The 138,609-nt window shown below is 41.3% G+C and overlaps 2 protein-coding genes across 2 annotated transcripts; one reads left to right on the top strand and one right to left on the bottom strand.

Moving 5' to 3' along the window:
- The first annotated feature begins 30,057 nt into the window (after nucleotides 1-30,057).
- On the top strand, nucleotides 30,058-85,297 carry LOC147621356 (uncharacterized). The gene is made up of 22 exons (XM_086824094.1): nucleotides 30,058-30,559; nucleotides 31,027-31,124; nucleotides 31,216-31,341; nucleotides 41,549-41,605; nucleotides 41,733-41,798; nucleotides 43,040-43,251; nucleotides 58,965-59,039; nucleotides 59,191-59,289; nucleotides 61,735-61,861; nucleotides 62,083-62,210; nucleotides 62,443-62,509; nucleotides 62,601-62,690; nucleotides 62,856-62,918; nucleotides 63,071-63,169; nucleotides 63,407-63,508; nucleotides 63,593-63,688; nucleotides 72,073-72,145; nucleotides 72,265-72,344; nucleotides 72,486-72,557; nucleotides 72,640-72,834; nucleotides 84,613-84,759; nucleotides 84,839-85,297. The coding sequence occupies exons 1-22, from the start codon at nucleotides 30,403-30,405 to the stop codon at nucleotides 84,977-84,979; spliced, it is 2,370 nt and encodes a 789-aa protein (XP_086680220.1). The 5' UTR covers nucleotides 30,058-30,402; the 3' UTR covers nucleotides 84,980-85,297.
- A 4,639-nt stretch (nucleotides 85,298-89,936) lies between these two features.
- On the bottom strand, nucleotides 89,937-111,254 carry LOC147621355 (uncharacterized). Its single transcript, XM_086824444.1, has 3 exons — nucleotides 111,039-111,254; nucleotides 110,518-110,921; nucleotides 89,937-90,075 (listed from the first exon to the last, which is right to left on the bottom strand). Exons 1-3 carry the CDS (start codon nucleotides 111,252-111,254, stop codon nucleotides 89,937-89,939), a joined length of 759 nt encoding a protein of 252 aa, XP_086680570.1.
- Nucleotides 111,255-138,609: the final 27,355 nt, after the last annotated feature.

Here is a 138,609-nt window from a genome sequence, read left to right as displayed (position 1 = left end):
TAGATCGCCCACTTTCTTTATGACAGCATATAGTATCTGGGAGAGAGCTTCTTGTACTTCCCTAAGGATAAGGAACTTCTTTTTGGTCATACTCGAATGAAGACCATATCTGATTCTTCAAACTCTCTCTCTGATCTCTTTTTATCTGCATACTGCTTTTGCCTATCTTGGGCTACCTTTATATCTTTAGAGATTGATTGCATTTGCTAGTCCATATCATCAAGCATTTGTTTGGACATTTTGACTCTGATCAATGGGTCAGACCAAGTCAACAATGTAAGGCAATCTTGTCCATACAAAGCTTTGAAAGGACTCATCCCAATGCTTCGATGATAAGAAGCATTATAAGCAAATTCGACCAGATGCAAATGGCTTAACCACTTCTTGGGTTCCCTGTGTTGCAGCATGACCGAAGGATATCTTCTATTACCTCGTTCACTCTTTCAGTTTGACCATCTGTTTCAGGGTGATAGGCTGTGCTGAGATCCAAGAAAGTTCCTACTGCTTCGAAGAATGCAGTCCAGAATTTCAATGTGAATTTGGGATCTCTGTCACTTACTATCCTCCTAGGTAAGCCATGCAATCCAAAGATCTCTTTAAGGAAAACTCTGGCAACATCCACTGCAGTGTATGTTTCTTTCACTGGAATCAGATGGGCAAATTTGGTTAGCCTATCAACTACCACAAAATGGAGTTATAACCTGATTGCACTTAAGGTAATCCAGTGACAAAGTCCATAGTGATACATTCCCACTTCATCTATGGAATGTCTAGAGGCTGCAGTTTCCCTAGCATCTTGACTCTCTCTGCCTTGACTCTTTGACACATTAAGCAATTTCGCACATGATCAAGTACATCCTTTTTGAGTCCTGGCCAAAAGAAGCTTTTCTTCACAGACATATAGGTTTTTATAAACCCTGGATGTCCAACTATCAGGCTATCACGGGCTTCTCTCAAAATTCTTCTCTTTATTTCCTCATCATTGGGGATACATAGCCAATTATTATAATACATGCATCCTTCATCCAATTTGTACCCAAGAACTCGACTCATTTCCTGTGAGGATTCTTGGGTAGCAATAGGGACAAAGAATTTGTCCTACATGATTTTTTCCTTTGCTTCACTAATCAATGGATTTGACACCACGATAATTGCAAGCAAGGAGGCTTTTCTGCTGAGTGCATCTGCAACCACATTTTCTTTCCCCAACCAATATTTAATTTCAAAATAAAATTCCTGCAGGGTCTACATTGTTGACATATCGAGCTCATCTAGTGAGGCGGTGGATACTGATGACCCACTTGGGGGATAGGCCCCACACTTACACCACTGGCATGGTTAGTGAGATCTTGGGTGATATGCGGCCAGTGGGATGACAAGCTGTGTGGCAGCCATTCTAGAGACTGGCATAGTTATAGTGCCAGCTCATTTAGTTGAGTTCACACTATAGAGAACCCTTGTATGTATTTGGTTGAGTACCTTTCATATTATGTGTACTCTTATCTTGTATATGGTGTGTTGAGTGAAGAAGAAGAAGATTTTCAGCCTCTCACCTTGTGTGTTCTCTATTAGGGTTTTGTGAGTGTGTGTGTGCTTGCAAGAGCTCAAGCTCTCTTCCCCCCCTGCATCTTTTCATGGTATCAGAGCCTGGTTCATGCTAAGGGCTGAGCTGCAAGCAAGAGAACCATAGGAAGCGGTATGAGGATAAGAGCTTTAACTATTCTTCCCTATTTGTGTTGGTGACTACACCCTTGTCGGGAGCTCTACGGGAGGCACCAGCAAACGATCTCTGATTGAGGAGCTTTCTTCGCGGGAGTAAAGCTATAGGGCAACTATACTGTCCTATCAGACAAAAACTTTCTAGGCCTAAAATGCGTTTTGGGTGCGTCTGGACCTCCGTTTTTCAGAAAGCAGGCGATTTCGAGCACTACGGATAAGTCATCGATTCTCTGCAGAACTCTATTTTTAGAATTGCAGGAAGACAGATTGGCTCTGCAGACACTGTGTGTGCTGCAAAGAGGTCAACAGTTGCCATTGGGTGTATATATGCACATTAAGGTCACTGGTTGTGACATTTGAGTGTACTACAGTACCGCTGCAGAAAATACAGCAGTTTGTGCAGGTTAAACCAGAGTGCTGTTTTTGGTAAATTTGTGTATCTGGCAAGATGTCAAATGATGGCATAACCCAGATTGTTGCTGAGAAGCTTGATAAGAACAACTTCCATGTTTGGAGGTTCAGGTTGACGAATTTCTTGATGGGAAAGGGCTACTGGGACTATATAGAAGGTGAGCATAAAGAGACACCGGAGATACTGTTGCAGATATGAAAGAGTTCAAGGATTGGAACCAAGGAGCCAGAAAGGTTATGTATTGGCTCTCTATCAGTATACAGGACACCATGATTGGGCACATACAAGATGCCAAGTCCCCCAAGGAGGCATGGGACACCTTGGTAAAGCTCTATGAAACAAATACCAAGGCACGAAAGATACAGTTGAAGAATAAACTTCATACTATGGAGAAAAAGAGTATGTCTGTGAATGACTATGCATTGAAGATAAAGGGTATTGTGGAATCCCTTGCATCTATTGGTGTTTCAGTAGATGATGATGATAAGGTGGAAGTCTGTCTACGTGGTCTCGGGCCACAATACAAGGCATTCAAGACGTCTATTCAGACTCGGGAAAACATTCCCAATTTTATAGATTTGGTGTCTATGCTGATTATAGAAGAGAAGAGCTTGGGTGAAGACCAACAGTCTTCAAAAAACAAAAACAGTCCGGAGCAACAGGCCTTCTACACAAGTTCAAGAAGAGGACGAGGTAGAGGAGGCCGTGGATGCAGTCAAGGAGGTGGCTGAACAGGTAATCTCAGAATTATGGCTAGTAACAGCAACAACAATAGTCCCAGAATTCACAACAACAACACACAGGTGGAAGAGGCCGATTCAAAGGCAAGGGGAGTCAAAGAGGTCGTGGAAACTGGCAAAGGCAGTATAATGACACACGTGGATGTTTTTATTGTTGTGGTAAGCATGGACATGTGCAGATAGAGTGTTACAAGAAGCAGGTTGACATACAAAATGGGAAATTGCAGCAAAACAACTATGCATCCTCAAGCAGAAACCATGAGGATAATGAAAGGTTATTTGTTATGCAGCATGTTGTGAATGCCATGTATGAAAATGTAGATGCAGCACATAAAGATGATGTATGGTACGTTGATTCAGGTGCTTCGAACCACATGACAAGTCATGGGGAGTGGTTCAAGGAGATGAAAAACCTAGAAAGACCAGGTTTTGTGGAAACAAGGGATGACACTGCTCATCCAATTGCCCATGTTGGAGATGTGCCATTGTCTATGCAGGATAGCAAAGTGAAGTACCTTACAGATGTACTTCATGTACCGAACATAACAAAGAATCTAGTTTCAGTTTGCCAAATGATTGAGCAGGGTTTGCAGGTTCGGTTTAACCCTGATGGTTGTTATGTTGAAGACTTTAAAGACAACTGCAGGTTGGTTGCAAAAGGCAACAGAGTGGGTAGAATGTTTACGTTGACTGTAAACATGCCTGAAGTGAGTGCTGCAATGTTTCAGAAATTGTTGCAGACCCAGACATGTGGCATAAAAGAATTGGACATGTGAATGTGCAGAGAATGAAGTCTATGCAGACTAAAGGAATTGTGACAGGGTTGCCAAAATTTAAAGTTGAAGGTATGCAGAGAATATGTGAAGCATGCCAATTTGGAAAGCAAACAAAGCATGTATTTCCACGTAGCAGATATGTGAGCAGAAATGCACTAGATGTTATGCATTCAGATGTATGGGGTCCTACGAAGACCATGTCTATGGGAGGCTGCAGGTATTATGTGACATTTATTGATGACCACACAAGGAAAGTGTGGGTATACTTCATGAAGGAGAAGGGTAAGGTGTTCGCTCACTTTCAGAATTTTAGAGTTATGGTTGAAAAGCAAACAAGAGTACTTCTCCAATGAGTTCTCTGAATTTTTGACGAAGAATGGTATTCAGAGACAGTTTACATGCAGATACACTCCGTAGCAAAATGGAGTTGCTCAGCGAAAAAACAGGCACATTGCTGAGATTGCGCGAGCATTGATGGAAGAGAAGAATATGCCGCATAGCTATTGGGCTGAGGCTATTTCTACAGCAGTTTACATCATGAACAGGACTCCAACGGCAACCATACATGATGTAACTCCAGAGGAGAGGTTTTGAGAGTTGTGATAGCAATGGCTGCGTCACAAAGAAATGGTCTTTACATCATATGGATGTAAAGAATGCATTCTTGCATGGGGATTTGTAAGAAGAGGTGTATATGTTGCAGCCACGTGGTTATGAGGATGTAGGTCACCCCGAGCATATTTGCAGGTTGAAGAAAGCCTTGTATAGCTTAAAACAAGCACCAAGAGCATGGTCTGACAAGATTTCTGAATATCTTGACTATTGGCTTTCATGTAGCCAATGCAGATTTCTCGCTATATGTGAGACATGGTGATAGAGGGGTTGTGCTTGTTGTCATCTATGTAGATGACTTAATCATTACGGGAGACCATGATGCAGAGATCTTTGATGTAAAGATCTCTTTCATGTAGCCAATGCAGATTTCTCGCTATATGTGAGACACGGTGATAGAAGGGTTGTGCTTGTTGTCATCTATGTAGATGACTTGATCATTATGGGGGACCATGATGCAGAGATCTTTGACGTAAAGATCTTGCTTAGATAAAAGTTTGAGATGAAGGATCTCGGGGAGCTCAGATATTTCTTGGGCATTGAGGTGATTAGGTCACCACATGGTATTGGATTATTGCAAAGACAGTATGGCTTGGACATGTTGTCCAAGTATGGTATGACAGGCTGTAAGCCTATCTCAGTGCCATTGGATCAGAATGGCAAGTTGAGTGCAGATTCAGGAGAGATTTTGGAGGATCCTACTATGTATAGTTGGATCAGAATGGCAAGTTGAGTGCAGATTCATGAGAGATTTTGGAGGATCCTACTATAGGTCTTGGCAGGAGACCTTGACCTTGTTTATGTCAGCACACAGGATCAGGTAGCTGACATCTTCACCAAAGCATTGGGTACAGAGAAGCTCCGCAAATTCAGGGCTTCGCTTGGTGCACATGAGATGGAGTTGAGCTCGAGGGGGAGTGTTGAGATATTGAGCTCGTCTAGTGAGGCGGTGGACACTGATGACCCGCCTGGGAGATAGGCCCCACACTTACACCACTGGCATGGTTGGTGAGATCTTGGGTGATATGCGACCAGTGGGATGACAGGCTGTGTGACAGCTATTCTAGAGACTGGCATAGTTATAGCGCTAGCTCATTTAGTTGGGTTCACACTATAGAGAACCCTTGTATGTATTTGGTTGAGTACCTTTCATATTATGTGTACTCTTATCTTGTATATGGTGTGTTGAGTGTTGAGTGAAGAAGAAGAAGATTTTCAGCCTCTCACCTTGTGTGTTCTCTATTAGGGTTTATGAGTGTGTGTGTGCTTGCAAGAGCTCAAACTCTCTTCCCCCCTGCATCTTTTCATACATCCATCTCCTTTGGCGCATGTTAAGATCTCTTTGGGTGAAATCCACTTCAGACTTTGATCATCTGTCCATCAAGGTGAACCTTTGTCTCAAAAGATGATGATCTCCCACAACTTTAGAGCATAAACTATTGAGAGTAACTCCAAGTCATGGACGGCATAATTTCTCTCATGTGTTCTGAGTTTTCTAGATTCATAGGCCACTGCATGACCTTTCTGCATAAGAGCACCGCCAATACAGAGTCTTAATGTTCCATCTTTCTTCTTTTGAAAGAGAACGGGCACACCCCAAGGTGAGACACTGGGTCTGGTGAATCCCTGATCTAACAGTTGTCTTAACTACTCCTTAAGTTCTATGGCTTCAGGGACTAGCATTTTGTATGCACGCTGAGCCACTGGTGGGCTGAGCTATGGGGGTTAACTCGATCTCATGATCTACTTTGCGAGACAGAGGCATCTCAATCAGCTCTTCAAGAAACACATCTGGATACTCACTTAACCACTCTAGTTCTTTAGCCTTGCATTTTATGTCTACTGGATTCATCTTAACGACATAAACAGCTTGTCTCTTTTTCTGAGCCCTTTTAATAATTTGGAAGCCTTGACTAATTGCAACACTAGGGATCCGAAAATTCCAATTCCTTGAACTTTATTCTTGTGAAGGTCAAGGAAAGAGATGGTTCCTTTGTGATGACAATGAATATCAGCCTGATTATTTTGGAGCCAATCCATTCCAAGGATTCTATCATAGATTCCCAAGGGTAGGACTCTAAACTGGCACTCTGTTACGTTCCCATCTAGGCTAAACTGAATAAGGTTTGTCTCAAGGTGTGTGAAAAGAATCTTTCCATTGGCCAATTCCACTTGCATAGGTTTCCCTGATTTTTTATTTAGGACTAATTTACGCAGACATCCTAGGGAAATAAAAGAATGAGTACTGCTTGAATCAATCAAAAGCTTGAATTACTTACCCTCGTACTCTGCTGGAGTCTAGAGGACTGAGAATTGATAGTTATTCCCCTGATGCTCTATTGCTACATAGATCTGTCCTTTTTCTTTCTCCACTTCATTGGCTATAGTGACTGCTCTAGCTGCTGCAGTCTGAGGTGGAACTCTCTCTCTTTGGTTACTCCAATTCTGGGAGGGAGTTCGGAGACTGCTTTGCATAGAGGCTGCTGCAGGGCTGAGCTGGCACTCTTCTGGGGTTGCCCTGATTTTGGCACAGGGAACCCTGATTGGACTGATACGAAGGAGTCTGTCTCTCTGAATTCTGGGACCCTTGCTTCCCTAGCCCACAGAAGGAGATGGACAACCCTTGAGCTGGTGCCCAAACCCCTGACATCCGAAGCACCTGTTCTCACTTCGAAGCTCTTCCCTTTGCATTCTTAAGAGAGCTAGAGTTCCTGAGAAAGTACTTTGAGGGAAAGGTCTTCCTTCATTATTGAAGCTTCCCATCTCTAGATTCTAGTTGGGACCTTGATGTCTCTTTGGAGGCGGAAGGTTGGAAGAACTTCTCGATGTCTAAAATCTTTTGAAGGATGAGGGAGCTGGCTTTGGCAGGACTTTTATGAAGAAAGCTTTGGCGAAATCCTTCACCATTCTGATAGTTTCTACCATGGACACTGGCTTGGCATTCTTGACCAGTGTGTCTAAGGGTTCGTTCATTCCCCGAATGAACCTGGCCATGAGTTGCTCTTCGTCTAGAGGTGGTGAGAATACTTGAGTAGAAGAGCAAACGCCTGGTGATATTCTTCGATGGTTTTGCTCCCCTAGTTTAGCTCTAAAAATTCATTCATTTTGGTTTCTAAGAACCCAGGGGGAGGAGGGGACAAAATCTCTTCCTCAAATAAGCTTTAAGATCATTCCAGGATTGGGTGTTTCTGTCCAGATGGTTGGTGTCACAATTGTTCCTCCATACCACCCTGGCTGTTTCCATAATTTTCAGCCTGGCAAGAGCCATTTTGCTCTGCTCATTGTAGCCTCTGACATCAAAATACTCTTCCATAGCTTCCACCCATTTCTCCATAGCCTCGCCCAGGTTCTCCCCTTCTCCTTTAAAGAGTACTGGGGCTAAGTTCTGTGAAGAGCCTTGCGAACGTCAGGGTCAAGCTCTTCTTCTTCAGAGAGAGGGTCTGGCTGACGACCACGGTTTCCTCTCCTCATGATTCTGCCAAAAATGATATATTATTAAATTTTTATTTTGATATCGTCCACGAGATCCTAAGACTTAAGGGGTTTGAAAATAATTTCTTAAACAAGATAAATGATCTTATTGGAGATCTATGACATATGCCCGATAACATATTTTGCTTTATCAATTCGTTCAATAAACAATTACTTATACAACAAGGAATTTTTCCACAAAACATTTCTTTATTTTTAGAAAGGTTGCAAGATGTACATAGATCAATCAGCTTGGCTCTAGAAGTCAAAATCTCCTTGGGAGACACATAAGATGACGGTACTGGGCTATAGACATGGGCTATAGACATGCCCTGATACAAATGTTTCCTTACTACCAAGGGAGCTACCATCTTCTCCTTAGGAATAAAGCGACTAAGAAGTCTGTAGATTTGGCAGGAAAGTCCGAAATTTCGAGGCGTTGAGTGGCATAAAATAACACCATGTATCACTTTTAGCTTCATCAGAATCATGGGGTCAATGAGAGATTCTGCCTCAGCATCGACGCTGGACGCAAGAGGTGTGGACATACTGCCCTGCAAACCACTTGTGATGCCGTCTCTTCACTGGGTCAGGAAAATATAGATCCTCGAAATGGCCTGCGAGTCTGGCTCGGCTTGTTCGATTTGTAGCGGAAGAGATGAGATGCTCGAAGGCAAACGCAATCATGTCTTGTGGGTGAGGTCGGGAACACCAGATAAGTCATAGCGGAAGAGATGAGATAAGATGCTCGAAGGCAAACGCAATCATGTCTTGTGACTGGGTGAGGTCGGGAACACCGGATAAGTGTGGAACTTCCATCTATAAAAACAATTTCTTTGATTAAAAATTCTTTATTAATGAAGCTTACGGAATGAAAATACAATATGTAAATGCTTTTTCTGAGTTTTTATTATCTATTTCTGATAAGAATTTGCTTGTCCTTATTAGCTTTCAACAAAGCTCTGATACCAGCTGTGAGATCCCCCTCCGGGCAGCGGAAGCAATGTCGGCCTCCCACACGGGGCGGGGATCCAAACTCGGGGCCTCACTCAGCGGATGTCCGGATGAGAGACTAGCCCAGGCGGTTCCTCCGAAACCACTGAGCCCGGAAAAACTCCCTTCGCTCGGAAGGCACGGGCGATTTCGCCATGGGAAAATCTTCTAAAATAGGGGAATTACTCTAACGAGTCAAAGTCTTAACTAGTTAAACCGATTTGACCGAACCTGAAGTCACATGGTCAAATCAAGAAGAGACTTGCACTTGGTCCATGGAAACACTACTTTTTTCCTCCTTTAACAAGGCACAGTTGCTACTGATCCCCTCTCACAGAACAAGGTCTTCTCAAGACTTAATCTAACTAACGTAATCCTCCAATCCAACCTTACCCCAACTAGCCCATGGGTTAGCCAACCACCCGACCATTGTATTGGTGGGATTCCTTTATAAAGATTTGATTGTGTTTTGCCTGGGTACCGAGGAAAAGAGTTCCCAGGCCCCCTAGTGGGCGATTCATGTAAAAATTAAGGTAGGCATACCACGTACACACCCAATATGAAATTGCCATACCACGTACACACACCCAATATGAAATTGCCATTTATAATAGATTCGGCTGGCTTTAAAACAATCCTTTAATAGAAATCATAATATTAGTGATCATCATCCTCCAGAATTCTGACAGATTCGGCTAGCTTTAAATATTCAATATTCCAAATATACCAAGAATTCTCTTTTTCCATTAAAATGATTGAATTCCAATTATGATGGGAATTCCTCTTTCATCATTTAAATTTATACATGCATAGAATAATTTATACATGCATAGAACAATTTTAATTAAAATTTCTATTAAAAATTATATAACAATATCCATTAATCCTAATATGACAAGAATTTCACTTTTTCCATTTAAATGATTAAATTCCAAATATGGTTGGAATTCCTCTTTCATCATTTAAATTTATTCATGCATAAAAATATATTTAACTAAATTTTCTCTTAAAAATTAAATAAAAATATCCATTACTTCTATTATACTAGAAATTCCACTTTTCTCATTTAAATGATTGAATTCCAAATATGGTGGAAATTCCTCTTTCATCACTTAAATTTATTTATGTATAAAAATAAATTTAACTAAAATTCTTCTTTAATTTTAAATAAAATATCCATTATTTTGATATTCCAATTTTTCTCTTTCTCCATTGGAATACATGGATCTCCATTATCATGGGAATTTCTCTTTTATCATAAAAATAAAATTACTAAAAATTTCTCTTTTTCTCTAATTAACTATTTATGCATAAACATTAAAAATTAATTTTCCATGAATATGATGAGAATTATTCATTTAACCTAGGATGACTAATCCTAGAATATGGTAGGAAGTCCTCTTTTCACATTATGCATAAAAATGATTTAAGTGTTAATTTTCAAAAATTTTACCATAGCTCCGCTGCTATTACTAATAATTTTTAATAATTTTGAAAAGCATAAGGTTTAGTAATACAATATGATAGAATAACTACCATTTGGACTAATATCTAATTTATGGACTTAATCCCTAAGTTTATCATAATTTAAGTAACATAAAAGCATTAAGAAGCCATTTCTTTGGCCTCTAATTTGACTAGCATAGAGTTTACTTTTAGAATTAAGAACTGCTTCATGAGAAACATCATTTGAATATAGAATTGGTCATAGGAATGACCATTCTTTGGGGGAGAGAGAGATATGCTTAAAAATATTTTAATTTAAGCATAAATGTAAACTTTATGTGATTAATCATTAAAATTCATTAGAGAGCTTCATTTGCATTGAAGAACCATTCAATTGAATACTTCTCAAGCTTGAGAGGGGTTGAGAAGTGAAAAACATTTAGAAGATTAAGAAAAATCATAAAGTCACACCTTACCTCTTGTTTTGCTTGATTCTTTAGTCTTAGGAGAGGCCCCCAACCAATCAATTGGTTAGTATGTTGAGAAAGGCTCCAAAGAAGGTTGAAGAGAGAGAGAAGCTCCAATCTCTCCAAATTTTAGAGGATAATAGAAAATATGCTTATTTTAGAGTAATACTGGCATGGTCTAGTTCACAGATGAGAATACAAAAGAATGAGGGTCTATTTATAGATGAGGGAGGCCACTAACTAAGCCCAACTAAGTTCTAGAATTTTCCAGCTTCAGTTTGGCTAGATTTGGACAAGATTTGGACCAATTTGGCTCCCTTTTTTATTTGGTTTGATCTAGGAGAGAGGAGAGATAAAAATATCTTAATATTTTTGAGTTTAAAACTCCTTCACATGTGTGAAATAGACACCTCCTTGAAGGCTCCCCTTTCCTTACCAAGGTGTCAAAATTGTATGATTACTCTAAAATATCTCATTTTTTTAGTAATATTTCATAATTTTTAACTAATAAATCTTGTACTCAGTCAACTCTTCATCTTATGTGGGTATTTACTCATTTTTGGGTGTTTTCTTTTATTCATTGGATTTATCCCATCCCAACACTTGGATTAATCTTATTGGTCCATAAGAACCTTAATTGGACCATAATCCAAAATTTTCAAAAAATCTTGACCCTTAGGCTAAGGTCTTTTAAATCATTTTTAATTGATTCCTAATGCACCTTGGAAATTTTATTTTGATTTTTTATTTTAGGAAAATATATTTTTGATATTTGTAGAATTTATATATCTAAAAATTATCTCAATATTGAATTACCACTCTCTAGAATTTTTCATCTCACTAGGCAAAAACAAGGAAGTAATATTTTCTTGTATTCAGAAAGAGATGATTACAGGGGAATGAAGTAAAGGCTTATTCATTATTCAGGCTGAGGAGGAATCTTACAGTCTTGAGTTGGGCTGTTAGGAGCTCGATTTGTTGGTGGAGCGCATCTTCATTAGCCTTTGCACTGTCTTGGCACTCCTTGATTTGTCGAGCATGCAGAGTTGTGAGGTTCTGTGTGTGGGCAATCTCTTTTTGGAGTTGATCCTTTGCTTGCTCCAGCTTTGCATTTAAGTCAACATTTTCATTAATCTTTTGTACAATTGTCTAGCTTAAGATGAGGTTATTACTTTCCGAGGAATTGTACCTCTATCCTTATTCCTCTACAGCCTTTAAGCTCTTCATGATAACCTCCCTATGAGTTGACTCTGCTGCCTCAAGATTTGCTTTTACGCTTTACACTTGTGTATTTGCATCTTTTAGCTACTTCCAGAGGGTGGTGTTCTTGTCATGTAACATGTGTGTTGTTAATAGGTGGAAATGCCATACCTTTTGCTCTTATTCTCAGTTCGTACTTGACTCAGCTTCTAGTCGTATAAGTGGATCGTGAAGGAGCGCTTCGAGGCCTTCCATGGTTTCCTGGATGAATTGTTGAGAATCCATGTCTTGGAAGGAGGCTAGCTGGGGCAGTTGCTCTTTATCATCCAACTTTCTCCTTTTGCTTGGACTGGAAGGTTTTGGCGTTCGTTGTCTCTTACTTGACTCTGGGGGAGCCTCCAGTTCTTGTGCCACGATTGTTACTTCTTCTACTACTTGTGCCTCCGTATCTTTGTTCCTTGGTTCCTCATTTGCCTCTGTTGGTGTATCTACTAGGCATGAATCTTTGAGAGGAGATAGGTCTTTAAAGATAAGTTATGCGGGGCTTGCTGGAGGGGCGAGCTATTGCTATGGTTCCTGCACAGTATGACCAAGTATCTTTTCTTGAAGGCCCTCTTGGTATGTGCGTATTTCTGTTGCTACTGTTGCTTCCAGTTGTTGTGATTCTACTGCTACATCCACAAGTATTCCTCTCATCTTTTTGTCTGTTTTCTTTTTGCAGTCTTTTTTTATTTTCTTGATGAGATCCTGTGTTTCCATTAATACTGCCTGCCCCTCTTCTAACCTGCTAGTAGCTTCTTTAGGTTGGTTGGGGATGAGCTCAGCAGCATGTTCTCCTCTGGTTCAGGCTCTTTCAGAGGCCTCTTTGCTATACATGGTTAAGTACCTGAGTGAGGAGGTAAGGATTGCTGATCTTCGATTGATGGGCTTTAAAGTAGTTTTCCATCTCTTTATGCATATAGAAGGCCCAGTCCTCCTCCTTTTCCTCATAAGCTTTTGCGATCCTATTTAGGCCCACCCTGTTGTACCTGTCTACAGGCTTTATTTGCATTATGAGGGACATTGCTCTGCATGCTTTTTCTGTAGCCTCATCTTTGATGTTGTTGTATTCTGCTCCATTTGAATTGTAAGAATCTCACTTGAGCATTTCATTTATAGGCATTATGTCAATGTTGTGCTTGTGGGCTTTCACTGCAGCAGCAGGGAGTTGTAAGGCATCTCTGATTAAGTCTTTTGTGATGAGTAGCTATTCTGTGGTGCCATCAGCCTTTGTAATCCTTCCTCTCTGTGTTTGCTTGTTGTATGTCTTTAGGTACTCGCGCAGAGGTCGGTGTCGACTACGTGAGGCAGTACCTCTGCCATTCTGCCAAGGCCTACTGTGTCGAGTTTTGCGTTGACTTCTACATCTTCTAATAGATGGAAGCACTTTAGGCTGTGGCATTGGAGAGTCACCTTCCCATGGGGCATGATGACTTCCTTCCTGACGAGGTTGCCCTGGAATGATTGGGCATACGGGCCCAAGAAATTGGTCTTCAACCTGTAGCACTGCTTGCTTGCATGGTGGATGGTTGTTCTGGTGCTTCGGATTTGGAGACCAACATCTGTATCATCATATACAATAAGTTGAATGACTGGTGGAAAGTTACTTCTTTTTGGGTTAGTAATTTAGTGTTAGTATGTTAATCTGGATGAGAGAATGGTAGTATAAGAGTATTCTAGTGATGAGTTACTAGGCGTAAAAATGACATGAATCACTAGGATGTGAATGTACAGACGTGAAACTGGGTGGCGTGAGGAACCATAACATGAAACTGGGTGGCGTGAGGAACCATAACATGAATCACTGGGTCGTGAATGTGCAAACGTGAAACAACATGACGTGAAACACACGTGAAACAACATGATGTGAAACACATACACGTGAAACACTAGACGTGAATTACTATGACGTGAATGTACAGACGTGAGACATCATGATGTGAAACATACACACATGAAACATACACATGTGAAACAGCATGGCGTGAATGTACAGACGTGAAACATCATGACGTGAATGTGTAGATGTGAAACATCATGACACGAAACATCAAGACGTCAAACATACACACGTGAAACAGCATGGCATGAATGTGTAGACATGAGACATCATGACGTGAATGTGCAGACGTAAAACATCAGGACGTGAAACATACACGTGAAACAGCATGGCGTGAATGAGCAGACATGAAACATCATGACGTGAATGTGCAAACGTGAAACATCAGGACGTGAAACATCATGTCATGAAACAGCATGGCGTGAATGTGCAGATGTGAATCTACAGGGACGTGAATCGGCAGTCATGAATTTATAACAGTGCGTGCACAGGTTCAAGATGGATTTTACATATATTTGACAAACGACATGTATTGATTGCATACAATGGATTTATATCCAACACAAGTTGTCATTCATTCATTCATTCATTCAATTGATTGATTCTAAAACATGTTTGGACTCACATGATCAATTTGATATCATCGTAGAGAAAAAGAGAGAAAAAAGGAAAGAAAAAAGACAAGGAAAAAGAAAAAGAAAAAGGTTAAGCTCCCACCTCGAAGGGCTTTGGTAGGTGGCTGAATGCAAATGCGTGATAAACGAACGTAGCTCGCAGATGATGAAGACACGACTCTCACACGATGCAAAGTGATGAGAAAAAAGAAGAAAATTTGATTTTATAATGCAACCTTCAGATAGGGTGGCTACGTTTAATGAAACGCCATGTGTCATTGCGTAATTGGTTGCTGCAGTTCTGATTGTTTCACGGCATGAAACTCTTCACACTCTTTCACAGCGTGAAAGCCAAACAATGGTTCACAATGTGAACGACTGTAGGGTGGTTCATGACGTGAACCTTTTTCTTGCTATTTCACGTGGTGTTTATAAGATCGAATTTTTATCTTCCATGCTCAAACACGCACACGTGCATATAATGATGCATTGCTTACCTTGTCCTTTGATTTTACCATGAAAACCAAGGGTTCACCTGGGTACTTTTGGGCATTTGTTGATGTAGTCTTTTTAGTTCTATGTGGGGGTTTCTTATTGTTCCCTCCACCCAACTAAATAGTTTTGTTGGTGTGTCTGTTTGTGGATGGCTTCTTTTTGGAACATCTTTGCTTCTATCTTCACATGTCTTGTTCAATTCTGCAGTCAGAGGAGGTATTGTTGTTGCCTTGGTCATCCTCAATTCAGTTGGCTGATTTTTCTTTCTCCTCCACACAAAAGCAGGTGTGGTGCTGGCTCGATCAGGAAGTTGATGTTGTAAGCCATCACATCTCTTTGTTTGTTGATTCGAACCTTTTGTGGTTTTGGCCATTGACTTGGGTTTGGATACCCATATTACTGCATTACCTTGATAGTAGCCTTGTGCCCGCAGAGCAGGTCCTTTCAGACCCATTTGCTGACGACAGTCAATGAGGCCTCTGCAAGTGCTTGGAGTTCTGACACTTGTTAGGTGTTGACAATGGCCGACTTTTGAATTGTGGTTTCCCCTGAATCCTCTCATTACTCATTGTGTCCTTCCTCTCTGGTTGATCCTTAAGTTGATTCTTTGAGCACCCATTTATGTGCATCCTTATATGTTGGGTATTGTGTAGGCAACTTCAGCATAATGAGTGCAAATTCTATTTTTCAAGGTGTTGCCTCTGTAGTGATTTGTTTCCCTTGATTTGCCGAGTTCCATAATGGCATGGACATGACCTTCTCACCGATGCTCAACGATACTGTTCTTTCTTCCATTGGATATTGCACTTGTTGGCATAGATCTAGGACCGTCCTAGGATCGTCTCTTCATCCATTGTACCTGCAGGCATCACAAACACCTTTCCAACCAAGGAATTATTTTTTATGGAAATATTAACATTTAAATACCCCTCGGTCTTTGTGGTTGTTAGGTGCACACTACGAACTTGCGTGTCCGTGGGTTCAAGGTGTGGTCTTTCTAAGGCTACCCAAGAATCATATGAGATCAAGTTATGGCTGGACCCTATATCTATTAATGCAATATTTGTTGCAACGCTCTTAGCTATTGTGAGTCCCAACTTGAGTCATGCTGGCTCAATGTTTAGATCCCCTTCGTCCCCACAAGGGTTACAGATGCCATGTTGACATGAATCAGGACTTTATGCATTTTAGCTTTGACTTGCCTAGCCTTAGCTTCCTCTTGCGCTTGCTAGATTTTTTCTTTTGCAAGTTGTTTCTGTTGTTTTAAGAGGTGTTCTTGCAAGAGCATCTCTTGGGTCAATGGTCCAAAATATTTTTTCTGTTTACTCCCATTAACATAGCCCTCCATTTGGATGCCATCAATTGTTTCTATTCGGACAGACCCCTGTGGTGTGATTTTCGATACTCAAAATGGTCCCAGGCCTCAGTATTTAAGTTTCTTTTTCCTGGCATTTTCCACACCATACATGAGGACAAGGTCCCCTGTTTTTAGTTCTTTTTGCTTAAGGTTTTTATCAAACCAGTGTTTCCTACGTAACTTTTCGACCATGAGCCCATATATCAACCGGGTCTCATCTAGTTTTTCCAAGTCAATTAGCCTTTCAGCTAATGCATTTTCAGTTAGACGCTCCTGTACAGCAATCCTTAAGCCTGGGACTAGGTATTCCATGGGCATAACCGCTTCCACACCATAAGCTAGACGAAAAGGTGTATATCCCATCGCTACCTTATATGATGTGCAGTAGGCCCAAAGAGCTGATGTCAGCTTATGCTCCCAATTTGTTCGACTTGCTTCCAATGTTTTTGTCAAGATGGTACACAAGATCTTGTTGGTACTTTTTGCTTGACCATTGGCTTGTGGGTAGTAAGGTGATGATTTTTGATGGATCACTAAGAATCCTGCAAGTAAATGATTAATCACGTCATTGGTAAAATGTGAGCCGCGATCACTCACTAATTCTAATGGGCAGTCGAACCTTGATATGATTTGCTCATATACAAATTTTGCAGTTGTTCATGCATTAGCTTTCTTTGAAGCCCTGGCTTCTACCCACTTTGTGAAATAGTCCGTGGGTGGCCACGGTTATGTACCGGGCTTGTGATGGATGTGCCGCTGGACTAATCGGCCCCACAAAATCTATTCCCCATTTCTCAAATGGTTGCCTTACGATGATGGGGGTAGTGGCATCTTGTCCTTTTGTTGTGGAATAGCAAAACATTGACATTCCATCGTTTGACGAACTCTATGGTGTCCCCGAATCGTAGGCCACTAGAGTCCAGCTTGAAGCACTTTTCGAGCTGTAATTTCTCCAGCGAAATTCCCACCTGCTATCCCTGAATGAGATTCTTCCAGTATGGTTACGAATTCATCCTCTCTTACACACCGTCTGAGCACATCGTCTTTACCTAGCCTATATAGTTCTCTCGCAATCAATTGATATGGTGCCGCAAGCTTGATAAGCCGTCGCATCTTATCCTTGTTCAAGGGTATGTCCTATGGAAAACCATAAACCATATACTCTGAGATCTCTTCGCTCCATTCAAGTACCATATCCAACTTGAATAGACAAGCATCAGGAAGGTCATCATCGACACCAATTGTTGGTTCTCCATTTGGAATTCTAGACAAGTGGTCAATACATGCTGTGTTCCCTTCCTTACTCTGACAATGAAGTCGAATTCCAACAACAATAGTAGCCACCGGGTGATTCTTCCCGTGGTGCAAGGTTTATTCACTAGATATAGTAAGGCTTGATGGTCTACAAAAAATATGAATTTGTTGGCCAAGAGATAATGTCGATATTTCTTGACGGTGTAGACCATGGCCAATCCTTCTCCCTCTGTAGTGGTGTAATACACCTCTGCATCATTCAACTGACGAGACTAGCGAAGCAAACTGGACAGTCTAATTTGAACTCACCTGGTTGGGCTAGCACACAACCAATAGCATAATTTGATGCATCGATGTGTATGTGAAATATTAGATCCCAATTGGGGGGTCGCAAAATAGGCGCGCTTGCCAAGGCTTGCTTCAGACGATCATAAGCCTCTTGACACTCCTCATTCCACTCAAAGACAATGAGAAGTTTATACAAGGGTTTGGCTATCTCAGCATAAAAAATGATGAAGCATCAATAATACCCCACATGACCCATAAACCTTTGCACTCCCTTGTAGTTGGTGGGCGGTGGTAGCTCCAAGATTAGTTTGACCTTGCTATCATCAATGGATATACCATTCTTTGAGACTGTGTGTCCCAATATCACACCATGCTTGACCCAGAACTGGCACTTCAAAGGGTTTAGTGATATACGATATAATCGGCAGTGTTTAAACACTTTCCTCAAGCAGGCCAGATGATCTTCGCATCGAGAATGTGCACATAGATCATCAATAAACACCTCCAATCACTTTTGCAAGTAGTCCTTAAAAGTTATGCACATCAATTGTTGAAAGTTTGCAGGGGCATTTGTGAGACCGAACGGCATAACCTTGTAAGCAAATGTCCCCCACATTGTGTTGAAGGCTATCTTATGTTGGTCTTTTGGTGCTATGGACACTTGATTATACTCGAAAAACCCATCCAAGAAGTGGACGCTTCCCTCCCAGCCACTCTTTCCAAGACATGTTCAGTATAAGGTAATTGGTAATGGTCATTCCGAGTGGCCGCATTTACTTTTTTAAGATCGACACATACTCTCAATTTCCCATTCTTTTTAGGCACTATCACAATATGTGACAACCAATCCGTATGTTCGATCTCATAGATCAAGTCTGCTTGCAATGAGCTTATCAATTTCCTCCTTTATAATTGCTGCATACTTAGGATTCATCTGGTATGGCTTCTGACTGCTGGTCTCGAGCCTTCCATGATTGGAATCGTATGTTGTACTAACTCCGACGGTACCCCTTTCATTTCCTTGTAATTCCAGGCAAAACAATCCTTATATTCCTTGAGGAGAACAATGAGCTCTTCTTCCTCTACAAAAGTCAAATCTTTAGCAATGTATACTGGCGATGCTTCTTCCCCCGCCGATCCCGCAATATCAACCTCCTTGACTTTTACCGGGCCATCGTATATAATGTTGATAGCCCCTCCTCTTTTACCCTAGTAGCTGTCAGCCGGACCACTCTCCGATCATCCACCGTATAGTTCTTGAAATGGTCGGGTTCTGAAAGCAAATCTGGTTTATCCTCATTGTCATTTTTGGCTTTTGCCATGATCTTCTTGGCCTCACGCTCTGCCTCTGCTAGGGCCTTGTTGCATTTTTGGTGCCCTGCTTTTGTAAGCTTGGGTGCATCGATTTCTTGAAGGGTGGTTCTCTCTTTTTGCCTCCCTTCCAATGATATTTTACTCAACTCCTCGCCCTAGTCCTTTGAGAATTCATCATGTACCTTTGTAGCCTCAAGGTAGGATCGATCATTCACTGGTATGTTTCACATTGGAAATAACCCCTTGGAAGGGAAGTTTTATGTTATGCCTACAGGTAGGTACCATGCATGAAGAAGAAGTGATCCTCTGATGAGGATGAATGGGTTACAATGAATGCCAAATAGAGTAGGGTTCGCAAAGTGCTACCTTACAACTAGCCATCGGACAGGTAACTGAACTAATTATAGAAGATGAGGATGGATGGGACACAATCAATGCCAAATAGACTAGGACGAATGGGGCATAATCAATGCCAAATAGACTAGGATTCGCAAAGTGCTTCAATCTCCCGTAACATGACCAAGGATGTTGTACAGTCACGTTTGCGCGGACGAGGCATTTGACTTGCAGGGCAGAAACAACAGTGATGGGTTTGGCGCTGAAAAGGCCGCGAAGTTCTAGCTCTCGACCATCATGGTATAACTGGATTGAATGAGAGCAAAAGCTGATCACTGGGGATCATATCGATACAGCCAAGATTGTCCCAGTATCATGTCATAATGTGACAATGGCATCACTAAAAAATTAAGGTGATCTTGGTAATCTTGAATCTGGAACTCAAGCTGTTGCACCTTTTTGTTACAAGTTAAGGAAGGAACCATCAGCAAGCTCTACTTGAAAAGCATCCACAAAATGTCGGGTCTGTAGGTGAAGCTTGTGAACCAAAGAAGTGCCCACAAAATTAGTGGAACAGCCACTGTCCACCAGCACATTGATGCGATGGTCGCCAATGAAACCCAGAAGATTAAGGACCTGCTTGGAAAGATTCACCGGAACAGGGTTGGTACTTTTTGGCCATTAAGCATCAGGGTACTGACAACTTCAGAAACACGAACAAAACAAGCTATTTGTTTGTTTTTGTCTTTCACAGGAGGCGGCAGGTGGTCATCTGCAAGGTCTCCATCTGAGGATCGGCGGGTGGCACGTTGTCGTGCGAAGTCGACATCTGGAGAACTCAGAGAGAGTACTAAGGTGAAACAGGAAAGGTCCACCCGAAATGTAGGATGGAAGGAACAGCTACTGGATCCTCGTACTCGAAGTCGGGGTCCTCCACTTCCTTAGGATCATCCTCGGAGGTTACTTCGTCTGCTTCCACTTCTTCATTTGGTTCTGCCAAAGAGCTGGGCACCGGAGATAATGGAGTATAATCGGGGACAAAGATCTCGCAGTAGAATGTCACAGGAGGGCGCGTGGAGGAGATATTGCGGAGGCTATCCACACTGCACTCTAGAAGAAAGTGTGCCAACTAAGGGTACCATGACAGAAAGTACTCAAAATGAGCAAGGTGTAGTGGCTCGCAGGTGAGGAAAATAGTCCAGATCGCCCAAGTGTCGGGTTTGGTTACATGCGGGCTGCTGACATGTATGCGGTACACCTGTAAGGCTAGGGCTACTGGGATAGGAGAGTCCGGGAGACTTGGAATCCACCCAGCATCGGCAGAAAGTGGCACCGGCACGAGGAGGGCTGTGTTCGAGAAGAAGAGCCTCGGGGATCTCGTCGATGTAGCTCAGGTAGGAGATGTGCATGTAGGGCTCCTCTGAAAAATTGTCCATGAAGCATGCACGTGGATGGCGAGAGCACACACACAGTGTGGCGTGGGCAGATCCGAGAGAGGGGATGAAGGTGAACATGTAGTTGGCGGCATCCTGACAGCAGAAGCCGGGGGGAGGATGGTCGCCGAATCGCCAACGGAAAGGGGGGCGCTTCACACTCATGTTGAATCGCAACCAATCGAGGGTAGGGGGTACATCCTTTGGCGAAGAGTCGCAACCAATCGAGGGTAGGGGGTACATCCTTTGGCGAAGAGTTGCAACCAATCGAGGGTAGGGGTTTGCTTGGCTCGTTACTCTTTGCATCTACAACAAGAATTAGCAAAATGAAGAGAGTATCTAATACATACATACGTCACAATCGTGACATTCCCTCCCATTTAAAATAATTGGGCATCCGTAGGTCTGCTTCATAACAGGGCGTTTCGTCGGGCTAGGTACTGTTTCTGTCTTTGCCATTGTCTGAGAGGCACTGAGCACTGGTACGACTTCGTTCACAGTACCTTATGTACTTGATGTCTCCCCTCTTGATTTCTCATCCATGGTCTACCAATTAACCATGCAGATAAAAGTCGTTGGGGACGGTCCCAGATTCCATATATTGGGTTGCATTACATCAATGGTTTGCCAACACATACATCCAATTTTGATGAAGTCCGGGGGAGGTAGTGCCGCATACATTCTCGTTTCCTCCTCATCCTTGGTTTCTCCCTCTATAGGTTGGCATATCTGTATGGATGTGGTTCGCTCCGTTTGGAACCGAATCATTACCCATGGGGTGTACTTTCCATGGGGTGTACTTTCCATGCTCTTAGATCAATCTTCAAGATTTGTGAGTCCCTCCGTACATACACATGATCCAAAGCCCAATCATGCACCAATTTGGATTCCCTCATGAAAGGTCATCCAATATTATGTCATATGTATCAGGTTGGCGTAAGAAGTCCACGACACAGATGTATGATAATAGCGAGACATAAAAAGTCTGAATTTAACATTCTCCAAGAGTCTAATGGGTCTCGAAGATGTTCCATTAGCCATTTTGACGATTAGATCTACTTTTTTTAGATCAGGTTTCTCTCAGTTTTCCCAGCAATGTTTGGTAATGATGCTAACCCCTGCCCCACCATCCAGAATAGCCAATGCCTGGTATCCATTATGATGAATTGGGATGGTAGCATTCGTGTCGTCACTTTCATAGTAGCGTCCCATAAAAACGACTCGGGTTTCCTTTGTATTCTTCAAGGTTTTTTCTACCAGGGGTGGCAGAGTCTCCTCCGTATTATCAGTTGGCCTTAGACCGCCCTCAACCCATTCTTTTACATCTGTCCATAAAGGTTGATGAATTGTGTAATAGTTGCCCCAATGGCAGATGAACAGGCATGGATAGTATAGCCATGAGGCTTCCTATATCCATGGGTTCCTTGGATGTAGAGGGTCCTTCCCATGTAGGTGTCTCGTATTCTTCCATGGGGAAGGAATGGATAGACCCCCCCAATTCATTTTCATCAAACATTCTAGACGTTGTGTTCGTTTGGGAGTCCTCTTCTGTTCCTTCTGGAATCGGGGTTGGCATGTTCAATACCCTATTTCGGGGTGGTTCATCTCGTGGATAAATGGTATCCCTTAACTGGTCTTTGGCTTAGTTTCATGAAGTCATTGGTATTCTTCGACTAAGGCCTTGGCATCTTCGAGCTTTCTTATCTCTTTGTCACAGCATTGGGATATTCACCAACCCCCTTAGGAGTTGCTGGTTGTTCTCCTTGCTTTCCCTAGTCTAATCCTCCAAGATTGATCCCTTGACCCCCTTCTTCCTTTGATTAGGTGGATCCGGTGTATCAATTGTATCTTCTTTGGATCCGTCTTGGATTGTAACCTGTGTGTCCCCCTTTCCTAATTTATTCACTTGTCTCCCTCGGCCAGATTTGGAAATCGTCGCATCCACCCGGTTTCTTCCTTTTTCTCATAGTTGAGCTTGAGCTCGTATTAGGACATTGAGTGGTGTGATCTTCCTAGATTGTACACTAATGGTATGGATGGTGGTTTGATTAGCCGCCGTAGAGGCAAAGCCATTTGCTCAGTAGGGACAATCATTGATCAAATGATCAATTCCACATTTAGTGCAGGTGAGCACTAGCATGTCATTGGGCGTGGTCGCCACACTTGTTGTGGCTGGTGTGTATGATTCATATTCTTGTTTGTGTTGGGATAAAGGGCAGTGCCCAGTGCACTGCCCGTGCCCGCCCTTAAGGGCTGGGCTGTACATGCATTATATACCTTAATAATCCATTAGATAGGTATATAATGCATGTACAGCCCAGCCCTTAAGGTTGAGAGAGAGAGGAGATACAGAGACACAGTATCTCGTGGTACTAAAAGAGTACCTTAATAATCCATTAGATAGGTATATAATGCACGTACAGCCCAGCCCTTAAGGGCAGGCACGGGCACTGCACTGGGCACTGCCCTTTATCCCAACAGTTTGGGCATTCGGCTACTTAATGTAGCCCACTGCAGCCATAGCATTGTAAAGGTCCTCTTCTCAGATTTGAGTTTATTTCCTTACCCTTCCACTGTACCATGGTTTGAAACACAGGTACTTGCGTGTTATTCTGTAGGACATAGTATTCTGGCATAACCTTAGCCATGTCCTCGTAGTATTTCCCACTAAGTTCTATTTCTTGCACCATGTCAACATCTTCTGGTGGCTCTTCAATCACTTCTTGATTGATCTTAGCCTATGGTGGTTGTGGCGGTACAACTAGTGGTGGTAAGGGCGAAGTGTCTTGTACCCGGAACATTCCCCTAGGTAAGTAAGAAGAGTTGGGTTGTCCACCAGTGGGCAGTAATCTGCATAGGTGGTGCCGACAAAGCCAATGGGGCTCTATTTGCTGGTAGCTGTGCCACATTTTGAAACCTTGGATATCTACACATTGAAGTGTCATGATTTTCCAATTTTACACAGTGAGCAAATATAAAGTAATGGCCTACTCTGGACATTCGGTGGTGGTATGATTTAATCTACACATGGAGCACCACACCAATTCCATGCAGGGGTAAAGGTGACTATGCCCATGCGTAGATGTCTCTCTTCCCTCCCTGACCTTTAATTTTTCTAATATGGCATTGCTGAGCTCATTTACAGTCATGTTTTCGACTTACTTATTTCGAGCTCCAATTTCTTGGTGACTCGAGACACACGAAGTCGTGGTTGCTGTAGATGTTCTAACATCTTCGGGTTGTGGCAATTCTAACATATTATCTTCATATTCGATTGCCAATTTGCAGCATGCATCAATAGTAGCTGGCCGAGCTAGTACCAACAACAAGTAATCATGCATTTTATGATCTCTAACCCCTCTCTGGAAACAAGGCAACAATTGATCATCTGTCGACCTTTCCCAAAGTTTGCACCTTGAATTTAAGTGCTTCAAATGAGAGACATAATCTCTCATCGACTCATCTTCGTTTTGTTTGATGTTATGTAGTTGTGCCATAGGACGTTGTGCCATAGGACTCCATCTGTCGCCACTGCGGGCAAAACTGGGCACAAAAAAATTCTTTAACCTTGTGAAGTTAACCTTATCCTCAGGCTTAAGGGTTTGGAACCACTGATGAGCTTTTCCCTCTAAGGTCAGCGAGAAGGCATGTATCATGGTCACATCACTGACTGGTCCACAGGTTTCACATGTGGATTCAAAAATCTCTACATGTTGGATAGGATCCCCGTCGCCAGAGAACTTTTGGACAAGTTTTGAAATGATATGGGGTTTCATCTGGGAAGGTTGGGGTTCTAGAGTAGAGCCTAGTTCCTTGACCATCCCCCAACCCATATCTGCTACCATATTTAACAGATCTACCCTTGTGGGGGTCACATTAAGGTCCATGGCTGGATCATTTCTAGGCCTTTGGGAAATTGCTCCCCCCCTTCCTAGACCTCGTCCCCTACCTGTATTGGCTCTTCTAGGTATCTCAGGTTGATGGACTGGTCTAGTTGTGGTACCCTGGTGGGATTCCCCATTAGTCGCCTCTGTGCACCTTTGTGTAATTAAGAGTTCCATGTCTTGTAAGAATGTAGGGTTATTAATCATTAGCTCAATATCCTTCTTGGTGTAGAGTCAGTCCTCTACTTCTACAGCCAAGTTAGCTAGATTACCCTCTTCTTCTCTAGTTGTAAACCCTTCCTTCATTCTAGATTCCTCGTTGATGGGTTCCAATCTCGGAATTTCTCCCTCACTTCTACCTGTAGCAATTTTAGGTTCTTTTCCTCGTGATTGGAGTGGGTTAACACTTTCGGTCTCCTTTCTCTTAGCTCTTGCCCTAGGAGTATCAAGCGCTTCTTTCCTTAAGCTCAATTCTTGGAGTTGTCATTCTACCTCACTTCGTTGGAGGTCCAATTCCACTTCCTCGGTGGTGGGAAAGAATATTTGACCCGTCCTAGCTGCACTTCCCACATCTCCTCTAATTTGAGGGGTGCCAATATTTGATAGCCTAGAATTCAACGCTTGGAATGGCACTTCTTGTCTTGGACCGAGTCCAGTGCTAGTTGACGGACCCATGCCCGTAGATTGCACTTCTTCAGACCAAAAATTTCACAGGTGATATCAATGATCCCACTAGACTTGGTTGGGGAATGTGGCTTATCTTCTTCCCCAAACCCAGCGTATCTTAGCCCCTCTTCCATGGATTCTTCATTACTAGTTTCAGCGGTGGGCAGGTTTCTCAAAACACTCAAGTGTGTGCTTGTGCGAAATTTCGTGATCCCACACTTCTTTGGTAGGAAGTTCCTGGGTGATTTGATGCACTATCGTCAGCAGGCATAAGATCGTCTCCGATGAGTTTTCCAGATCTTAAGTGCATGTATGTATGATTTGATAAGCTATTAATCAACCCAAATTGATTTAATTTCTGATTATGTCACTATGTTATGGAGGCATGAAATAGCAGAGAATGTTTCACGTCGTGAAACTGCAGGAAATGGTTCACATCGTGAATGGTTTTCCTGCACTCACGTGCTCAAAAATTTCCCTCCTTATTAGGGTTAAATTCCTTCCTTTAGTCAAATTCCCTTTCCTTAGCTGATCTCTATAGCCTTGGTATTGTCAATCCGTTGGTTTGGCCTACATGTGAATGTGCAGGATTTATTTCATGTCGTGAAACAGTAAGTGTTTCACGGCATGAACCGCTTCAGAAATAGCTCACGCCCGTGAGCCATTGAAAGTTTTGCTGCACTTTCACGTGCTTAAAATTTTGGCAGATTGCACCGTGTCAGAGATGTCAGGATAAGGGTTTCTATTTTTGGAATGTAATCCCATGATTTTTGGAGATAATTCCGGCACTGATTATGTGAGCGATTCGTGACGTGAAACTGCAAAGAAATGGATCACGGTGTGAACAACTTTCCTGCACTTTCACGTGGAATTTTCCGCTTCGGCAGTCTATGGTTTTGGGTGTATAATACTTATCCAAATGATGAAAATTAGATTGTGCCACTCCTAAGAAATGAAATGCAAGTTCCTCGCTCAATCAATGGTCCTTTATGTTTTTGATTTTTATGAATTTTTTGAAAAAAGAAGAAAACAACACACAACTCGATCCTTCACACGTTGGTGTTTTTAGTGATGCTAACTTCAAAATTATCAAAAGTAACCAATGAATCCTTTCCTAAACTACTCCACCACAACATTCACAGCTTCAAAACCATATCTTTTTTCTCAACCACACACACCTTATCCCTTCATTTTCCACACAATGACAACTACCAAAATGCAAAGGCAATAATGAATACTATGCAATAGGAGCTGAAACTCAAAGAGTATGGAAGAAACAAAGGTGTTTCCCCGGCAGCGACGCCAAAAATGTTATGGGCTACCACGCCTCCAAGAGGGAACTCTACACATTCACCTAATGGATGAGCAATAGAACACAACCGTCATGGGGTACTTACCAATGCTTCGATCTCGAGTCCCTTGAGGCCTCCAAGCTCGCTTGTCAAGCTCCAAACTCCAAGCTCCACCTCCACACTATCACCGTGGAGTCACTCACACCATCACATAGACCAATCACACTCTCTCTCACTCTCTCATACAAGCATAAGTACACAAGCATGAAAGAGGCACAATGCTAGAATGCTCTCACTCCTCTCTCTCTCTCTCTCAAGTCACAAAGGGAGAGCTCTCAATAGCACAAAGGGGATTGTGTCCTTTTCATTATGAGAAAATGCCTTATATACAATTGGCCCTTATTCACACTTGGACGCCCAAAAACTTACTTACTAGGCCTTATATACAATTGGCCCTTATTCACACTTGGGCGCCCAAAACTTACTTACTAGGCCTTGGGTGGCCAATATCTCATAATGTACAACCTTTATAGTGCCTTTGCATGAGTGCCTTTGCATGACACTTATTAATGTCCTCAATTGAGGATCATGTTGTTAATCCAAATGGAATTAATGTCCTCAATTGAGGATCATGTTGTTGATCCAAATGGGATTAACACCACCATTGGTCTGGTAGGGCTTAGGACCGATGCCTCATCCCATATCACTCGTGATAGTTAATTCGATCTTCTATATTTTTAATTTTTTTGTTTACCTACAGGCATGTACAGGCTATGGCCAAGATTCATTTTGTATCTTTGTATGCTGGCACTTCGTGCCACCGGAAGTTTTACTCGGACGAAGTGGCCAATGATGATTATTGTTTAGTTGGTTTATGCTTTTGTTGATGTCAAAGTAACCTTCCTACCGGATGCCTTGCCCGGGGGATGACAATGGTAATATAGGTAATGATGGCTTGCTAGATAAAGTGCCCAGGATCTCTCAAAGTTGGCTTACTGGATGACGTGCCCACCAGGAGCTCTCAGAAATGGCTTGTTGGTTGAAGTGCCCCAGGAGCTCTCAGTTTAATCATTTTTTCCACAGCTCGCTTGCTGGATGAAGTTGCCCAGGAGCCTAGTTGGATTATTTTTATTATTTGTGTATCTCTCTAGGAAGAAGGTTTGCCTGGAAAGGTCATTGTATGAGGTATACCTGGGAGCTCGCCTGCTGGATGTTTTGCCCTAAGTCTAGCTTGCCAAAGAACCACCTGTGTTTTTTATGTGCCATTCACAGGGACAGTGAATTGAGTAGTAGTGGGTGACTTGTGGATAGGAAGCCAGGTCCTCCACACTCCACCAAGAGCTTCCCACCATCACCTCCGACATCTCCGACTGCTCCGACCGCTGGTGCCCTCCGACTACTCCAACCGTTGTCACCACCTCCGACCACCGTCACACTGCCAGTGCCCTCCGACTGTTGTCACCGCCAGTGCTCTCTGACATCTCTGACGTGCATGGCCAACTTCGATGGCACTCATGGAGGCAACACCCCTCTCCCTTTCTCGAGGTATGGCGAGATCCTCTTGAGAGCACCATCTTCCTTTTCTCGATGGAAGATCTTCCTTCTACACTACATGATAAGGGTTGGGACTTCGAGGAGGAGGACACCCAAGGAGGAGATAAGGGGGGCACTCTCTCACTCCTCTAGCACATTCGACGGAGAGCACATTCTCTAGTGTATGCCGTTCTCTGTGTTGGAGCACAGTCTCTCTTGTATCATTCTTGTCTATAGTTTCATACTATCACTCATAGGACGTGTACACACATACAAACATAGACAAGACCTTGATCCCAACAAAACCGCCCTCAAGGGATTGCCTCATATTGTGTTAAAAGATTATGTCATACACATTTTTTAAAAAACATAGAACTTGGACTAAAAAGCCCAATCATCCTCACAAAAGTTGGCTTCGAGAAGCTTTGGAAAATTCCTTTTCTTCAGCAACATTTGCAGCAGTGTGCTTCTTGGAATAACATTTTTTTTTTCAAGATGATTGTTCTTCCCACAAATACCACATGGTTTAAGGTTAAAATAATCCGTTTCCAAGCGATGGCTTTTACCACACAATTAGCAATGGTTGTCTTTGGATTATCCTTTGAAAGATTCTTTGAACTTTGCAGCAAAGCCTTGTTTAGTGACAACTTTATGATTCCTTCTAAAGTTGGATCGAGTACATTCTTTAAGGTTGTGACCATGTTGTCATACACTGCAGGCCATGCTTTTGAGAAGCAATGCCATTATCATCAGTCATTGGAGATTTCACTGTAGCTAGTTGAGTTATAAGAGTCCTCATCTTGTTGACATGTGTAGCAAGAGATTATCATGTTTTTAGTTATAACAAAGAAAGTAATCTTCAAAGAAAGCTTTGAGTTTTTAGCACTAGCTCCAAAAAGGACAGCAGCCCAAGCTTTAGCAAGTGATTCAGGATCAGAAATACGATGTAGATAGTCATCATCTACGCTAAGAGTAATAATGGCATATGCTGTTTCTTCTCTTCATTAAGATCTTGGCTTATTCTTACTTCTCCTTCATTAGTGGTAGAAGAAGAGGTTGTACCATTGGCGATTCTCACTAAACCTCATAAGTTTTATCTCATCAAATGAAACTTGATTTTCATTTTCTAGGTACGAAAACCTTGCCCATGAATTTATCCATGAACATGTGAGAGGTCATGATGAATAACGAGAAGGTCTCACCACTTGGTTAACACCCAAAGACAATGCCTAATCTCAATTTACAAGATGATTAGCATAGATATTCAATTGAAATTTGACGAATTTCTTCACCTTTTTTAAAAAGCCCCAAACTTTTTGATAGGAGAGCCTTCAATTTGGCTATTTTGTGCCTAATTTCTGAAAACCCTCTAAATTTTTGTTAAAACTCCTCTACACATTATGCTGCTCTTGCTTTAATTGCATCTTCTTGGCAAGTTCCTTAGGGTGGTGCAGACGAAACTAATAGCATCAATATGGCACAGGGCGAAGGATAGAGCAACACATGTCGTTCAATAAGTAGGTAGGTGAGTAGGCAGTATAGCTAGGCAAAGAACATGCGTATTAGGAGCAATTGATGCTAACTGTGATAATAGCAGCAACAATGACAAGCAAATGAAGTAAGGGGAGGCACATATGCAAAAATCCCAAACTCAGACACCCTAGCTCTGATACCTAGGGTGGAGAGAGAGAGAGAGAGAGAGAGAGAGAGAGAGAGAGCTCAAAAAGTTGCACGACTCAATGATTGTATTAATTGATGTTTTTAATGCTCTTAGAGCCTTATCTTATGATTTAAACATACACTAAAATAGTGGCACATGTCACATGTGCTTACATCACTACTTTAATAAAAACACACACATACTATCTAGCCTTAAGAGGCTCTTTACACACACATAGTAGCACTCATAAGGAGTCACATACATAGACAAGACCTTGATCCCACACCCTAGTCCTTTTGCTTCTTGTCTCTCTCTTCTCTCTCTCTCTCTTTCCCCCAAGCATCTACCCTAAACCCTAACGCACAAGCCTTCACGCCAAGGGAACTTTGCCTCACATCATACCTTTAAACTTTACCTTGTTATGCACTGCAGTAAGACGTAGTGCATGTTGTCACAGTCCTGAAGCTGTTTTCTTCATGAACCCGGGTTTCCACGCTACTCAGACACATACAGCGAATTTAGTTTTTCTCCTTGACACCAGCACACAGAAAAGAGAGAGGCATGGCGATTCCTGAAAATGGATCCCCTGCGCCTGCAGCTCCCAGAGAAGCAGACCGAGCTTGGAATTCCCGTCCACCATCCAGCCATGGCTTGTGCTTGCATAACAGCTTGTGTGGCTCCAAAAAGCCTTTCTACACCAGCGATGGTTCCCGCCGAGGTATCATCCAATAAGCATTGATAATTCCATGTCAGAAAAGCGCAGTACGTCGTGATCGCTTGATCGTAAACTGTTATCTCATTGTCGTATACTGTGCTCTTTTCAGGGGTTTTCTTTGTATCAGAGTGTTGTCTATTCAGGTTTTTTAAAATCGAGTGGTGTGTATTTAGGGTTTTTTCCTGTACATTGGATAATGCTGTCTCCTCATATCTCCGCAATGTGAAAGTGTTTAGGGTGTCTTGATGGGTTGGCAGTCTAGTCTCTGGTGCATTCATTCTCTCACAATCAAACAACAGGGATGTGGCATATATATTGTGTGTGGGTGGGTGGCTTATGTAACAATGCCTTTTCGAATTAAATGGCTGCATTTGGCATATGAAAACATTACCTTGCATCACTTGCATCATTATGTGAAAACACCCACAAGATACGTCTTTTACGGCAATATAATGTGCTTTCTTCTACAGTTACTTGGTACATTTGTGGGCCAACAGTATATGACTCATCTCATGTCGGCCATGCAAGAAACTACCTAAGCTTTGACATCATTCGAAGAGTACTTGAGGTAAGTGGGATAGTTCTCCTCCAAGTGCTGCTAAGAAAATATCAACTTTTGTAGGGTCAAGTTTTGATTTTGACATTGTGGCACTTTCCAGGGTTATTTCAACTACCATGTTTTCTATGTGATGAACGTTACCGACGTGGATGATAAGATAATTAATCGAGCACGAAGAAACCACTTATTGGACAAATTTCTGAAAACAGCTGTAGACCCCAACAAGGTTTGACACATACTTTGCAAAATAAAAACTGATTGTAAAGCGGATGTGAGTTTTTTTTCCCCCACAATCTGTAAGCATGGATAGTGAGCTAATGTAGCAGTATAGGGATCTTTTACTTTTTGTTGGGGGGCTCATCTCATCACTGTTGCTGCTGTCAATTCGATAAGAAGGGATGCTAGAAGAATAGGATCAATTTTAGCATATACTGACTTAAGGTGCTCAAATCTGTTAAAGATGGGTTTGAACCAGTACCAATGCTGAGGAGTTTGTTCACGAAGGAGAGGCCAATTTTTTCTCCATCATTGGCCGGTTTTCCTCACTTGGTGTAATAAGGCTATGTGTGCATAGGGAAAGGACTAAAACAGTGGAAGATGTACAAAATAAACACAAGGTAGTACAGTCTACAAGTTCCTAAATCAAGTACAAAGCAACTTTGAAAATGTGGGCTGGCGGACTGTTGCATGACAGCCCAAAGGCTGCCCAACTCTATGCGCCAGATCAAGGGCTGCCCGACTGGCTGCTAAAGCTGCTTGAGGCCAAGGCACATAATATGTAGGTGTGTCACACTTGTGTTTGGAGCTAAAAGCTTGCTTTCATTTTAGTTTATGCCATGTTTGCAAGCTAACTCACCTATGTGTGTACATGCACATGCCAGTTTTTAGTTTGTCTTCTTTACGAGCTGACCTAATATTGTTTGTTACCCTATGGTGGAAAAATCCGGGAAAAAGATCCTTCTATTAGTTAATAAAAAACAGCCATGACGGGGTAGATACAACCACGAAGGGCTAGATACAAACTCGCCTCCATGTACGGGGCGGGAAAGAAATAATCAAGAGGTGGAGAAAGATTCACTTCTCCTCCAGTTGGCTGCTTTATGAGGAGAAGGCTATCTCATAAGGGGGAGGGGGGAATAGTGTGAAGGGCTAGCCCCCCACCATCCCCTTGACAACCTCAGTCTCTGTGGCCCAAGTGACAGTGCCCCATGTAATGATATGGGTCATGTTCCTGTCCATCGTGAAGATGTGGAGAATTCGTTGCCAAACCTGTTGAGCCTTCGGGCAATCCCAAAGACAGTGTCGCTGAGACTCATGAGGGTGGCCGCACCTCGTGGTCGACCTCCAATGGCCAACCACGTGCCTACCGCCAAGTTCCTGTGTGCCATCAGCCAAAGAAAGAGGGTGATCTTTTGAGGTTGAAAACTGTCCCAGAGCCTCTTCCAAAAACCCGAGAGAAAACTGTTGGTGTTGGACTCACACACTCACACACACAAACCTGCACATTAGGGTTAGGTGCAGGATAGAGAAGCTCACATAGAAATGAGAGAGAAATGAAATGAAATGAAATGAAATGTTATATTAACGTCTTCAAAAGGCCATAATGACCTATGAGACCAAAAGTTACATCATGGTGGATCTGATACAATGTCTGGATAAAAAAACCCAGAAAATGCAAGTCAACCCTTGCATGTGTGCCACATCCATATAATATAGAAGTACAAAATATTATATGTTAGAGTGTCCTTTCAGGCAAAATGTCCAAGGGGAAAAACCACATGGGAAAAAGTGCCCTTGGTTAAGCCCTGTTCACACATAGCACTACCATAAGTGAGCATATGCCTACAAATCTCCCCTGTAGTGGAAGTGTGAACCTGTACAAGGTAGCAGATCACTCTCTGTATGAGATTAAGCCCAAAGCTTTGCGGAAAGCTTCAAACTTTTCTCGAGGTAAAGCCTTTGTGAATAGATGTGCAACATTATCTTGTGTAGGGCAGTAAGATAAATTGATCTCCCCTGCATGTAGCCTCTCTCTGACATAGTGATAATGAATCTTAATGTGCTTGGTACGTGCGTGAAATACTGGATTTCGTGCCACGGCCATAGCACTCTGGCTATCAGTGAGAATGGTGGTGGGTGTCTACTGACACTCACGAAGATTAGCCAATAGTCTCCTCAACCATACACAATCTACTGTAGCTGTGAAGACTGCCTTGTACTCAGCCTCACAAGTAGATGTGGCAACAGTGGGTTGCTTTTTACTTAACCAAGATATGCATGAACTGCCAAGAAAAAAACAATTCCCACTGGTGGATTGCGTGGTATCATAATCACCAGCCCAATCTGAATCACTGTATGCATAAAGCTGCAAGCTGCCCCCCCTGGGATAGAACAAACCAAGATCCAGGGTACCCTTAAGATAACGAAAAATGCGTTTGACTGCTTGCCAATGCTTTGTGCGTGGGCTGTGCATGAATTTGCTCAACAAAGACACCCCAAAAGATATGTCTGGCCTCGTGTGCACAAGTAAATGAGGCATCCCACTGCCTGGCTGTAAATGCCGGCCTCAAAAGGCTCTCCAATATCATGCATAGTAAGCCGTACACCTAGTTCTACCGGAGTAGAAATGGGCTTACATTCATCCATGTGAAACCTTTTCAGCAAACTTTTTATGTACTTAGTTTGCTGCATAACAATGCCATCATCTGTATGCATAAACTGTATGCCGAGATAGTAGTGTAAAGGTCCCAAATCTGACGTATCAAATTCAGCTTTCAAATCAGCTTTGAAATCTGAAATTTGTGCTTTGCTAGTACCTGTAATGAGCATGTCATCTACATACAAGATGACTATGAGAATATCCGTATCGGCATCGGTTTTCTTCACATACAATGTGCTTTCAGCTGAACTATTCTCATAACCTTGGCTGGTTAGATGAGCATGTATCTTATCATACCAAGCTCTTGGAGCTTGCTTTAACCCATACAATGCTTTGTGTAACCTGCATACTTTATGTTCCTCACCAGGAACTACAAAACCAATGGGCTGATTTACATATACTTCCCATTTGAGAATATCCGTATCGGCATCGGTTTTCTTCACATACAATGTGCTTTCAGCTGGACTATTCTCATAACCTTGGCTGGTTAGATGAGCATGTATCTTATCATACCAAGCTCTTGGAGCTTGCTTTAACCCATACAATGCTTTGTGTAACCTGCATACTTTATGTTCCTCACCAGGAACTACAAAACCAATGGGCTGATTTACATATACTTCCCATTTAAGAATGCAGTTTTGATGTCCAATTGATGCACTTTCCATTCTTTATGTGCAGCCAATGCAATCATTGATCTTGTTGTGGTCATTCTCGAAGTAGGAGCAAAAGTCTCTTCATAATCTATTCCCTTTTTCTGGGAGTAGCCTTTAGCCAACAAGTCTTGCTTTGTACCTGTCAATAGTACCATCAGACTTTCTTTTGACTTTGTACACCCACTTTGTTCCAATGACATGCCTACCTTTAGGCAATTCCACAAGATCCCATGTATTGTTCTTCATGATAGAAGAAATTTCAGCTTGCATAGCTTGCAACCAATGCTCATTCTCATGTGCTTCTTCATAAGAAGAAGGCTCTTCTGAATCAAAGAGACCACCCATTGCTAATGCAGACTCCCCACGATGTATATTCAAAGCATGGCTGGAACTAGCCCTTGTTCTACCTGTGAGTGGAGCTGCAAGTTTGCTTTCTTGCAAAGTTTTCAGCAACCATCTTGGCACTGACTTGGCTGTGTCTATGGCTGTTTGCTCTTCCCTGACAAGATCTTCCATTTCTTTCATAGAAGGGGGCTGAATGGCTGGCTGTTCCACATGTTCTACATGAGGATTTTCTTGTGTAGGAGCTGGCTGATCTGAATCTCCCCTAATTGCAATGGGTAAAAGTCCATCAAACATGTCCTGTATGTCTGTATCATTGCTTTTATACAAGGTGTACATGGGCTGTTCTGAATTTTCAGCAAATACCACATCTCTACTGACAAAAATCCTTCGTGTAGTTGGATTATAAAGACGGTATCCTTTGCTGTCATTGCTGTAGCCACAAAAATGCATTTAATTGCTTTGTCATCTAGCTTTGTTCGGAGTTGTTCTGGCACATGTGCATATGCCAAACACCCAAATGTACGCATATAATCCACTGTTGGCTTTCGGCTATACCAAGCCTCAAATGGTGTTATGGTTTTCAAAGCTTTCTTTGGACACCTGTTCAACACATGAGTTGCACACATTATAGCTTCCATCCAAAATTTGTGAGGCAACTTTTGTGCTTTCACCATGCATCTTGCCATCTCCATGAGAGATCTATTTTTCCTTTCAGCTACACCATTCTGCTGCGGTGTATATAAGGCACAGTACATTGGTGTTTGATACCCTTTTGAAGCATATAATCCATGAATGCATTTGACATGTATTCTCCACCTCTATATGAGTGGAGTGTTTGGACTTTACATCCACACATATTTTCAGCCATTGCTACAAAGTGTCGAAAGCATGTAAACACATCTGCTTTCGCTTTCAAGGGGTAAGCCCAAGCAAACCTGGAGTAGTCATCAATGAATGTGACGAAGTAAAGATGTCCCCCTACGGATGGTGTTCGCATTGGACCACATACATCACTATGTATGAGCTGTAATTTACTTTCAGCTCTAACAACTCCATCTTTGGGGAATGGTTTTCGTTGCATCTTTCCCAAAATACACCCCTCACATACATGTCTAGGTGGAGACTCAAGAGGCGGCATATTATCAACCATATGATGCTTCTGCGTTCTTTGTACTGATACTTGTACTTTTCAGCACCTAGGGAGAGTCTCCCTAGCTGCCCTGCTTTGTTCTCTGGTCTGTTTTTCTTGTGAGCAGGAGAGGATCTTTTGTAGCCCTACGGGTGTTTTTTATAACTAATGAAAGGAGCCCATCTAAATGAGTTTAATGGTGTTGTCAGCCAGGTCATCAATCAAAAGTTGGCAATGGACGATGAGTTCAAAGCCACCTTTCTCTTATGCACTTTGCCAGAGAGTTGGGACACATTCACGACAGCCACTAGCAATTCGAATGCTATGCTGTCATATGCAGATGTGGAGGGTGCTCTCCTTCAAGAGGAGATGAAGAGGAAGAACAACTCTGTTGGAAAGTCCAATGCAATGAATACATGTGGGAGATCCCAGCAAAGGGGTAAAAGCCAAGAAGGGGGAAGGAGCAAGTCCCGCTCCAAAAAGGACTTGGAATGCCATTATTGTGGCAAGAAGGGACATTTCAAAAAGCAATGCTACAAATGGAAGAATGATCAAAAGGAAAAGGGCAAAGGCAAAGACAAAGACAAAGATGAAGCCAAAGATGCAAAGCCAAAGGGCAAAAGCAGAGTCAAGATTGAAGAAGTCAATCTGTCACATGCAAGTGACAGTGAGGATGAAGTCCTATTCATGTTTTCACTTGATGCCCGTTCACTCCTTGCAGGAGATGGTCATGGTATGTACTCATGGATCATTGATTTAGGTGCCTCCTTTCATGTCACAGGTTGCAGAGACTTGTTTGTCAAGTATACTGCTGGCAATGAAGGCGTAGTTTATTTGGGTGATAACCATGCATGCCAGATTCTCGGCAGAGGTGATATGAGGCTTGTGTTTTCAGATGGCTCACAGCTTATGCTCCATGATGTCAGGCATGTGCCTGAGATCAAGAAGAACCTGTTTTCTACTGGACAGCTTGATGATGCTGGTTATGTTACCACATTTGGTAGTGGAAAGTGCAAGATTAGTAAGGGCTCACTGGTTGTTGCAAGAGGCTCTAAGGTGGACACTCTTTACTTGATGCATGCTAATGTTTGTCACCATGCTAATGTAAATGCAACCGAGCCGCCGGAAATCTCTGTGTGGCATAACCGGTTGGGACACATGAGTGTCAAAGGAATGGAGCAATTGTCTCGTTTTGGTTACTTGCCTTCTCTAAAGTTCTCAAGTTTTCAGTTTTGTGAGCATTGTATATATGGCAGGCAACTCCAGTGCCCCCACAAGAAAGCTCTTGGACAGAAAGATGCTCAGTTAGAGCTTGTGCATACAGATGTATGTGAGATGCCTCAGCTTTCTTTGGGAGGGGCAAAATATTTTGTGTCTTTTATTGATGATGCCACACGCAAGGTGTGGGTTTATCCTCTTCGTTTGAAGAGTGATACATTCTCAGTGTTTGAGAAGTTTGTTGCTCATGTTGAGAATCAAACTGGCAAAACACTGAAGGCTTTGCGTTTCGACAATGGTGGAGAGTATACGTCCAAACAGTTTCAGGACTTTTGTGATGCTAAAGGCATCAAGAGGGAGCTCTCTGCTCCTTATGATCCTCCACAAAACGGGACAGCAGAGAGGATGAACAGGACTATTTAGGAGAAGGTCCGTTCTATGTTGTCACATGCTGCGTTACCTAATGGTTTTTGGGCTGAAGCTGTTATGACAGCCGTTCATCTTATAAATAGGTCACCTAACATGAGGCTTGGTGGGAAAGTGCCAGAGGAAGTATGGACAGGGAAGCCTCCGTCCTACAAGCACTTGAGAGTGTTTGGTTGTGTTGCGTACGTGCACATACGCAGGGAAATACGCACCAAACTTGATCCTAAGTCTCACAAATGCATATTCCTAGGATATGGTGACAGAGGTGAAATGGGATATAGACTTTGGGATCCAGTGAATAGAAAGATTATACGTAGCAATGATGTCATTATTGATGAAACATGCATGTATAAGGAGCCTGGCAGAGTCATCTTTGATGATGATGGACATCATGGACAACAACCAAGGGCTGTAAATCAGCCATTACAGCAACAAAACCAGCCCTTAAATGGTGCTGGAAATGGTCCAAATGGACAGCCAGAGATGGCAGAAGATATCCCTATGGATATCCCACAGTTAGAGGAGATACCGGGCATGATCTTTCAACCTTATGGCATGGAACATGAGCCACCAATAGGTGATATGCAGGCTGAACAGCAACCTGCAAATGATGGTCATTGGGTTCGGAGGTCAACAAGACCCTCCAGACCCCCTAACAGGTTTGTTCCAGGGGTTGACTACTTGATGCTCACTGACTGTGGGGAGCCCTCATGTTATAAGGAGGCTTTACAGAGGGCAGACAAGGCTCTTTGGGAGCGTGCTATGAAGTCAGAGATGGATTCTCTGCACAAAAATGGAACATGGAAGTTGGTGCATTTGCCTACAGGCAAGAAGGTTTTGCCATGCAAGTGGGTTTACAGGCTCAAAGTTGCACCTGATGCAAAGCCGAGGTACAAAGCCAGGTTAGTGGCTAAGGGCTTCAAGCAGGAATATGGTGTGGACTTTGATGAGATCTTCTCTCCAGTGGTCAAAATGACCACACTTAGAGCTGTATTAGCTTTGGTTGCTCATGATGATCTGGATTTGATTCAGATGGATGTGAAGACTGCTTTTCTTCACGGTGATCTCCATGAGGAGATATATATGCAACAGCCAGAGGGTTATGCAGTGAATGGAAAGGAGAAGCTTGTATGCAAGCTGAAAAAGAGTCTTTATGGGCTCAAACAGGCACCAAGAGAATGGTATCATAAATTTGATACATTCATAAAATCCCAAGATTTTAGGAGGAGTGACATAGATCACTGCTTATACACCAAGAAAGCTTTGGATGGCAGTCTATTGATCCTTATCTTATATGTTGATGATATGTTGATTGCCGAGAAATCTCGTAATGAGATGGATGCCTTGAAGAAGAGGCTGCATCAGACCTTTGATATGAAGGATTTGGGTGATGCAAATCACATTTTGGGTATGCGGATACTTCGGGACAGAAATCAGCATGTGTTGTATTTGTCTCAGAAGGAATACATTGGCAAAGTTTTGCAGAGGTTCAATATGGAAGGGGGGAAGAAGACTAGTACTCCTTTGCCTCCATATGTGAAACTCAGTGCTATGGACAGCCCACAGTCGGATAGTGACAGGGCTGATATGGCTAAGATTCCGTATGCTTCAGCTTGTGGCAGTCTCATGTATGCCATGGTTGCTACCGGTTATACAGGGGATATTCCATTGTTGCATTGTGACAGTCAGAGTGCCATCCAGTTGGCAAAGAACCCTGTCTTTCATGCAAAGACGAAGCATGTGGATGTGAAGTATCACTTCATCAGAGAGGTGATAGAGAACAAGCTGATTCAGCTTGTCAAGATTCATACGGATGACAACCTCGGCTGATCTGTTGACAAAGAGTTTGCCTCCAGAGCGGTTTGCTCATTGCAGACACTTGATGGGCATTGGATGAGGCCAGTTTCAGCCTTGATATGGCCTTGTATATTATCATGTACATGCTGATTTTTTCTTTTCTTTCATTTAAGGGCACTTTGCCTTTAAGTGGGAGGTTGTTGGGGTAGTATGTCTCCCACATGAAACCCTAACTCTCTCCCTTCACAAAGCAAGTGTAAACCTGCACCAAATTGTCCAATTACACACAATGTGTATACATACGCGACAAATCACAGCTGTAATGCCCAAGTACATGCTCCAATCTGAAAATCCCCAATTTTTATGCACTCCAATCGCTTCAATGTGCATTTAATTGGCCAATTTTCACAAAAGTCCCAAATTTCTGCAACTGAAAGAGGTTCAATATGCTGATTTTGACCTCAATTTTGAAAACCCCCAAATTGCAAGCAAAGCAACATGCCCAATTTTTTCAGTTTGTCTTGAAATTGAGAAATCCCCCAAATCACCTGAACCGTTTACCACATGCACTGTAGTGTCTGCAAAATCTGCATATTTTCACCACATGCACTGTAGTGTCTGCAAAATTGTATCTGACCTGCACTGAAATGGCTGCAAATTTTGTATGTGTTTGAACAAAAATGTGTACAGAGAATACCTTCGGGCAAGGGCAGCACGTGTGAAGCAGGTGCGAGGCGGGGAGCAGACAGGCGCGTACGTTGAGGGACCTGCAGCCAGGCGGCGCAGGGGTGAAGATGGAGCGAGAGGGAGGGTCAACGGGGAGCTGTAGCTGGAGTGCACTGAGCTGATGGGACACGCGTATCTGCGTCAGCTGGAGCGCACTGAGCTGATGGGACATGCTTATCTGCGCCAGGGACGTCGGAGCTGGAGCGCAGGGTCGACGGGGAGGAGCAGACGGGGTCCTCGTATGCGGCGGATAGGGCGCAGAGCAGACGGGCGAGGCGGCGGCAGGCGCAGGGCGAGCACCGAGCTGGAGACGGTGGCCGAAGGCGAGGTCTGAACGGGCTGGAGTCGCGAGCAGGGCACGTGTGATCGACGGAGCAGGGCTCGACCGGGCTGGAGCCGTGAGGAGCGACGACAGAGACCGTAGCGAAGCAGCGACGGTATGGATGGCCGGAATGGAGCGTTGACGGATGGATGGCAGTCGGAACGGAGCAGCGAGGACGGAGGGGGGGCGCTGCTGGGCGGCGGCGGCCCTAGGCGCACTATCGCCGCCGGCTGGGCAGGGAGGTGCCGCCCGCGGGCTGGGCGGCTAGTGCCGCCGACTTTTGGTGGCCGGAACTGGCGGACGAAACTTGCGTCGACGGAATTGTCGGACGGATGGCGACGGAATTCCGCAGAGCGACGGAAATCTGCAGGTTTTCTTCTAGCGGCAGAATTTCAGGGCCAGCTCCCAGCTCTGATACCAATTGTTGGTGTTGGAGTCACACACTCACACACACAAACTTGCACATTAGGGTTAGGTGCAGGATAGAGAAGCTCACACAGAAATGAGAGAGAGAGAGAGAGAGAGAGAGAGAGAGAGAGAGAGAGAGAGAGAGAGAGCCAAAAGTGTGGTATCCACAAAATGCAAGTCAACCCTTGCATGTGTGCCACATCCATATAATATAGAAGTGCAAAATATTATATGTTAGAGTGTCCTTTCACGCAAAATGTCCAAGGGGAAAAACCACATGGGAAAAAGTGCCCTTGGTTAAGCCCTGTTCACACATAGCACTACCATAAGTGAGCATATGCCTACAAAAACGCTTGGAGAGGTCCTGTGACTGCCAATGTAATGCTACTGTTGGGGTGCCATCAATCTCTGGCATCATCTGAATCCTTGAATCCTGTGGCCTAGCCGTGCTGAGTATGCAAAAAAGGGGGCATGCAAAAAAGGGGGCATCTAGACTCTTCTAGAGTCTCCTCCCGATCAGCCGGATCATGCCAAGTCCACTCGCCCGTGTTGGAAAAGACTATTTGTCTATCCTTTCTTTAGAAGAAATGCATTTCACAAGCAGTGGGTCCACTTAGGAGAGCCAGGACTCTTTTGAAAGTTGAAGCCTAGTGGTTGTACCGACGAGAACATAAATGTCACTTGTTGCATGGAGGCTCGTTTCCTCCTTAAGAAAAGGAATATCATATATTTTTTTTGGTGTGGGTTCAGGTGTTAGGGGAGCTTATGGCAGCTTTTGAGAAAGAAAAATGGAAGCAAGAAAAGAAGGTGATACTTCAAAGTTGGCTATCTTTTTAAGTTTTGTGAAGTTCTTTTGCTTTCACTCATTGGTTATATGTGTTCTTTTTGAGTAAAAGAAACACGAAGTTAATTCCAAATTTTGAACTTTAAGCAGGTCCAGGAGGCGAAAGATGAGCTTTCAACCACTGCTTCTACTCGGCAGCGCCAAGAACTAGAGGATGTGAGATCACTGAGACTGCTTGTACTTTCGATCTTTGCCTACGCATGTGCATGAATTTTTGATGCTTTATTATTTTATATCAGATAGAAGGACATGCTATGCAATCTCAGTATTCTGTGTGGGTATGATGAGAAGTCAAGCATTTTTTAAAATTGTTTTTGTAAGGTGCAATAGGCGCTTCATTTTGAAAAATTGTACGACCTACCTGTTTATCCCTTTGCTTGTAAGGCTGTGTTGGAATATGATGGAACTGGGGCTGGCCCATTCAGGTGTCACTTATTTTCATTTATGTTAGCTCAGAAGAGCAGCCTGCTTTTGTGTGTTGGTTGGCATTCTGGGCCTGAAAGTTATCCTTCAAGAGCTCTACTTGGCTTTCTTGTAGACATGTCACTCTCCACCATCTTATAGCCTATGCCGGTGAAACTTGATGAAAGAGATTGGTACACGAGGCACAATGCTGTGTAGGCTTTTTTTGCACCTTGAACTAGGTCATCAGCACATGCTGAGATAACGGATTAGAGGACATTTGAGACAGCATAGAATATTCATGATGAATGTAACCATGAAACATCCCTAGCTAGTTTGTAACTCATTTTATTGAATCTATTAGAACCATTCATGCACCAAGAGTGCATCTTTCCAAGCCACTCTTTGGAGTCATTAGGTGTAAGATACATGCATCACTTAATTTATAGACAGTGGCTTGACATGCTACATGTAGTTTTGTGGTTGCCAGGTCTGCATACAAGCTGTTGATATACATGTTGTAGGACATGGAACAAGTCCAAGAGGTCGCTACTCTCACAATGTTTGTCAAAACTTAAAGCTGTTGATATACATGTTGTAGGAGGACATGGAACAAGTCTGCTAGAGGTCGTTACTCTCAAAATGTTTGTCAAAACTTCAATACAGGCGTGATGTGGTCCTTTCACATCTTACACTGATAACTCAGTGGCCAGCCTATGACTTGGTCTAGTTTTCTAGTTCCTAGAAGTGAAAATCGTTATGCTGTTTTGGTATCCATTTGGTTGGTTTGATGAGGGGTCACCTATTTTGTGTTGTTACCAGGCTCATGGCGGCGTGTTAAAACTTATGGAACAATGTTTCAGTGTAACCAATGTGTTTTCAGTCATAGCCTTTTGTCTTAGATCGATATTGAATGGTTTTTCATATGAAAGGTGATGCATATTAAGAGTTTTAGTATAATTTCTACACATGCTCTTCATTTTGGTTGTTGCCAGAAATTGAAACAAGAGGAGTTGAAACTAGAAAAGCTTAATCAAGCTTTTGCAAATGTCAAAGAAAAGGAGGGCACCCTTGCTGGTCTTGACAAGGAGGAGGGAATTGAAAGGATTGTTGATGGTGGGGCTGCGGACGTCCTTGCATCACATCTTGATGACCTTGGAAAATCTGGAGTTTCTGACTTGGCCATATTCCGTGCTCATGCTGCCAAGTAAGCCTTTGAACGTTGTAGTTTTTAGTGCTTTGTCTTGACAAATTTTTCTTGGTTCATGTTTTTCCCTTTTAGGGGCGTGTTTGTTTCTATGGTTTATTTATTTATTTTAAATAAATTGAATGAGACCTTTTCAATTAAAGGTCTTGGATTGGAGTTCATCTCAAGAACATGAGCAATTTAGGCAACTACTTCGCATTTACATGTGGGATGCCAAGCTTAGAATCAGAATGCGATTCCTTGATGTTTTATCTAGATCTCAGTTATGATGCTAGGAACACGTTGGATCTTGATTGTGAGGTTTATGCTAGAATGTATCTAAATCGTGGTTTTAAGCCTACGCTAAAAGCGCTTTTTGGCTTGCCTTTGAAGTACATGAAGATCGGCTATTAAAGCCAAAAATAAGGAAAACTTTCATTAGAATCTCCCTCCCTCTCTCTCTGCCAGTGCACAGGTCCTTTTCTTTGAAACAAAGGATCCCATGTACCAGGAGATCAACACTATGGGAACAGATCTCGAGCGGACATCACAGGACATGACAGCCCGTACAGACTATGGGGAGAACCTCTTGGCCCTTGGAGGAGCTCATGGATTAGGCATTTATAATGGCCTAGCCCGGTGGCCTGGCTCCAGCGCCTTCACTTGCGACCCCTTTGGACATGGAACTAGTACAATGGACTACTTGGTGGGCTCTCTCTCCTGCATACTTAGCTTTCTCCTTCACATGCCACCTTCACCTGAGATATCACTTCCTAGGGATACCTCTTTTGTCTACTCTGACCACATTTTCTGCACCCTCTCCGACCTCGACCCACACATCCCACTTGATGAGCTTACCACACAGCTTGCAGCCACCCTTCACACATCCGCTGCAGCCGCTTTCCCTCACACCAGAGCCACCCCCGGACCACCTGGAGGGACCATTCCACAGAACAGTTGGTAATAGGTATGATGAGAGGAGTGTCGTGAGACCTGTGTCTGCCTACAATGGGAGGTCGCTCTGGGCTCCACCACTCACCAGCAGGCACGTCAGATCTTCCGCTGTCTCGTATGGAGGAATAAGTGAGCCTACCTAGCTCACCTCGAGCAAGAGTTGTAATAGTTGTTTTTGGGACGGGACTGCAAGGACTCATGAGGCCTGGAGGCTCTTCCAGGATTTTTGCCCATCGACCCCGATCACCTCACCCGACATATGGCATGCATACGCCACCGTCCCCGGACAACCACCTCTCCCCCACCCTCTTGAGCCTCGCCCCCCCAACTGCTCCTTCCACTTGAGCATGGTGAGCGATGCTATTGACAAGATGCAGAATGGGAGAGCGTAGGCTCATGATGGGCCGATTGCCGAGCACTCCTCACATGCGAGGGATGTATTGGGTCCACTTCTGCTTCATATGTTTAACATGGCCCTATGTGAGGGTTTCCCTGCTAGTTGGTTGTCTAGTATCATTGTGCCCATTTTGAAAGCAGGTGACCCCATGGATCCCGGTAACTACAGGACTATTATGATTGGTCGCACATTGGCCAAGATTTATGGATCGATCTTGGAGCATGAGCTCAGCAGATAGACGGAGGAGCACAGACACAGAGCACCAGGGCAGGCAGGTTTTCGGAGAGGACACTCCACACCGGACCACATCTTCACATTACGGGGTATCATTGAGGAGGGGAGAGCACATGGGCACTGGATATACTGCTGCATTGTGGATTTCTGCAAGGGTTTTGACACAGTCCCATGGGCCAGATTGATGAGGAGATTGCAGGACATGGGAGTACTGGCAGAGATGCTTGGGGAATCCTCACGCTCTGAGTCTGTCATTGGCAGAGTGCGGGCCCCAAGGGGGAAATCAGAGGACATACATAGCATTATCGGGGTGAAACAGGGCTGTCCCTTATCTCCCACTCTATTTGGGCTCTACATTGATGAGGTGTCTTACTACATAGATAGACAAGGAGGTCCAGGAGCAGGAGTTTTGATACCCATTGTATTGTATGTAGATGACATTGTCCTCATTTCTGACTCACTATAGGGGCTGTAGAGACACTTGGATGCATTATAGGCCCTTTACGAGGATCGGGATCTCACCGTAAACCTTGGGAAGACCAAGGTTATGATCTTTAACACCTCCCCACAGTGGATAGGTAGATCTGCACAACAATTTACAAATAGTGGGGAGCTAGTGGAAGTTGGAACATGTGACCTCTTATTTACACCTTGGGATCACTTTTATTGGATTGCGTTTCTCTATGTGGAAGGCAGCCAAAACCAAATTGATGCGCGGCTATGCAACTTTGGGCTCACTTGAGAGGTAGTGCTTACAGATATAGTTTCAGGAGCCGAGGGCGAAGCTCTGGCTATTTGAAACACAACCTATTCATTGAAAACTGTGCTCGGTCTCCAAATCCTATGAGCTTGGCACTCACTCCACCCCTTGGAGGATCATTCTGCCCTGGAACCATTGCCCGAAAGCCTTTCCTGGTGTGTCCCAAGTGACACCCGACTCACAGGAATGCCATTCCCTTCGGTTTTGTGGAACACCACCAACCAACCTCCAGGGAATTCTTCCATGTCTTGTGTTCCTTTCCTTGGGCCTCGTACCTGTGCACTTTCATGTACCTTGGACTTACGCACCTTCATTTGGGACTCAATCAGTGTTTAGCCTTGGTGATGGTTTCATCCATGCGCGATGCAGTAAGGGTGCATGGGACCTGGTGTAAGCCTAGTGGGGCGTGCAGGGACAGACTCAACCATGTGTCCAAGAGATAAATATATAGAGAGAGAGGGGGGAGAGAGAAGGAATAGGGATCTTGCACAGTACACCACATTGAGTGGGGAACATGCCCCGCTCCCTTTCAGGAATTTATTCAGGAACAATCCACGGGCATGCTGGCCAGGATCAATACAATCAATGAATACAAAACAAACAGATATGCGGATGTAGGATATCCAAGTTGATGTCGATGTCGAGGCACAAGATCTCTGATGCTGAGCACACCATGGGGATGACCCACAAGTATCTCTCATCGGGCTAGTACCAGATTCAACATCCAAATCCAAATCCAAGTTCCAAGTCCAAATCAAGTCTAGATTAAGTCTAAGTCCAAAATTCAAGTCCGGATCTAGATCCAAATCCAAGTTTAGATCCAAATACAAGTCTTGATCCAAATCCAAGTCTAAGTTCCATAACCAAGTTCCATGTTCATGTCCAAGCTTCATGCCCAAGCTATTTGTCCAAGTTCCATGTTTATGTTCAATCTTCATGCCCAAGCTATATGTCTAGGTTCCATGTTTTTGTCCAAGCTTCATGCCCGAGCAATCTTCATGTCTAAGCTATATGTTGAGGTTCCATGTTTATGGCCAATCTTCACAACTCCTATAGTCTTGTCGATGATGAAAACCTTAGAAAAACTCTTTCTGGTAAGAAAATTGATATAAAATCTATTTTAATGGTTTTTGGGCGATACAAACCTCCAAAAAGCAGTTCTTAGTGTGTTTTGAGTAGTTTTGCTTTTCTAGCTTTAGGGCCTTGGAGCTACTTTTTGAAAAAGCGACTTTTAGCTTTTTGGTCTGGCTCAGTCTCCTCTTTCCAGTGGTGTTCTTGGCTCGCGGTCAACCTTGTTTGACTTTTTGCTTTTTCTTCCTTTTTGACCAAGAATGGTGCTTTTTCGTAATCAAACCTTGTGGACCTTGTCCCCATGTCTTCTTCCACCTGTCTAGTGTATGGGTTTTATCACGTGAAATAGAGCTAGGAGGGCCAAATAGTTACATTCCCTCTCTCTTATATCGCAGTTGTCCTCAACTGCGGACTCCAAGTGTTCCAAGCACATCCATGTGCTCCATGTATATCCATGTGCTCCATGTATATCCTTGTGTTCCAAGTACATCATGTACATCCATATGTTTCAAAGTACATCAAGTACGTCCATATGTTTCAAGCTACATCAAGTACATCCATATGTTTCAAGGTACTAGCCCCATGTGGTGAGCTTGTGCATCTGGTCTTTCCTCATATCTGTGGTGTCCTCTACTCATCTGGCAACATCTCAATGCCTTTTCTTTGACCAATAGCTTTGGTCTTGATGGTACTTCTTCATGGCCTGTCACATGTGCTAGATAAAATAAATGCATACTTATCTTCTGCAAAAACTAGACACAAGCTAGTCGACAAACATGTATGTATCATTCGCGTCTACTTGGTATTCCGGGTATTGGCCAGGTAGTCTGGAGTCCAGTGGACTATTACATGCCATAAATCCAAGCATTGTCCACACATCAAAAACAACACACAATGACAAAGAAATTCAAACATACATCAGTATGCAGTGCACAAGTAATGATCCTCCTATTCATGGATTGTCCTGTGTGGTTTCATCGAAACCGTGTTGAGCCATCTGGCCATTGAGACCGCTTAGACTATCCTCAAGGCCATTTGGTCACTGGGACTGCCTCAGAGTTCTTTCATAGTCATCTGGGCCATTTGGTCGCATTGACTGCTTGACTATGAGATCCAATACAGTCATCTGCACCATCTGGTCGCAATGACCGTCCGACTGCGAAATCCAATACAGTCATCTAGGCCATCTGGTCGCAATGACCGGCCCGACTGCGAAGTCCAAGATATCTAGCATCGTTGCTGTCTCATTTGGCATCGTTGCCTCCCATATACAAATCTCATCATGTTCAACCACAAGAAGATCTAGAATAACCAACACTGATCCTTTGCTAGCGTAAAGTCTCAATGCTTCAAAAGAGTTCTGTTTCAGCTTTGGTCCACAGAGATTCCATGGCTTTATATGTCAAAACATGCAATGGGCTAAGCACCACTACAAACCACTCGTCGAGCTTCCTGGCATGATGTCAATCTGGTGATCTTTTGATCTCTTTGGCTTCTTGCTTTGGTTTAACAAGATAATTTACAACCATATATCCCTTGTTTCCTCATTGAAAACACTTCCCTTCTTTGGTATATTCTTCATGTTGCTCGAGGGACAATCTTCTTCGAAAGAGTGGGGGTTTGTCTCCACTCCCATCCTTCTTCTCGAGAGAATCGGCTTCTTGATGGGGATCGGTCTTTAGACTTTTTCTTTTGAGATGGATTTCGATTGTTGTTCTTTGTCTTGCCGTCCATCCAAGGCATGCAAGGCCTCGGCTTTGCAAAGCCTTATCTTGAGCTTCTTCCAATGTCGTTGGTCCTGCCATGTAAACTGCTTGCATAAGCGTAGGTTGCAATCCATTGACCGACTCACGCATTTCCATTAGTGATGGAATGGGGGTATAAGAAGTAAACTTCAAAACAGATTGTTGAAAAGTTGTTAAGTTACGATGCCACATCCTCACGAACTTTCTGCTTTACCTCATCCCATTCCTTTTGCACATTAGCTTCAAAGTTTGCGGGTAAAAACTTCTTGTTGAACAAAGTCTTGAAGTCACTCCACGTCTTCAGCTCGGTCCCTTCTTGTATTACTTTTAGCCACCAATTCAAGGCGGCATCCTTCAAATGCATACGAACCATGCGAAGAAGCTTTAACTTTTCGGAGTAGTCGCCATCTCCAAAAGCAGCATCAAATTGCTTGACAAAGGATAAAGCTTTTTGGGTATCCTGCTTTCCATGAAAAGCATCAAACTTGACGCTCCTCTCTCTCGGCTTGAAGTCCATCTTGCCGATTGATGTAATTTCCTTTGCCTTCCTTTCCCTCACTTGTCCCGAAGAAGCTGCATCTGAAAAAAAAAGTTGGCGTGGGAATAGCCTCCTTGTTTTCTCCACGAGAAATAGACTGGGTAGCTCTAGATTCTTCTGCAATGGTAACTGCTTTGGCTGGTAGATAAGCTTTGGCGGATTTCACTCCTTCGGTCTCAGTGGCTTGTTCTTTGATAAAGTCTTCAACAAATATCTTAGCCCTTCTTTGGTCCTGTTCCCTCTTGGTTCTCTAAGCAAGGAATTTAATGAAAAATCATATCAATTGCTGAAAGTCGTGGTACTCTTATGATGACCTTGGTTCCCATCAAGAATTTCTGTATCAACCTCATGGTTGTTCCCTTTATGAGGCCCTTGGTCTCCCTCTGCTCGCGACATGGCTCTGTCACCCCAAGAAAGTTTCTTCAAGAGAAATCCTGCTCTGATACCACTGTAAGCCTAGCGAGGCATGTAGTGACAGACTCAACCACGTGTCCAAGAGATAAATATATATAGAGAGAGGGGGGGGGGAGAGAAGGGAATAGGGATCTTGCACAATACACTACATTGAGCGGGGAACAGGCCCCGCCCCTTTCTAGGAATTTATTGAGGAACAATCCACGGGCACGTTTGCCAGGATCAATACAATCAATGAATACAAAACAAACAGATATGCCGATGTAGGATATCCAAGTCGATGTCGATGTTGAGGCACAAGATCTCTGATGTCGAGCACACCACAGGGATGACCCATAAGTATCTCTCACGGGGCTAGTACCAGATTCAACATCCAAATCCAATGAATCCAAGTCCAGGTTCCGAGTCCAAATCAAATCCAAAACCAAGTCCAGATTAAGTCTAAGTCCAAAACCCAAGTCCGGATCCAGATCCAAGTCCAAATCCAAGTTTAGATCTAAAGACAAGTTGGGATCCAAATCCAAGTCCACGTTCCATAACCAAGTTCCATGTTCATGTCCAAGCTATATGTCCAAGTTCCATGTTTATGTCCAATCTTCATGCCCAAGCTATATGTCCAGGTTCCATGTTTATGTCCAAGCTTCATGCCCAAGCTATATGTTCAAGTTCCATGTATATGTCTAATCTTCATGCCCAAGCTATATGTCCATGTTTATGCCCAAGCTATATGTCCAAGTTCCATGTTTATTTCCAATCTTCATGCCCAAGCTATACGTCCATGTTTATGTCCAAGCTTCATGCCCAAGCTATATGTCCAAGTTCCATGTTTATGTCCAATCTTCATGCCCAAGCTATATGTCGAGGTTCCATGTTTATGTCCAATCTTCACAACTCCTATAGCCTTATAGATGATGAAAACCTTAGAAAAGCTCTTTCTGGCAAGAAAACTGATATAAAACTTGTTTTAATGATTTTCGGTCGTTATGTCCAAGCTTCATGTCCAAGCTATATGTCCAAGTTCCATGTTTATGTCCAATCTTCATGCCCAAGCTATATGTCGAGGTTCCGTGTTTATGTCCAATCTTCACAACTCCTATAGCCTTATTGATGATGAAAACCTTAAAAAAGCTCTTTCTGGCAAGAAAACTGATATAAAACTTGTTTTTATGATTTTCGGACGATAAAAACCTCCAAAAAGCAAATTTTAGGGTTTTTTGAGTAGTTTTAGGGTTTTTGAAATTTCAGTATGTACACGTCTGTACGGCTATACGGATCCATAGTCGTACGGACAGATGATGATATGGCATTGCGGTTGGCACTCCGAATCAGTGGGCAGCCAGGAAAAACTCCATGATTTGGTTGATGATCAGGTAGATGATGATGGAGAAGAGGATCTCCACGCTTCAACGAAGACGGCAACACGATGAAGAGGTTCTTCTTCAACTTGATGCTCAAAAGAGAGGCTCTTGCTTCTTTTATACTTGGGAAAGCCTTGTTTTTTGCCAAAAAGTGAATGCTTTTGCTTTGCTTTTGCCTTTTACTTTGCTTTTGGTCTTTTAATAGTAAAATATTACTCAACTTAAGTCAAAAGTTCTTGTTTTGCTTTTCTAGCTTCAGGGCCTTGCTTTTTGGCCTTGGAGCTGCTTTTTGAAAAAGCGACTTTTAGCTTTTTGGTCGAGCTCAGTCTCCTCTTTCCAATGGTGCCCTTGATTCGTGCTCAACCCTGTTTGACTTTTTGCTTTTTCTTGCTTTTTGACCAAGAATGGTGCTTTTTCGTAATCAAACCTTATGGTCCATGTTCCTATGTCTTCTTGCACCTGTCTAGTGTCCGGGCATGGGTTTCGTCATGTGAAATAGAGCTAGGAGGGCCAAATAGTTACACTTGGGCAGCAACAATATCTCAGAATCAGCCTAAAGCTCTGATACCAATGTCACATGGAGAAGCTCTTGGGAGCATAGTAGCAAGGGAACGTTGTTTCCACTCCTTGGGAACGGTGGAACGCGTTCCCCCAAGGCTGAGATGCCTAAACCGGGTGGAACATGCATGGTGGAACGATTTGGCATGGGAATGGCCAGGGGAACGTGGGGGAACAGTCACATGGAACGTCTGGGTGACGTTCCCCCTTTGGGGAATGTTTTTTATGTTTGGCCAAGAAAAAAAAAGAGAAAAAGTGTACTTGCTGTCGTGAGCCGCTTGTGGATATCCTTGGAAGACGTACCCTATTGTTGCCTGCCCGCGTACTTCCTAGACTGGCTGACTGCTGGTCGGCTAGGTCCTGTACAAATATTCCTTGAGTTGCTGTAGCCGATTGGTCCTAGATCTTGTATGTGCTAGCCGACAGCTCTCTGTTGTCCTCCACTAGTTCTTCCCTGCCCACAACAACAACCAATGCTCCAGATCATGTTCTATTCTAATTCTTTATCTTGTTGCAGGATTAGGCTTGGGATCAGCCGTGCACATGTCTTACACATTACATCCTTGGCTCCACCCCTTGGATGATTTTGTTAGCCTGGTTAGCCTGGAAGTCCCTGGTGTGTATAGCCCTACACACGGGCACTTTTTATCCTGTGTTGGCAGGGGTTTTTTCCTTGCTTGAACACACTCTTGTGTGTTAGCCACATCAGCCCTAGGATTAGGGCTTCTATTAGTACTCTTGTATTTCACTCATTTCTTATCATTATCGTCGAGTACTTTCTAGCATCGAGCTTCATCTCTTGCTCTTAGAGCTTGTCTGTGATTATGTGTGCATGTGTGTCTGTGTGAGTGTGCAGAGCATCTTCTCCCTCGTCCAACATTGGTATCAGAGCTAAGGTTTATGGCCTCGGTTATAGAGTCTTCTTTTTGGAGCCTGTGCGCATTTGACTGTCGGCACCTACCATCGACATTTGCGCCTCCTCTTGCCTCGACTCCTTGCCATTGGCCTTGTCGCTCTCCTCGTTGGCGTGGCCACCTGTTGGCTTTTCAAAGTTGGTTTTAGAGCTTGGCTGTAGAGTCATTAGCTCCTAGCCATTAGTCTCTGAAGGAGTGAAGCTTGGTATATATTGCTGGTATCCGCCGTACATCCATTCATCTTTGCCGCCACAAGCTTGGGTAAGCTCTTGCACTACTCACTTTCAACAGATCTAGGGTTTCTACCGACTCTGTACATTGGTCAGCTTTTCTCTATGCTGCCGAACATTCTGGCCAACCCCACACACTAGCACTACACTTCGCTCAATCTTTCAAAAGTTTTCAGCATTGGATTTCGGTGTCTATCGAGTTTTGCTGTTTTTGCTGTTTGAGCATTGGCATTCATCTTTCGGCATTGGACTTCTTTGTCCGTCGATTTTGCCTGGTCAGCCATTAAGCTGCGTCCGCTAGCTTGACCTAGTCAGCAGAACAGCCTTTGACTTTTCTCAGTCAGCACTTGCACATTCAGCATTCAGCTTTAGCTTCAGTTGGACTTGATGACTGATCAGCCATTCAGTTGCTTCGGTCGGTTTTACCCTGTCCGCAATTGAACCTTCGGCTTCCAACTTTTAAAATTAGACTTTCTTGTCAATCAATTGTTTCAGTTCGCTTTGCCCAGTTAGCCGTTCAGCGTTTGGCTTTTCTCATGCAGCCATTCTGCCCAGGCATTCGACTTTAGCATTCAGCCATTTAGCCATTTCGGCTTCAGCTTTGAGCATTTGATGCTTGGCTTACGACATTCAACGTTCGGCTCTCCGGCTTCCACATTCAGCCATTTGGCTTTAGCACTCAACCATTTGGCTTTAGGCTTTCTGCTTACAGCCCCAAGCTTCAGCATTCAGCATTCGACGCTTGGCTTTTTGCTTTTAGCGTTTAGCTAGGCTTTCCGCAGTCAGCTTTTAGCGCTTGGCTTCTGCATTCAGTTTTCAGCCATCAGCATTTGGCATTTGATTGGAGCATCTGCGTTAGTACCTTAGCAATGAGCTTTTAGCATTTGGCATTTAGCATTCAGCTTTCAGCCATCAGCGTTCAACATTTGATTGCAGCTTCCGCATTAGCAAACAGCTTTCAGTCCTTCAGCTGTCAGCATTCAACAGTTGGCCAAGTTTACTACATTGGCTGGGTTTACTCTCTTGGCTGGGTTTTGAAACTCGTAGTGCCCAGGGGGACTAGGGCCTTTAACACACTTGTTGATACCATCAATGCATATTAAAACATTTAAACATGGCCACAACCTTGACACATATCCATCATCACTTTGCATAAAACATAAAAGCTGGACAAAACATCCACAAATGCTGAAAATGGAGCTTGCGCATGTGACACCGCATAGAGGCCGGAATGCCCCTCCGCCCCCCCTTCCCTTCCTTGGAGTATTTTATTACCCAAGGAGAATAATATCATGTACAAGCTTTGAGGGCCTTACACTCCCCACGGGAGGTGCCGGATTATCCATATACAAATGCCATAACACAACCCAACAGGAGGCAACCAAGCCGGAACACATGCTGTAGAAATGTCGAGCTAACAATATAATCCATAAACCTCCGTGTGGGTACTGATTCTTCCCCCAAAAACCATGGGTCTTCATGCAATAGAGCTGGTAACAATAGGTTCAGCTCTCCATTCAGCTGGTACAGCACGTACAGTGGTTGGTACAGTAGGTACAATGGTGCAGCAGGTACAGTGGTTGGTACGGCCGGTACAAGGGCTGATACAGCCAGAACAGTGGCTGGTATAGCAAGTACAAGGACTAGTACAGCTGGTATAATATTTGGTACAGTAGGTACAATGGCTTGAAATTATAATAAAATGATTAAATACCTTGTCTTCAATATTTCTTTGTGATGGAAGCGTCCAAAACAGTCCCCAACAGTCAGTGTACTTCATGAGCAGCCTGAGAGAGAGAGAGAGAGAGAGAGAGAGAGAGAGAGAGAGAGAGAGAGTAGCCATCATTAGGGTAGCTTGTAATAGTGGTAGAGGCTAGTGTGCAACAAGAGAGCCTCCTTTAATGAAGAGAGAGGGCTCCAATTTATAGATTTGGGGCTCCCATGAGTGAAAAAGGAAAGAGAAGGCTACGATGACAAGCGGAGAGCCACACAAAATCTAAAGTGACAAGTGTGAGGCCACTTGTCTCACTTTGATTCACTTTCTAAGAAGTGTCAGGCCTCTTGTCTCACTTTGGTCCACTTTCTTGCCACATGTCCTAATCTAAGAGATGGGTCCTTCCTTAAACTTTATCTCTAAAAATATCCCAACTGGTAGTCCATTTGTCATAGGTACTTTGGCAACTCTTGGTATTTGCTCAATTCCAGACGTAATGACGCGAACAGAAGTTCCATCGGAGTCAGGCCAAAAAGAGCAACTCTCCTAGATTTTAGGAGTGTGATCCTTTGTATTCAGGATAATCTCCCATTCCCAAAGCTTGTACTTTACAAATATTTAGATGCCCTAGAGTCTAGCAGACCCCTTTCATATGGGAAATGTCCAGGCTGGTGACAGGTTTACCCATCAGCAATTGCCTTTTTGCTTCGTCACTCTGCATCCGGCATTCGGATTTTGGACGCTAGTCTTCGGCATTCAGCATTTGATTTTCAGCTTCTGTTAGCTGATTTAGTCAGTCGACTCATTTGACTTTCAGCTTTCATTAGCTGATTCAGTCAGCCGATTCAGCATTCCTTCGTTAGCCGATTTAGATTCTGTCTGTTAGTTGCTTCAATGTCCGTCCATCAATTGGTTCCGCGTCCGTCAGTTAGCAGATTCTGACTTGACGACTCCGTCGTAAGCTTTGGACTTGCTGATTCCATGTCAGTCTCCCTTATTTCGACTTGCTGATGCCACGCTAACTTCCGACTTGTTGACTCCATGTTAGCTTCCGACCCGTTGACTTGCAGACTCCACGTCAGCTTCTGACCTTCCGATGCCACGTTAGCTACTGACTTGTTGACTCCATGCTAGCAGATTTCGACCTGAAGATTTTGCGATCGCCTATTGTGCCTGGAGCTTCCGACCTGCAGATTGCTGATTTGGTTATGTGTTGCTCGTCTTGGTCACCCTAATTACACCTCTTATGTAGTTTTAGCGTTAGTTTTTGGTTCAAGAGCTGTTGCCTATGCAGCTCCCACACACAGTTTTGATGACCGAAAAGAGATATACTCGTCACATGCAAGATTGTCAGTTGTTGATTCATCTGATGCGGAATTGCACGATGCTACCATGCCTGACATTGATTCTGGTGCTGAACTGTCCTGAGCTGATTATGCTTTATAGAAGTTGTCAGCAGAATTGTCTTTATGGCTTTTGCATTCGAGGGGGGACACATGACGTGTATTGTTGATGGTGATCTCTGTGGTCACTTATGCACTTGACGTCTCAGTTGTGCTCTCTTGGAGACATACTTGTATGCAATGATGTTTTACTTGTTGGATGTATTACTTATGCTGAACTAGCTCCTTGTTTGAGTCGCCTCACCTTTGTAGCTCATTGACATGGATGCTAATGAAGTCAGACTGTTACATTATTGAGCTTGGTTGCCTTGTCTCTATGTATAATTCAGGGTTTCTTTACATCAATCTGTGTGGGAGTACACATCCTTTTTACATTGCCATTTTGAGAGGCTGCTTTATACTCTCATGGTCTTGTTGGATGTATGCCTTGCTGCCTCCACTTGTCAGATTTGTTATATCAGTCCACTCCATTACTGACTTCACCTTGTCAACTTGTCCATTGGCAAAGGTTATTTTTCAGATGTATTGGCATTCAGTGGACATTGACAGTTTATCTCTTGTTGTTGTTCACAGTGCTCACATTATCTATTTCTTGTTGACTCAATTGAGCCTGTTTGGGCACTGAATGAGTTCTCTACTGCTGCAACAATTCAGTTAGATTCAGCAGCACAACTTTCCCATATTGCTCTAATGCCATGGGTGATGCGTTATTGAAGAGGATGTGGTCATTGTGATCTCCTGTTGACAATTGTCGTACACATTGCCTCTGATCTGTATTGATTCCGCTCTTGTTGCTTCCGCATTACATGAGGAGCCACCGTCTCTTCTTGATGCAGTGGAAGCTATTCATTGGGTTACAGTCATCCATTTAGCCTTCTGCTCTTGTTGACATTCAGTAGATTTAGTAGAAATTGTCCTCGACAATTTGCTCATGACGTACGACATGCATTTGATGTTTAGACATTGTGCTTTCCCATAATTTAAGTATCCACTTCATAGCAATCGAGGGGGGCGTTCTCCTACCTCCAATGAAGCTTTTGATGCTGCCTCTTATCAGCGAACTATCGGATGCCTTATTCCGTATGCAGTACTCGTATGGAAACTCAGTATGTAGTGTCACAGGTGAGCAGATTTTAGCATTGCCCCAGTGTAACATGCGGAAGCTTCGGGGAGATCGGTAACTTCAATGCTCAGAAATCAGCACACTTTTCGCGACGGAATTAACGCACAAAACTGAATGAAGATGTGGAGAAAATAGAGAGAGGGAGGGAGAGAGGAGAGGACACAGTATTGGGTCCCGAATACCCTTTGTAGGGCCCCCACCACGAATGGTGTATTTGCTTTATTAGAATGATGCAAATCTGAAAAGAAAATACAAAAAACTTGACCTTTCTTGGCTGAGATAACTCTGCCCTTGACCTGCAGTCCTTCACCCCTTTGTGTTAGCACTCCTTGGCTGTCCTGGCCCTTGATTGCCTTAGCACTTGGTGAACTATGAGATGAATGGAAAGAACTGTAGGCTGGGTATTTATACCCCTCTTGGACAGCAGTCGGCTGGCTAAAAAGGCAGTCGGCTGTCTCAAATGCTCCACGACTGAATAAAATACAGCAATAATACCTTCTAATGCTGTGCATGCTTTCACACTGGGGTTGGACACTAGGCGCATGGGCAAAAGAGGGCTGGGCACCCTGCACCTGCTGTACAGGAGGCTAGGCAGCCTATATGGGCTGCCCCCACACTTGCCCTACAGTCCCCTAGGGCTGGATAACCAGTTGGTTATCCTTGCAAGAGCCCTGGGACTGTCCTAAAGCACTCCTATGGCCCTCCCATGGTTGGTGGGTACAGCCAGGGCCTTCCTGGCCCTCATGGGGGTGGTTTACCCTGTCCCCATGCCCACACAAGGACTTGCGGTAGCCCTATGGGCTGGCCCCTTTTCCTAAATGCAAACCCTAATTGTCTACTCAATGATCTGGCATCCAGTACCATACCAGATACACAGAATCATTGACATCATTCCAGAGGGAGACTCACAGCGCAGACTAGGCTCCTTAATATATCATGGAAGAAGTCTTCTTTTTTTTGCTAGCACTTACTTTTGGCAGGTGGATTTAATCTGCTCACAAATGAGGAATGGGTTGGTCATAAAAGTTGTTTTGTTACCTAGATCAAGAACAAGGCAGAGAGAGTTGCAAAACAAAACAAAGAGAACAAGGATATAAGGGTTTCATTGGTAACCTGCCTAGAGACCTTGTTTTTGGCCCTCATTTTTTGTTACATAAGGTCTTAATTAAGCACCTAGCTCTTCCTGAACAGTGCGGGCCATGGTAATTTTTGAAACACAATTCTAATGTTTCTTGGCATTTGAAACATTTTGCTCCACACAGAACACTTTGTACTTCAAAAGTGCAGTCCACTATGTATGAAATATGATTTTAAACGAGACCCATTTGATGTTTCTGAACTCCCTCCTAAAGGTTTTTTTTGCGTGTCAACAAAGCGTCAATTCTTTTCCATTTATATTGTTGATCCTTTCTTCTCAGCCCTTGAAATGCTATGCACACGTGGAGGCACACACGGAACCTTCCTTGGAGCTGGCAGGACTCATTCTCTCATTTCTAACCGCGCGTGGGGGGTTTGGGGTGGGTGGGTGGGGGGCTTTCAAAAATACATTTTTTTCTTGCTAGTTTGGAAATTAGTTCTGCTTCTTACTACATTGCGGTCCAAGTTGCAAGAATTGGAGGGTTTTATCATAGCTTAGCGGTTGCGTTGAGACATTAAACCCAGTTTTTGTCATGGGTACGCTTTACCTTCATCTTGGACGATGCAGATTTAACATATAAGGACTTGAAAAGGAAATATTTTTACAATTACTCTTGGTATCAAGAATAAAAGAAATTTGCTAGAGCAGAAATAATGTTTGCTTACTATATTGAAAACTTACTGCATGCTCGTTTAGGATTTGCTGACTTAGGTACAAGGACTTGATAGTGAATCTTTACACCCACATTTTGACAATCAAGGAAGGATTGAAGAGCAGAGTTACGAGCCATGAAGTTGATAGTATGGACCATATTTTACCTCAAACCAACCTCTCTATTTTTGGGAGGAAACGGTTCCCCTCAGTGTCAAATGTGCATAAATTATGTACTTTGCATTTAAATGTGTACCTGTTCCTGGGTACCTATTGCATGAATTGTGGTATGCATGTGGAGATGATTGGTGTGAACCTACATTGACGGTGGGACTCATGGTTCCTGTTTGCCTATCTTTTATTTATTTTTAGTGATTTCATGCCATATCTTCTATTTTAGCTTTGGGAACATTGCCCTGACTGTGTAACTTAGTGACTGTTTCTGTGTTTAGCATTGCTATTAAGATGTCTGATCAAGCGCGGAAACATTCAATTCCGTTTAGTAAGCTCATGTAAACAACTGTTGGTGCAGGTATGAAAAAGACTTTTTTGATGACATGCAGGTTTTGGGCGTCAAGCCTCCAGATGTACTTACCAGGGTTACCGAGTAGGTATCGGGAGCTAAAGGGATAGTGTTAACTTTGCGTTTTCATATATATATTCAAGTTTTGATCCGACCTGTAGTTTGAGGATATATTCAAGTGCCAATGCATCCTCACTCGCATTGTCCACTTAGTGTATTTTTTGTGCTTTTCCAGGTATATTGATGTTATTATCCTTTACATCCAGAAAATTATTGACAGAGGTCTGGCGTATGCTGCCAATAAAAGTGTCTATTTTGACACAAAGTCATTCATGTAAGTAAATTCTCTGCTGTTAGATCTAATGCCTTCTAACAACAGTGAAGCAATCCACATGCGAAAGAATTTGATTCTTGATTTGGTGAAAGAGTGTTTGTTTATGGTATGAGTCCCCGTACAGGACTTGTTGAAGGGACATCTTTGGAGAATTTGAGCTGGGTCATGTGCCATTGTGGCTCCGTCATTAGATGCCAATTGCTCTTGCCAGGGCAGCAGTTGCCTGTTCGGGTGCCCATTCTTTGTCCCAAGCTGTTGCGGCTGGTCTCCTTTCTCATTGTCACCCATTGCTTCTCTAAAAGACAAGTGTGAGCTTCACCTTTGTTTCACACTGCGCACTCACCACTATGGGGCACAGACCAAGGTGAAGGCACTAGAAGCTGGATCCCACAGGGTCTATGGAGAGTCGAGACTAAGTAGTGCAAGCTGAAGCAATGGAGATGTTGGTTAGTCAGGAGCAAGTCAGCAACATTTTGGGTTATGAAACGTTATATAAATGTACTAAAACGGTGCTGCAAATTTGCCATTACATGGTACATAGCTGGTCCAAGAGTGGGAGTTTAAAGATGAGTCAAAAGGTTACTTGTTTGGCCTGCCTTTGCTGGACTTAGCGGTAGGTTGGAAGTCAAACTTTAACTGCATAGCTTGTGTAAAAAGAAAATTGCAGGATCCTTGATTTGTTGTAGGTGAACAGCGAGCAAAAGAAAGCCTGGCTGACTTCCATTTGATAGGTTCTCCTATTACTATTAATATTGTCTGTTCCCCCTCATTCTGTCACTTGGGACTCCAGACTGAATTGCAGCAAAGAGCAGAGAGTGAAGAGCAGGCAGATTTGTCCAGCTCTTGTGCAGAGTTTGCCAAAGTGTTCCAGAAAGCAGCTAGTTGTGCGTAAACGTTAAATATATATTTTTTCTGTAGATCTGCTTATGTTCATCAATTTTAGTAATGAATACAGTAGCAGGTTAGGTAAACGATCCAACTTTCTGTGGAAAAAAGTTGCAGGTTTTACATGTGATAATTTCTGTTTGCTTATTTAACCATCACAAGATTAGGCATAGAAATAACGTCCATCCATAATACCTGCATGTTCATCTAGAAAAGTTGGCATTAATTGACATAAAGTGAAACAATTTGTGCATGAATTTGTAATACTGTTTATAGCAATGCCACTGTAAATTTATCCAGAGAGTAGAAGCCAATTCTGACACCAGAAGTTGAAGTTTGATGTGCCATGATGGTTTCAAAGAAATGGGAAAACAGAGAAGTGAAGGGGTTAAAATAAAAAATGTCATGTGCATGCACATGGACATGCTAATCCCTGAAGGGCAGCAGATAAACAGACCACTTAGGGCATGAGTAGGGCACGGGAGGACACGAGAGGAGTATTTGCTTTATTTTTTCTTCTGGATAACTGTATACAACAAGCTGAACTGTGTCCACAGAGTGGCTTCTCAATCGCACATTATTGAGCTGTGCCATTGTTGCAGCTTTGACTCTAGTGTTTGTCTTGACTTCGGTGCTTCAAAGAATGCATTGTTGGGCTGGATGAAGTTCGAAAGGATGGAATGCTGTTGCCTGTATCTTTTGCAAGGGCTTGGAGGCAGGTGCTGGACTAGTGCCTCGGGCAAGTGCCAAGGATAATCACCATGAGCTCAGTATCATGCCCATGGCAAGCTGGGGAAGGTTTTTAAGGGAGAGCATAGAGTGAAAGCAGAAGGCTATTGCGGCCAGAGAAAGGGTGAAAAGATGCATTGGGAAATAGGATAATCTTGCTCAAGCTATGGCAAGACTGCAAGGGTTTGTGAGTGAAACAGCTCTATAGAAGTGGATGGGGTTAGAGAGCAAGAAGCAGCCATCTTAGCAGATGGAGGGTAGAGGTTATCCTTAGCAAAAATGTTGGTTAAGCTTTACAAAGTTGATTGTCAAGGTCCAGCACAGTTGGAAATCTAGAAAATAGTCACAAAACTACCATACACAGAAGTTCTGGCTAGGGTGATCTGGTGGAGGGGGAGTGAAGTCAGAAATCAAATCCCCTCTCTAGGAAGGTTGCCAAGCATGCTAGCTATAGATAAACGATATGAAAAATAAGGCCAAAACTTGTATATCCCGGTACTTGGGCCAAGAGGTTTCTCCACCACTATGTCAATCATTAAATGTAACTCCAATATTCCCAATTACCATGTCAAACAATGAGAATTCTACTAAGAGCATGGGTTTGTGCTGCATGATTCAAATACAAATATCCTTACTACCTTCCCATGGGTTAAAACAAATTCCCAATTTTGAAAAAGTCTGAGCTTGCTGGCTGCATTGTTCAAAGCAAGAAATTTTGAATACAGGTTTTGATGTTTGTAGCTTACAAAAATTGTTCAACTGTCACTGAGACCTTTTTCTTCAAGCATTTAAAATGCAATGGCTGATGATTGATCTGGTGCTATCCCTCAGGGATGCTGGTCACACTTATGGAAAGCTCAATCCATGGGCTGTTGGAAGTTTGGGCCTAGCTTCTGAAAGTGAGTCAGATTTCCAGACAAAGGAAAAAAAGAATAGCATCGATTTTGCTCTCTGGAAGGTATTATAGTTGTTTTTTAATGAAGGGCTGATGTTTCTGACCAATTTCTTTTTATAGATTAATGTTCTTTAGCTGTGGATAGAGGGCCAAGTTTGTCGTTTGAAGTAAGCATGGAGGCTTTATAGGAATCACTGCTGTGCCTTTTTCTCTCATAAGGTTTTATGCTAGTGTGCTGTTCTTCTGGTAAAAATAATAGGTATACTCGACTGAATGTGGTGTAGGCAAGTAAGCCTGGGGAGCCATTTTGGGATTCACCATGGGGACAAGGCCGCCCTGGTTGGCACATTGAATGTTCTGCAATGGCTTCTGATATTATTGGATCAGTTATGGACATTCACTCCGGTGGGCAGTAAGTAACTACATAGGGGTTAAAAGTTTGGAAACTATCTACCTTCTCAAGCAAGCTAGTGCAGTTCTTGTGTCGTCTTTTTCTCTGCGATAAACTAAGTGGGTCAGAAGTCTTAGCAAACTTGTTTACTAGACATGTGCTGTATGGATGGACAATGATGGGGCATGGGTCTTTATGTTAGTTTAAGATTTGCTGCTCAATGCCTGATTGCTTTTGTCAAAATTTGTGGCAGGGATCTGATGTTCCCACACCATGACAATGAGCTAGCCCAAGCAGAAGCATATCATGATTGCTCACAGGTATGTAATATCATTGGTAAAGCTGCATAAGCTGTTGATGCGACTTCCTCTATTTATACGAGTGGCCAGCTTTGTTCTATGTTGTTGGCAGTGGGTGAACTTTTTTCTACATTCTGGGCATCTCTCCATTGAGGGTTTAAAGATGTCAAAATCCTTGAAGAACTTCATCACCATCAAAGAGGTACGCGCAGTCTCAAATACTTTTCGGCCTATCCTAGAAGTATGGGAGTACTGCATCATTGCTACTTCATTGGTGTGATCTTAAATATGCTGTAGCTTGTTGTAACAGTTTTAACTGATGACGTTGACCATGGTGAGAATTTGAGCCATTATACCTTGTGTTCAGGCATTGAAGACATATACACCAAGGCAGTTGAGGCTGTTATTTGTCTACCAGGCCTGGGACAAGGTGTGCAATTAAGGTTTACACTAGAAGGCTATTTAGAGGTGGTTTTTGGACGTGCTATAGCTAATTATGCCTGAAAATCTTCTATCTGATTCGCAGATGTATCAAAAACTCTTTAAGGTTTCCTGATCCTGCATCTGTTTGGGGATTTGCAGCCATTAAACTTCAGTGAATCTGTAATGAAGGAGGCACTTACAAAAGAGAGAGACTTGCAAAGTTTCTTTAAGATAGTGAAAAACTATCTAAGAAAAGCGGTGGGTTGCTTTTAATTGTTTGTGGGTGGGGGGCTGGATCTATATTATTATTTAATTAGTGTGACCAGTTGTTGGGTATTGATCCAAGGTCCTTACCCCAACCCTGGGAGGGAAATCCTTCACCACCAGGCTACATGCCTATGGACAAGTTGCTGACATTCAACTGTTTTGGTTAAAGTCGATATAATTATTTATACCTTCGTATTAAGGTAGATTTATTTCTTAAGTACTTTGCAGGGGATGGATGGAGATGCATATTCAAAGGGTTTTGAAGGCCCTCAGAGGCTAGGCGAAGAAGAAAGAAAACTGCAACATGCTTTACAAGCAGCTGAATATGATGTAGGCATATTGCTATTGCCTGTGATAGTGCATTTCTACACTCACAAGCTTATTGAGTAAAATTTTACTTGTGAACTGAGACAGGTTCAAGCAAGACTGGAAGATAATATTGACACAGGTGGTGCCCTGCTTGCCCTTCTGAATTTAGTGAGTGCAGTGAACTCATACATTGATAGGACGGTAAGACATTGAACCCCTGTTGTCTTTGTTAAATTATTTTTTGCCTTTGGCAATGTACTTGTTGGAAGCGGTTTATTGGTTTTAAATCTAAGTCGAAAAGATTTTAGACAACTTTTTCCAGGTTGCAACAATTCTTCTAGAGTTATAGATGGGTCCCAGGACATGGGGAAATAGGGGTTGGGTGGGTGAGAGAGTGAGCTCTGCTTTATTGTTCAAAAAGTACACTTTTGACATTTTTGACAGGTCTGTGTGCACTGTGCATGAGGTGTTATTTGATGAACGTTTTATCTCACAAGACATAAATCTTACTACAATTTGTAACATAATCCACATAAGCAATTAAAGTAAGAACTTCAAATATAGCCACAGCAGGTAGAGAGAGATGCTATGTGAGCACACTGTACGGAGTAAAAGGACCTTGCATTTACTGTAATAGGCAGGGACTTTTACAAGCTACCAAGCCAGATATGGCATAAGTTAAATCAAATCAAGCAAACATTGAATCTGATTCGTGGAGAGGAACTTACTTTATGTCTTTGATCCTATTCGCTTTTTAAAATAAGTCAGTCCAATATCTTCTTGCCTGCTCATTCTGCTTCTACACTTGGCTTGAAAATATAAAGCAGGTCAGAACATAACCGTGGTCATTGTAGGTTGGGCTTCTCACTTAAGAGGCTTGCAGGGCAGTGTAAGTGGATGCATGAAGGCATGGGCTGAGTGGATAGCATTGGGTATGTCCAAAGGGAAAAAAAAAGGTAGTGTTTGCTGGTCGACCAAGCTGCCCACCATTTATATTGCATTTCAAGGAGACTTGAGATTAGCCATCATAAACCAAGTTCCTGTGTTCAAGACTTCCCTATTATAAAAATGTGATCAGCCGCTGAGCGTGTTGAGATCAGCCGCCTATTCTCCAGCAGGCAACTTGGGCGCAGAATTCATTAAGATTTTGTTTTGGTGATTTTATTCTGCACAGCAGTTGTGGTAATTGTGTATGCGCTTGTAGGACATCTCTTCTTCATTTAAAGGGAATAGTCGTTGAGATATCTGCGTTTTGAGTGAGTTGAATATGATTTTTACCATCATATATGCTCTCTCACAAGACTAAATTGCAAAATACGATAGCATAGGTCTGACAGATCCTTGCATTCAGCCACATCATAATTGGCAATTGCTTGCTTTAGACGTGCTGGTCAGTACTAGTACAGTGAGTGTTTCCTTGGGTGGGGAAAGAATTCTCATCTTTAAGCTCTTTTCCTACAAAGCCTTGTCTTTAGCTAGAAGCTTGGAAAAGCAGTTTTTAAGTGTAAATAGGGTATACCAGGAAAAATGAGATATGTGGGCTCTTTAGGAACCACAAATCAAGATACCAGTTTGCTGATTTTTTTCCCATACTCATCTGTTGACTCGCTTGCCTTTCCAGCTCCACCGCGTTCCACCCAGTGGTTTGGAGTTGAGGCCCGCCACTGTTGACAGCAAAAGTGGTGCGAATGTTCATTGATCTCCAATGCCAACTGGTACTCCAAGCAACGCCACAAATTCTAGAGGAGTAAGAGGTTTGAGGAACATTCTTAGGACCATTATGATTCTGATGACTTTGGGTGTCATGTGCATCCTGCACTTGGATTCCTCAAATGTCAGCCGCAGCCGCAGTACCCTGAGGGATGGTTGGAATCGAGTAACATCTTGCATACTTTTTGTAAAGAATAGCCATTTTATCTTCATTATCAGGCTCATGCTTCAAGCTAGTGAGTTGTTTAACTAATGAGTAGAGATGGTCACTTAGTTCTTCACTGTTTTCCATCTCACGATCATAAAATTTAAGCTCCAAAAATACTTTGGAATTAGTGATTTTGTTTCCAAATATGCCTTTTAACTTACTCCAGATTTGGTTGGCCATCGATTTGAAGTTGACATGATGTATGAGTGAATTGGCAAGTGCAAGGCCGAATCCCGATGATGGTGATTGCCTGTTGATTGTGGCCTCCAAGATTTCAACTCCGGTCCCCCAACCTTAGGAGCACTCTTATCGTAGGGAGACAATCTCCTCGTCCTTCCCGCATCAAGAGTAGCTCCATCTTGGTCTGCCATGTAGGAAACCCAGTTCCTGAGAACTTTTCGATAAGGTAGATGCTTGATGAAGTGGCCCGATCCATTTTGCAGAGTGTACAAAAGCTAGAAGCACAATTAGGTGGGAAAAGACTTTTCAGGTCAGCTTATAGTGAGATGGAGCAAAGGAGGAGCATCAGAGGGCGTTGATGGAAGAGATGCAGAGGCACGAGCTGAACACTCCAGGTGGCAGTGGGATGAGAACGTCCAGGCAGCGGCGACTGGACAATTGGACGGCCAAGTGGCAGAGCAGAGTTGTGACTAGGCGGAGGCGGCAAAGTGGCCGGCGGCGGCTGTTCCCTCAGCAGTTGCACTGCCCAAAACAGGTGGCAAAGACGGCTGATTGGCTGGGCTGAGGTGGTGCGCCCAGCACTAGCGCGGCTTGAAAAAGGTGGCGGACAGCAGGCTCTGATACCATGCTGTCTTTTATGGTAGAGCTGCGCAGCTAAGGTGAGGCTATGGTGGATCAAGGAAATCCATGGTGGTGTGTGTAATAGAGAGAATGAGAGATGTAACAAACTGTAAGGAGAGGGGGACAGTGATTGCATGACTCAATGGTACTTTGATTGATGATTTTAAAGATTCAAAGAGTACAATGCTTTTATAGGCTTTTGGAGCCTTATCTAAGACACACCACATGTTGGGGCAATAACTCATGGCAAGTGCCCATGACATCATTGCTTATCACATACACACACGTAAGTGGCTACAAGTTCACATACTCTTACACATTTACTCACATAAGTGAGTGTTTACACACATGCAAGGGCTTTTTCACACACGTGAGACTCCAAATACCCAACAAATAATCACATTCGGATGGTATGTAGTGTTGGGACCCATCAAACAGAACCCCTCCTTGCTCCTTCCCTTTTCTTGTTGCCTAGCGAGCTTGGAAACATGAGCAGGTCCTCCCCTATTTTATCTCACACTAGCAAAACAAGCCCCCCCCCCCCCCCCCCCCCCCCCAACCCACAAACACCCCACCCCTCCCTTGTGCACCCCGCTTCCTATATAGATGGCAGTGGTGGCATGGAGCCCCACCTCTCCCCTACTACCACCACTACTACCCCAGGCAACTCTCAAGATTAGTGTTGAGCTCACCCACAACCTGTTGGGAATCAAGGTCTTACCTGTGCATGTGAATTACCTCTTAGAGGGGTCACTTATGTGTTTGTGTATGTGTGTGTGAACCACCTCTTAGAGGGGTCACAATAATATCTAGATATTGTGTGTGATGTGACATAAGCGTAACAGAGGAAACAAACTATTGTAATGATGAATGGGCTTTTTAAAAGTTGAAGTTTGTGTTGTTTTCAGTTGTGTTGTGTGTCATGAGTCTGTGACTTGATCTTGTGTGTACTGTACCCTTTGGATCCCATAATTGGCTTGTGAAACTAGACCCATGTGATTTATCCTTGACCAGGAAAACTGGCATGAGAAACCATGAGCCTAGATTTATCCTGGACACAGTTTGAGATAATCCCTTGGGGGGGGGGGGGGGGGGAGATTGTCGGGAATCAAGATGTGCATGTGAACCACTTGTTAGAGGGGTCACTTATGTGTTTGTGTATGTGTGTGTGAACCACCTCTTAGAGGGGTCACAATAATATCTAAATATTTGTGTGTGATGTGACATAAGCAATGATGTCAGGAGAAGAACCTTTGGGCATGTAAAGGTCTTGTAATTTCATTGAAATAACCACACAACTATCCCATCATTGACTCATGCAACTCTCTCTCTCTCTCTCTCTCTCTCTCTCTCCCCTACACTATTTGGGCTATACATCGATGAGGTGGCTGACTTCATTGGTCACGGTGGTGGGGACGGGGTAGACATCTCAGGTACCATAGTCCACATTATGCTATATGCAAATGATATTATTCTGGTCTCTGAGTCGCGGATGGGACTACAGCACCATCTCCATGCAGTCGATGACTTTTGCACACAGAGGGGGACTTACAGTGAACCTTGGGAAAACCAAGGCCATGAGTTTCCACACCTCAGGGCTGGTTCGGCGACGACAAGCCATCTTCACACTAGCAGGAGGATAGGTAGAGGTGGTAGACTCATATGTGTACCTGGGGATTGCATTTACGACTCCGCCAGGAAGATTTACTATGGCACAGGCAGCCAGGGATAGACTCACACGAGGGTATGCAGCTCTGGCCATGCTAGAGAGATAGTGTCACCAGGCACACTTCCAGGAGCCCTGCACAAAGGGGTGGTTGTTTGACACACTAGTTACCCCTACTTTGATGTATGCTGCAACAGTATGGGCACTTGGGCTCGCTACCTCCACATGGTCTCAGATAGAGAGGCCTCAGATTCTCATGCTCTCACAAATGATCGGTAGCAAACCCTCTGTCCCACATGACATTGTCCGGATGGAGTTTGCTGCACCTCCTATGCTAGTAGAGGCCGTCTTCCAGACGATCTGCTTCATGCAGAGGATCAGAGATATGCCATCAGATCGACTCTCACATAGAGCTTTTGAGGTGTCCAGGCAGCTCGCAGAGAGTGGAGATAGGAGGTCATGGTATTCACAGATGATACAGTGGCTCACTCAGCATGGTCTCGACGGGAGCGATACACTCAAGAGACTTGGATTACACCCAGTCAGCCTCTACCGCCGAAGATGCTTCCTTGACTATGCAGACGGGCAGTTACACTCGAACACCAACGAACTTGTCCATTTCAGGGTTGACTTACATCTTTCAGCACCAACCACCAGAGGAGCACGACAGTAGGGATACACTCAAGAGACTTGGATTACACCCAGTCAGCCTCTACCGCCGAAGATGCTTCCTTGACTATGCAGACGGGCAGTTACACTCGAACACCAACGAACTTGTCCATTTCAGGGTTGACTTACAGCTTTCAGCACCAACCACCAGAGGAGCACGACAGTAGCTACCAAAACACAGCGCACAAAACAGCCTCCACCAAGCTCTAATACCACTGTTGGCCTAGGCTGCGCACGACCCGCAGAGCCGCTTCAAACATGGTGGAAGGCCCCCCTCAACCTCCAATCCCTTGCACACCACACACCCGTAAAGGGTGGTGGAGGGGAGAGACCTTAGACTATTATATATATATACATATATTTTTTTCACACGCAAACTGGATCAGCATATGCGATAAACCAACGTAACTATGCTCACGTCATTGGAGAAAGGGCCACGTGGCAGCCAGCTGTAGGGGCAAGCAACATTCTAACACTCTCTTTAAGCTTTCACTGTCTATGCTTTAGCTTCAGCAATGTTTGTTTATCAACCTCCATAAGCTTCACTATATCCAACACCTTCATCAGCAGCAGAAAACACCCCCCCCCGCCCACCCCCATCCCCTCCCATTGCCTCGCTTCCACCTTCGCCTCCTCCCGCCCCCGCCCCCGCTCCGGTCTCGGCCCCTCCCCCTCCCCCCTTACATTCCTCTTACCCTCTTGTGGAAGACTCCACTTTACCGGATACAAGAATGAGGGTTAGGATGTCTGTAAATCTGCAAATCTACTAGTTACCTCACTGTCCAGAAACTTGGATGATGCCCCTCATCTTCTGTTGGAGTCCATCTGTTGAGATGGAAGGCACTTAGCATTGTTGATTTTCGGGCTCTTCAGCAGCATTGGAGGGCTGTGTTTTTCTACACAGGGGGCTGCTGAAGGCTGCATTGGAGAAATAGAGCTCGAACGGCACCTCATCATGGTGGCCACAAATTCTTAGCAAGCTCTGGAAGATGCCAAATCTACATGGTGGATTTCAAGCACGAGTCCATCGCCCAGTCCAATCTCGAGCTGCTGATTATTAAGGAGGTCCTGGTCACCATGCAACTATATGTGGCAACCAGCAGTTCATGGAGCCCATCAATCAAGATGTGGTATATTGGCAGCCGGTGTGGCACATTACTAGTCGTGCTGACACTGTTATTGGTAGCATGTACATTTCAGCTGCCCAAGCCTCAAGGTCAAAGACAAATCTCCAGCTGAAAGACAAAGACTACTTGGACCCCATTTTTTGGCAAACTTTTGGGTCAAGGTCAAAGTTTAGACACGTACTCTTGGCCACTGTGCAGGATTCGGTCCTACAAAAGATGTTCACAATCATTTTGGCCACACTTTATGTTTGGAACCAGCCCAGGGGCCTAAATGCACAGGCATTTGAACGATTTCTTTTGGGCTTTGGCACATGCGCCAATGCTGGCTTCAGGGATTTGATTTGGTGGGTGCTGTGCTGCGTCAAGTCCCTGCATACCACACCAATGACCTCAAGAATTGTCTAGTATCTTACCACCATCATGCGAGATGCTCCTGTCAGTTTAAAACGCACTCCCTTCTGCTTGACCTCCAGCGCTTATCAGCATCCAATGGCTGTATCCCTTACCTTCCAGTTTCCAGCCTGTTTATTCTAGTCTTATAGAGCCTCCTGGAATTGATTGGCCCATCCTAGGTGTGCACCCAAGCTACGTTGTTCAAAACCTAAGTATCCTCACAATCTTCTAAATGAGGGTTCAACAATGTTCTTTCTAACCTACTTACACTGTCTTCCCTGCACATGTCCTCAGGTAGCCATGAAACTTGCTTCTGAGGACTGTGAGGCCTAATGCATGTTGTTGGAGTAAATATTTTTGGAGATTTAGACACAGAATCTTGGTCATTATTTGCGTGATGGCTTGGAAGGCAGCTTAGTTTTGCATGAAGGCCTGGACTTAGCTGGCAGAAACGGGTGTCTGAAGCCATATGAAAAGCATTAAAATGAATGTTTGCTGGTGGTTTAGTGGAAGAACACAATGATATTAGTTGTTTATAAAAGGGGCTTTAGATTACTGATCATCAACCAAGTTGTCATGTTCAAGATCTTTGGTAATAAATATACCATAATCTAGTGAGTTTTCAGCTGTCGTGTCTGTTCTATTGCAAATTTCAAGGGCAAATAGCCCTGCATTCATGGTCAAACATTAGTAAAACAATGATAGAACCCTCTTCCACAGTCAGTCTATTCAAGTCAAAGGTTTTTTATTAGTGGTCAATTGAGTTAAACACTGGTGAGTGACTGGTCATTACTCGTCCAAAGCTGTCGAATGTGATCGATATATTAGTTATAGCTGGTGCACATTGCATAATCTTGTACTGAGGCTCAAGATCCTCCAAAATGTGACAAGCATGTCTTAGAACATTTTTCCTATATATGAAGCTGATTTCTTTTCTTTTTGTGGAGTTCATGCTTTTGTCCTGCTTTTAGGGTTCTTATTGATGCACATTGACACACACTTGCCAGAACCAAGTGAGTGGACCTAGTGACTTGCCTTTTCAATTGATGCTAAGTGGCTTTGTGTTCTATGTGCCATTAGTTTCTCGTGTGAATACAGAAAGTAAAGACATTAGTATCACTTGCCATTTCTATGTGCCATTAGTATGCTTAGTATGTCACTCTTTTGAATAGTATAAATATGCAATTTGGTATTAAAAAACAATTGTGCAGGCTTCATGAAAAAGCATATGGGATGCATGAATGAGGCATAGGGGCTACCTAATAAGGTCTAGGACAAACAGGAACTTCGTATAGAATCTTGTGCTGTTTGTATGGTGTACGGAATGTTCAGTACGGTATACGTGTGGTTAAGTACTGTACCGATCAGGGCATTGAGTACGAGTATGGAATGCAACTATGGATTACTTGTTCTCTGTGGGATCTACCCATGATGACTGCACCACAAAGATATGGCTTGGAAGCATGATTTGTGACATTTTCTAATTTAGATTGAGCAGTCTTGCAGAGGAGGACAAATTCCTGCTGGTTTTAAGTGAGTACAAGCTGGGAAAGGTGAATTGGCACTCACTAGCTTTAGGTGTGAGGGGGAATTGAAAAACAGGCATGGATAAATGCTTATCATCTTTTTCATGAACTCGATGAACATAACTCAAGTAAGTGTTCTATTTGTGGCTATTCACACGTAGAACTTGAAGGCCTCTTGTAACTGTTTCAGCAGCTGTTCTGCTTCTGTCCCCACGACTTGATGTGGAAGCAGAATCATGGTATATTTGTCATTTGTTTTTGTTAAAACAAGCCAACACAATAAGTGCTGAGGTGTACTGCCTTAAGTTTTTTTTCTCTCGTCACAGAGAATGATTACAAAAGCTACTCGCTTCATTCAAAGTTCCGATCTTGCTCTTTTGTCAGACAGGGGGTTCAAGCTAGCAGTATTTTAAGCAATTTGTGGGGTAAGACAGCTAGACCAGTTTTAAGCTCTTTATTTTATTTTTTATTTTTTGGGTGGGCAGAGAAGTGAGAGTCCAAGGGCTGCTCTTGTTAGGAAGTCAGCAGAATTCATTACAAGGATGTTGGTAATTTTTGGTGAGCTACACTGAAAACTTTTGGTTATATCAAAACTACTCTGCTGTGTTATAGGTTGATTGATTTTTTCCTGTTTTTCTGGTCAACGTATGTGGTCATCATTATCTTGTTTTTTGCAGGGCTTTCAGATGCAAGGGAGCTTGAAATTGGTTTTAGTTCAGACGTGGCAACCTCTTCAGGAAGTCAAGAAGCCATTTTGGTAATTTTCAATTTTGGTTTGCCTACTAAAAGCTTTTAAAGTAAGTAAAATCAATAATAGATAATCAAGAGAGGGCCTTGAAGTTAGTAAAATCAATAATAGATAATCAACAGAGGACATTGTTAATTCCACCTTTTGTAGAGTCCCTACCTTGATGCGGTAGCAGCTTTTAGGGATGAGGTCCGAGCTGCTGTTAAGGAGGGTGCCTCGAAGGTATTACTATTCTACTTAGCCTCCAATGTTTGTTGCTGTACGCACGGTTTATAACACAAGCTGAAGAGCTCAGTTCGTGCAGGAAAAAATTTTGGGCATTGCAGACAGGTTTCGGGATTACACTATGGTGGATCTTGGAGTTCGTTTGGAAGATACAGCTAGTGGGTCTATTTGGGAGCTTGTAGATGCACAAGTACTTCGAAATCTCCGCGACGAGAAGATCCGTGAAGCCAAGGAGGCGAATCTCAAGAGCTTGCGTTCGAGGTTGGAACGGAAGGTACTTTTCTTTTATAGAATAGGGCTTGAAAAGGAAAGAACATATCAATCGAGGTCATCAGATTCAGTTCTTTAGTGCTCCTGCATCTATTTTCATACATGATGAACATGTATGCTAATGGCAGAGAGTCTTAGCTACCAAGCACACCCTTTCCACCCATAGAATTGGTGGCAGGATGTTCCCATGCAGCACACATGCATGGAACACACTAACAACATCACCAATTGAAGGAATTCTCTCTGCCATTTTGTGTTGTGTAAATCCTCCTGTTCCTTTTAAATCTGCAATGCACTTTGCTTCTGCATGACTGCATGCATGAGCATGGCTCAAGCGTGTTTTGGACTGCGTCTGTTGCTTGCTTAAGAATGATAGTGTAAAGCTGTTGACGCTATGAAACTGGTAATGAAGGATGTAACACAACGAAACACAATCATACACAAGTGATCTACTCTAACTTGTATTACACAAGTGATCTACTCTAACTTGTATTACAAATTCTGTCTGGAAGGTACAAAAAATCAGCACTCCGAAGCCCAAGTAGATAGAAATTACTGCTTGTCCCGATTTCCCATATGCTGGCGTGTGATTGGTTGCTCGCTTGATGAGGTAGGGGGCCTTGCATATTTATAGGGCTCTGTGTGTAGCATACGCCAAGCTAGAACCGTGTGAAACAACGAGACCTTCTTTATACGTGAGTTTAGTGAGTCTTTAGCAATCCTTTAAACAACATACATGAATTGAAAGATGTAGTTGAGACAACACAAGATGGGGTCCCAATTACCCACTGAAAGCCCCCTCCCCCCCTCACAAGTAGGAGTATTTGCTTTATTTCTTCTAGAGAACTGAATACAAGCTGAACTATGTCCATAAGATTGAGCGGACAAACTGATTGAGGACTGGCCCCTACTACATGGATGCAACTAATCATGCCTATGATGCATTCTACTCCTAATGCTGACATCTACATGTACCTACATGAAGACTACTTTGCTGAATTCTCCAAAGTGGGTTAAGAGGACTGACTTGACATTGACCTAACATACTTCTACGGCTGGGAGACTGACCTGCGTAGCTCGTGCCTAACGTGTGCGAGATTGGGGCTCACAAAGGGGTCACGGCGTACGACAAAATATCATAAGAAGGTACTACTTGTGTACATGTGTCTTGCATTGTTGATGAGCTAGTGTGTCACCGTGTACCACAGTGCATGGGTGCACGCGCCACTGTGTACCTGCCCAATTAGGTTCACCTCTTGCTGCATGACCTCATCCTGGGCTACCTGACCTATTGTTGACAGCCTGACTAGCACTCCGTTCATGGTTGTGGCAACATTGCCTGTGGCCTGGTCGTTGGTGCCCAGCCTGTCCACATGGTTTGTAACTGCAGCTATCCTTGGCTGCATGCCTAATAAGCTCACAACATGAAAGAAAGAGCAGCACAGGTTGTAGGCCCAAAGCACAAACTGTAGAAGGCTGGAAACAGTTGATTATTGCTGAAAATGAGCACCAGGGAAGCTCATAGGTGCTTACACGCATAAGAGACTTGCTACAGCCATGACCTCCAGCCTTATATATCCCTCCTATGAGCTGGTGGGCCTGCTGTAGTAGGCTGACAACTATCATGTAGCATAAAAATGCTATAAAAAGCCTAAAAATGGTAGAAAATCCCAAACAATATCTGCTAAAATATGCTAATGCAGGGTCTCATAAATTGAATAGTACAAGCGTGAAAAGGCCCTCTGGAGATGATATATATTCCAACACCTCCTCTTCAGCGCCAGAGGGGCGGTCCTATGCTAGCACGCTGAAGTAACACCTCCAAAGTAGCTCTTGGAAGTGGTTCGGTGAAGAGATCAGCCACATTGCCCTTGGTAGAACAGTAGGCCAGCCGAAGAAGTCCCAACTCGATCCAGTCACGCACAAAATGATAATGCACCTCAATATGCTTGGATCATCCCTGTATCACAGGATTCTGAGGTAGAGCAATAGCACTTTGAGAATCCGAAAAGATGGTCACCGGGGAAGTGTCGGCACAACACAAATGCTTTAGAATAATCTGATGAATCCAAAGTGCCTTAGTGGAGGAGAGAGAGAAGGTAGGATTTGTACTCAACCTCGGTGGAAGAAGCAAAAACCGTCCTCTACTGTTGAGACCTCCAAGAAACCAATCCAGTACCAAGCATGAAGCAATATCTAGATGTAGACCTCTGAGTATCAATGCAGCTTACCCAATCAGAATCTGTGAAACCAACCAAATCAGCACCAGTGGAATAGGTGATGCCATAATTTGAAGTACCTCAAAGATAACGAAGAATTCTCAAGGTTGCTTGCCAATGAGACCTTCGAGCGGTTGATGAGAACTGGCTGAGAACACTCATAGCATAGGAGATATCTGGATGGGTGTTGGGAAGGTAAAGCAATGAGTCAACAATTTGATGGTACTCTATGGAATCCACCAAGGGTGTATCATCCTCTTTGGATAACTTGGCATTGGGATCCATGGGACAAGAGAGAGGTGTACAGTCTGACAACCCATAAAGTGAGAGTAGCTTCTTCACATACTTCCGCTGAGAAATGAAGATACATTCATCTTTTTGCCAAACCTCCACCCCAAGAAAATAATGAAGAAGGCCAACATCAATCATCTCAAATGTCGCTGAAAGCTTGAATTGAACCTGTGTGACCAACTTAGTATCTGAGCCAGAAAGGATAAGGTCATCAACATACAAAACAATGACACAAATATCCCCATTAGAATGAAACACATAGAGTTTGTTATCTGCATATGCTCTGTCGAAGCCGAGATAACAAGAAGGCATCAATCTTCTGATACCAAGCACGGGGTGCCTGTTTGAGACCATAAAGTGTCTTCTTCAGAAAATACACATGGGTCTCTTGTCCGTGAATCACAAAACTAGGAGGCTGCTCACCTTAAACTTTCTCCTCTAAATCTCCATTTAGAAAAGCGGATTTGACATCCATTTGGAACATGGGCCATGTGAAGTGTGGCGCCAGAGCCAAGACAATCCTGATGGTGGTATACCTGGTTGTAGAAGCAAATGTCTCATCAAAGTCTGCACTTGTTTGTTGAGCATATCCTTGAGCAACAAGGCGGGTTTTGTACTTATCCAAAGTACCATCTTCATGAAACTTGACTTTGAAAATCCATTTCGCACCAATCACACTATGATGTAAAGCCGTGGCACCAAAGACCAAGTGTGATTCCTCTCAATAGAGGACATCTCTGCTTCCATGGCTTGCCGCTACTGTGGCTGTGAAAGAGCCTCCTTTGGACCTATTGGTGCTATGAAAGTGGTAACAAAGGAAAGAATACAATGGAAGCCCAATCATATAGTAGTGACTTATATTAACTCCGAGAGGACGAGCCCAAATATACAATAGATGGAAGTATAAATTCTCGCTACAAAAAATCAGCACTCAGAAGCCCAAGTAGATGGAAGTCACTGCCTGTCCCCAAACGCTGGCTTGTGATGAGTAAGGGGGCACATGCCTATTTATCTGCCACTGTGCGCCCCCCTTTTTTGGGGTTGGCTTGCTGCATTAGATCCACCACTTGCCGCAGGACCTTATCCTGGGCTATGAGACCTCCTGTTGAGAGCTTTACTAGACCTACCCATCTTGTCTGTCCACGTTGCTGGTCACACTGCCTATGGACTGTTTGTTGGCCCTCCACATGGTTTATAATTGCAGCTGTCCCGCAGCTGCATGCCTTATAAGCTTACAACAATGGGTGAGACTCGTCGGTGATTTTCTGTCATGAAACCAAACCACCTGAATCATAATAAAATTTGAATTGAAGAGTTTCTTTCGATAAGAGCCGCTTTTGTAGTGACTAAGAACCATCTTTTTTGGTACCAGTTTCTCTTAACGTCTCCCAACATCCACCAACTTCACTTCATCTTTCTCTGATGGAACACCCAAAGCTGGTAGAGTATACTCCACAATATTACTTGAGGAATCATCGGGGATGCATCCTCCAATTGCTTGACAATCCAGCTGAAAAATGGCTCATTGAACTTCTTGATGAACTTACAAGGACCTTTCTTCTTTGGAGGAAGTTTGGAAGAGACGTCCCCGAACTAGTTAAACCTCTGCTTTTGTTTATTCAAATAAAACCAATGTCTATCTAAAAATGGCTTTTCTTATGATTCTTGTTGATGTCCGGGACTTGCTTTGTGTGAGCTTTTTGTATCTCGTCGGTGCAACATCTGATCAAAATTTTGGACCACTTCGTCTACACACCAAAATTGTCATGTGCACAGTGTGTATCTACCGTGTGCTATACGCATGCAAGACTAGTTTCGAGGCTTGGGGAAGCTTGGAACTAGGCAGGCTGATTGACGAGCTGAGTTAGGGAAATACTAACGGGCGGGCACCCAAGTATGGACGGGCGGGCGGCCAAGTGTGGATGCTCGATGACCGGCCAAGAGTCTATAAAAGGGTGGCCAAGGTTAGTTATTTATGATAGAGAGTCTCGCGAGTTTGTGAGAGCTCTATGGTCTTGGAGCTTGGATCTAGTGCAGACGTGCACCTGCTTTATGCAGCCGAGGTCGGCAGCAGTCTCGAGGCTTGAGGGCAGCTTCGTGGGGGTATGGGACGTCGTGAGGAGGAGCTTGGTCGGTACGTCAACCTAGTTAGCTCAGCTCGTGGCTCGGTGGGGACAGCCAAGACTGTGGGCTTGCCCACGGTTGTCATGGTTGGGAGGTGAGTCAGGCCTGCACCCCCTTGCTTGTTTGTTTGTTCGTTTGTTTGCAAGATTCGAGTTTCGAACCAAGATCGATCACGAGGGGATCCGTGGGGATTTGAATCAGTTTTCAGATTTGGTATGTGTTTTTTCTTCATCAAAGAAACCCATGTTGATGGGAGATGGTAGTGTAGTAAGGGTCGCTTGCTTTGCAAGGAAGAGGAGTCGTGTTGGTGCAGTCGCAATGCGCATGCACTGCAGGAAGAGAAATCAAAAAAAGCACGTTTGTTTTTTTTCGTTGAACGAGAGAGAGAGAGAGCGAGAGACGTGTTGTTCACGCTGGCAGGTTTGTGCGCTGGTGCTGGTGCTGGCGAGTATTGCAGGCGGTGGTTATCGACGGGCTGAAGGCGCCTAGGCCAGGCATGGCGGATGCCCAGGCCATGTGGCTGTGTGGCCAGGCCTGCGCAGCCAGCCCAGGCGGCGCCTAGGCCAAGCGAGCGCCCACCCAGCCCACGCACGGTAGGCTACACTGCCGTAGGCCACGTGCGGGTTGGCGCAAGGAAAGCATAGGTTGACGTAGGCGATGGCAGCACGTCCGGCAGTGCAGTACTCGACGTCAGCATGCGCCGGCAGCTCACCGACGGGCTAATCCAGGAGAGGGAAAAAAAAACAGAAGTAAAGCTTACGTTTTTTACAAGCTTTCATTTTTTCTAGTTTAAATTTTTTTTATAAAAATTTAAAAGTCATCTTCTCTCCAAGGTTTAAAAGTGTTTATTTTTTTTAAGACTTTAGAATATATATATATATATTCAAGAAAAAAAAAACACAAAAGCAAAGGAAAAGCCAAGCAAAGCTTTTGGGGGCTTTTAGTTTTTTTGGGAAACCTTTATAACCCCCTCAAGTGGGCTTCTTGCCACACATCTCTCAAGTTTTCAAGCTCTCAAGTTCGCTCGCACTTTCATTGTGCAAAGATCGAATTTTCTCTCCACGTACCCTCTTCACGATGTCGACCCAAGAATCAGAGTTGGAGTCCCTTGTGGAACGCGAAGGCTTGCCGGCTACGGAAGGTACCGATGCCGATCTTTTTGACGATTTTGTGTCAAAATCAGATTTCCAAGAGTTCAAAGTAGCTCTCGAAGCTTTTTCGACAGAACGTCAGGCACAAATCGCAGCCCAGATGCAAGCTTTTCAGAACTCCATCGTTCTATTGACCACTACCCTCTCTACTTTCTCGGGTATGGATACCTTGGCTTCAGCTTTAGGCCCCAATATTACTCCGGAACCGTTCGGGGGTGAGCAAAAGCAACGCACCAAGGAGATCGTGGACACGTGGCTACACAAGTGGCAAGTTCACTTTCAGTTTCATCCATATGATGATGGAAAGAAGATACAATTAGCAGCAGGTTTCCTGTCCGGCAAAGCTTTGCTTTGGTGGAAGGAACTCAACCCTAAGCCAATGACTTGGGCACAATTCGAAGACGTTTTCAAGGAAGAATTCCTTAAGAAAGAGGATGATTACGATGTTGTTGCCCGGTTTTCAGCTTTGACCATGATCTCGCAGCACCTCACTTATGAGATCTACCTCCAGAAGTTTCGTGACTTGCAGATGAAAGCTACAAAGATGGATCCCACTACTCTTTTGGGGTTTTTCGTAGCTGGTTTACCAGACTCGTACCGTTTACAGGTTAAAAATAACAAATGTAAAACATTGGACGAGGCCATCCATTCAGCTCATATCTATGATGATACGATGGTCTCTTCCAAGTCCAAACCCGTTACCGAGCAGGGGAACAAGCATAAAAGAAAGTTCTCCGCACCTATGGCTAACACGACAGAAGGAAAGTATTTGGACCAACCTTCGAAGAATTCCAGTTCGATACCAGCGAAGAAGAAACGACTCCTTAGGGCTTTAAAGCTCAAGAAGGAAGGACGTTTTATGTGCGAAGAAAAAGGACACATGCGTAACGAGTGCCCGAAGCAAAAGGGTACCAAGTCAAACACAGGACACAAGCCAAAGGCAGCTAACCAGTTGTCTTTGACAGGTATGTCAATTACTGTACTTTCTCGCCCTAGTACTTGTTCTGATTGTCTGTTCAATTCTAAGGTATTTGGCTTGCATGATCTTCTCCGAGTTTATGGAGAAGTGAATGGCCATAAAATTCACATTCTTTTAGACCCTGGCAGTTCGCATAACTTTGTTAACTACAAATTTGTGCAGAAATTGAGTCTTGATACGACACTTAGCGACCATACCTATGAGGTACGCCTACCTGCGGGAAGGCAAGTTTGGGATCGCAAGGTGGAGATGCTTCCAATCGAGATTCAGGACTACAAAGATACTCTGGAATGCTATGTTATGCATCTGGAAAATGTAGACTTGTTAATAGGGATTGAGTGGTTTAAGACTCTTGACGTCCAGATAGATTGGTCTAGTCATATTTTTTCTTTTCAGCATAGGGACACCAAGTATAGTATTTTAGGTGATTGTATTCATTCCTCTCAAGGACCTCTTGTAAATACAATTGATTTTGGAAATATAATGGATTCTTCTTTGTATACCGCTTTCCATTGTGTATTGATTCCACTTTCTTCTTTTCTCATCCCTTCCATGGATGTGAATAAATTAAGTGTGTTTGAAAGCAAAGAATTACAGAAGATACTTGATTCGTTTCAAGACGTATTTCCTAAGGAACTGCCATCGGGTTTACCACCTGAACGGGCAGTAGATCATCGTATTGACTTGATCCTTGGTGCTCATCCTGTGAGTATTCCACCTTATAGGATGAGCCAAGCCGAAGAAGATGAGTTGGCTAAACAACTCGAAGATTATTTGAGGATGGGCCAGATCCGTCTAAGTAAATCACCTTGGGGTGCACCTGTGTTGCTTAGGAGAAAGAAGGACAATACTTGGAGAATGTGTATAGATTACAAGAGATTGAACAAGGTGACCATTAAGAACCGTTATCCTCTCCCTAGATCAGATGACCTGATTGACCGGTTAGCAGGAGCGAAATATTTCACGAAGATAGATTTACGTACTGGCTACCACCAGATATGTATTCATGAAAGGCATGTCGAAAAAACCGCCTTTCGGACTAGGTATGGCCATTATGAGTTTCTCGTATTACCTTTTGGAGTAACCAATGCTTCAGTCACTTTCCAGCAAATGATGAACGATCTTTCTCGTGAACAGTTGGGAAAATTTGTGGTGGTGTTCCTGGATGATATTTTGATATATAGCCGTACTCTTGATGATCATGTCAGACACCTCACGATTGTCTTATCTATTTTAAGACAGAATCGACTATATGCTAAGTTAAGTAAATGTGAGTTCTTTATGACCGACATCATTTACTTGGGACACAAGATCACTAGAGATGGATTGAGCATTGGCTATTACCGAGTTCAGAAGGTTTTGGACTGGCCTATACCGCGAACAGTGAAACAACTTTGTTCTTTTCTCGATTTTGTTGTTTTTCTTCGGAAATCTGTACGGGAGTACTCTCAGCTCACACTACCGATGACCGACTTATTGAAAGATCGTGGACGTAAGTCAAATCAGTCTATCACTTGGAATAATGATTTGGATATGGCCTTCAGACTTTTGAAAGATAAAGTCAAGGAAGTACCTATCTTAGCATTGCCTGATCCTAGTCGGCCTTATGTTCTTGAAACTGATGCCAGTGACTATGCTATTGGGGCTGCTTTATTTCAAGATGGTAGACCGGTTGCTTTTGAAAGTAAAAAGCTAGACGATACTCAATCTCGTTGGCCAACCCTTGAGAAGGAGCTTTATGCTGTGATTCATGCTCTCAAGGTTTGGAGACATTATTTATATGGCTCCAAGTTTGTGGTATTGACTGATCATTAGTCAATCAAGTATGTGTGTGATGCGGATGATTTGAGAGGAAGGAAAGCTCGTTGGGCAGAGTTAATGCAAGATTTTGATTTTGAGATCCGTTATCGGAAAGGGTCCATGAATAGTATTGCAGATGCGCTTAGTCGGATTAGAGAGGTGAATACTTTGTCGTTCACCGAGATTTCTACTGACTTATTTCAGTCATTGAGAGGGCTTTGCAGGATTGATAGTTATTTTGGTCCATTTTGGCAGAAGATCCAGGACGGGAGCTCATTGATTGACCAAGACTCGGTGACTGAGCAGTCTACTATTCAGGCTGTAGGAGGTCAGTGGATAATTCGGAATGGTTTGCTATTCCGTAATAACAAAATTTGTGTACCACAGATCCCGGACATTAGGTCCAAGATTCTTAAGGAGTGTCACGACGCCCCTTCTGCTGGACACCTTGGGGTACACAGGACGCTATCATTAGTGAAACACACTTTTTATTGGCCAAAGATGAAAGGGTATGTAGAAGATTATGTTCTCAAGTGTCAAATTTGTCAGGCAAATAAAGCTGAACGCTTTAGACAGGTGGGTTGTTGCATCCTTTGCAAATCCCAGGTAATAAATGGGAAAGTATTTCCATGGATTTTATTACCGGATTGCCAAGAACACATCAAGGCTACGATTCTATTTAGGTTGTGGTAGATCGCTTGACAAAAATGGCTAGATTTTTATCGACCTGGAAGACTATTACAGCTACGCAATTAGCTTGCCAGTTTATCGAGCAATTGTTTAGACTGTACGGGTTACCGCAAGACATAGTCAGTGATAGGGACTCAGTTTACGAGTGATTTTTGGAAACTTGTTTTTGAGAAGTTGGAAACAACTTTGAATTTGAGTTCCTCAGATCATCCTTAATCTGATGGCCAGACTGAAAGAGTGAATCAGATTTTGGAGGATATGCTTCGAGCATATGTATTCAAAAGACAGAGTTCATGGGAGGATTATCTTCCTATGTTAGAATTTGCATATAACAGTACTAAGCATACGAGTACAGGGTTTAGTCCTTTCATGCTTATGTATGGTTTTCAACCTAGATCACCTGTTACAGTAGGATTCTCAGGACTTCAGCATGATGCAGCACGTAATTTTTTGCAAGATATGCAGGAAATGTTACAAGATGCAAAGGAATCTATTAGAAGTGCTCAAGACCGAGACAGGTTTTATTCTAATAGACATCGTTTACCTAGAGAGTTCTCTGAAGGAACGATAGTGTATTTGCGAGTTCCGAAAGATTCCGAGACTTTACGAACAGGTAGATCTCCGAAATTATCCCCTAGATACTATGGACCATTTCGTGTTACACGACGGATTGGTTCAGTTGCATATGAATTGGATTTGCCTTCTCATGTGAAAGTTCATCCTGTATTTCATGTCAGTAGACTTAAGGAAGTACTGGGTGGAGCAGATCAGTTCGTTACTCCTCAAGAAATCATAGATGTCCAGGACATGACATTTGTTCCGCACGAACCTGAAAAGATTCTTGGATTTTGTGAACGACGATTGCGTAATACGCTTATCACGGAATACAAGATCAAGTGGAAGGATCGTGTTGAGGAGGACGCTACATGGGAGACATTGACTACTCTTCAGAGAGATTATCCTGGCTTTGTAGTGAGCTCAGGAGTGAGCTCTTAGAGGAAGGGGAGTATGTCATGTGCACAGTGTGTATCTACCGTGTGCTATACGCATGCAAGACTAGTTTTGAGGCTTGGGGAAGCTTGGAACTAGGCAGGCTGATTGACGAGCTGAGTTAGGGAAATACTAACGGGCGGGCACCCAAGTATGGACGGGCGGGCGGCCAAGTGTGGACGCCCGATGACCGGCCAAGAGTCTATAAAAGGGTGGCCAAGGTTAGTTATTTATGATAGAGAGTCTCGCGAGTTTGTGAGAGCTCTATGGTCTTGGAGCCTGGATCTAGTGCAGACGTGCACCTGCTTTATGCAGTCGAGGCCGGCAGCAGTCTTGAGGCCAGCGAGGGCAGCTTCGTGGCGGTATGGGACGTCGCGAGGAGGAGATTGGTCGGTACGTCAACCTAGTTAGCTCAGCTCGTGGCTCGGTGGGGACAGCCAAGACTGTGGGCTTGCCCACGGTTGTCATGGTTGGGAAGTGAGTCAGGCCTGTACCCCCTTGCTTGTTTGTTTGTTCGTTTGTTTGCAGGATTCGAGTTTCGAACCAAGATCGATCACGAGGGGATCCGTGGGGATTTGACAAAAATATGGGAAAAAGCAGCCATCATCACATCTGTGGCCATGATGAAAGCTTAAAAGGTTGAAAATCAGGAAGAGAACCCAAAATTAACTTCTCCCAAACCCTAATTATGCTCTTCTGATTCTATGGCTGAACGTTAATCAGGAAGACAACACACACGGGATGCTAGAAAAGAAACTACTGTAAGTGGTAGTAACTCCAAGAGCGCTAGCCCAAACACAATAGGTAGAAGTACAAAAGGCTGTCTGGAAGTCACGAAAATCATCAGTCAGTAGTCCTAATAGATGGAAATCAATGCTTGTACTCAAAGCTGGGTCCTGTCATCTGATTTATGGCTTGATTGATGAGCAAGAGGGGATGCCTATTTTTAGGGCATTGTGTGCCCTCTTTTCTGAGGTCGGCCTGCTTGACCGGGTCCCGATTTCTTGCCGTTGGCTGCCTGACCTGCTGTTGGCTACCCTATCAGCCTTGTCTGGCTTGCAAGACTTGTGTGCTGCACTGCCCATTTTCTGGCTGCTGGCGCCCAGCCTGTCCATATGGTGTATGTAGGTCACAGACGGGGGTTCAGACCTCTCCAGGGGGAGGTATTGAACTAGACATCAACTATTATAAAGTCTAGGGATTTAAAGATTTTCCTACCTTAAAAATTTGGAAAGTGCGGCCTTGCAAGGCCAGAAATCAGGCGGACAGTGGCAACACAATCATGCTGGCAAGATTCAGTACCTCTTACCTGTGGGATGCTAGTCTGAAACCCATCAGTAGGCTAGTGGCAGTCAGTGATATCCGAGGGGAAATGTCTATATTTTGCACTGCCCAAAAACCTGCCTCAGAGCCCTTCGTCCACATAGAATTATCCTTACTCATATGACTTATCCACCAGACGTGTCTGACTGCACCCGTATTGTCAAATTGAAGTGCTTTTGTGACCCAATCATTGAGACACTTTGCTACAACTGTAGGTCAAGGACTTGGACAGGTATGAAGGAGCATTGGCTGATCCGAAGGAGTATTTCATTAAGCAAAAGGATGTGTATGGTGCCTTTGATCAGCGTGGTATTCCCACTCACGATGTGGAGGGCAAAGAGCTTTCAAAAAAGGCACGGAAGGTAAAACACAGACATTGCACTTGTCATTACAAAATGGTTCGTACTACTGGTGGGTGTATGATGTGTTTTTGTCATGCAGGATGCTGAGAAAAGGATGAAAAAGGCAGAGGAAGAGCATGTTACAATCAAAGGGAAGGTTGAAGCAAAAGAAATTGATTTAGATCATCTTAGATCAGATAAAGCAAGCCTACAGAAACAAATCAAAGAACTTTGCTTATAATTTATCTGATTAGTGCACCATATAGAGCAATGATGGCATCTTCACTTATGCTAAGGTGCATGGGCCACCTGTGAGCTCTGATTCTTGTACATCATTGATGATGGGGTGCATGTTGTATTGTGAGAGGAAAGAGTAAAGCTGTATATAAGTCGGCCTCGTCAGATATGCACCCATATTTTGTTACATGAGAGCAACATGAAGTCTAGGCAATGTTTTCGACCCGATATGAATAGTGCACTGCCTTTCTGTAGTGTTATGTGATTATGCACAACATTTAGCAGTAATAAAATTTTCCAATGGGAAAATAGATTATCCATGTGTTGATGATTCACTCGCAAATTTAGACAATATTAAAGGGTATGTGAAGGATATCATGGAAGTTGCCTTGGAAGGTGAGGTCCAACACAAGGGTGGCTAAGTGAGTTTCTACACTCATGGATAATCAAATTGAGTTTTTACTCGAATTAAAAGATCATGCTCATATGATCAAATTTGTGGAAGGCTTGGATGACGATATCAAATACCCGGTCAAAGGAAGCACACTTACGGATTTCCTTGGAGCTCATCATCCCCACGTGGAGATATGCAACAAAATCAAAAGGATTAGAGCACCACATTTTAATGAAAAAACCAACTTATAAATTAGCCCCACAATTAAAACATGTACTAGTAGAATCATTAAGAGATAATAATGACTTGGACTTTGTGATGATCAAGGGCATTGAACTTTTAAATGCATCAAATTAGCTTCTTTCAACAGATAATAGCCAAAGTTGGAGATGAAAGCCAAAGCTCCAAAACTAGAGTCTAAACTTGAGGAATTCATAAAGGAAAATATGCCTAGAAACTTATCTGTGTGCTTTTATTCGGTAGAGGAATTCATAGAGAAAAATATGCCCAGAAACTCATCTGTGTATTTTTTAAATCGGATAGAGGAATTCATAGAGAAAAATATGCCTAGAAACTCATCCATGTGTTTTTTAAATTGTGTGAAGGATTTCATAGAGTTAAATATGCATGGAAACTCATCCATGTGTGTTTTATTGCAACTAAATTGGGTAAAAAACATACACAAGAGTTTCACTTATCAATGTAAAAAGGGAAAATTCTTCCTAAATAACTTTTGATAGATCTGGGTAGTATCCATTGCTTAATATCTTTAATAGCGATTTAGACTTGGCTGACGTTGGTGTGATATGGGTGCCGCCAGTGTGGGTGGAAGTAAATTTTTGGTCAGGGATGGCTTCGGGTTCGAGAACTTCATTTTCTCCTTTTTGCTAAGAGGTGGTTCTTTATACAAGATTAGGAAGTGTAATTTTAAATGGCTTCAAAAGATGAACATGAAGAGAGTTATGAATATTCTTGTAGGAAGGTAATTCCAACCAAGTTAGATAATTTCAATAGTTTTTTGGATTACCTTAAAGGGTCCATAAAATCTAGGTACCAATTTTTCAACACTTTTTAATCTACACTTCTCAATGTGAAGTACATATTCACCTTCTTTGAATAGAACATGTGTATGTTTCTAGTTTACTTATTTCATATGTCTCTTTTGTGTGATTTTGCGATGGAATTATGAGTTATGGGAAAGTCTTGTAGTCAAAATTGGCAAGGCTTTACCATTGATAATCCTCAAAAGATGCATGACCTATAGCCGTGTGTGGAGTATTATTAAAAGTAAATTGGAGAAGATGAATGTACTGATTCCATGTAGAAAGTTGTTGAGACACATAAGCTGTAAGTAGGTCCAATATAATACTATTGTGACTTCAGTGTGTATTCAATTTTGGATGGAAGGTTGTGGAAAAATCTAACTTGGGACCTAAGTTAGAGAATAGTATCATTTAAAAGAACTTGGAATCTTATCTGAAACAATGACCTTAGGCAAGCCATGATGCACAAATTATGTTTGACAAATAAGTGCGTGGTTTGATGGGAAGTCAAGGTTTTCTTACATGGCAAGAAGTAAGCTTGTTTTCAATAGTAATCTACAATGGTCCAAATCATATTGCTACTAGAAGTAGTAGATGGAAAACTAGTGCAATTAAGGGGACCTAAGGGTTGCACTCATTAGCATGGAGTACACACATGGACACACACATGTTCCACTCATCATAGGGAGTAGCACCTAAACATAGAAGGACTACCATAAATTAGCCATGGGAGATGGTAATATATCAAAAAGGTGTCAAAGGGTACAATGTCCTAGGATTGGTGCCTTTTATAGTCCCAAGGCCCCCATATGCCCTACAAAATATATGTGCAAATGTCCCTAAGCCCCATGTACCTAGGCCGATCCCCGATACATATGTGCTCACTAAGGTCCTTTCATTACAAACCATTCCCTTCTACAATGATTTCACCCTCAAAATCAAAGGATGGTCCTGCACACATATACAAAGGCTATATACACAATGACATAAGTCATTGTGTTTCCATGACATAAGTCATTGTCATGGAAAACTCAAATACCATAACATGAGTAGTGTGACCTCCAAAGTCAAAGGAAAAGGCTGAGGGACTCCCATCGATGATGAAGCTAAGAAATCTCGCACCAAGATCAAAGGAAAAATGTGAGAGACCACTGTTGATGATGTAGGTAGCCGAATATCCCCTAGGGTCAAATAGAAAGTGCAAGAAATAAATGTCGATGTGACGAGGCTAGGTATGAGTCCTCCTGGGTCAAATGGATATATATAGTGGACATCACGGACCTTTGATGTCAATGTAGGAGTTCGTGGGTAGAAGGGAAAAATTGTAAGTCCATCCTCATGACCATAATGTAAATCTGACATCTATGGTGTCCAATGAATGTAACCATCACTCATGATCAGAATGTGGAATGGTCCTGGCACAAAAGAATCATCGTGTAGGCCAAGACAAAGGTGTGTCCTAGGTGCATCTGAGTGTCGTGCCACATAATCATCCACTATACATCTCAAGTGGCATAGAATGCACCCAAAAATGAAAATCCCAACTCCAAAGAACATAGGATCATGTAGAGGAACGAAATGAACTCATCTCGAGATTGGCCTCATGTAAGATCCAATGGGAACCCATGCCATCATCATCCCACATAGCTCCACTCAAAAAGTCGAAGGCATGATCCACTGCATCTATATGTGCATGAGTGTGATCCGACCTATCAACTATATCCTCATGTGCAAACCCTCTATGTGTGTATGATGAACTAGGATATCAATATAATCATCAGCATCATCATAGTCATCGCTAAAAATGAAGAGGTATCCTCACATGAAAGATAAACGGTATCATCTTCTAAATCATCATCTATGGCATCCCCAAAGACTCCAATTTCATCCTCATAAACATGGTCTATCTCCATCAATGATGCCCCTATGTGACCTACATCCCATGATAAATCTATCTCCAATAGTATAGGATCTAAGGAGATGTCTAGATCAAATACAAGACTCTCAAGATCTATGCCATATGATCGACTATGGATATGATCAATATGCAAAATCCCACTACGATGCCTAACATCAATGAAATCATCACTACTCTCATGCACTATCCTTGACTGCTCAAATACCCATCCACACAAATGCTGCCAAGAATGTTATGAATACTAGGAGTAGGGGTTGTATTAGCGATATCTCCATGTGAATAGGAACCCTAAACAAATAGCCTGATGCATCTAACACTAGAAACTTAGGTCTATGCTCATAGGTGTCTCTGTCACTCGTATGTGGAGTATCAGTAACCTCAAGTGTGCTAATGAATGCAACACTAATCAAATGCACACTATTTGTTAGAATCTCTCCACGATCAATTAGAGTGTCCACATGATTTGTAGGAAAAATGATAGGCATAGAAGTGTCAATGCTCGGTATGCTTGCTACCATCTTTGCCCTCGAGATTATGCCCACATGATCTAACTCATACACATCACTATCACATACATCATCATCATGTGCATATGTGTTAGTGGCATCATGTGCACGCATATCACTATGATCATGTGCATGTGTGTGCAATACATCATCATCCTCATCATCCCCATCATAATACAATGAATGAGTCAGTCTAAGCAAATGAGAACCAATGAGACGATGGCTAGTCGATGTCATGGGTGAGTTGTAGAAGCTATCAAGGCCCATGCAAAAACCACTATGATAGCGGTGAGAGAGAGAGAGAAATAGAAACATCGTACACGATAAGGCCTTGTGAATGCTCCCCATGAATGATCTAAGGATCATCATCACCCATATAATCATCCATAGTCACATCACGTATCATACCCATGAATGATCATCAAGATCATCATCACCCATATAATCAATCATAGTCGCATCACACACATCACAAAATGCACATCACACGCGAACAAGCCCAAATAATACATCAACATGTATGGCACAAATTGCACGCGTAAAAAAAATCACCAAGGAAGCTTAAGGCGTATGAATAAAGCCCACGATACATTTAAAAAAAATGTGAACAACCCTAAGGTAAATAGACAAAGTAGATGGAGAGTGTAAATGGCAAGGTCCAAGGTCCAAATATGTGTGATGGACAAATGGGTGTGGGTAGGTCAAAAGAAAGGATGGGCGGGACTAAATATGGATGGGGAAGTAGGTGTGAATAGAAAAGAAAAGTAGAAAACCCTAGGTTCAAAGGTTGTTTGTGTACGTTGGAAGCCAAGGTCTTCTCTCTCTCTCTCTCTCTCTCTCTCTCGACTACGCGTTGAGCCTTGCAAAATGGCTATAAGGCGCTCTACAGAAGATAGGACATCGCTAGCAGTAGAATGAGGCGACCTGTGAAAACATGGCTAGTAGTAGAACAAGGCATAGAATGAGGTGATCTCTGAAGACATCGCTAGCAGTAGAATGAGGCAATCAGGCGATCTGTGAAAGCATCGCAAGTAGTAGAACAAGGCGTAGTAGAATGCGGGGTGACCTGTGAAAACATCGCTAGCAGTAGAACGAGGCAATCAGGCGATCTGTGTGGAGATACTGTTTGCCACCATAACTGTTACTGCTGCTTCATAATGAGCAGCTTCACTACCCCCACTGTTGAAGCTGTACCTCTTATTACCCATAGCTGCTGGAAACGATGAGATCAAGGCAATACTTCAAAACATTGCAATCCATATCGGTCACGTCGTCAAGACATTGCTATCCGTGTAGGTCCTAGTTTTCACTGCTGCTAAACTGAGCTGGCTTGCTGTGATGCATTGGCTAGCTAGCAAACTGTGCTTCGGTTATCTCGTTCAGACCATGTGCTCCTTCAAAGCCATGGAAATTGAGCTTTTGTAGATTGTGGTTTCTCTTAGATCTGAGCAGAGATTGTCGCTATAGTCTATCTAGATTTGATGATTTACATTTACTGTAGAGATATCTGTTGTGAGCTGTGCTCCTTCCCAATGCTTGGATTTGATGAAGATTTTACCTCTTTGTGTTGATTTGTGAAGAACTATTTCTCTGCCTTTTTCCACTTCAAAAGAAGCTCCATAACCACAAAGATCTTCAAGGAATGCTTCATGTGTGTTACATTTGGCCTTCCATGAGCATTGCTACGCTAGAAATGCCACCATTGCTCGTAGCCAAGCTTGTGAATCATAATGGAGTGATCAAATTGGTTGAGTTCAACTCTTCGAATTGACTTACAGAAGTCTTGCATTTGGATAAATCACAGCACTTGTACCATATGAACTACATTTGCATCATGTGTTTGCAAGTTAGGAAAGCTTGTGGTATATGATGCACATTGGCTCACGCCCAGTGGATTGGGTTCAATTCCTAGTAGGGTTAGCTTCTAAACACAATTGTTAGCAAGCTAACTTTCTAATTTTTTGCACTTCAAATTGTTAAGCTTATTTACTTTTGCATCAATTATTCATCAACATGCTTTTTGTAAAACATTGATGCCTAGATCTATAATAGAACAACATGTTATATATTTTCTTGATGAAAAATGTACAAAAATGTTGTAATCCACATTGTGTGCTGCAAACGGGATCTTCTCAACACTTTTCTTGCTTCCTTTACTTGCAGTACATTAAGATTTATACTAATTTGTGTAAATTTATACCAATCCAATAGATTTGTAATCTTTGTCCAACTTCTTTGCAAGAAAGTGACATGAAGAATCACTTATTGTTACTGTTCTACATCAAGATTTGATTTTAGCATAATACTTTGTATAATTTGTAAATTGCTTTATTCTCTAGTATAGATTTGCAACAACAGAATAATACTTTGTACTATAATCTTCAATTTTGCATTGATCTTGAAATAGATCTTCAACTCTGCACTTGAAACTGCAATGTAATGTATTCTATAGTTGTATTCTTTAAACTTTCTTAAAATTGCACTAAGATTCTGCACAGTAATCTTCTTCTCACAGTTTTTCTTCAAGAACTCAAAGATTTGGCAATCTAGGGTTTAAATCTTAAAGAAATAAGGGCTCTAAGGATTAATATTTAAAAAATTAAGCTCCCTAATCGAGATAATGCAAGAAATCACTCAAAATTGGTTGTGTTGAAACTTTTGTAAATCCTAATTTGAAAATAAAGAAAATTTTCAAGAAATCAAGATTAAGAAATTCAAGAAATCAAGCAGTAGAGTGGATTAGGGTTTTTGAAAGTAATGATTAATGTAAATTTAAAAATGATTAACATAAATTTTCTTGCTAATTTTCTTAAATAAAAAAATTAATAAATTTAAAAACTATGTAAAAATTTACTTTTGAGAATGATTAACACTAATCATGATCAAGAAAATGCATTTTGAAAATTAAATTAACAGTAATCTAAAATGATTATCACTAATCATAATCAAGAAAATGTATTCAGAATTCATAAGGATTACTCTTTTAGAATAATGAATGATAATACTTATTTCTAAAATTTTAAAAAATTTCGCCATAACCTCCTTTGTATGGCTGACCATTTTTGAATTTTAAGTCTCTAAAATTTATTAGAAATGCATCAAGAGTATTTAAATTATTCTAAAGTAGCATTTTTTAAACCTATTTAAGAGAAACATTATGAAAATTTTTTTGACAATGCAGTAAGGGGTCTTTGTTCTCTTACTTGTTCACGTGTATCTAAATTATAGGTTTTGAGTGTCTTCTCTAACACCCCTTCTAATTTATTGTTCTTGGCCTCTAGATCCTTTGCTTTTTGATCCAATTCACAGTTCTACAAATGCTGAGCATAAACAACTTATACCAACTCATTGTATGTAAACTTCTTCTCACAAATCACCATGCAAGAAGGCATTCTTTACATCCATCTAATGTAAATACCAACCCTTTGCTACAGCCATAGCAATGACAGCTCTCACAGTTGCCATTCTTGCAACCACGCTGAATGTCTCTTCATAGTCAATGCCATAAGTCTACACATAGCCTTTGGCCACCAATGTTGCCTTATACCTGTTCACTAAACCATCAGCGTTATGCTTGACTATATAAGATCTAAGCCAAGAGCTCTAATACCGATGCAATGAAGGTGACCTAGGGGTTGCACTTATTAGCACGGAGTACACACATGTCCCACTCATCATAGGGAGTAGCATCTAAACATGGAAGGACTGCCATGAATCAGCCATGGGAGCTTGTTCTAGGCAAGAAGATAACCAAATGGCAATATGTCAAAAAGGAGTCAAAGGTGGGACTGACACCTTTCATAGTCCTAAGGCCCTCATATGCCCTACACAACATATGTGTAAATACCCCTAAGCCCATTATGTGCCTAGGCCCATCCCCCTGGTATGTATGTGCTCACTAAGATACCTTCATTACAAATGGTAATGAATTCCATTGATACTTGTTTCCACAAGGTTCATTAAGGATAGATAAAGGTGCCATGAGAAGTCCTTGAGATTTTCCTTTGTAACTCTAAATCTTTTGGCATCATGTAACACACATGGCCCACAAATTTGGCTACATCCCTTTGGTAAGAATTCCCTTGAGACCAATTAAAGAGTACTAGATATTCTAGGATGTCCCATAAATGGTGGTTAATGAATTTCTTCTAAGGCAAGTTGTCTATAAGGGGATGTGGTGCATAATCTTTTTTGAAAGAAACGATAACTGCCATTAGAGGAATAATGGTCTTGAGGGTTCTAGTTACTATTAGTGGCTTAATCCAAAATTTTTAAATAAAAATCTTGCTTGCAAAGTGTCTCGCATAGGTTCAAAAGGATTGCTTTGAATGTCAAAAGTATAATTGATGTTGGGTCTTCGACTCAAAGAATCAGCCACATCATTTTCCTTTTTGGGATGATATTGCATCAATGGTTGAAATATTTAAATAAAGCCCACTTGATATATCGAATGGAAATGAGAGGTTGGAAAATAAAATGTTTAATGCTTTACAGATCACAGTCGACTAAGAATTCAAAACCCATCAAATAATGTTTCAAAATCTAAAGGGCATAACCTATAGCACAAAGTTCCTTGTTATATGTACCATAATTGCTTTTGATTGGTTTGAACTTTCACCTTTCATAAGGTATGGCCATCTTGTATAAACATGTTGCCACACCCATGCCCATGACTTCCATAAGCTACAATAACAAATAATGATCGTTGAAAATCAGAAAGTCAAAGTGCTGATGCACTTGTCAAAGCATCTTTTAAAGATGAAAAAAGTGATCTTGTACTTTAGTCAAATTAAAATATCTAGCCTTTTCAAAAGTTTAGTTAAAGCATTTACAATATATGTAAAGTTTCTAACAAACTTCTTTATATTAGCTATACAATATTTACACAATCCAAGGAAGAATTTAAGTTCATGGATCTCACGTGGCTTTGGTTAAGTAGCTATACATTTAATCTTTCCCCCCTTTAGCAGACACAATATGGCCAAGGTATTTAATTTGATCTTAAAAGAAGTGACTCTTTTCATGATTAGCATAAAGTTGATTTTCTTTCAAGAGTGTGGAAACCTTTTGCAAATGTTGCTTATGTGCTTGATGATTCATACTAAAGCCTAATATATCGAAAAACACAACACGTGTTGCTATGCTCTTGATGATTCATACTAAAGACTAAGATATCGTCAAAAAACACAACAACAAAGTTTTAGAATTTAAGAAATATCGTGTTCATCATTCGAGTAAAGGTTTCTAGAGCATTGGTTAGGCCAAAGGGCATAACCAAGAACTCATAGAGTGACCTATAGGAGTACATGAAGTTAGTGGGGAGTTTTGATCATTATGTGCAATACACAGCCTAGCATCAGCTTTCTAGTGATCAAGTTCTCGAATCACCCTCGAGAGAACCAATGGAAGACATGGATACGAGTGTTAAAGTATATCAAAGATACCATTATGTCATCACTTACAAATCAAGTAATTCCTTGATTGTGTTTTGTGACTCAGATTAGGAAGGATATTGTGGGAGCAAAAAAATTATTTTTGGGTACTGTCTTCTTAGTGTATCTGGAATTATATTTTGGATCAGTAAGAAGCATCCCCTATAGTGGCACATTCCTCTACAGAGGAGGCTGAGTACAAGAAGGTAGCATGCTTTGCCTCATGTGAAGCAGTCTGGTTGAGAAGGAATTTAGAAGATATGGGTGTTGCTCAAAAGGGAGTGACAATGTTGCTGTGTGATAATCCGAGTTGCATGGAGATTGCCAAGAACCCGGTGTTTAATGTTCGCACGAAGAATATAGAGATATAGTATCATTATGTGCATGTGCTTATTATGGATGTAGAGATGGATCTTGTCTATATTGCACAACAATAGAGAATTGTGCAGATATTTTTACAAAGGCTTTTGGAAGAAATTTGCTGAAGTGCCATCTTCATTGACTTGACGTTGGACTGAAGAGGTAGTGGACATTGAGGGGAGATGTTGGAAAATAATTTTCTTAATGCTTCACCCTCATGTTGTTATTGTGGGTGATGGATGTGGTAGGCCTCTTATATGAGTAGTCTTTGTGGTGAGCACTCGAGCACTCCACAGTTCTCAATTCAGACATTAGATGGTGGCCAAATATGGCAAGATGGTTAGGAGATGGCTTATGTAGACTTGAAGGATGCACACTTGTGCGGGCTATGTGAATCCATTATTGAATGCTAGACAACAAACCTAGGACACATTTTTTTGGGGTTGGGGATGACCCACAAGCAGATAGTGAATTCGTTATCTTAGATTGAGGCATCCTTCTAGTGGGTGAAGGAAGAAGACCTTGTTGTATATAGTTAACTTAAGTAAAATTGTGCACATTTCGGGGGAATTTTTGGGCCTCATTTTGGCTCTCCAAGTTTTTCTTAGGTTATAAAAGTGTCAAATTTTGATTGTGTATGCCCAATTTTTTGGTCAAAGCAAAGTTATAGTAGAAATTTGGTTGCATAATAGTCTATGTACAAAGATTCTGAGATTTGCAAGTTGCTGGTGGATGTATTTTTGTGTGACTATTCCATATACAATTATAGTACGATACCACTATGTTGAAGATTACAAAGTTTGCTATAGGTGCATAAGTATTTGCAAGCACTATTTGGTAAGTTGCTCGTAGAGGTAATCATGTTTGTTAGTATATCCTAGATCATTGTAAGCAAGAAGCTAGATAAGAATATCTTAGAAGCATGGAAGTTTATGATGACCAATTCCCTTATGGGAAAAGAATATTAGGAGTTTATCAGTCATGGGTGATGAAAAGGAGTGAGATATTGCTTAAGAAAATCCCATCCCATAGCAAGTGCAAGCATATAGAGCATGGCATGAAAGAGCGAGAAAGGTGTTGTACTTGTTGTTTGCCAATGTGATAAACTCTATGATGATTATGCATATATAGGATACACAAATGCAAAAGGAGGCTTGGGACACCTTGGTGAAGATGTACAATAATAGTCACAAGATCAGATATTATGCAGCTACTAAAGGGCAGGAGCTGCATAATATGACCAAAGGAAAGTTAAGTATAAAAGATTACTTGGTGAAGTTTAAAGGGCTTACAGATGCCCTTGCTTCTACTGGATCACCAGTAAATGATGATGATGATATGGTATCGGTGACCTTGAGTAGTCTTGGGGCAAGGAATACAGCCAGTTTTAGACCTCCATTGGAGTTCGAGAGAAATTTCAAGATTTTTAGGAACTGATCTTCTCATCCATGAGAGGAGATGAATTTTAGGAGAGGTTAATCATCCAAAAATTTACATGATCAAGTCTTCTACTCAGATGATGGTAGAGTAGAGGAAGATCATTATCTAGAGGCTGAGGTGCATACCGTTTTTTGGAAACTAAAATAATGGGTAGCAACAACAATAGAAACCTAATGTACAATTAGGTGGAGGAGGCCACTTTAGAGATAGGGGGAGCTAGAGAGGTCGTGAGGAGATGATTGGAAAATAAATCAAAATGCAAACATCATGGAGTGCTATTACCATAGCAAACCATGGCACATTGCAAAGGACTACTATAAAAAGCAGAATAATATCAAAAGTGGAAAGTTACAAACAAGACAACTATGCATCATGAAGTAGGGTGATGATAAAAGTGAGAAGTGATGAAGCACCTATTTAGTTCCACAACACGAGATGTGTTAGGATCGGGAGAGATTTGGCACCTCTAACTACATGACTAGTCATGGTTATGTAAACCACTCACCATGACCAGTCATGGGGGTGAGTGATTTAGAGATATGTAAAAAATGAAAAAACTAGGATATGTGAAAACACATGATGATATTATGCACCCCATTGCACATGTTGGTAAAGTCCCATTATCTATGATGAAGGATGGCAAAATGAAGTAGATGTATTTAATGTTCCTAATATTAAGAAAAACCTAGTTTTTATTGGACAGATGGTTGAGCAGGGTCTATAAGTGAGATTCAATTCTCAAGGGTGCTTTGTTAAAGACTTCAATTCTCAAGGGTGCTTTGTTAAAGACTTCAAAAATTAGTGTTGTTTGGTTGTAAAGGGTAACATAAATAGCAAGATATTTACTTTGGATGGTTAAGTGTGAATGCATCCATGTTTATGCATGGGACATATGTTATTCGCGTAGACATTGACATATGGTACAAGTGCATTGCTCATGTGAATATATAGTAGCTAAAATCTATATAGGACTAAAATATTATTGTAGGTTTACCGAAGTTTAAGGTTGATGGTATACACAAAGTATGCGAGACATACCAACTTGTAATAAAAGGAGGCCAAATATGCTTTTCCACATGAAAAGCACGTTAGTGCAAGGCCATTAGATCTCATACATTCTAACCAAGACTATAATAATTGCAGGTTGCAGATACTATGTTGCATTCATTGATGATCACACTAGGAAAGTGAGGGTATACTTCATGAAGGATAAAAGTGAGGTTTTTGCTCACTTTCAAATATTTAAAGCCTTGGTCAAGAAGGAAAAATATATATAGATCAAATATCTAAGATCAGATGGTGGGCAAGAATATTTCTCCAATGAGTTCAGTGATTTCAAAGTAGGGAATCAAGAGACAATTCATATGCAAGTACGCTAAGAGTATCTTGTTACCATTAGATTTTTGATATCCAATGTAAAATTTTCACTTTATGTGAAAAAGACAGATACAGGGATCACGTTGTTAGTCATTTATGTGGATAACTTGATTATCACTGATGATAGTGATGTTGGCATACATGATGTTAGGTTTATTTTGAAGTAGAAGTTTACGATAAAAGATTTGGGTGAGTTGTGGTATTTTCTTGGTATAGAGGTGGTGAGATCACCACACTGCATTTTGCTATTTAGAGAGGTATGATGGCTTAGACATGTTGTCCAAACATGGTATGATAGGCTTTAAGACTTTTCAGTGCCATTGGAGTAGAACACTAAGCTTTTCAAAGATATAAGTGAGTAGCTTTTGGAGGATCCCACTATGTACATGCACATACTGGGGGTAGCTTGATTTACATGACCATTACTAGGCCAGATTTGAGCTACGATGTTAGACTTGTGAGTTAGTTTATGTATGCTTCTAGAAAGCCACACTTGGATGAGGCTAGAAGGATTCTCAAATACATATTCCACTATTGATTTATGAGTAAGATATCCACCAATGGGAAGGGGTGGGGGGGGAGAGTGCACATTCTATCCACTAGCTTTAGCTATAAAATATAGGGTAGTTATTACATTTCTTAGCCTTGTCCCCCTATCTTCCACCTCTCTCTAGAGGTCACACCAAAGTTCAAGGCAAGGGTCAAATCTCCTTTTTGAAATGACATGGACCAACATTTTTAAATAAAAAAGTGTAGATCGGCCAAAAAAACCTAAAAAGTTAAAATTCTGGTTTTCCCTCCAAAAAGGCATTTTTACCTCAAAAAAGGCTACCTAATCATATTCTATGGTGGGAAACCCATTTTTCAAGCTCATTTCAACTCTCTAAGCTCTTAATCTCTCTCTAATCCTCTTCCACAAGATTCTTTAATCTTCTATTATTACATAATTATATCTAAAGCTACTGTACCCTCCCTAATCTCATCTTTCTCTCTCTTGCTCACCCATACCAAACTTTAATCTTCTATTTCTTCATAATCTTCTATTTCTTTAATCATTTCTTAAGCTGTTTGTGCCCTCTCTTTTCCTCACTCTTCTTCACCCATACATCTCATTATGCCTACCTCTAGTAAGAAACCAAGTGATTCCATCGTTGAATACCTTCTCTATAACACTATAGATGATGAAGGTGAGTGGATCGGGCATCCATTTAGGGTGAAAGATTGGGTTTATATGCAACCAAGTACCAGAAGAATCGAATGGATAAGCTCTGACGAGTCTTCAAGTATCAAAAGGTCACACTTGAAGGCACCACTTTATACGAGTAGATGTCACCTTTGTGTAACCCCTCCACAATATTCCATCCAATACCCAAGACATTGTCAATTTGTTCAATTTGCAATTTCTTGCAAATGAACATTGTTGGGGTGGGTTGTGGAGAGAGCTTAGAGAACATAAATACAAATAGATGGATTGGGGCAAACCATCCAAGCTCCATAGACTTAGAGGCCTTCGTGAATTTTAAGGAGGAGTGTATGTCAGAATACATCTTGTTTTTTAAAGCATTAACACTCCACCTATTCGGAACTGGCCACTCTACACTATGTAAAGAGTCCATAGAGATCTCCTCAAGGCTACCATATTCTGTAGGTCGAGAAGGGACTTTATAAGAGTGTGTGTAAAAGAATATATTTTTGTTGAAGAGGGCTCTATGATTCTCACCTGGAAACATTAGCTCACCTATTGTACTATGAAAAGCACTAAACACTCAAAGGTTGTTCTACAATATACCTTGATGGAAAAATGTTTGCAACAACCCACATACCATAATTAGTAAAACAAAACAAGCCATCTCGAAATAAAGTTACAACCACATACTTACAGTTGCAAGGGAGCCTATTCCTCTCCATGGAAGGATTTAGATACATGTCTACAGCCATGTAGACATGTATTATTATTACCTTGGTTTCTCCATTATTATCTTTCTTGAAATGAAGAACCCTTCCCTTCCAATGGTGTTCCAAAACACCGCGGTTAAGGACTCGATGTGGACCTTTATGAACGATGGATGAAGAAGAATGGGGAGTGGGTTCCCTTGCAATCAAGTGAGGGTGTGGATACACCCATAGATTTATCTATGACTCTTCCTGATGGTTCAATTGAGGTGGTGAATGCAAGCAATGAATGGAGCTTAGGAGATGTTCGGGAGCATTTGCTCATTCTGGGATTTCAAGATGTCTAAGAAGCACGCATCAAGATTGGTCGACGAAAGGTGAGCTTTGATATTTATAAATTTGCGTTACTTTGTGCTTTTTGAATATGTTGTTTTATCTATTACACTTGTGTTTCCTTGTTTAGATTGGAAGACGTTTGAAGAAGAGCTTAAAGGTTTGCAAAGACTGGAGTAATGGTGGATGCAAATTTCAACTTCAGAATTAGTGTCACAAGTCGTTGAGGGACTATTTATCTTTTTTTTTTTGTAATTAAGATGGTTGTACCAAATCATTATAAAATGATGGTTCCTTGTGAAAGACCACTTGGGTTATGTCTTGTCGATTTAATTTATATCTTTATATAAATTTGGGATTATTTACTGGTCACTTATGGTATAGTCTAAAATGCACAATGTTTAATTTTGCAATCTATAAATAAGGACCTCTCTCATTTTCTAACACTTTGTTTTGAAGTTCCTCTCTCTTTTAGCACTCATCACTCCATTTCTAGCATTCGTCACTCGCAGGATGGACCCAAACATGGCATACGAGAGGTTTCTCGAGTTCTTAAAGAGGACCGAGTGACCTGACAGAGAGGAACTTTTCTTTATCTTCTCCCACGAGATTGACTTCGGAATGACCATCCTCTTGGGAGAAGAGGACTACAGAGGTACTCTTGACTACATGGAGGAGTACGTGAGGCCCTTGACTGTCAGGCTACCATAGGAGGATGGTGATTAGGTGCCATGCAATCTCCTACGATATATAAACAAGAATGACACGAATGCTCTCAGGAGGTTGCAAAAATTCCAAGATATTGTGCTCCTTGATGGTCACTCTATAAGCAAATCACCAAGGAGGAGATGCTTGCACTTCAAAGGGGGAAGATTGGCCTTGATTTCCTCTCTTGGGTTGCCACCTTCATTAAGCTTTGTGGTGAGCAAGGCTCTGATGAAGAGGTAGAGGTGGAGGATGTCTCAATTATTGGAGGCATGGTACAAGGCAAGGAGGAGGATCCTAAACCTGAGGTCCTCAACTAGCTTGTTGAGGCCGTTATGGCCAAAGATCTCCTTCTCCAAATTGAGACACCTTAATCTGGTGAAGCATCCTTGTCAAAGGCATTGGTGCCATACTCTGGAGAGGCAAGTGCCTCAACCACAACTGAGGGTGGAGAAGAGGTGGGGGAGGGCCCTATAGAGGGTACCTTAGATGTACCAGATGTAGTGGGCAAGGGAAAGGAGGTTACACATGAGATGCCGGAGCTTGAGCTTAGTAAGCTCAGCTCTATGGTGATTGAAACGGGAGAAATTCCTCTTTTTACATGACCTACAAAAGGTCTATAAGCTCAACCAAGCCGAGTGCCTCTCCTTGTTAGCTGTGAATGATGAATTTCCCATCGACAACAAGGGCTTGGAGGCTTTGCAAAAAGGGCTTGTTCCGGTGCAAGGTGGCGTGCATGAGTCGGCGATGATCCTAAAATCAGCAATTATAGAGGCTGATCAAAGCCTTGTGTGACTGAGGAGGAGTTTAGAAAAGCTCACGAACAATTGTCGCCAGCCGGAGAGTCTAAGGATGCTACATTAGTGTCGTTGCAGGAACACAAGTCCTCCATTGACATTTGCAAGCCTGAGGTGGTTGACTCTGATTTCAAACACACGGTAAGATAAATTATGTATGAATATAATAAATATAATCGATAATACTACTAGAATTCCACTAATCCTCTTTCTTGTGTGCAAAATATAGTCTTTGTAGATGGTTGGGCTCAACGTAAAGGTGGCACATGCGAGGGTTTTGGAAGAGATGCTACGTTGGCCCATTACATGGGTCATATTGCACCTAAGCACCTTGTTATGGTGCACAATGCATTCACCCCCATAGCAAGCTTCTACATGTTAGCCCTCAAAGTACTTAGCAAGGTCCTATGCTTGTCAATAATTCCAACAAAAAACGTTTACAAGATAGTGCTCATCAACAAGGCTGCAGCGTACGCTACCTTCCAAGGGGCTTATGCTTCTAAAGTGCTCGCACACACTGCATTTGCAGAGAGTATTGGTCAGAAGGACCCATATTGTGTCGTCAATGCCATATTGTCAAGGACCCTTCCACTTAGCAAGAAGAGGTGCAAGACTGTAGCTAGGCATCTCAAGAGCATTATGAGTTAGCCTAGAAAGTTATCGTAGAGATACTGTGTTCGACACTACTACTTTGTTAAAGACAATCAATGTAACTCCTTTTTATTAATACAAGTGGGTTTTTCTATACATAATGTCTACATAAAGTTTGAATAATGTAAGTTTCTATGATATGAGAGAGAGAGAGAGAGAGAGAGAGAGAGAGAGAGAGAGAGAGCCATTGTGGATAACACTGGATTACATGCATGTTTAGTTTGTGGTATCAGTAGTGATTAATTTGGGCCAACTTCCCATGATGTCCCTTGTCCTCTCTAACCACAATGGGTGTGTAGTTCTGTCCTATCTAGCCATGATATGAGAGAGAGAGAGAGAGAGAGAGAGAGAGCCATTGTGGATAACACTGGATTGCATGCATGTTTATTATGTGGTATCAGTAGTGATTAATTTGGGCCAAATTCCCATGATGTCCCCCCTGTCCTCTCTGACCCCACAATGAGTGTGTAGTTCTGTTTGATTTAGACAACACCCAGCTCTAATTTATAGCAAGGCCTATGTGTATGTGAATGTGAATGCTTGTGAATGACAATTGGAGGCCACCAAATACAAAAATACCCCCAACCTGAAAAGGGCGATTTTTGTCCAAACAAGCTTGCAGTCTGGGCAAAAGTCGCCCTGTTCAGGTTGGGACTCCTTTTGCATTTTCTATCCTTCAATTGTCATGTATAAGCATTCATATAGGCCTTGCTATAAACTAGGTGCTTAAAATTAAAGATATATAGTGTCCTACAAAGTAGTATTAAGATCATAAAAGATACCCTTTTACATGATGAGACAATTCTTACACATGGAAGGAGAGAGTTTGATTAATGTGAACCATATATAAATACATTTTTCCCATGATGAGCTATTGATAAAATGGAAAATATGGTGCCTTCACACTGGCCCTGACATCACCTAGTTATTTAGAGTTCAAAGTAAAATGGTAAAATGTTGCACTGTCTCCCTGATGCTGACATTGGAAGCATATTTTGAGAATTATCTATATCATACATTGCAAGCATGTATCATTTGAAGGCCTAAAAAAGTAAAAAAATCCCCAACCTAAGCAGGGTGACTTTTGCCTAGACAGGCTTCCTGTTTGGACAAAAGTCGCCTTATTTAGGTTGGGGCTTTTTTTTTTGCCTTTTTAGGCCTTCAAATGATATATGATTGCAATGTATGATATAGATAGTTCTCAAAAGGATTTATATTCTTGCAATGTATGATACAAATAGGGCTCACTTTGAAAATTTAATTCTATAAGATCCCCTTAGACATAAATTGAAAATATTCATTCTTTTACATTCAAAAATTCATCCCAACAAATTCTAAGTGAGTTTCTACACTGACAAGGGAGATTGGATGAGGTTTTTTGACAGTAGCCTTGCTATCACCAAGCAATTTATAGCTAAATAATATTAAAATAAAAAAATATTGATACATATGATTGAGAGGAAGATTTACAAAGACAAAAAGACCCCCAACCTCTTGAATAGGGTGACTTTTGCCCAGACAAGCCTCCTGCTTGGGCAAAAGTCACTCTATTCAGGTTGGGATTTCTTAAATACTTTTTAAAGCCTTCAAACTATACATACTAGCAAGTGAAATATACAAATCAAATACATTTAAAAAAATTTTGATACAATTTTGATACTACAGATACACAACTTGCAACTTGCATCCTTAAAGACATCTATTTGTGGTATAAAATATTAGAATGCACCTTGCAAATCATTAGATATCATAGAAGTTAGAAAGATATGACAAGATTGTTATGAGGTAGTTATGACTAAGAAATGATATAAAAAATTCACTTTTTGGGTTTATATATGTATAAGGAAAGTTTTTTGGATGGAAAAACTCAAAAAATGAAAATTTTGAAAAAGTCAATTTTTGGGCTCCCCTTATTGGTGGAAAAGTGAAACCTTGGGAATGGTGATGTAACTTGCATCTGAAAGTAGTGGGCTAAAATATTCCAAAACCATAGACTATAAAAGTACGAAAAGCTAGTGAGAGAGTGGATAAAATTTAGATGGTAGGACCTAAAAAGTCTATAAAAAAATAGGGGAATCCTTTGCTTTGTCTCCCACTATGGGGTCAAAATTAGCATTTTTAATCAAAAGATTACTAAAAATTAGGATTTCTTACAGGGCCCATTTTATAGTCCAAATTTTCCCTAATGGTGGGATAGCTTGATTCACATGACCATTACTAGGCTAAATTCAAGTTAGGATGTTGGACTTGCGAGTTAGTTTATGTAGGTCCTGGAAGCCATGCTTAAATGTGGCTAGAAGAATTCTTAGTTACATAAAGTCCCGTGTTGATTTTGGACTTTTCTATAAGGTTGGCAAAGAGATACATGTACATGGGTGTACAGAGAGCCGCATCTCTATGGTGGTGAGTGATGTGGGTTTGTCAAAGTAAGAAAAGTTGTAGACGACCCTTTTCATTCCATGCATAAGAACTTGTGCTAGAACCACCTTTGTTTGATTAACATTAACCTTGGGTTGATGCAAACTTCTCTTTTAGTGTGGCCATGTACTCTCTCAACATTTGGTGATTATTGGGCTTGTGCTACTTAGGTTATACTCCCATATGACTTGTTAATCCCTTGGATTAATAAATTTATAGCCTCCCTCTAGTTGACTTTCCATTGCATAAACATGTTATCCATGTGTGCTGTGGTGGGTGGTCAATTTTCCACCACTGGGCAAATAGATTATCCATGTGTTGATGATTCACTTGAAAATATAGAAGGATATCATGTAAGTTTCCTTGGAAGGTGAGGTCCAACACATGGATGGCTAAGTGAGTTTGTACACTCATGGGGATAGGCAAGGAGACCCCTAGGTCCTTCCCATATTCTTCATTGGCCTCTTTGTGGGTGTTTTGTGGTTCAGGCTCCTTATGAAATGGTTCGATAATTGGGGGCTCATGGTGGATGCGGTTGATGAGGTAGTTAAGGACCATGTGGAAAAAAAGCTTGAGAACGAGAGGTTGAATTGTGGATGAAGTTAATAATCCCATGGATAATGATGCTGCATGAGGATTGATGGGAAGGTTCTGGGTGGGGTGTTGGTTTAGACAAGATGGGGAGTGGTTAGTGGGGTGTCTTTGGGATTGCTCAGTGCTGGGTTTGGGTTTTTCTCCTTGGAATATGCTTTGTCACGCCCACTAAACTCCCAAAGAAGTGTGTGCCTCCTTTGGGATCGCTCACATTGTCGGGTTTAGGTCTTTCTCCTTCGGATTTACTTTGCCACCTAAATTTCTATAGAAGTGTGTTCCTCATCAACTTGTAGATCTTCCTCTCTTGAAGGCTGGGCCCCACCCCTTTCGAGGAGTCTTTAAAGTCATCTTCTTCATCTGCAGGCTTGTGGCTTAAAAAAAAAGCATAGGCCTCCTATGCCTCGAGAACTTTAAAAATGTGTCTTCAAAAGTGGGTCGAGCTTATTAGCCATGTGGTCATGATATCCAAGTCTAGACACATACTTCAAAAACAACATGAACTCAAGTGTCAAGAACATCGAAAGCTAACTCATTACTAGCAATAGTTTTAGGCCGTAAATGAGAGGATTGCAAAGTTAAAAGCCAAGCTTTAGAAATCAAAAGAAGAAGTCAACAAGCTCACCAACTCTGAAAAGTAAGACATGGATACCCTTAGGATACCAAAAATTGGAAACAACCGAGAATGCGACAGCCTTGACACATGAAGCCCACAAGGAGAAACTCCTAGAAGAGGTTAAGAAACTAAAGCCAAAGAAGAACAAGCCATTTTTTGTGGCAAACCACTTTGTAAAAAAGTTATGAAGATGCCCTCGAACAAGCAACCGGAGAGAGGCAACAAAATCCTTAACCAAATTCTAACCAAGCCATGGCCAAGTGGATAGCTATGGAACCGGCCTACTAAGAGCTCCTCCTACATATCGAAAACCTCATCGCACAAAGGGCATTTGTTGGGAGAGCGTGTGCATGTTTAGGTGTGTGTGCATATATAGGTGGGTGTGTTTGTATAGTTGCTTTGGTTTTTTGATGGCTTGTTTTGTTTTTAACTTTAAGTTTCCAATCATTCCCAAGTATATGTGTCTACAATTGTTAGGAGGTACTATGTGAAATATATAAATGATGGAGTGATACTTACCAACCCACTTACCAAAGATACAATCGGTCTCATAGAAAGATGTGATGAAAAGCTTATGGGAAAGACATTGCTTGGATCGATGCATCATCTTAAAAGCTTCTAAAACTTGGGATCTGGCTTACCTTTGAACGTGGACTAATTTGTGGTTGTGGAAATATTGGACCATGTTGTAAAGATCTATCTATTGGTGAAGTTGGAATCTTCATTTGAGATTGAAGACTAGCCGCTCTTTGTTTATTCATTAGCTCTTGGGCACCTCCTCAAGGATAAGGATGATGAGCTAGGAAAACTAGCATCTAGTAACTATAGCGAGGTCAGGAACATTGGTATAGTAGAGGTCATTAAAGTTCTTCATTCAAAGTTACATCTCCGTGTTACCTAGAAGAAAACTAATTGTGTGTGATCTACCCACTTATTAGAGAGCCACTCAGTGAGAGTTTGAATAAGTAGTAAAAGGAGGGTTGAGAAACGTACATCACCACAAACCTGCTATTTGTAGTAGCAAGCCGACGGCCTATGATTATTGAAAGGGACGTTGGTGCAAGAGGTTGGTGGTCTTCTCTTTCTTTTCTACTATTAATGTACTTGTTCTACTTTTTTGCTTTGGGGTGCTAGCTTGCTTTTTTTTTTTTGCTCCTGTTGCTGTGATGCGCCTGTCGGGGCTATGTTAGGTGTTGCTTCTTGATTTGCCAAAGAAACCGCTCTTTAGTAGCCGTCGCCGTTATAGAGGAAGACCACCACCAATAGAGTGTGAACTTAGAAGACTTCCTGTTTGCACGTGATTCGATCTATTGGCAAGGGTTGTGCCACGAGAAGAGCTTCATGGAGAGCAAGCTGCATTGATTTTGAAGTGTGCTTGGTCTATGGTGGCTACATATGGGCCCGTGGTGGGGCCTTGCCACATAGGCCACTCATGCATACATATGGGCCCGTGGTGGGGCCTTGCCACACAGGCCACTCATGCATACATTCTGGTTTGTGTATGTCCCTACAAGTGTAGAGAGGGATTGTGCATGTGTGGGTGTGTGTATGTTTACATGTGTGCACATCTGATTGTGTATTTGTATGTTTTTGTGTATGTGCATATGTGTAGAAGTGTGTGTTTGTGTATGTACATGCAAGTGTAGAGAGGGATTGTGCATGTATGGGTGTGTGTTCGCATGTATGGGTGTGTGTTCGCATGTGTGCATATCTGAGTGTGTGTTTGCATGTTTTTGTGTATGTGTATATGTGTAGAAGTGTGCATTTGTTGGGAGAGTGTGTGCATGTTTAGGGGTGTGTGCATATAATGGTGGGTGTGTTTGTACAGTTGCTTTGGTTTTTTGATGTCTTGTTTTGTTTTTAACTTTAAGTTTCCAATCATTCCCAAGTATATGTGTCTACAATTGTTAGGAGGTACTATGTTACATATATATAACTAAGGTTTAAGGTTTCTAGTTTACCATGTGTGCTCAATGATGGAGTGATACTTACCAACCCGCTTACCAAAGATATAGTCGGTATCATAGAAAGATGTGATGATTGAAGAGCTTATGGGAAAGCCATTGCCTGGATCAGTTCATGATCTTAAAGGCTTCTAAAACTCGGGATCTGGCTTACCTTTGAAAGTGGACTAATCTGTGGTGGTAGAAATATTGAGGAAATATTTGAACATGCTGTAAAGATATATCTATTGGTGAAGTTAGAATCTTTATTGAGATCGAAGACCAGCCACTCTTTGTTTATCCATTAGCTCTTGGGCACCTCCTCAAGGATAAGGATAATGAGCTAGGAACTAGCATAGTAGAGGTCATTAAAGTTCTTCATTTAGAGTCACATCTCCATGTTATGAGAATCACTCTTGAATAATTGGGAATTATATTTCTTATTTTATATCGGGGACACCTATGTGTGCCGTGCTAGTGTGATTTTATATTATGGTTGCCTATTTCTCATGACAACATTGGGATTGATTGATGTGTTCAATTGATTGTTTAACTAACATGGATTATGGTTTTGAGTATAGATAGTGAGATGTGTGAGGGTATTGATAGAGGTGTCGCACACTGTACGAGGGTACTGATTGAGATATCATATGGATGGTGGACTGAGTGGTGGTGTGAATACAAAGATCATGTACTAATCATGATATTTTTGTATTAGCATTTTATTGATCATCTGTAGCCTATCATGTGGTTAGATTCTATGTGCGTATTCTATGTGCGTATGTGTACAACATTATTTTATATGCATATGTGCACAAGATTATTTTATGTGCATGTGCACAAGTAGTTGTGTATATATAGGCACATTTGTATTTATCATTGGACAAAGGTTTTAGCATGTGTAAACCTTTGAAACTTTGGACAAGGTTATTAATATGTAAAGCAAAAGCCCAAAAGGCAATCGTAGAGTGGAGGTGCAGAGGAGCAGGCCACAAAGCCACCTTCACCTTCAGACTCTTTCCTCTCTCCCACCACTACTATCATCATCGGAGGTCACCAACAGCAGCCCCCGCCACCTTCTGTTGGGTGTACGTCAATGCTAGAGGCAAAAAGTGCACGATTCCTCTCTAATAACACCTTAGGAGTTATGACTCAGCCCATTAACCACATCTTTGTAGTTTTGGTTGCCCAGCGTAGGCTTTGATCCTTGGGAGGAAAACGATGTAGGCATTGCTGCCCCTGTGATCCATAATTTTTTGTTGTCTTGCTCACTTTCGAAGAAACTTGTCCATCTCTATGAGCATCAGACAACAAGAGGTCGAAGATATTCACAAAGTACTCAAACAACCTTTTCTTGCCATAGCAATTGGGACCCTCTTTACACTTCAACTTGTGAGGTCCCTTCAATCTCCCAATTGAGCTCAAAATTTGCGTGCTCCTGCTGAATCTTCAAGGGTGCTTTCATAAAGCTTCTTAACACATTATTCATAGGTGCAAAATCAATTATGAAAGCCTTCAAAAGCTTCCACACAACTTGCTCCTCTTTGTTGAGCAAACTAACCAGCACTACCCCTTTTTGGTGTGCTCAAACATGGGCTTCATTCCTTGCCCACACTAGTCCCTTACTTGGATGAGCTTGCACCTTCTCATGCTCTTTTCCTAAGTGCAAGAGCCATGGGATCCACTCATCCCATCACATAGCAACCCTTATCAAAAGTTAGCATTCTCCTATGCCCAAAACAAAAATTGAGGCAATATCATCAAAATACCTTCACAAATCTCCTTGCAGCTTCTCCTTGATGACACACACCGAAGACTCCATAGTCTTCATACTTACTGTAATCTCCATTTTTAGCTTCCATGATGATGAGCAGGCTTTCCTTGTTGCAAAACTCCCATTTGCAACTCTCTTGGGTAGCTTCTATGCAACCTTCTTGTTTCAAATCTCCTCTCAAACTTGATAATGGCATCTCCAAATCTCTCTCAAATCCTCACAAATGCAAATCCAAATGATAATATGAGTGTGCTAATTTTTTTTCATAATAAACTAAAAATAATGCTTAATCAAAGAACTCATAACCAAGAAAAAACTATATATAGATATTCACCATGGCCAAGACCCCACCCAAGCTCTGATACCATGTTAAACAATCCTAAAATGGGATTGATCATGGTGATAGACATATACTAAGCAACATAATTAGGGTGGATTAAACCACACTAAGAACTCCATGAGAGAGTCAACACAAGTTAGCCTATCTCAATTGAGCCATACAATGATATAGGCTCTTGATCATCATGGTGATAGACATAGATTAAGAAACATAATTAGGGTGGATTAAACCACACTAAGAACTCCATGAGAGAGAGAGAGAGATAACACACTCAGCACAAGTTCTATTGCCTATATCTCAATTGAGCCATACAATGATATTGGCTTTCTAGCCTTATCCCACTTTACACATCATCATCCATGTGGCAACTCTTTTTCCACTCTTTTGGTCAACACTCACACACTATTCAATATTACATGTGGCATTCTTATGTTGCCACAATATCTTGCACCTCTTTCCCACATACACACATCACCACCCGCGATTACATCTCTCAACATGTCTCCCCCTTGATGCTCAACTCCTCAACATATACAGCTTCATCCTCTGGAAGGGGCATACAAACTATCATCTCTGAGTGGCATGTCCGTGGGCTTCTTCTCACCATACTTTTCTACTTGGAAGGATCCATGAAAGCTTCTACAATTTCTTCGTCTAGGCTTAAAAAATGCTTTTGCATGTCGCGCCCACCTTTTTGCCCAAGTTATCTGTGGTGCAGATGTTGCGGCGGCGACGATCGAGAACGCTCCACTATAATTAACTAGAGTTGTGTACGATTTCACCTCATTTGAATCCTTAATGAAATCTACTCCCGCTTTATATAAGACATTCTTCATCATACTGACTGGACTTATTAGGCCGACACCAATCTCCCTTTCAGCTGGACTAGGCCCAAAAAATTTCTTAAGTCTAAAACCATTAACTGGTTTCTGAAACTAATTTCCTAACAAGTTAGGCAGTAAGAAAGTGCCCTGACCGAATACCTGATTAATAAAAAATGGGCCTACATACCTCAATTTCAGCTTCCTTGGATTTGGACCAAACTTTGAATTATACAGCATTACCAAATCTCCCTCCTTGAACAGCTTGAATTTTATATTCATATTAACCCACGCCTGTCTTCTTTTTTGAATCACTTCTGAAATGTAGGATGACTGTATTCTGTCTTGCTCCAATTCCAAAAGCTTTTCCAATCTGTAATTCAATGATTCCTCAGGTGAGAGCTTATATGTTACTGCTACTCTGAGACTAGGTACCAAAAACTCCATAGGCAGCACTACAGCTTCCAAACCATACATAAGCTTGAATGGAGTTAACCCTGTAGTCACCTTAAATGCTGTCCTAAATGCCCACAACGTAGAATCCAATTTTTGATCCCAATCTCTTCTGTTATCTGACACAATCTTCTTGAGAATCTTCAAAAGAATTTTGTTTGAACTTTCAGCTTGACCATTTGCAGCAGCAGACAGCTGAATAATACACTGTTGACTTCTTATGCATAATCAAATGCAATGTTGAAGCTTTTTTATCACCTTGTAAAGAAAATGCCCTCCCTGAACTGAAACCAGTTCAATAGGACATCCAAATCTAGTCATAATGTTCTTGTACAAAAATTTTGCAACACTTGTTGCCTTATTATCCTTCAATGCTACTGCTTCCATCCATTTTGTACAATAATCTGTTGCAACCAGAATGTATCTATTGCCTATAAACCTTGCTGCTGGTTTTATTGGCCCCACAAAATCCATCCCCCATTTCTAAAATGGTTCTAATGGTAAAACAGGTTGATGAGGCATTCTATCTCCTTGGGTTGGCTTCCCCTCTCTTTGACACTGGATACATTGTCTAGCAAATTCATGAGCATCCTTTAGAGCAGATGGCCACCACAATCCAGCTTGAAAAACTTTTCTTCCTAGTATCTCTCTAGAAAAATGACCTCCAGCCAACCCTTCATGGGCTTCTTTCAATACAGCTGATTGCTCAAAATTCGGCACACAACTTCTTATTACTTGATCTATTTCTCTCTTATAGAGAACTCCCACAACAACCAAAAATGGCCTATTTCTAAGAGCCAATTTCTTTCTTTTGTCTTTGCTCATTGATTTAGGAAACATTCCATTTGTCAGAAAAGTCATCATCTGATTATACCAATTTTTTATTTCCAAAGTCTAAACCTGAAATATATCAGAATCAGGAAAGTCATCTGATATTCCATCTGGTTTCTCTCCTATTTCCAATCTGCTAAGATAATTTGCAACCATATGACTTCTCCCAGGAGTGTTGAAAGATCCCTGTCCCCTCTGCGCAATGAATTCAGGGGTGCTAGCAGCAGCGGAAGTAGCACTTCTTGTACGGGGTAGGGTCTCTCACTCGGGGCCTCGCCCATGGATATCCAGACAAGAGACTAATCCCTCGGTTCTTCCAAAACCAAACCCGAAAAAACTTCCCTCGCCCAGAAAGCACGGGCGATTCCTCCAGGATATTTTTACTCTAACATAGCCAAGAGCCTTAACTAATTGAACTGATCTGATCGAGCCCATAAGTATCATAGTCAGATCGAGAAAAAGACTTGCACTTGGATCATAGAGACCAACGCTTTTTTCTTCATTGAGAGGCACAACAGTTGATCCTTTTCCATAGAACAAGTTTTATCCGGGATTTACTTCATCTATCATACCATAATAGAATTGAGTCTCATTTTAGGGATCCATCAGTCCAGCCCATCCAATCCCGTGGGTTAGCCAACTTTCCAACCACTATAGTGATGGGATCCATTTAAGAATTTAGTTAGATTTTGTCCCGGGTACTAGGGAAAAGAGTTCCCAGGCCCCCTAGCTGGATATTCATGCAAACTTAAAACTAGTCACACCACTTACACACCCAATATGAAATTGCCTTTTTCACAGATTCAGCAATCTTTAAAACAATCTTTTAATGAAACTCTAGTATCATTGATCATAATCTTCCAAAATATCTGGTTGAATCCTAATTTCTAAATTTTCCTTCATTGGTGTACTTATGGCATCATTGGCAAACCAGAATGCTCACCACTTGTGTCCACTCACAGGGACCTTTTCAATAGTTCATAGCTCATAGTACCCGGAAATATATTCACTTATAAAAATCAAAATGGAATCTCCGTCAAAGATCAACAAGATCAACCAACAGATCCATATAAAAGAGCCATGAACTTATCCGTTGTTGAGGACCAGCAAGGTCAATCAACCAGATCCATGCCCGAATTCAGAAAACAACTCTTACTCCTTGTTCCAATATCTTCCACGACGTACGTGTGGGTATCTTCGGTGACTTAGAGCCCGAGCACCATATGGTTAGCACTCTCTAGGATCCTTCGCAGGTCACCTAGCGCTTCACTCATAGGCCGCTTCCTTAGTCCCTCATCCACCGTACTGGAAGCTCACCATTTAAATCGAACCGAGGCTGGTCAAGACCTCTGCCGACCTTGCTATGCGAGACGTCCTTCGTTGACTCTCCGTCAGTTGTTGCAACTTTATCAGGTAGGTCTCCACGACCTTATTCACAAGACAGTCAAAATGCTTCCCCAACATTTTTGACATAGAACAATCATTTAAAAATAGGTCATAAATACAGTTTCTATAACGAACTCTCGTCTTTCCACATTGTTCCCCATCAATCCTCATTTATTTCATAAGTATTCCCATTCTCATCATATCATTTTCCATCTCATCACATCATATTCATTCACATCACATATCACATCTATCCCAATTTACATCACATCTCATTCACTCACATCAATCCCGATTCACATGACATCACATCTCATTCATTCACATCCCGATTCACATCACATCACATCTATTCACATCCATCACATTCATTTACATCACATCCATTCATTCACATGACATCACATCTCATTCACATGACATCACATCTCATTCACATCACATCCATTCATTCACATGACATCACATCTCATTCACATGACATTACATCTCATTCATATCACATCCATTCATTCACATGACATCACATCTCATTCATTCACATCCCGATTCCATCACATCACATCTATTCATTTACATCACATCCATTTACATCACATTCATTCATATCCATCACATTCATTCATTCATATCCACCACATTCATTCTCATAACAATCCCATCACATGCATTCTATCCACATTCTATCACATCACTTCTATCCACATCATATCTCATTCATACACATTTCATCTTATTCATCCACATCCATCCAATCGTTCACATGTACGACTACTCACATCTATCCATACATTCATATCTATCACTTCACATCCACATATATTCATGTCACATCACATTCTTTCACATACACATCCACATCCATTCTTTCACATACATCCACATCCATTCTTTCACATACTCATCCACATCCATTCTTCACATACACATCCACATCCATTCTTCACATACACATCCATATCCATTCTTCACATACACATCCATATCCATTCTTTACATACACATTCACATCCATTCTTCACATACACATCCATATCCATTCTTCACATACACATCCACATCCATTTTCATCACATACATATCCACATCCATCCATTCATTCACATCTATCTGATTCACATCACATCTCATCACATCTATTCACATCACATTACATCCATCCATCCATTCACATCTATCTGATTCACATCGCATCTTATCACATCTATTCACATCACATCTCATTTCTATGCAAGTTTTCACTTTGATTTTGTTTTGAATACAAGGAGTCTTTCTTGAATCAGTATCCCCAAAACTTCTTGATCGGAGTTCTGAATTTCATACCAGAATTCCTCGAATTCTATAACCTTGATCCACATATCAATTCAAAGGGTCTCAAATTTAGTTTCAGATTTGGCGAGAGTTTTGAGTGTATTTTTCTAAACTGGTCACACCTTCTTTTCTCAAAACTGACGAAAGAGTTTGGTCTTGGTCATAGTCTAATTTCAAGGTTCGAGTCGAATAAGATTTTTCCTGATCTATCTTTCTCGAAAAGGTTTGATAATGCAGTTACTATTTTATTGAATTTCATTCTTTGAATATTCACTTAACTGATTTCTAAATTAGTTACAAATTTCAATAAGGAATAGATTAATCATTTATCTGAATATTTCGATCTCGATAGATTTCCTGAATTCTCTTTTTACAATCCGTGTGAATATAAAACGATAGAAATTTCTCTCTTAGAGTATTTAATTATTCATTTATCAAATGCTCATAGAATTTAAACATGGAATCTAAGAGAATTCTAATTTTGATATAAAAATTCTTTATGCATCTATTTATGCATAAAAATCAAGTTCAGTGGGAATAACTCTTTTATAATAAAAATCCTTTTATGCATAAAATCAAATTTAATAGGAATAACACTTTTAAAAAAGAATTTCTTTATGCATCTATTTATGCATAAAAATCAATTTTTATAAAAATAACGCTTTTATAATAAAAAATTTCCTTTATGCATCTTTCTATGCATAGAAATCAATTTTAATGAGAATAACACTTTTGTAATAAAAAATTCCTTTATACATCTTTCTATGCATAAAAATCAAATTTAATGAGAATAACACTTTTGTAATAAAAAAAATTCCTTTATGCATCTTTTTATGCATAGAAATCAATTTTAATGAGAATAACACTTTTGTAATAAAGAAAATCCTTTATGCATCTTTCTATGCATAAAAATCAATTTTAATGAGAATAACACTTTTGTAATAAAAAAATTTCTTTATGCATCTTTCTATGCATAAAAATCAATTTTAATGAGAATAACACTTTTGTAATTAAAAAAATTCCTTTATGCATCTTTCTATGCATAAAAATCAATTTTAATGAGAATAACACTTTTGTAATAAAAAAATTCCTTTATGCATCTTTCTATGCATAAAAATCAAATTTAATGAGAATAACACTTTTGTGATAAAAAAATCCCTTTATGTATCTTTCTATGCATAAAAATCAATTTTGATGAGAATAACACTTTTGTAATAAAAAAAATTCCTTTATGCATCTTTCTATGCATAAAAATCAAATTTAATGAGAATAACACTTTTGTAATTAAAAAATTCCTTTATGCATCTTTCTATGCATAAAAATCAAATTTAATAATTAATAGTGATATCCATGCATATTCATAGGTGAATATGTATATGGAGTAATTAGAATATTTCTTTTAGATGCAAAAATGGTGGGAATTACTCTTTTGGAATAACATAAAAATAAACTTTCTTTTCCACAAAATTTTAGAAAATTTTGCCATAACCTCCTTTGTATGGCTGACCATTTCTCAATTTTATCATTCTTTATTTAACTCAAATTAACCCAAATTAGATTTATAGAACTCTAATCTACATAACTTTCTAAATTCAAGAGAGTAAACAATAAAAAGAGTTTAATTAGTCCTTTAGTAAATCTTTCTAGGATTGAGAAAGGTTGGAATGTAAAGAGGAGAAGGGGGGTGGCCTTTTTATCAAAGGCATAGCATTTGAATTTAATTCAACATCTGCAAAACATAAAAATTAAGAAAACCATAGAAATAATCAATATGTATCTTTCTATACATAGAAATTAAATCTAATGAAAATCACTCTTTTATAATAAAAAAATAACCAATATGCATCTTTCTATACATAGAATTTAAATCTAATGAAAATTACTCTTTTATATAAAAAAACCAATATGCATCTTTCTATGCATAGAATTTAAATTTTAATAGAAATAACACTTTTATAATAAAAATATTTCTACTATGCATTTTTCTATGCCTAGAATGAAAATAACACTTTTAGAATACACAAATGGTGGGGATTACTCTTTTTGAATAATAAAAGATAAAACTTATTTCACAAAATTTAAGAAAATTTTGCCATGACCTCCTTTGTATGGGTGACCATTTTTTAAATTTTTCTATCCTCAAGTTACTCAAAAATTATCCCAAATGGTTTAAAGCATTCTAAACTAATCAAATTCCACTTTTAAAAGAGAAACAATATAAAAAGTTTAATTCTAACAATTTGATTACTTATCTAGGATAAAGAAAGGCTGAATTTAAGAATGAAGAGAGGGGAAAGCCTTTCCAACAAGGCATAACATCATTTTTTTCATTTTAAAGAAAACAAAAATTAGAAAACCATTAAAAGGAATAAAGACAAAGCAGATTTCTAGCCTACTTGAATTTCTGTGAGCTTTCCTTTGGCTTGATGGCTTGAGGGATCTACTCTTGTTTACAACAAGAATGGCCACCAATTCTTTTGAAGAGAGAAAGGTCAAAAACTAATGAATTATCAATAAATTCACTGTTTTTGGCTCTGGGGTGGTGGAGTAGAGTAAGAGTGCATAAAACACTATTAAGCTTCTACAAAGGGGGAGGCTTCTGTTTATAGGAAAAAGTGAGCTTCTAACCAAGCAAACTGATTCTAGAATTTTCCAGATCAGTTTGGTCAATTTTTGACTATTTTTGGGACAATTTAGCTTACTTTTTAGAACTAGACTTGAATTAGGAGAGAGGAGAGATTAAATATCTCAATATTTGAGAATTTAAAACTCCAACACACATGTGAAATAGGCATCTCCATGAGGGGAAATCCCCACTCTAAGGTGTCAAAAATTCATTTTTTAAGTATTTCCTTTGGTCCTTAGTCCACTCTTCATCTTATGTGAGTATTTACTCATTTTTGGGGGGATTTTCTGTATTTTTTCAATTTATCTCCTCCATACATTTGGATGAATCTGATTGGCCCCTCAGAACCTTAATTTAAAATTTTTAGAATATATGGACCCTTAGGATAAGGCCTTTTGAACAGATTATAATTTATTTTTAATGCACAATCTGAAAATCTTTTTGAACTTCTGTTTTAAGGAAATTTATTTTAAGAAGAAGACATATTTTTCCATCCAAAATATCTAAAATCTGAATAACCTCTCTAGAATATTTTCTCTCTCTAAGTCAAAATAGGTAGAAACAAGATCTTTTATTATTATGAAGAGGGAATTGATTACAAGGGAAGATACTGGACATCTTGAGGGACTGGGGAAGAATCTTACAGGATCTCAACATGCGTCAAAGGAGATGGATGCAGACCCTGTAGGAATTTGATTTTGAAATAAAGTATCGGCCAGGGAAAGAAAATGTGGTTGTAGATGCGCTCAGCAAAAAAGCCTCCTTGCTTGCAATGACAGTGGTGTCAAATCCTTTGATCAATGAAGCAAAGGAGAAAATCATGCAAGACAAATTCTTTGCCCCTATTGCTACCCTTCTGATGCAGGAAAGTAAGACTCTTCAGGAAATGAGTCGAGTTCTTGGGTACAAACTGGATGAAGGATGCATGTATTATAATAATCAACTATGTATTCCCAATGATGAGGGAATAAAGGAAAGAATTCTGAGAGAAGCCCATGATAGCATGATAGCTGGATATCCACGGTTTATAAAAACCTATATGTCTGTGAAGAAAAGCTTCTTCTGGCCAGGACTAAAAAAGGATGTACTTGATCATGTGTGGAAATGCTTGATGTGCCAAAGAGTCAAGGCAGAGAGAGTTAAGATGCCAGGGAAACTACAGCCTCTAGACATTCCACAGATGAAGTGGGAATGCATTAGTATGGACTTTGTCACTGGATTACCTTCAGTGCAATCAGGTTACAACTCCATTTTTGTGGTAGTTGACAGGCTAACCAAAGTTGCCTATCTGATTCCAGTGAAAGAAACATACTCTGCAGTGGATGTTGCCAGAGTTTTCCTTAAGGAGATCTTTAGATTGCATGGTTTACCCAGGAGGATAGTAAGTGACAGAGATCCCAAATTCACATCGAAATTCTGGATTGTGTTCTTTGAAGTAGTAGGAACTTTCTTAGATCTTAGCACAGCCTATCACCTCGAAACTAATGGCCAGACGGAAAGGGTGAATCAGGTAATAGAAGATATCCTTCGATCATGCTACGCAGGGTACCCAAGAAGAAGTGGTTCAGTCATCTGCATTTGGTCGAATTCACTTATAATGCTTCTTATCAATCGGAGCATTGGGATGAGTCCTTTCAAAGCTTTGTATGGACAAGATTGCCTTACACCATTGACTTGGTCTGATCCATTGATCAGAGTCGAAATGTTCAGACCAATGCTTGACGACATGGACGAGCAGATGCAATCAATCCGTAAAGATATAAAGGCAACCCAAGATAGGCAAAAGCAGTATGCAGATAAAAAGAGATCTTGGAGAGAGTTCGAAGAATCAGATATGGTCTTCATTCGAGTACGACCAAAAAGAAGTTCTTTATCCTTAGGGAAGTACAAGAAGCTCTCTCCCAGATGCTGTGGGCCGTATGTTGTCATTAAGAAAGTGGGCAATCTAGCCTACAAACTTCTTCTACCTCCCCATCTCAAGGTACATGATGTATTCCATGTTAGCTTGCTTAAGAAATATGTACCTAGCCCGAGTCACGTGCTTGATGATGAGCAATTGATCTCTCCGACTCAAGCTCAGATGGTACTCCAACCTGAGGAAATCCTTGACATACGGGAGAAGATTCTCAGGAGCAGAGTCCTCAGAGAATTCTTAGTAAACTGGAAGTTCTTCCCTCTAGAAGATGCCACCTGGGAGAAAGAAGAAGAGTTGGCGAAGGATTACCCCCACTTTGCGAGATGAGGACATCTCGCATTTTTCAAGTGGGGCGGAAGATGTAAGATTTCTCCTTGGGCTGAATATTGATTAAGCCTCTGCTTCAATTCCTTGTAATCATTCTATGTTTTTGAATACAAGAAAATACTATTTTTTCTTGTTTTGCCTAGTGAGATAAAAATTTCTAGAGAGTGGTAAATCAATATTGAGATATTTTTGGATTAAAAAATTCTACAGATATCAAAAAAATGTTTTCCTGAAACAGAAAATCAAAATAGTTTTTCCAAGGTGCAATTGGAATTAATTAAAAATGATTTAGAAGACCTTATCCTAAGGGTCAAGATTTTTTAAAAATTTTGGATTAAGGTTCCTATGGACCAATAAGATTAATCCAAGTGTTGGAACAAGATAAATCCAAAGAATAAAAGAAAATACCCAAAAATGAGTAAATGTCCACATAAGATGAAGAGTTGACTAAGTACTAGATTTATTAGTTAAAAACTATGAAGTATTAATAAAAAAATGAGATATTTTAGAGTAGTCATTCATTTTTGACACATTGGTAAGGAGAAGGGGGCCCTTCAAGGAGGCGCCTATTTCACATGTGTGGATGAGTTTTAAACTTAAAAATAATAGGATATTTTTATCTCTCCTCTCTCCTAGATCAAACCAAATAAAAAAGGGAGCCAAACTGGTCCAATTCAGCCAAACTAAAACTAGAAAATTCTAGAACTCAGTTGGACTCAGTTAGTGGCCTCCCTCACCTATAAATAGATCCTCATACCTTTGTATTCTCATCTGTGAACTAAATTATGCCGGTATTACTCTAAGTTAAGCTTATTTTCTATTGTCCTCTAAAAACCCTCTACAAATTGAAGAGATTGGAGCTTCTCTCTTTCTCTTCAATCTTCCTTGGAGACTGCAACAACATACCAAACCAATTGATTGGTTGAGGGTCTCTACTGTGATCAAACAATTAAGTAATTTAAGAGGTAAAGTGTGGATTATTGTCTTCTTTTTCTTAAATCTCCAAATGTTTCTCTTCTCAATCCCTATCAAGCTTGAGAAGCATTAATTTGAATGGCTTTTGAATACTATTGAAGTTCTTTAATGTATTGTAATGAAGAAACACATAATTTTCATTTATGCTTAATTTATAATGGTTTTTAAGCATTTCTCTCTCTCCCCCAAAGAATGGTCATTCCTATGACCTATTCTCAATTCGAATGAAGCTTCTCATGAAGCATTTCTCTAATCTAAAAGTAATTTCTATGCTTGTTTAATTGGAGGCCAAAATAATGGCTTTTTAATACTTTTATGCTATTTAATTTATGGTAAAATTAAGAATCAATCCATAATTGGATAATGATCCAATTAGTGGTTATTCTAATCACATGAATAATACTAAACTCTATGCTTTTAAATTATTTGAGAATTATCAGTAATAGCAGAGCAGAGCTATGGTAAAATTTTTAAAAAATAAACACATAAATCATTTTCATTTATATTACGAAAAGAGGACTTCCTACCATATTCTAGGATTAATCATCCTAGATTAATTGAATGATTCTCATTATAATCATGGAAAAGTGATTTTTATGTTTATGCATAAATAGTTAATTACGAAAAAGAGAAATTTCTAGTAATCCATTTTTATGTTAAAAGAGTAATTCCCATGAAAATGGAAATCCATGTACTCCAATGAAGTAAGAGAAAAATTGTGATGCTAAAATAATGCATATTTTATTTAAAAATTAAAGAAGGATTTCAATTAAATTTATCTTTTTGCATATATAAATTTTAAATGATAAAAGAGGAATTCCCACTATATTGGAATCCAAATATTTAAATGAGGAAAGTGTAATTCCTAGTGTAAAGGAATTAATGAAGATTTTTATTTAAAATTTTAAGAGAAAATTTAGTTAAATATATCCTTTTGCATAGATAAATTTTAAATGATGAAAGAGGAATTTCCACTATATTGGAATCCAAATATTTAAATGAGAAAAGTGTAATTCCTAGTGTAAAGGAATTAATGAATATTTTTATTTAAATTTTAAGAGAAAATTTAGTTAAATTTATCTTTTTGTATAGATAAGATTAAATGATGAAAGAGGAATTCCACCATATTGGAATTCAAATGTTTAAATGAGAAAAGTGGAATTTTTAGCTTAATGGAATTAATGGATACTTTTATGTAATTTTTAAGAAAAATTTTAAGTGGATTTAATTTATGATAAAAGAAGAATTCCCATGATAATTGGATTGCACTCATTGAAATGAGAAAAATAAGGATTTCAAGTTTATTCAAAAAAATAGGTATTGATATTTTAGTTAAAAGAAGAATTTTTATGATATTTAAGAAAAGATGATTTTGAATTAAATTTTAGTGTCAAAAGATGAATTTCCACCATAATTCTACCTAATGAATTAGGCGGAGAAATTATGTGGCATAAAGAATATCTTTGGATATTTTAATTGGTAAAATCACTAAATTGATATTTACCCAAAATCTAGATGTTTAGTTGAAGGAAATCTTTGTAGAACTAGACCGAATGAATTTGGTTAGACTACGTGAGGGACTAATTGTCCTTCTCTCGATCTGAATCAGACAAAAACTTCGTTGACCAATTTCAGTTACTAAATCGAGAGAAGGACTAATTGTCCTTCTCTCGATCTGAATCAGACAAAAACTTCGTTGACCAATTCCAGTTACTAAATCCAAAGAATAGACTACCGAAACTAATCTAGTTTTTCCTTGACCAAAGTCACCAAGAATCTAGTTGGACAAATGGAAAAACTAATCTAGTTTTTCCTTGACCAAAGTCACCAAGAATCTAGTTGGACAAATGGAAAAAATGATGGGTGGATTATCCTCATGAGAGATCAAGGATCCTCATTATGAAACTGGGAATTATGGAAAAAGGGTTGTCAGAACCGATCTCAAACTGAAATTTTACTTACATTGGAACCTCTGTTTTTTCATTCAAAGGATTGTTTTATGCCAGAATGCTGGAAGAAGCATTTAGCTTATGTTTTTCTAAGAGGAGGTTCGTTGGAATAGCTGGCGGGGAGTCGTCAAGGAACGTTGCTCGTGCCAAAGCCTACCGAGGTCTTGACCAGCCTCGGTACGGTTAAAATGGTGTGCTTCCGGTGTACGATGGGCGAGGACCGATAAAGCGGTCCCTGAGTGAAGTGCTAGGACACCTAAGGAGGATCCTAGAGGCTAGCCTCTTGTCCTAGATATCTGCGGGGGAGGCCCGACGAGTGTGTGGACCCCACCCCGCGCAGGAGGCCGATGCCGCTTCTGCCGCTCGACAGGAGCCCCGGAGCGGGCGGGGGACTTCACAGTTATGGCAAAATTTTTCAGATTTTTGTGGAAAAGAAAGTTTGTTTTTATGTTATTCCAAAAGAGTAATTCCCACCATTTTTTTCCTGAAACTTCCTGACTCCAGATTCTGGTTGGGATCTTGGTATCTCTTTGGAGAGGCGAGTTGCTTCACTACAACCTGTCTCACAAAATATAACTCTTAACATCTTAAGTGTGCAAAATAGGCAATTGTCCATGGTACCCTTGAATGTGCTTACACACTTACAAGCCAAGGCACGAGAAATAGTAAAAAAGAATGCCAAAGAAAACACTTCAAAATGGGTAGAAGAGCATTATTTAAAGCAGAAACCAAAAGAGCAAGCAAAACCTTCTAAACCCAAGAAAAACAAGGGGCAACAAATTGTTGAAACCAAAGCTGAAATAAAGGATAGGGAAAAAAAGCTTATGGAGGAAATAAATCCAAAAGGGACAAAAGCTACACATGATGCAGAAGCATCCATCTCAAAGGCTACCACACAAACCACAACACCCACACATGTGACACAAAAAGACAAAAGAAAATTTGTTCTCGTCGCATGGGTAAACATAATGAAAACCTGAGGATCCAAAGAAAGTCAGAAGATGAAACAAGTTGTAGTACGTCACTAAGTGAGGATGAATCAAGTTCCGATTCGACACTAGGTGCACCTCACAGACCAATCCAGAAACTAGAACCCGCCCAACCACCCCAAATTGAAAATCATTGATCACATGACATATGCGAAACACAAAAAACAAGCTCAGGAGAGCATTCGTAGCATTGTCGGACGAGTGTCATACAGGATCATCGGTTGTGCTTAAACCGAAGGAATATCGCTTCCCCTTTCAAGAGGAAGACGTACTCTCTAAAGATGAGTCATTAAAGGCAGATTGCACGAATTATGCAGTTGAAAAAGCACGTGAGGAAATTGATGAATCCCTTACGAAATTAAAGCAGTCTCTCAAATCCTCATTTGGAGGAGTGCTTTTTCTCATGGTGGGTGAAGCCAGCATAGCATCAACACTTGCACCTTTAAAGGCTAAACATGAGTTATACCAAGACATAAAGAGCTACATAGGACAGGATTGTGAGAATCCACAAGTTTCCAAACATACCTCAATTAGGATTGTCAAAGGACCGAGTGTACACATTGGGGACTCTTAAAAAAGCTGAGAGCCAAAACGAGGATGGAAATGAATGGGAATATGAAACCAAACGGGACCTGAAGTAAGTTGAAACAAAAACTAAAACATCCATGGTTTCTCTTAAAGATTCTATCATGGTATGGTTAGATTTCCCTACATGCAATGATGTTAAGCATAAATATTAGGAAAAAAGGGAGCTCATTTTGGGGCCCTGTAAGAAATTCGCTATTTTCTCATTTACTTGTCTCCTAAAAGACATGAAAAATAGTAAAATACGAAAACGTGGTTCAATACTGTCAGTAAAGACTGCACATCTGTCACTTTAAAAAAGAATAAGATAATATTTTACATAACTAACAAGATATTGCATTAAATACATTCTTAGATTTCTTTGTTTCCTGTAGATTCCGCATCTCTTTTGACGACGTGTTTAAGCCTCTCATAAAGAGTCCATCACTCAACTTGGTGATTGCTTGTTTTTTTGAATATTTGGATAGATACCGCCTTACTTCAACAATTCGAGTTACAAAAAGCATATGAGATTAACTGGCAAAGATGCAACCTCAGAAGCTCAAGGAATGGCCGACACTAGTGAAGAACAATCTCAGAAGAAGCGAGTCCACCATCTTCATATTGACTTGGAGGAACAATATGCTCCAGCACAGAAATGAAAGGGTGCACTGTTGAATGCTCAGCAATGGGAAAACATGAGAAGAGAAGGCTTGCAACACATTGACTTACGGTGCGATGGTGGCATATACCCAAAATGTCCAGTGAAAGACTCTACACCTCCGTTTGTCAATCCAACTACACTACTAAGGTTCGTGGTGGGCGATGGACAAAATGGACTTCATGGTTATATTTTGGCACAGTCTGCCTTGGCAGAAACGTATAAAACATTGTATGTACAAGAAAGAGTGGCCAAAATACAGGAGATAGCCATTCGTGTAAACTTGGAAAAACAGTTTGCAGAATGAAATAGAAGAGCATTCAAAGACTAAGAAAGAGTTGACAAGAGCAAGAAGAAAGAGGACAGTACTAGGAGACAGAAATCGAAGCAGGAAAATAAAAAACATTGCAAATTTGAAGGCTGGCACACTGGTGGATGCAAGCAAAGAAACCAGCAAAGCAAGGTTAATTTGAATATTTTTCTTTTGTATTATCAAAAGCGCTTTCAAATGAATATGTCTATTTCTTCCATTCATGCAACACAAGAACTGAGGTATTCAATCATATAGCCATCATTGTGTTGTTACTGTAGGAAACTATTGGAGCTTGCGAAAGAAAACATGGATCCCGATCTTCTTCCTGTAAAGCAAATGAAAGGATTACTTTCTACTGGTGTTGCAAAAGGTTTGATTGAGGGAAAAAAGTTCAAAACAATCAAACGCAATGTTGTAGAGAACTTTATATCCAATAATAAAGTTGATGCCAATACAATTCAAGAGACTCTTGATGTTAGCAGAGTTAGCCGGAAAGGATATAGTTCTATTTTCAATGCGATATCCTTAAATTTAAAAGATCAAAGGATTAAACGTGTTTTACTACCAAACCCAGCAACTGTGTGGAAGTTAAGAGGCCTTTTGAATGAAAATATAGATGATTATATTGGACAATATATCCATATAGAAGACATCTATCATGGTGGCAAGGGAAGCACTGTGTATAATCCTTGGAACAATATATTTGTTGACCTTCAACAACTTCAAAGACGATGCGTTTGACACTCGGTACCTTCAAAAAGCGTTTGTATGCCTTCATTGTTAATGATGTTTGGTATTTATTGATTGTTAATAATGTTTTATATTGAAAAATTAATTGGCCGCCATATTAGTAAGCATGACCAAAGTTTTTAATGTCTTGAAAATATGGCCTTGTCCCTTTTACGGGACCCTTCAAAATCCATATTAGCAAGCCTCGATAAAGTTTCTGATGTCTGGTATTATTTGTATAAATATGCTATTGCTTTTCAAATTATTGCTCTCCCTTGTGAATTACTTGTTTCCATTTCAATAAGTATTTATTTATCTTTAATGATGTCTTCTAGCAAAAGACTAAATGGACATTGGAAATCATCAATACAGGCGAGTCTCTAAATTAAGTAGTATTGATTGAATCTATTGATGCTTGCTAATAGGGCCCTTGTCCCTAAAGGGGACCCCTCAATTGCCATATTAGCAAGCATCAATAGAACCATGAGCTTGCTGACCCATTGATAGATCACATGTAAACATAACACCAAAGCATTGATTGGGTTTCAAAACACACCAAGGTTTACAAACTGCTATAATTGTATACTTGTCCATTTATGATTTACAAATATCTTTGAATTCCTCCATTGCATATGTTTGCCTACTGTGCTAGAATTATCTAAAATTTGTCTTCTTCTTTACTTCTGGGCTAGAATGAAAGCAAGCTTGACTTTGGAGCTGGCAACTTTTCTTTTAACATGAAGCCTCTATAGTATGTCACCTCGGTAAAACCATTGGAAGACTTCTTTCATACTGTTTGCCTTATGACTCCCTCCGTAGTGTTGTGTATGTCTGAAAAACGTATTACGTGCCATATAGTGTGATTTTTCCATGCCTTGGGTGGACCAAATTGCAGGGCATCCATACTTTTTGACAAAATAGGGAAGGTGGTTGTGGATAATATGCTGTTTTCACAAAGACATAACAACGCATAGTTAGTGAACAAAGAAAAGAGGAACAAGCATTTAAAAAAAAGAAAGAGAGAACCCTACCATGTAGTGAGTTATGCTGCAGGCTGTCCACGCGTCTTTCATGGACTTTCCGAAATGTTTAACTGCCTCTTCAAAGTTTTGGCAAATCACTCTTCTTCCATGCCACATTGTCACAGAACATGAATAGTTGATCAAGAGACCTCCACACCTCTGCTTTCACGTTTCGTGCTTCCCCATCTGTCCCTCATGATATTTGATCGCATTATGGACTTGCTTCCATAATCCATAATTAATCCTTGAAACTCTTCTTGACATAATCTATAAAGACATATGGCAGGTGATCTGAAAACCTGAGCTGATTTTTTACAGTAAAGACAAGGAGACTTTGAGTTGCCTCCTTTACTTATGTTATACATGCACTTAAGGGTTTTCAGATCACCTGCCATATGCCACTCCACTTGAAAGTCACCTTTGCCTCTGCAACATGGAGATGCTCTCCTTGCACTTGCCTTTTGAATATTGTTGGTATTTCTGTGTGGTGAAACACCCAGTTTAGTGTTTCATGGTCTTATGTCTTTACCTGTGATTACAAAACCAAAATGTTAGCATACCTCAATGGAGCCTAACCACCATATGTGTTTTTCAAATTGCACACACTGAAATACTTTGAACTCACTTCAGTCAATGATGTATCAAGTGCTCGATTCATTAATGTAATAGTAACCCTTTTCATTTTTTTCTCCTTTACCAGCTTGCACTCGTCCAATTTGATAACAAATATCAAAATGCCTTTGCACTCTTCAAATGTTAAACCATAAAACTCGAGTATCTTTGACTGCAAGACAACTTAGTATTCAGCATCATGAAAGGTGTGCAAAGGGTCACATGACCACCTCACACCCAAATCTAGGTCAGGAAGGTGTCAATTTTGAGAAACTACTAATTAGAAAAAAAGGGAGCTCATTTTGGGGCCTTTTAGAAGAGAGAGAAAATAGGCTCTCAACCAATCAGGAGTGTGGGCCAACGTTACGTTGAAAATTCAAGAAAAGAAGATGAAAATAAGAAAAAGGAATAGTACTGTATGTTCGTAGAAGCATCACATTAATAAGGTGATCCAATTTGAATCTTTTAAAAAATTATTTTCTGTGCAGAATTTGATGATTTTGACACCACAAACGCGTTCGGAACGGCCCAAAACCCCAAAAATAGCACTGGAAATGCTGGAATCGGACATCCGGAGGCCCGAAAACAGCCAAAAAAGGCCCCAAAAGTGGATTTGCAGATAAACACGATTTGGTACCTTCTTCCCAAAACCCCAAAAACGGCACTGGAAACGCTGGAATCAGACATCCGGAGACCCCAAAAGTGGATTTGCAGATAAACACGATTTGGTACCTTCTTCTCGGGAAGAAGGTACCAAATCGTGTTTATCTGCAAATCCACTTTTGGGGCCTTTTTTGGCCGTTTCCGGGCCTCCGGATGTCCGATTCCAGCGTTTCCAGTGCCGTTTTTGGGATTTTGGGCCGTTCCGGAAGCGTCTGCGATGTCAGAAATTTTGCATAGAAAAATGTTGCTCTTATATGAACATTGAATGTAAAGCATGTGAAAGAGCAGCATAAAAACTAAAATTAGCAAGAAAACGCGATACGGGTTCTTAGGGAAAAGCAAAACAGTCTCTACGCGTTTTCATGCTAATTTCTCTATTCAACATAAATGCAGCTCGATATATTATTTCTCAACAAAATTCATGACATTAAGGTGACAATTTTGACAAACTGCACTAAGACAGAAAATTAGCACGAAAACGCGATATGGGGTCTTTAGGAAAACTAAAACTCTCTCTGCGCATTTTCATGCAAATTTTTCGAAGGAAGAAATAGGGACATCTGAATAACCCTCCAGACATTCTCTTGTGTCCTAGCAAACACCAGGTCATTGGATCATGCATCATGCAGGGAATTCATGTGTAGATGAGTGAGTCGATCTTTGCAAGAAGGGACTGTCAAGAAATTTAACTCGGTTAAGAGAACATAGATCTAGAACAGCATGCATAGATATAGAATAACATTGAAAAACCTACAACTCTGACCTGTTTTCTCCTTCTCCATGCTTTCGAAGCTGTCTTGCTGACCCTCGTGCTTTACAGTGCTTCCTGACTTCTGGAGTGGGTGGAGCTCTGGAGTGGTGTTGGATGAGGATGGAAGGGTGTTAGTAGAGTAGGAGGAGAGGGGGACTATGGGCTCAGGAGGGAACAGTGAGGCATAGTGGGAAGGATGAGGATGGATGATGAGGAGGAGAAAGAAAGTATGCAGGGAAGTGTGGGCTGAGCAGGGAAGAGTGAGGCACAGGAGGGAATCCAAGAAGCATTTATAAATGGCACAAATTCCAAGGTAGTAAGGGTCACATCCAGACATGTTAGAATTCAATTTCCTAGGGTGCGTGGGTCCCACCCACAGTGTGAGATACGACTTGTACCCCGCACGTGTGGTATTTATTAGAGTGTCTCCCTTCCTACTCTCCATCATCAGCATCCTCTTCATCACAGAGTACACTCAGATTACAGAGGCGTCACTGAGACTACAGAGGCACCACAAAGACCACAGAGAAGCATTACTCAGACTACAGAGGTAGCACCTTCATCGTCTAGCACATCCAGAGACAGCCTGCAGGTTAGTACAACTCAAACTTTCTTGTCCTGCATACTTTTAACTATTCAAACAAGTTTCTGTCTGAATGGGGAATAGCCAAACATCTGCGTCATTGAAATGGCCTTGTTTTTCCATACACTTACAAACACAAACCATTAGGAAAGCCAAAAGTTCCTTTTTGTAGGTATGCAAGACACCCTTTACATATTTTTTACAACATGATCAAGTAGAAAATCTCAAGAATAGGGCTGAGGGATTGCCCTTTTGGTTATTTCCTGCTCATCATACAAATTTGCATGAAAACGCAAGGACTGTTGTTTGCTCTTCCTTGAGTGTCATAATCGCGTTTTCATGCAAATCTGCATTTTGGCCTTTTTCTTTACACACTGAGGACTTTTGAAGCATTTCATGACCTGTTCTTCCAAGTTTCGGTTTCTACAACTACAATTTTTTTGTCTTTTCATATAGTTACAAGAACAGACCAGTAGGAAAGCCAAAAGTTCTCATATTTCTTTCACACAATCTAAGACAGAATTTCCTTGATGTAGGCATGAAATAAACCCTCTTCATAATTTGCAACACCATCCTCAGGTATAAAATCTCAAGATTTGCATGTAAATGCAAGGGAGAGTGTTTGATGTTTTTGAAGTAGCATAATTGCGTTTTCAATCAAATGTCTGTATGAAATTTTTTTGTGTCACTTTGAGGACTTTTGATGCATTCCAAAGGGTGCAATTGGCCTGTGATGCCATGCCAATAGATCCAGCTTGCTGCAAAGGTCCTAAATTGATGCATTCCAAAGGGTGCAATTGGCCTGTGATGCCATGCCAATAGATCCAGATTGCTGCAAAGGTCCTAAATTTAGGGAAGTTTTAAATTTGCATGAAAACGCGAGGAGAGGCCGTTTAGATTTCCATACTGCCCATATCGCGTTTTCATGCAAATAACTTCTAGATTGCTAGATGCTCTTGACCATTGCCCCCCAAATGTGAATCTTTTAGATTCAATTGAACCAGCAGTTTTAGAGGTAGAAATCTTTTCCTTATAAGGATCCTTATTTCAGTTTTATTTTTGATTTGTTTCAATATTTAATTTCTAAACTATCTTTTCAAATTTTCAGGCTCCACAACAAGTTGATCCAAATAGTTGTGGCTAGAGACTATTGATCCATGCTAAGTACATGCTTGCAAGCTACTTTGAGCTTCATCAGCCAGAGATTGTAAGAAGCTTATTCCTCTTTGAGCTTAAATATAATTTATAGTGGCACAAAGTAGTTAGAAGTATATGTAAATGCTCATGTCTTTTATTGCAGATGAGGAAAGACAGCTTTGGCTCTGACTATGTGTATAGTTTTAGAGCAGACACAATTTTGAAGCTCTTGAACCATCCCTCCTCCAAACCAGCTGTGCAAGATACATTTGAGGTTGGTGAGAGTTCTAAAGACCATGGTGGTGTCATTCATCTAGATGCAGATGATTTGGAGGAGAAGACACAAGGACATGGAGATGTAGGTATCCCACCAAATTTTGTAAAGGAAAAGGTGGAGGAGCAACAAACAAAAGTTGAAGAGGCAGCTGCTGGTCAGGAACAGGATGAGGAGGACAAACAACCAAGTGGACTTGGAGTGGAGAGCTTCCAGATCCCAGGCCTTGAAGACCTTGAAGATGCAGTGGAGACCTCGAGGCTTCAAAATCTTAGTGGGGATATTGACCAAGGACAACCTGATGATCATTTGGGATGATTTGGAATGATTATTTGTATAACATTCTTTTAATCTAGTGATGCTTATATGATTTGGGATGACTATGTATAAAATTAAAATGGAAGATGCTTTGCAAATGAATCCCTCTATCTCCATAGACTTGTCATGGTATTTATAAATAGATTTAAATGTATGAAAAGAGAGAGAGAGAGAGAGAGAGAGAGAGAGAGAGAGAGAGAGAGAGAGAGAAAGCATGTAGTAATTTGGTTTAAAATTGATCAATATATTAACAATGTCATTGTAAATCTTAACAAGTGGAGATCCTAACCAAGAGCAGCTACAAGATCATTTGGGATGATTATATGTATTGACTTCTTTGAATCTAGTAATCTATTAATCAAATGAAAGATGTTTTGCAACTGATACCCTCTATCTCCATAGACTTGACATGATATTTATAAATGTACGAAGAGAGAGAGACACTTTGAAAGCATGTAGACATTTGGAATAAAATTGATCACTTTATTAACAATGTCATTGTATAGATCCTAGCCAAGGACCAAAAGGTCATTGACTCTTTCCTGTACTCGCTCTTAATTCGAGCTTACAAAGAATGTTGATTGAGCAGTCCAATGTGTCTGACTGTCACAAAAAAAAAAGCATTTGCAGACTCAATGCAAGAGCTTTCCCTCGCAGGACCATCCACATCATCAATTGTTGTCTCCACAGCAACCTAGAGAGCAAGGGTTGATAAGGTTTGAGAATCAATATATTATTTGACTTTCATAGTAGTGTAGAAAAACTGAACAAAATATATGTTCTTTAGTACCTCCAATGATCAATTTAGCTGGATGTCAATAATCCCATCGGGGATATCTCCGCATTGAATTATACTTTCCCTCCTTTGAAGAACCTGTTAAGATGGTTGTTAAAAAAACACTAGAGTTGATTAATGAATTAAATAAACACAATAAGTTTACCTTCTTGTTGTTGAGCACGAATGCAAATCCTGCTGAAATTGTTCTGTTTGCCTCCATATGAATGTCGTGCCGCAATTGAGCAAGTGTACATTGCTGTCTGACTGATATAAAACTCACCAAGTTTCCATTCTCATTCACAGTAATGTCAATTGATACATTGTCAGGAGCAAACCCGTTTAGGTCTTGATCTAACAGAACAAGTTTATTTTCAATCATGGCAACAGGGCTAAGGTAAAAGTTAAGAAAACACCTAGATATTTGTGGCTTTTTGGGTTGTCCTCACCCTGCTTCCTTCCAAGCTTATCGAGAACACAATCCAATCTAAATTCCGAGCATTAAAAAAATCAAAGCAGGCTTCTTCCAAACCTGTCGAACACAATCCAATCTAAAACTTGAGCATCAGAAAAATCAAAAGCAGGTACCTTTTACAAAACAATACAATTTAAAATGGAAGCGGTTATAAAATGAAAGTGCTCATCTTGGCGAAGCAAAGTGCTCATTTCGTATAAGGATATGCAGCAGTTGCACTATCGTGTCGGCACTCAAAGTATACAGGTGAGTGGATCTGATTCAAAGATTGAACATTGAAAATAATTAAAAACCATATAGATAAAATATAAAGAAATAAAGCATGAGAATCATTTTGGCAAAGAACGCAAACTTTTGTCCTTGAATGTTTCAGATTGGAGGGCTAGCCATGCCTCTAGGTGCAAGATGAAGGTTGGAAGAGAGCTGGTGAGAGAGAGAAGGGCGCCGGAAGACTAGTTTGGGAGGGGAGAGTAGTTTGGGAGGGAAACCTAGTTTCAATAAGTAGTTTTTTTTGAAAAAGACATCAATGTCAGACTCAAAATCGTGATAGTATCTTTAGTTTTTTTTTTTAAAAAAAGACCTTGTCAGACTCAAAATCGTTATAGTATCTTGAACATTAACTATGGCACGCTTCTACGAACATAAAGTACTATTTGTTTTTCTTATTTTCACTTGTTTTTGGTGAAATTTCAACGTTACGTTGGCCCTCTCTTCATTGGTTGAGAGACTATTTTTCCAAATCCTAAAAGGCCCCAAAATGAGCTCCCTTTTTTCCTAATGTGTGCATTGATTAGCCCTCGAGCTAGTCATAACATCATGACAATAGATACTTGGGTGTCATTGGGATAGCCTAAATTCATCCCTAAAGATAATGGTCTTGCAAGAGGAGCCAATGGTCAGAACATTGAAGTTCCAGGTTACTTTAGCTATGAGATGTGGAATTTAGATTTCATGTTGCCATAGATCTCCTTGAGTATGATGTTGTCCTTGGTGGAACTTGGATACATGACTTGTTGTATTCAATTGATGAAGCCATGCAAACAACCACCTTGAACACTCCTACAAGCATTGTGAAATTGCTATTTATGGGAGGAAGAGACCTTGGAGGAGCTGGAACTTCCAACACTTCTTAACCGGAATATCCCAAGAATTATGGTTGGATTGGAACTTTCAAATAAAATCACCACAATCCAAGCACAACCTTATCCATAGCGAGAGCACAATCTCATGACCCTCGAGTTATGGGATTTGTTAGGTCAACAAACACTCACGGCTCATCCTAAAAGAATTCCATTCACACAAGACTTGAACAATGTATATAGAATCTAACCCCCTTACGTGTAAGTTTTTTGTGGTTGAGTATGTGTTAGAAGCAGATGTGATCTTGGGACATAAATGGACTATTGCTGCTTATGCACCACTGTGCTTTGCTAGCGATAGGGTAATCATGATGGTCAACGATATAAAGTTGACAGTACCATACTGCACGGAAGAGGGTCCAACCCTAATGGATTTCTATGAGGCTCAACGCAAAAAACTATAAGCCTCTTCCTCCTAAGCCCCTCTAAACAAAGACCTACCATCTGTATCAATGACCGACTCTGATAAAGCATCTATCCCTTCCACTCCATCCTCACCAACAATGTTCAATGCCAAAACCTCAAAATCAAGCTATTCTTGAAAAATTTTCCCATGTACAACCATCTATCTCTAACAAGAAACTCAAAGAAAAAACCCTAAAGCCAATGCCTCTTCATCGACAAACCTCACCAACGAAGACGACCACATACTCAAAAACCTTATCATCGACAGCCACTCCACAAGAGACTCTAGCCTCATCGTCAACAATGCCCATGAGTCTCAAATCTACAATCTCAGCGCCAACCAATGTGACGGAGGTCCCATAACCTTCCATTGCAACCAAAAAGAAAACTCCACCAAGACAGCCAAGATCAAGGTATCTTAATGGTATCAAAATGTGGGTGGAGAAGCAGCTACTTGTAGCTCAAGACAACTATGAAGGTGCCAGTCAAATTTGGGTGCCTCGACAGTCAAAGCCTCTTCCTCAACGCAGTACTCAGAGGCCAAGGAAAAAGAAAAGTACTCCACTACACCGTCCATAAAAGCCTATGCGAGTTCCTCAAAGAACTCCAATATATTAACAAGTGTAGGTAGCAAAAAGATTACTGCAAGCATAAGGATACTACAAAGGAAATAACAAAGCTTGGGTTCTAAGTAAACCAAAAGGTCCCCTAAGCTTGCACAAAGAAAGAAGCCTCAACACCAAAAGCATCAGCCCACCACCAATTTATAATGCTCATCAAAGATGGGTGCCTGTGCACGTGCTTCAACAACAAGGATACTATGATGGGTAATCCCATCATAAATCGAACAAAGTGAAGACAGTCTCCCCCTAACTTTAACCCCAACACCTTCACCTAAAGTTTGACATGAATGGAAACCCAAGAAACACCAAGTGAGTCACTCAACTCCTCTTGTGCATACAAGAGCTTGTGTGTTCACTCAACCCCATTGGCATACAACACCTACACAAGAGCTTGTGTGTTCAATCAACCCCATTGGCAACCACCCAGAAGCCTTGCCTACCGCCTCAACAACAATTGAGCCACAAATTCAAGAAGCAATACCTACGTCTGTAAGGGAGACTTATGAGCGCATTAGTGCACAAGAACCTATTGCTTGTAAGTCATACCCTATCTGAGCCATAGAATCATTTAAAATAAAAAATCATTAGAGTAAAATCCTGCAATCTCACGGGTTAAGCCTTCTTATGACTTAAATCGCTCACGAGTTAAGCCATCTCACGAGCTAAGCCCTCTCACGAATTAACAGTCTCAACGGGTTAAGCCCTCTCACGAATTAAGCTTCTCACGGGTTAAGCCCTCTCATCACAAATTAAGCCTTTCATAGCTTAAGCTCCTTCACATGTTAAGCCTTTCACGGCTTAAGCCCTTTCACGTGCTAACCCTTTCATGACTTAACATTTCACGGCTTAAGAAACTCCCAATGATCTTCAATAGCCATTATATTTTTGTTAAGCTTATAGGCTTACTATTCTTTTGGCTAAATTAATGTCACAGCTGCTCCATGAGTACATATCCACACTCATGCACTTGAGAACATTTGCACCAAAGCCTCACCATCAACAAATTTCCAAGTACATCTCTGGATGGGGGGGGAAAGCCTAGTCAATGGTACAACCCATCGCTTGGAATTTTCCTTCAAATTATAAACCTCTCCAAATGATGCTACCATCTTCACAAATCAATGATCTCCAATCCTCAGTGGATATCTATATTAGCCTCGAATGGAGGAGGAAGCTCCCTCAGATTCCTCGGACGAATCTCAGCCCCGTCATCCAGACTTACTTCATCACCACAACCCACAACCCAAAGGCGCACCCACAATTTGCGTCAATACACTAGGACAATACTTTGAAGGTAACACAAACATAGCTTTGCCCATTTCCTATAATGGACATGTGGTCAAAGACATCTTGGATGGAGGTGCTAGTGTAAGCATCCTCACACAAACACGTAGGGAAAACTGGGGCCAACCACACCTTATACAAACTATACATACTGTAGCTAACCCATTGGCGTGTAAGTTTTATGTGGTTCCCATAGGTGAAACAAAAGAAGCAATCATCCTTGGAGGAAGCTGGATCTAGAACGCCTACAAGTACAATCAACCAAGCTAACAACACACTACCCTCAAGCTTTCCCATGGCAAGGTAGTAATGATCCTCTGGGACGGGGAGTGAATCGACTCTGATCAAGTAAGTCTTCCACTGCCCCTGAACTACCACTAGAACTCAACCCACCACGAATACAGATTGGATTTCCACCCGAGAATGGTCTATCGGTGGCAACACCACATATACATATATCCTATGGTCCGCGCTAATCTCATATTCTTGGAGGTGTGGAAAGCTCTTGGAAAACCCACACTAATAAAAGAAGACACTTATATTCAAATATCACACGAAATGCGTTTAATGAATGTTAAGTCTTTCATTCCTAAAATTTATATTGGAAATAACCAGTTGGAGTGCAGATTTCATGTTATAGATGTAGGAGTACTCCAAGGCCGGATAATAATCGAAAAAGAGTGGATTGATGCCACTCATTGATCGATTCATGCAAAGAAGTGACCACCATGGAAATCAATGGGAAGGCCACCATCCTCTTGTGTCACCAAGAGGAAATCATACACATGCCCTCACCCTCGACTGTGCCCTTCCCCCTCATGCCCTATCCTGACAATCAAGCCTCGTTGTTGCCGACATTGCCCCTCAACTCTACAACCTCGACCACCCACAGTACAAGTACCCCGACCTTATATCTTTATCATGACAATCAATGGTGGGTGCCAAAGAATCTTCTTGCCACTCAAGGATTCTACGATGGCTACACATAACTATGGATCCCCACATGGCCATCTCTAAAACCTAAGTGCAAAAAGCCAAGTAAGCCAACAAACACCAACCCTAAGACAAAGCTTCAACATTGGCTAGTCTCCGACCACCTGTTAATGAACACAAGGCTACTATAAAGGCAACACTCACCTTTGACTACCTAAGCATGCTACTTGTGTTCATCCACCACATAACTCCCCAAGAAGCCGCGACAAAAGGTCCCACAACCACGGGTTTGGCAACCCCAAGCACAGCGAAGCCAACAACGCTGGGTGCCTACCAATGTGCTCCAAGCATAGGGCTTCCATGAAGGCAACACACACTTCTGGCTCCCCAAGCCACAATCGAAAGCTCTCCTCCGTGTCGACACCCACCTCATAGCTCAAACCCTCATCAACACAAAAGCCGAAAGCCTCGCCAACCACCACGGACCTTCATCACACTCTACAACGTTGGGTGCCCAAATGTCTCTTAGAAGCCTAAGGCTTCCATGATGGCAATTCCATCATTTGGCTCCCAAGGTATACCCCATTAGGAGTTCGCCCAAACCACACCCACCATGCCAATACATGTCCAATCGACAAAGATGGTTTGGGGACCAACGGTCAAGCAAGTCCCCTCCTCCTCCACAAAATCCTTCGGACTTGCCCACACCCGACCCATGGACACTCCAAAGCTCAATTCGCCCAACCCTTTCAACCCATGGGGAGCCTCAACCATGAAGCTGCACCCTTCCCCTCGACTTCGTCACCAAACGAAGGGGCAGTGCTACACATGGCTGAGCTTATCCAACCACTCAAAGATAAACTCAAAGGTAAGCTACTAGCCACATGGGCCACTCTGTAGTATAAAACCCTCTTTAGGGGTGCTGACCAATGAGAGAGAGAGAGAGAGAGAGAGAGAGAGAGAGAGAGAGGCCCATTATCATTTCTCAGAGTGGTGGAGTCATGAGACCGTTTCAGTTCATTTCTTTTTCCTCACTGAGCTAACTTCATCCTCGTTAAGATATTACTTTCTTTTGGAATTCACCTGTGCCTACACAAAGGGTTGCCTCAAAGACTTGTGTTCCATGCAGCTTAGTAGAACATCCTTCCCTGACCAATGGGTTGATTTGGAAAGTCTCCAACAAGGTGTCCTTGTGAATAATTATCCAATTCATGTTTCAGTAATGAAGTTGCTCTTTAATAGCGTGGATATGTTGTGAATAATCAACTTCCATATTGTGCATCCCTTGTTATAAGTTGCTACCTTCCACCACTGAATGTAGTCCTTCCATAGATGAAACTCAATGAGAGAGAGAGAGAGAGAGAGAGAGAGAGAGAGAGAGTACCTAGACTATTAATATAAGGTGCTTCAATAGCAATTCTCTACACCTCTTATTAGCACTTCTCAGCACAAAGAATTGAGAGAGAGAGAGAGAGAGAGAGAGAGAGAGAGAGAGAGAGAGGCCTGTAATCACTTCTCATAGTGGTGGAGTCGCCACTAGTTCTAGCCTTAAGCAAGTATATCCACGAAATATGTGACTTCGTTATTTAGCATTAAGCATGGGGAGTAAGGCCGCTTCATAAAGTCTAGCACCATTTTCTTACAAAGCATAGGCTTTTCTTACATGCGAGTAAGATGGCAAAGTGCCTCACCTTATATTAGGATAGGTGGGCGACACTATGTTAACCATTGAAGTGGTTAACAAAGTCAATCTTAATACAAAACTTTTCAAGCTACTAAACCTACCACCCCCTAGTTACAATGTATCATTAATTATAATCAAGCTACTAAACCTACCACCCCCTAGATACAATGTATCAAACAACTTCTAGTATGGCTTCGAGTTGATATATTGACATTAATTATCTCAATTTTAGACCATCAATTACTCATAGCATAAAGTGTAAAAAACACTTTTACATTAGAACCTTGATTAATTATCAACAAGCATTAATATAATGTACAATCATCTTTGAAGAATGTACTATGATGTGTTGCTAAGGGTGAGCATGTGAAATTTTTCATCCATGTGGTTGCAACTTCGTAGACTTTTCATGTGAATTTTCCTATCCTTATGGTTTCAATTTGTCATGTGATGTTCATGATCATGGGTAGCAAATAGCCCAAAGTCTTATGTAATTTTAGTCCATCCATGATCCATCTCATGTCATTTGTTTGAGATCACACTTTAACAGGAACATTTTGTTTTTTATCCACCAT

The sequence above is a fragment of the Cibotium barometz genome, chromosome 30 (genome assembly GCF_041138505.1).
Source record: "Cibotium barometz isolate CiBa-2024 chromosome 30, ASM4113850v1, whole genome shotgun sequence".
NCBI classification, from domain to species: Eukaryota; Viridiplantae; Streptophyta; class Polypodiopsida; order Cyatheales; family Cibotiaceae; genus Cibotium; species Cibotium barometz.
This window is presented reverse-complemented; position numbering and strand designations above follow the sequence as displayed.

What these genes read in the sequence shown, in the direction of transcription:
- LOC147621356 (XM_086824094.1), top strand. Translation starts at nt 30,403, where the DNA reads ATGGCGATTCCTGAAAATGGATCCCCTGCGCCTGCAGCTCCCAGAGAA. An exon ending in AAAACTATCTAAGAAAAGCG is followed by an intron (nt 63,170 to 63,406) that starts GTGGGTTGCTTT and finishes AGTACTTTGCAG; the next exon opens with GGGATGGATGGAGATGCATA. An exon ending in GTTCGAGGTTGGAACGGAAG is followed by an intron (nt 72,835 to 84,612) that starts GTACTTTTCTTT and finishes CTACAACTGTAG; the next exon opens with GTCAAGGACTTGGACAGGTA.
- LOC147621355 (XM_086824444.1), bottom strand. Translation starts at nt 111,254, where the DNA reads ATGGATTTTGTGGGGCCAATAAAACCAGCAGCAAGGTTTATAGGCAAT. An exon ending in GAGGGCATTTTCTTTACAAG is followed by an intron (nt 110,922 to 111,038) that starts GTGATAAAAAAG and finishes ATTCTTTTGAAG; the next exon opens with ATTCTCAAGAAGATTGTGTC. An exon ending in CCAAGGAAGCTGAAATTGAG is followed by an intron (nt 90,076 to 110,517) that starts GTATGTAGGCCC and finishes AATGTTTTGAAG; the next exon opens with TATTGCCTTGATCTCATCGT.